The 106317-nt window shown below is 48.0% G+C and overlaps 6 protein-coding genes, 1 long non-coding RNA gene and 1 other non-coding gene across 16 annotated transcripts; 3 read left to right on the top strand and 5 right to left on the bottom strand.

Annotated features, from left to right (window-relative positions):
- Window positions 1–5509: 5509 nt before the first annotated feature.
- On the bottom strand, window positions 5510–14582 carry SUMO2 (small ubiquitin like modifier 2). 2 transcript variants are annotated; one of them, XM_055408625.2, is made up of 4 exons: window positions 14403–14574; window positions 12665–12796; window positions 8155–8226; window positions 5510–6167 (listed from the first exon to the last, which is right to left on the bottom strand). In XM_055408625.2, exons 1-4 carry the CDS (start codon window positions 14421–14423, stop codon window positions 6105–6107), a joined length of 288 nt encoding a protein of 95 aa, XP_055264600.1. In that variant the 5' UTR covers window positions 14424–14574; the 3' UTR covers window positions 5510–6104. The 2 variants fall into 2 exon arrangements, with proteins under 2 accessions (XP_055264600.1, XP_088685477.1); XM_088829351.1 differs by lacking the exon at window positions 8155–8226 and having other exon boundaries at window positions 14403–14582.
- Window positions 14583–16586: 2004 nt separating this feature from the next.
- Window positions 16587–20487, top strand: LOC129544732 (uncharacterized). The gene is made up of 4 exons (XR_008683527.2): window positions 16587–17003; window positions 17096–17221; window positions 19614–19642; window positions 20108–20487. It is a non-coding gene; the product is annotated as an uncharacterized LOC129544732 (long non-coding RNA).
- A 7629-nt stretch (window positions 20488–28116) lies between these two features.
- On the top strand, window positions 28117–56940 carry NUP85 (nucleoporin 85). Of its 2 annotated transcripts, none has more exons than XM_088829348.1 (19): window positions 28117–28361; window positions 33932–34025; window positions 38242–38404; window positions 40884–40954; window positions 41497–41540; window positions 42564–42633; window positions 43786–43907; window positions 48729–48863; window positions 48957–49079; window positions 49282–49413; window positions 49655–49761; window positions 52861–52944; window positions 53091–53156; window positions 53351–53502; window positions 54234–54351; window positions 54454–54554; window positions 55916–55981; window positions 56330–56431; window positions 56763–56940. In XM_088829348.1, the coding sequence occupies exons 1-19, from the start codon at window positions 28329–28331 to the stop codon at window positions 56768–56770; spliced, it is 1791 nt and encodes a 596-aa protein (XP_088685474.1). In that variant the 5' UTR covers window positions 28117–28328; the 3' UTR covers window positions 56771–56940. The 2 variants fall into 2 exon arrangements, with proteins under 2 accessions (XP_088685474.1, XP_055264593.2); XM_055408618.2 differs by having other exon boundaries at window positions 28152–28361; window positions 55830–55981.
- A 1541-nt stretch (window positions 56941–58481) lies between these two features.
- Window positions 58482–72248, bottom strand: GGA3 (golgi associated, gamma adaptin ear containing, ARF binding protein 3). Of its 2 annotated transcripts, XM_055408615.2 has the most exons (17): window positions 72074–72248; window positions 65945–66029; window positions 65743–65818; window positions 64312–64410; window positions 63588–63711; window positions 63326–63429; window positions 63136–63216; window positions 62654–62791; window positions 62155–62236; window positions 61936–62052; window positions 61421–61654; window positions 61010–61080; window positions 60520–60815; window positions 60143–60327; window positions 59683–59852; window positions 59470–59580; window positions 58482–59255 (listed from the first exon to the last, which is right to left on the bottom strand). In XM_055408615.2, the coding sequence occupies exons 1-17, from the start codon at window positions 72111–72113 to the stop codon at window positions 59145–59147; spliced, it is 2124 nt and encodes a 707-aa protein (XP_055264590.2). In that variant the 5' UTR covers window positions 72114–72248; the 3' UTR covers window positions 58482–59144. The 2 variants fall into 2 exon arrangements, 1 of the variants encoding a protein (XP_055264590.2); XR_016035585.1 differs by having other exon boundaries at window positions 59218–59255; window positions 59470–59600; window positions 59683–59787; window positions 60520–61080; window positions 72074–72131.
- A 133-nt stretch (window positions 72249–72381) lies between these two features.
- MRPS7 (mitochondrial ribosomal protein S7) lies at window positions 72382–75313 on the top strand. Its single transcript, XM_055408623.2, has 5 exons — window positions 72382–72513; window positions 73047–73238; window positions 73357–73420; window positions 73789–73956; window positions 74674–75313. Exons 1-5 carry the CDS (start codon window positions 72431–72433, stop codon window positions 74893–74895), a joined length of 729 nt encoding a protein of 242 aa, XP_055264598.2. The 5' UTR covers window positions 72382–72430; the 3' UTR covers window positions 74896–75313.
- Window positions 75209–79730, bottom strand: MIF4GD (MIF4G domain containing). Of its 4 annotated transcripts, none has more exons than XM_055408622.2 (6): window positions 79582–79730; window positions 78240–78371; window positions 76987–77096; window positions 76651–76806; window positions 76462–76554; window positions 75209–76009 (listed from the first exon to the last, which is right to left on the bottom strand). In XM_055408622.2, the coding sequence occupies exons 2-6, from the start codon at window positions 78319–78321 to the stop codon at window positions 75746–75748; spliced, it is 705 nt and encodes a 234-aa protein (XP_055264597.1). In that variant the 5' UTR covers window positions 78322–78371; window positions 79582–79730; the 3' UTR covers window positions 75209–75745. The 4 variants fall into 4 exon arrangements, with proteins under 4 accessions (XP_055264597.1, XP_055264594.1, XP_055264595.1 ...); XM_055408619.2 differs by lacking the exon at window positions 79582–79730 and adding an exon at window positions 79226–79360; XM_055408620.2 differs by lacking the exon at window positions 79582–79730 and adding an exon at window positions 79226–79360 and having other exon boundaries at window positions 75209–75973.
- Window positions 79731–80578: 848 nt separating this feature from the next.
- On the bottom strand, window positions 80579–92133 carry SLC25A19 (solute carrier family 25 member 19). Of its 3 annotated transcripts, none has more exons than XM_055408613.2 (8): window positions 91972–92127; window positions 91380–91433; window positions 88974–89143; window positions 88636–88791; window positions 86798–86968; window positions 85616–85682; window positions 84841–84971; window positions 80579–82106 (listed from the first exon to the last, which is right to left on the bottom strand). In XM_055408613.2, the coding sequence occupies exons 3-8, from the start codon at window positions 89103–89105 to the stop codon at window positions 81924–81926; spliced, it is 840 nt and encodes a 279-aa protein (XP_055264588.1). In that variant the 5' UTR covers window positions 89106–89143; window positions 91380–91433; window positions 91972–92127; the 3' UTR covers window positions 80579–81923. The 3 variants fall into 3 exon arrangements, with proteins under 3 accessions (XP_055264588.1, XP_055264586.1, XP_055264589.1); XM_055408611.2 differs by having other exon boundaries at window positions 85616–85799; window positions 91972–92121; XM_055408614.2 differs by lacking the exon at window positions 88636–88791 and having other exon boundaries at window positions 85616–85799; window positions 91972–92133.
- On the bottom strand, window positions 84585–84692 carry LOC129544799 (U6 spliceosomal RNA). Its single transcript, XR_008683548.1, has one exon. It is a non-coding gene; the product is annotated as a U6 spliceosomal RNA (small nuclear RNA).
- Window positions 92134–106317: the final 14184 nt, after the last annotated feature.

Below are 106317 nucleotides of genomic sequence, written 5' to 3'. Positions count from 1 at the left end.
AGACAATTCTCATATACATATGGCTTTGGCTGAGAACCTTCGCTTCAAAGGTAAGGAATCAGTTCCAAGAGAATCCATTTTAATCTAATCTGATTTATGAAGAGTAAATTCACATAAGACAGACATCCGATTAAAGTCATCTGAGGTCTGTCTGGAACATTCCTTGTATTTTAAAGTAAATACTGCCAGAAATTTCAAGAATAACTAGCCCTCCCATTTACTTGTTCACATACTTAACAATGAGTTGGTCAAAAAGCTCATTTGCATTTTTCCATAAGCTGTTTTGGAAAAACCCAAAGAATTTCTGGCCAACACAATAGTTTTGACCAAATTACCGTACTTCACTTTCTGCTGCAAAATTGAGATTTGGGGTAAAAGATTCGATATGTAGCTCTGCTATAATCTTTGCCTCAGATGACCAACTAAGCTGAAAATGGGACATTAATCAAATTACATTTTTTCCCCCAAAGATCAACACAGATCAAGATCAAAAGTTGCAAAAGGATGGGACGATGTGAATATCTGCTTATAAAGTCATGAAGGCCTATCATTATGATTTTTAAAATACACATAAGGGTCTGTATCAATACGAAATTTGCTTCAAATTCTCAGGTTAACCTAAAAATCTAAAGTAATAGAAGACACATGAAATCTTGTAACAAGGAATGATCTCACAGCTATTTCAGGACCTACAGCAGTGTTTTCAAACTTTTGTGAAGCAGAATCCAAATATATAAAATCGATTAACAGAACCCTGGCTCTCTCTGCTTTCCCATCCTTGGCCACTCTCTACTTGGTCCTCCTCTTTCTGCACAACCTCAGGCTTCCATGGAATTTTAAAATCACTGCCCTATGTGCATGTCCATTTTCACCTGCTTTTTAAATACAGTTAATAGAAGGATGAGCAGTGGCCTCCACTTCTTTCTCAGCAGTAAATACTCTTTAGCTTCCTGCAGTCCCAACTGCCACTTCCCTACTATGTCCATTTGTGCTAGTCTTCCATTTTAATTCGCTTCAGGAAGCCTGGCAAGCAGCTTTCCCAATAGGTCTTCTGTTTGCTGGCATCAGGTCCTAGTTTTAGTTGCATCATGTGGGGTTGAACCCCGGCCCCCTGCATTGTGATCACTAAGCCTTAGCCACTCAACCACCAGGGAAGTCCCCCCAACAGATTTTTCTGGCCACTTCACCCAGCATGCATAACTTCCACAAACCAGGGATCAAACCTGTGGCCTTTGCAGTGGAAACTCAATCTTTAACCACTGGATCACCAGGCTTTTGTAAACCCAATATTCTTAGAAATTCCTCAGAACACAATCCATTGTTCTGAAACATGTGGCAAAAAAATCTTTACTATTTAAAGCATGTCAGAAAATGATTAAGGCCCTAATAAATTTTTATTTGGACAGGAATCCTGTTGCTTTTTATATTTGTTGCTGAGGGTGTGGACAGTTTTATCCAAGTATAAAATGTACAACTTAAAATAGAAAAATCTGCTAGTTGTTCTTCACTACTTGTGCCTATTACAGATAAGTAAACTTTCACCAAACACAAAAAATGCACTAAGGCAGCATCTCTTCCTTCTCACACATTTGTGTGTGTCTTGAATGTTACCAGCTTTCCTATTACCAGGTAAATTGAGTCGCCCATAATTTCAACTTGTCCCTATTTATTCCAAAATGCCAGAGGAAACGGGTAATCTACATAGTCTCCTTACTGGAATTTATTCCACTTAGATCCTGCAATTGGGTTTGAATCAACCTCTTAGAATAGTGTCTTTCACTGTGATCCAATACACGTATATTAGGTTGAACCCTAAGACACTGCAGATATCTACTTTTGATCTACATGAATAGCAATTACATATGTTTAACCACACTTTAATACATACTCTTAATGTTTTCTATTCCTTATTACTAAAAGGAAACACTGGTCATGTGCTTCTGAACTTGGTTGAGTTACTTAATTAATGAACAGCCCTACAAGTTTCACTTTCAACCCCTATTGCAGCATGCCCCATAAGTATATCACTCATACATACATTCTGCATCCATCACTCCTAGAGCCAAATTTAGTATGCATCTGTCCATTCTTTTCTTAGCTGCATCCTCACCACACAAAAAAAGAAAAAGGCAGATCAATGCCACTGAGAGAAAAACAGCCCAAGGAGTTTAGTTTCTCTTAAAACTCATTTGCCATTAAGTAAATCAAATGAACCAATGCAGAGGCCTCAAATATGGAAAATGGCTTTGTCATATTCTTGCCTTCTCTTTCTCCAAAGTTAAACAAAAAGGTATGCACACTCTACTAAGGCCTGACGTGCCCTCTGGTCATTCTGAAATACAAAGAGGAAGAGCATGGTTTCTATTTCCCTATTTTTTTCCCTCCTCTTCTCATACTAAGAGCTGAATAAGATCGTGATTTTTGTCTTCTTTCCCCAAGCTCAAGTATTCTAATTAAAAAAAAAAAAAATCTAAACAATCTATCCTGTTCTAAGGTGAATTCAACCTCTTTTACAAAAATAATTACTAAAATTACAAATATCAAGTAACTTAAAAGGGTATGCTCAGAAAATGGGAAAATTCTTCTTGGTATTCCATATTCTGTAACTTGTTGCAAAACGAGCCACATAATACTTCTTAAAGTATCTAGTGCAAAGAAAACAACTATTACATGAAAATTCTTGGACTTTTCACAAAGGCCCTAAGGGCGGAGGAAATCCTAAAATGAGCTCATACACATGTCACTGCTTACAGGGAAATAACACTCCACATTCCAAATAACAGATTAAATTCCTAACCTGTTTATATACTCTGTTCTAATTATGTTCCACTATTTTCATTAGTTAACCACTACACATACCAGTCTCACTACAAAACACATATATTTCTTACTAAATTCTGGACTAACCCTCAAATCATCACCCAGATAATCAAAATGTTGAAGCATCTGTGGATGAGTACTTTGGTTCTAAAGTATTGGAGAATCATTAAAATCTTGAGGATTGTTTTTCCTTTAAGACTGGCTAGAGACAAAGATTATATTCAGTTTTTGAAATGAAAATACAGGCCAATTGGTAGGGATTATGGTATTCAGTTGACACCCCAGGTAGAGCACTTACTTCATACTGAAAATAATTTTCATTTAAAATTAACATGGAACTTCCCTGGTGGTCATGGCTAAGATTCTGCCTTCCAATGCAGGGGACACAGGTTCGAACCCTAGTCAGGGACCCAAGATCCCACATGCCATGGAGCAGCTAAGCCCAAGAGTCACACTGAGCCCTTACGCTTCAAACCCATGCACCAGAACTAGAGTCGGCGCGCTGCAACTACTGAGCCCCTCTGCCACAACTTGAGTCTGTGCACCTCAAAGAAAGATCCTGCATGATGCAACTAAGACAAATAAATACATAAAATTAAAGAGTTCAGTACATGAAAGGGATTGTTAGACAGCTAAAACATCTCATTTAATCTTTACCATGAGGTGTTTGGCTCTCAGGAGTTGTGAGAATGCTTCTCAGTTCCATATTGCACTGAAAATATATTTCTGGGGGTAGGGCCCAGGCACTGGTATTTTTTAAAAGCTCACCAGGAGATTCTAATGCAAAACCACGATCCAGTCAGTCATATTTAAAAGCAGCATCATTCCAACTCAAAAATAACCCTCTGTGGCACAGCTGGCCCTCTCCAATACCCCATAGCCCCCACGAAGACCTTGGAAAAACTTTCCAATGGGCCTCCCTCAAATCCTGGCATTCCATCATCTTACAGACCTCCTTGTGTCACAATCCCCTACACAATTATACACTGACTCAAGTCTCCAGTTTCTCCTTGAACTGTTTACTTCTTCCTGTTCCATTCAACCTCACCCTCTTTAGACACAATGTAACCTAATCACCCAATTTCCATGAGAAGGTAAGAAAAATAATGAGCCAAATAACTTGATACTCTTATTTCTGAAAAGTTGCTAATACCTTTTGTTTTGAGAGCAAAAGCAGCTTGTATGAAGGCTTCCCAGGTGGGGCTAGAGGTTAAATCCACCTGCTAATGTAGGAGATGCAAGAGACTAGGGTTCAATCCCTGGGTTGGGAAGATGGCTGGGGAAGAAAATGGCAACCCACGCTGGTATTCTTGCCTGGAGAATCCCATGGACAGAGTCTGAAGGGCTACAGTCCATGGGGTCAGAGAGTCAGACAGGATTGGCTCATACAGACTGGGTTCACTTAGATACTATTTGCTACTTCTGAGATACAAACATGTGGGATATGCAAGCACAGCAAGAAAGTGTTTAGCAAAACTATCATAACAGTATAACTCCCATCACTTGAACCTCTCCTCCCAAGCCAAAAAAAAATTAAAATGCTACAATTACTTTCAGCATTTTCAACAACTCGCTTGTTTTCAAAGTGTTAAAAAGAATCCTTCCTTAATAAAGTTCTCTGGCTTGAATTTCAATCCTAACTTTACCTTTGGGGACAACAAAATTCGCTACTTAATAGTACCTAGGACAAGAGAAATGTACTTACCTGATCTAAGAATTCCTGGGGGCAGACTTCTCACATTATTTCACAATATAAATTGTAAAAACAGGTGGGCACACTATACATACAGGAAAATAAAAACTTCAGTTGATTTAACTTACAGTCAAGAACCTATGCAATTCCCACTCTCTCGGAAAGCTCATTCACTATAGAAATGGGGAATATAAGACAGACCACATTGCAACAGAATAGAGTACATGATAGTTCATGCGGTCTTCATTCAAAAGGCCACAATTAGGCAGTAAGGGTGGGAATTCAGTTTCTTGAGAACCATTACTGGAAAACTTGATTAAGTCTATTAATAACTATGGGACAAATTATCCTCTAGACCTCAGCCTTCTTATATTTAAAACAGGGTTAGAATTAGATAGTCTTTACATCTTTCCAGCTCCAATATTCTATTTATTGGTTCTATAGTTGTTTTCTTTCCCTATACATTTAAATTTAAAAACTGGAGTGATCTGCATGTTTAATTGCTGTTAAGAATGTATATACATAGGTAAAAATGTTTTCTGTCACTTAAGACCCTTAAATAAGAAACAAAAACTCTTTTAGGTTAGGGAGTATTTACCATCAGACAAAATGAAGATCAGAATGGTGAAGTGTGATACATCAGCAGAGTCAGCAAAATCAGAACTTTTCCCTAGCTCTGTGTACTAATCAACTCTGCCTCAGGTAGTGGTTACAGAAAAGAATACTTAAGAGAGTAAATCCATAACACTATGACCCAATTTTTCGCTAGTAAAAGGTGCATACTTGCAACTGACTAAACTTTCTGAAGGGAGGCTGAAGCATTCCTTACTAGTCATTTATATAACTTTGTTATTCTTTGTTTTGCATTAGTCTGTCAGAAATGCAAAGTAGCTTTATTTCTTCCTTGAAATGTTACTTTTAGCAGGCCTATTCAGATCATGTTTTTCTCTAATCTTCAGCTTTCTATTTAATATTCCTCAGAATAAAGAAAACAGCTCATTTTAAACAAGAAGTTTATTTAAACAACAAGACGCTTGACTTGAAGGGAAAACTATCTAGGATTCATTTCTTTTAGAGTAATTTATCCCTACTTAAAGACAGATTGCCCTACATGTAACAGCTACGTACAAAAAAGTTATAAAATTGTCCTTGGTTTTACAATGATAAATGAAAAACATTAAAATTCTCCAATCGAACAAGGTATGCAAGAATTTTTATGTTGTTCTTTTTTTTGTTAAACAGTGAGAGCAAAATAACTTACTGGAATATAAAGAGCTGATGAGCATGCCACTAATGGAGAAAAGGGGGTATTTTCACAGAATCAGTATTTTTCCCCATCCCATCTCCATTTGATGTCGATCAAAACATACCATTGGCCATTTAGTTAAAAAAAAAAAAAATGCAATATGCCTGTGCACATACACCAGTTACTTTATGTACAATAAAGGAATGGGGGAGGGGAAAATGAAAGAATAGAGAAACTGTACTGTAGTAGTCAGGGTGTGGTGGAACCAAATTGCGGTTTTCTAATTGAGAATGTCTTCTTGGTCTGGAGGAACAGAATTCTGGAGTAAAGTAGCAGGTTCCCTTTTTAGTAGACACCTCCTGTCTGCTGCTGGAATACATCAATTGTATCTTCATCTTCCATCTCCAACTAGCATAAATGAGAAAAAATAATCCACCATTGGTTACTCAGTTCTTAAAATGTTTAACTATCAGACTTAAATATCCTGAATGACTTCTACCCCTTTCAGTGTTATTTCAGACGTCCCACAGCATAAAGTAGCATTAGATTTAGGTTTGAGTAATTTTTCACTTGGTTTTTTTTATTAACATTATAGAAACTGAGTTTTTAAGTTAAAAAATGAGTATGACCATGAGTTAAATCATCTCATCTTTCATTACTTAAAATAAAAGTGATGTGTATGAAGGATCTCAATGCAATGTTTAGATGAGCAAAAACCTGGAAATAACCAAATTATCAAAAACCCAAAGAAATACGGTACATGCATACATGAAAATCTATGTAGCTATTATTAAAGAATAAGTAGATTTACACATGCAGAAAAGGAAATATCCCTTAGAGACAGTATTAGGCTAAAAAACAAATTAAAAAACCAGGCATCAAATACAATATAGTATTACATTCATATACTTATTTTTAATTTTGTATAAATGTGTACAACAGGAATGCATCTTTGCCTATGTACAAAACAATGGTTACCTCTATGCAGTAAGGAAAGGCATACGGGAAAAACAGACACTGTTAAAATCAAAAGGGAACTGTTTCTAATGAAGTTGAAATATAGCACAAGTAGGGCTAAAGTATTACAATATTAAGTCTCAATTCTCTATTTGTAAAATGGAGTATCATTCAGTTATAAGAATTCAATGAGTCAAAGAAAGTATCTAAGAAAATGGTAAATGCATTAACAATTATACTGCTGTTAAAACTGGCTGCTAAGATGTTCTAATTTATACAATTCTGCTACTTAATAAATACTGGGAGAACAATTCTACAATGAGTCAGTTTTATTCTAAAACAAATTCAATTCCAAATACTAAAATGGTCAATTCCAAATTCAATTTGACGATTTTATAAATGCAGTTGTGCACAAACCTTCCCTAGGTTTAATTATTTGAAGTTAGCATAACAGACAAGTTCCAGAACTTTTCGGTGGTGGATGAAAGTTTTAAAAAACAGAAAATACATTACCATCAGAGCCCAGCATAATGGTTTAATTCTTTTAAAACCATCAAAACTGGTCTTCAGCCTATCTACTAAAATGAAACTACTGAAATGTCTTTAAATTTTATAGTGAAAGTTTAAATGCTTTTGAAGGATACAGGAGAGCTTCTTCTCTCGTTCAAGAGAATTCAGCTCCTCCTTGTGGCTACACACTATAATTGCTTCTTAGAGACTCACCATTAGAAAAGAGACATGTGAAATTTTTGAAGATTATCAACAAAAACAAAATCTGGATGTTCTGCTTCACTCATATTTATAACTTCCTATTTTTTATGGTGGTGATAAATTCAAAAGTACAAGGGGTCCAATTTAAATTTCTGCTATCATTTTTTTCCCTCCAAAACTGGAAGTCTTAAACTGAATTTCAGAAGGTAAAAAGAGACAAAGACAAAAAATTTCTGCTACAGAAGGTAGTCCGGTCGATTCCCTACAAACTGACAGAATAACTGAGGTTATATGCAAAGATTAAGGGATCAAACAATTAAGGGTTTGGAAAGAGACCTATCAACAGCCTTATGAACCACAAGCTATCAAGAGACCTGCAGGTACAACCACTAGATTCCCTTCAGTTCATAAATATACATAATCAAGACTTCAGGAGGAGCTAAAATGGCTACAATAGCCAATCAATCACTTGTGAGAAACCCTGAGTATGATTTAGAGTTGCAGCAATGAAAACAGAAGGACAACAACAATCTGAAGCAACAGACAGGAATTTTAATTATTTTCTTCCAAATGATGCTGGCAAGAGGAAAACCTGGATCAAAATTAAAATGACCTACCAGCTTTACTAAGTGATAAGCAGATACTGACTAGAAGTTCACAAATTAACAAAGCTGCTGAGAAAATTATGAACACATTTGTTTTCAAGTTAGCACAAAGAGATTTTTACCTGTGCAGGTGTGTCTGTTTCATTGATTGGCTGCCCGTCAAATCGGAATCTGATCTGCCTCATTGACAAACCCTGGACAAAGCGGTTTAAACGCAATAAGAATGCAAAGAAACAGTTAAGATTATGTTAAGATTTCCATATTGGTTAAGTGATCTGGGGTGATTTTTACTTTCTCTAAACTATAGTATGTTTTTCATTCTATTACTAGAGATTAACTAATAAATTCTATTACTAGAGTTTAACGTCAAGAAATTTTTATGTGCATTTAAGGAAATAAATGAGCCTAAACATGCAATTTTCTGCAAAGGGGACTCCAATGTTTATTCAAGAATTACCTACCTGTCACAGGGGTGGGAAAGGGAAAGGAGCAAAATAGTGAAGCTGTTGATAACTGCAGCCAAATGAGAATAAGACAGAAAATAAAGTATCTTTGGAGGAATGCTGTGAATACATTAACTAGAAAAATAGCGTTCTTGGAAGTGTCAAAGTCATTCCTGTATCATGCACAAATTAAACTATAACTCTTGTCACACAAACTCTTTGCTTTAATATTTAAGAGAAAATTAAACTGAGTTCTTCGGACTTAAATACTGAGATCAAGTATTCCACAAACACTCGTGTAACACCTGTATTCCCTTATTCGACAAGGATTCACTGAATTGGTCTTTAAAACTACCTGTAACATACTGCTTTCCTTTAAAACTCTAGTCTTTGACACATACCACCCACTTCCAGACTAGCCCTTGTCTTGAGGAACACAAGCAATCCCCCACTAGGTAGGTGACAGCCATAACCTAATTCATTCCTCATGACTTTCAAATTTAGTTTGTGACTACACAAAGCAACCAAGAATCCAATGACAAGCCATTACTACTATTACATATTTACAAACACTAGATTGGAGACGATCGCTTCAACAAAACACTAAGCACCTTTTATATGCTGTGTTCTTCCCTCACTACATCGACTGATAAGGACGTAAGGTCAATGTTGTGACCATTCAAAATAAGGAGGGGGGAGGGGAAAGGCAGGGCCAGGAGAACACAAGCAAACTGTACTCCTTTATTGCCACCTTTTTACGCTTTTCCTTATCAATAAAAGCTCTTTTATTTTGCTAGAGATCAAAAGTCCAAAATTCAGGAAATTGGCTTTTAAGATTCCATAAACTATGTAAATTTTAACAATGAATTTACACTAAACCAGTATCTGGTTTTCTCTGATATATACATCTCAACACTGAGCTTTAGAGTTGTGTTCTAGAAGAGCTGTGTGAGGCTCTCTCTACATGTTCCCACTTCTTCATTTCACAAAAATGAGCTGGACTAAACCAATTATTCTGGGCTCTCTGAAACCACTTGACACCCTAGAAAACAACGAGGGTTAGGGTAAATTTACACTAGAATGGAATACTATGCTCTCAGTCATTAAGTATCTGTGGTTGATATAAAGTGGGCAAACTAACTGTACATGTGAATGAAAAACTTATTGAGAAACCAAACTCTACAGAGATTCTAGTCTGAATCTCTATCATTTTATAAACATTTGAACACATTCTGTAAGCCAGTATTGGTCCAGGATCTAGAGAAACAGTGAACAAAACAGCCCTATGCTCATGGAGCTTACATTTTAATGCAAAGACAGGTAAATACAATAATCAATGAAAAAACATCAAAACAAACAAAAAAAGAGAACTGAGTGAACAAGGGCACTTTGAAATCAGAGAAGTCCCTGAGGTAGTAATCAAGTGTAGAATAAAAATGATTGAGAGCTCAGCACTATCCAACAGAAATAATGTGAGCCATACACGTATTTTAAATTTTCTAGCTGCTACACTAAAAAATTAAAAATAAGTAAAAGCTTAATAAAAATGTTTCAACTCAACATAATCAAAATACTATCATTTCAACATACAATCAACATTTTAAAAATTGAACCTAAAAATAAATAAATAAAATAAAAATTGATCCTTTTGTCATACCGAGTCTCCAAAATCTGGCATTTATTTCACACTTTGCAGCACATCTCAATTTGGACTAGCCACATTTCAAGTGGTAACCAGTCACATATGGCTTGTGGCTACTGTACTGGGCCAAGTTTAGACCGAGAAAAGAACTGGGTGATGGATTTTGAGTTATGATGCATCATCAAGGAAGATCCTAAGGTTTTGGCAACGAGGTGTAAAATAATGCTATTTACTTGAATGGGGACACCACAGAAAGATTTCTAATAGAATCAAGGGTCCTTTTTTGCATGTTTAGTCTGAGAAGACTAGTAGGCATTCACTGGGACTCCAGACATCCAATGACAAATGAGTGCATTAGAAAGTAAATATGAACATTCAATTAAAACCTTGATAGGAAATTCTTGGTCTTCTTCCTCACCTGCCAAAAAACTTAAGCTCTGCAAATTAGATGGGATAAATACTGAGTTTTTTTTTTAATAACATGTACCACACTTACATGCGAAGAGTTGACTCACTGGAAAAGACTCTGATGCTGGGAGGGATTGGGGGCGGGAGGAGAAGGGGACGACAGAGAATGAGATGCCTGGATGGCATCACTGACTCAATGGACATGAGTTTGAGTGAACTCCGGGAGTTGGTGATGGACAGGGAGGCCTGGCGTGCTGTGATTCATGGGGTCGCAAAGAGTCAGACATGACTGAGCGACTGGACTGAACTGAACCACACTTTAAAAAGCCGGGACTCAGTCCTCTTCCTTAGAACCAAAGAAACCACTTGAAAAGTAAACAGGGACCTTCTTTCATTTAAAACTTCCAAGTTATCCCCAATTTAAGAGGAAAATGAGAACAAAACATCTTTCCAAATTCTTCCTGGATACTAGCTTCAAATCATATTTGCATTCTAACGGATATACAGTAGAATTATATTCTTTATGGATTGCCAATGTTTTTTCCTCTAGTGCAAAGTAAGAGTGGCCTCAATATGTTTAGTCAAATATAATCCCAACCTTATCCCTAATAACTGAGAAAAAATCAAAGAAAACTTTAATTTGGGCAGTACAGTAGATTTAACACAGAAGGAAAACTAAAAAATCCTTGATTGACCCACTAACTGACCTTATAGAACAATTCCCTATAAGAGGAAAATCTGGAATACAGAGGATGTACTTTACTTTTTCTGGGACACAGTATAATGCCCCAGTTTATATGCATATGGCAAAAAATATATATACATTAACTGTTAATTGTTAATCTAGGGGGTAGATTCATGGGTATTCAATGTATCTTTCTCTAAGTTCAAACATTTTCAGTCCAGTTTTAAATGAAAGCTAAAATTTAATAGTAATCAGAGAAAAGTTAGGCATGATAGCAGAGAATTTTGTTAAAAAGTTACCAAATCTAAGCATGAGTTTCTACTTTGTATAAGGTTGTGCTACATAAAAGTTCCACCTTTTAAAATTCCCCTGTAACTTTAAGGGGTACAATTGCTAAAATACTGTAGATACTCTTTAGCATAATTAATAAGTATTTACTAATTGTTACAGGACTTAACCAAAATGCTTCAAATAAAAGCACACTGAAGGGCGTTATCTTTGTAAAGAATTATGAAAAAGCTTACCTATATAAAAAATTATAATCACAGTATTGTTATATAGGTAAATTACGCATAAAATAAAGCTTCAAACTCAAAAGAAGTCTTCGGTTTCTTTAAAAAGCCTTTCAATGTCATAAAGGAGACCCAAGTATCAACTCGAATTCAATCTCCCAACTTGTAGAGGTACCCCTCGAAACTTGTAGAGATTTTAACTTTATTTTGAACCTATTTTTAGGAGGTCAATGCGCAATGTAGATAAATTGTTTTAATCTAACAAAATAATTTTTCAAACTTTTATATGTTATTCACCCAGGGTCAAGCAAGAAAAATACTGTTGGAGTAACTGATATACTAGTTTCTGCTATACTTGCAAAAGTAAACTTTAAAGTTGCCTTGTAGTATTACAGACTCAACATCACAAAAAGAAGCTTCTTTGAATTAAAACTCACATTTACCTCCCAGCATCTGTTGATTTCTACTTCCTCTTCTTGATGTAAAAAATTTACTATTTTCTGAGTAAAATTCAAATGTCTTTAATATGGGAATGTTTACACCTGACTTCTACTATTAGTGTAAAAAGAAAATATTACAATTTTACATGCTTCAGAAAACTTGCAATGTCCTTAAACTCACATTTAATTTTATTTCCAAGTTGGTTAAAATACTTGAAATAAACTGTTTCAACACAAGACAAATTTTAAATTGTCAAAAAAGAGCCTGACAAGAATGCATTATGGCACAGAACCAGAATCATGTATATTAACCATCTTAAGGGGTTTCATGAAAAATCAACAAACCAAGTGTATGATAAAACTCTGATATGTCAAGTATATAAGTGTATATATATTCTACCAAAAACAACCTATTGTCATATTATGCTGGTTTCTGTTTCTCAAGAAAATGTGTTTTTAAAAATCTGTTTTAATCAGAGAAGTACACATGTCAGCTCCTCACCTGTCGTTCACAATAGGCTTTCATTAGTTTACTAAGTGGTGTATGCCTCTTAATCTTAAACTGCACCACAGAACCATCCTGACCCGCCACCTTCAAATTAATATGATCGTTGTTCTCAGTCTTGACTCCTTCCTGTTGGAAAAAAAAAAAATTAAAGTATAATTTGGAAAATGTGAAAGACAAACACCTTTTAAAGAAGCAGCAGCCCAAGTCACTTCAGAAATCAACAGGTTTCTCATTCTGTATGACAACAGAGCATACAGCTGTTTTCAGATGCTGAAATCAATCTGAAAGATGAGAAATCCTGAAGCAACAACACTAAATAGCTGTCGCAGAAACAAAAATGCAGCCTACCTCCAATACTATCAGTATCAACGATCGATTTTTAAAGATGTACCCCTTTCAATTTACTAAAATGCCCTTTTGATTCTGAGTTTTAAAAAATTACATCTCCCAAAATATATCTTTGCTCTAAAACGATAAAGAACAAGCAGCCTTTCTCCTTTTAAAGTGCTTTGAGTACACAATGCAAGAAACAAAAATCTAGAGCTTGCAATTCAAAACTCATCACAAATCTCGTTAAAAAGTTAGCAAATTAAGTTTACTAACAAATCTCAAACTACATTAAAAAAACAAACACCTAACTGAGGAATATCCTTTGATTCTCTCCGAAGCAACAGTAATAACTCAGAACCACTATTATTGTTCGCCTCTATGAGCAACTTCATTTTTGTTTATTTTTAGTTAAGAGATTTTTCTCCACTCCCCTCTGTTGTCATGAGTCAAATGCACAGTTTTATTCCAAGTCTTCCTTGTAGATTTTGACAAAATCTGAAGTTCACCAAAACCAAGTGCAGAAAGAATTCTGTAGCCCTTACACCGCTTCAGAAGGGAAGGGGATGGCGGGGGGTGGGGGTCACAAAACAAACCAAAAGAAAGTCCCGTGTGCCAGGAAGAAGTGTGCGCCCTAGTCCTCCAGGGAAAAGCCTGGTGCCTCAAAACTCACGTTAAAAAAGTTAAGCCCTGCAAAGTCTCTCTGCTCCTACATCTGCCTCCAACTTCTCCAAACCACATGGTCTCGGCAAGCTAAGGGTTACTTGGGACCCAGGGAAAAGCCCCTGCCCATCCAGACAAAAAATGTGGGAAATACTCCCTGGGAATCCCCCAGCCCCTGCCCCTCAGGACGGCCCGACAGGCATCCGGCTTCCAACCCATCGGCAGCCCATTGATTCGCCCCGAGCCCTCAGCCGGCCAGTGCGGCCCGGGGCAGGGGTCCCCAGATGCCCGCGGCCCCCACCCCCGAGCGGGGAAGCCCTGGGCCGAGGGAACTCCTCGCCACCGCAGAGGCGGCAACAGCCGCCCCGGCGCGGGGTCCGCCGAGGGTGGGGGCACCGCGCGCCCTAACGCCCCTCGTCACGCGCGCCCGGCCAACCGGGCCCGAGAAGCCCCGCTCGCGGCCGCTGGGCCCGCGGGTGTCCGCGATTCGCCCGCCCAACTCGCGCCCGGCGCGCACTCCGAGGCGGCCGGGGGCGGGGGAGGGCGGCGGGGCCTCCTCCCGCGCGGGCGGGAGGAAGAGGGGAGGGAGGAAAATGGCGCGGAGCGCCGGGGCCTGAGCCGCGGCCGCCCCGTGGGGGGCCCGGGAAGGCGCGGGGAGCCCGCGGCGGGCTCAGGCCGGACCCCCGGCTCTCGCCGTGACCCCGGCCGCACGGCGAGGCGCGGAGGCCGGCGCCGAGCTCACCTTGGGCTTTTCGTCCGCCATGGCGAGCGCCGGAGTCTCCTCAGCTGCCGCTTCACAAAAGAGGTACCAGGTCCGCACGGAACGAGCACACAGGCAGCACCAGGAGCGGCAGAAGAAGGAGGCGGCAGCGGTGGAGGAGGGAGAGGGCGCGCGCACGTCGTGCGCTCCCTCCCCCCACCCTGCGTGCGCGAGCCCGAGTCACCGAGGCTTCTCATTGGTTGCCGCCTCGCGGGAGCGCGCAACGCTTACATAACCACCCCCAACCCCCGCCCCGCGCCGCCCCGGCCTGGCCTCGGCGCCCGCCAGGCCGGCGGGAAGAGGCGCGGACACGCGCAGCCGGCCCGCCGCGGGGGCGCGCCTGGCTCTGGGCGGGGCTGTATTGTCCTCCTGTGGTGGAGCTTAATCAAAATGGCTTCCAGCTGGTCCTCGGTGGGGACAAGGAGGCTCGAGGCCTAGACGTGAGAGACAAGCTGGGGAAGCCAGATTGCCTAAACGAGGCAGGGGGAGCCAAAATCAAAGCCCCAGCACGAGGTTCGGGGAAAAGAACCTCTCATTCAGTGGCCCAAATGCAGCTTTCCTCTGGATGAGTGGAACATCACACTGCCTCTCAGTCAGCCTCTCATCTCTCGAATTTTAAAGCTTCAGCCTCAGCCCACGTCCCACTAGGCTCGAGCTTTAGTGCTTTGACTACTTCTGTCCTGCTGGAAACCCCGTACTTTGACTAGCTGAGGAAAAAATGTTCAGCCTACAAACTCCTTACTCATGGCCTGGCTCCCAACTTCCAAGAGGATAAACAGCATCCATCAAAGGAAAGTACCAGATATCTAGCTTCCAAACCAGTCGATCATTTTCTCCTTCCGTCAGTTTCAGAAACAGAAGTAGGTCCTTCGCATCTTAAGAACAATCCTGACATCTGTGCCCTGCTTCTCTCCATAGGGTTTATTGATTATTTCTTTTGTCCTGTATTTTCCTCCACTCCCTGGTTAGCGTAGAAAAAGACTCTCATTTCTAGTTCCATCTAAAGTTACCACCGTATCTCTCTCCGTTCTTGGCCCAACATCTTGAAAAAATTGTCCACGCCAGCTGTCTCCACTCCCTCACCTCCCACTCACTCCTCAATCCACTGCAATCTGGTGCTCTCCCCATGGCTCCACTGAAACTGCTCTCTACAAGGTCACCAACGGCTTTCCTTCTGAATCCAGGATGCTTCCCAGTTCCTAACTCCTTGAACTCCCTCCCTGTGACTTTGGGTTGTGACTCTGGCCTGGCCTTGATCCCTTTGCACTTTTTTATCCTTTCTCAGTCCTTCCCTTAAATGTTTCTTGGATTTTGTTCTGAACCCGTTCCTTTCCCCATCTGTTAACTCTCCTGGGATGATTTCATACCACTTCAATTACCATTTATTTGCTAATGATTCTCATGTAGATTCTAATACAGACCTTTCTCCAAACTTCCAGCCTATAAATCCAACTGACTTCTGAATATCTCCACTTTAATGTCCAGAGGCACCTCTAACTCAGCCAGTCTCAACTAAAATTCCTCAATTTATTTCAAACCGGCTTCTGTCTTTCAAGTTCTCTGTATGATGAACCATTACAACCATTTCAACATTCAGTTCAGTTCAGTCGCTCAGTCGTGTCCGACTCTTTGCAACCCCATGAATCACAGCACGCCAGGCCTCCCTGTCCATCACCAACTCTCGGAGTTCACTCAAACTCATGTCCATCAAGTCGGTGATGCCATCCAGCCATCTCATTCTCTGTCGTCCCCTTCTCCTCCTGCCCCCAATCCCTCCCAGCATCAGAGTCTTTTCCAGTGAGTCAACTCGTCGCATGAGGTGGCCAAAGTATTGGAGTTTCAGCTTTAGTATCAGTCCTTCCAATGAATGCCCAGGATTGATCTCCTTTAGAATGGACTGGTTGGATCTCCTTGCAGTCCAAGGGACTCTCAAGATTACTTTAAGCCAAAAAGCCAGGGGTCATCCTTGACCCCTTCACATACTTCCCATACAGTTAATCCCCAAGTCTTGTCTATTCCCCCTTTCAAATATCTGTCAAATCTTGTCTATTCTACCTACCTACTTCTCTTCAGCCTCTGTCCAGTCTTTGCTTCCCTGGTGGCTCACGCAGTAAAAAATCTGCCTGCAATGCAGGAGACCCAAGTTCAAACCCTGGATTGGGAAGATCCACTGGAGAAGGGAATGGCAACCCACTCCAGTATTCTTGCCTGTCTGGTCTTTGGGCTCTATTCCATTTGCTGAGCTTTCCAGCTGGTCCTCCAAGGTGAAGAGGAGGCTTGAGGCCTTAGATGTAGGACAGGCCAAGAAAAGCAGATTTATCAGAGCAGGTGGTGAAAGCCTAAGTTCAACTCAAATCTCCCAGGGCTACTGATCTTTTGGTTTTGTGTCCCAACTGCATTTGAATAGTTAAGTAAATCAGAATCATCTAAGGTGCTGTGTTTTTTGTTGTTTGTTTTAGTTTTTGGCCACAGCTTCTAGGGTATGCAGCATCTAATTCCCGGACCAGAGATTGACTTCAAGCCCCCTGCAGTGGAAGTCTGGGAGTCTTAGCCACTAGACAGACCACCAGGAAAATCCCTAAGGTGCTAGTTTAAATGCATATTTTCGGGCAGTATGGCTCTGGGAACCCTCTTTCTTAAGCATTTTTCCCCTTAATTTTTGGTGTGCCATACAGCATGTGGGATCTCAGTTCCCTGACCAAGGATCAAACCTGTGCCCCCTGCAGTGGAAGCGAGGTGTCTTAACCACTGGACTGCCAAGGAAGTCCCAAGGGATCCCTCTTTCTTAACAAGCTTCCCTGGTGAGTCTTAAGCACACTAAAGCCCCAGAACCCCAAACCATTCTAAAATAAAAACGAAATCAAAAGAAGTTTCTGCCACTCATTGGTTCAGTGGCCATCTTCTGCCTTATGGGATGAAGTTCGAAATTCATATAAGACGTACAAAGCCCTTTGAGAGCTAATCCAGGCTCATCATTTCCTCCTCAAAGTCTCTGCTTCAGTCATAATCAATTTCTTGGGGTGTCCTGAATGTACCTGCTCTCTCTCAACTCTAAGCTTTTGTGCATTTTTGATGTGTAAAGATTCACTGAATGACTAATTGAAACTATCACTGTGCATAAGATCCTGTGCTAGGCATTGGGCAGACAAAGTCCCCATCTCAAATAACTTATAATTTTGTCCAGGGTATGGGAGGGATCAGACTGCAGTAGGGAGGGGAGGCAATATACGAGAAGTGAAAGAAGAGAACCAACTGCACTGTGTCAGGCAGTGAATGGGGCTTTACTAATATTAGTTCTTTTCCTCCTTTTACAAATATGTCCAAGTTTATTAGTACTTATTTACTCCTGAGGCTCAAAAAGAGCTAATAATTTGCCCATTGTCACACATCTGGCAAGTAGTGTTGACTGAGCTCCTATTATATGCCAGGGAATGAAGGAGTTGGGTACTGTGCCAGTTACTGTAGAGAAAGAAAAGGAGGTGCTATCCTTGCTCTCCTGAACCAAGGTCTTTTTGTTGTTGTTGGTCAGTGGCTAAGTCATGTCCAACTCTTTGCAACCCCATGGACTTCATTACACCTGTCCTTCATTATTTCCCACAGCTTGCTCAAACTCTTGTCCGTTGAGTCGATGATGCTATCCAACCATCTCATCCTCTGACACTCCCTTCTCCTTTTGCCCTCAATCTTTCCCAGCATCAGGGTCTTTTCCAATGAGTCAGCTCTTTGCATCAGGTGGCCAAAGTATTGGAGCTTCAACTTCAGCATCAGCCCTTCCAATGAATATTCAGGGTTGATTTCCTTTTGATTGACTGGTTTGATCTTGCAGTTCAAGGAACTCTCAAGGGTCTTCTCCAGCACCACAATTCAAAAGCATCAATTCTTCAGCGCTCAGCCTTCTTTATGGTTCAATTCTCATATGCATACATGACTAACACGACTACAGGAAAAACCATAGCTTTGACTACACAAACCTTTGTCAGCAGTTATGTCTCTGCTTTTTAATATGCTGTCTAGGTTTGTCATAGCTTTCCTTTCAAGGAGCAAGCATCTTTTAATATTTTTTAAATTATTTATTTGGCTACCCCAGGTCTTCCCTGGTGGCTCAGCTGGTAAAGAATCCACCTGCAATGCGGGAGACCTGGATTTGATCCCTGGGTTGTGAAGATCCCCAGGAGAAGGGAAAGGCTACCTACTCCAGTATTCTGGCCTGGAAAATTCCATGGACTATACAGTCCATGGGGTCGCAAAGAGTCAGACACGACTGAGGACTTTCACTTCATATTGTCGGGCTTCCCTCATAGCTCAGTCAGTAAAGAATCTGCCTGCAATGTAGGAGACCCGGGTTCAATTCCTGGGTCAGGAAGATCCCCTGGAGAAGGAGATGGCAACCCACTTCGGTATTCTTGCCTAGAGAATTCCATGGACAGAGGAGACTGGCAGGCTACAGTCTATGGAATTGCAATATTTGAACACAACTTAGCTATTTAAATAAAACCAAACACCAGGTCTTAATTGCAGCATTTGGGAACCTGGGCTCCCTGCATCATAAGTATGCAGTCTTAGCCACTGGACCACCAGAGAAATCCCTGATCCCAGGTCTTCTATTGCCATCACACATCTTCCCAGGCTTATAGGATGGCAGAGCCATCAAAGAGGAACCTGTTATGTTAAACTTATACTCAGTAAAATGTGGGGGACTCCAATAATCAAATGGTTGTTTAGTTGTTAGCTTCGAGGTTATAGGTGGGTCCTACAATATGATCCCCCCTTCTAAAGTTCTGCTAAATTACAAAAATCACCTTCAGGCAAAGGAGGAGCTCTACAGAAAGTAGTTACGTGTATTCAAACATGTGAACAATACATGTTCGAATAACAAACTGGAATTCTGTGAACTGAGCCTAGGCAATCTACTAAAACTGAATACTGAGAGTCTCTGCAACTTCCAGGGGAAACAAATTGTGAAAAAATAGACATTTCCCAACATTAAGTTTTTCCCTCTATCATTTTCATAGGAATGGGAAGTTTGGGGGGAGGCTGTGCACTGGAAGAGGGTGCTCTGGGGAGAGAAAGTGCATGGAGTAGTACACATCGAAAAGCAGTGGCAAACGTTAACTGAGTGATTACTATGTGGGGATTCTGTGCTAAGCCTTTAATCCTCACAAAGCCTGTATTATTATTCTTCCCATTTTGCAGGTGAAGAAACTGAGACAAAGAAAGTTCAGGTAACTTGGTCACCCAGCTTGAAGTGGTAGATCCACTAGACCTGAGACTTTCTGACTCAGAGCCCAGACGGAGTTTGATTACGGCAGGATTGTTTCCAGGCCCCAGTGGAAGGCCTCAGAGATGAAAATGTGCAGAAAAAAAGTCCTAGAATCGTGGTGGGAGCACAAGTCAAGTTGTTTTGACTTATTTTTATATGTAAAATTTTATTTATTTTTGGCTGTGCTGGGTCTTTGCTGCTGCATGAGCTTTCCTCTAGTTGCAGAGAGCAGGGGCTACTCTCTAGCTGCAGAGAGCACAGGCTTCTCATTGCAGTAGCTTCTCTTGTGGAGCACAAACTCTAGGGTACGCGGGCTTCAGTAGCCACAACATGTGGCTCAGTAGTCGTGGCACATAGGCTCAGTTGCTTCGCGGTACGTGGGATCTTCCTGACCTAGGGATCGAACCTGTCTCTCCTACATTGGCAGGAGGATTCTTTCCACTGAGCCACCTGGGAAGCCCCAGGAATAATGAATATTCAATTCCTGAATACTGCAGGAAATCTGAAGACAACATCACAGAATCTCTTGTGGAAACCTTCCAGCTTTCTACTCTTGGATCATGGCAAAGAAGATGGGACCCAAGCTTGCACCAGTAGTCAAAGCCAAGAAGCTGGTACATTTCACTTTAAATGTATCAGCTTGGGTATTAAATGTAGGGAAATATTGTTCCATTTCACAATACAATCGCTGACATTTTTTTATTGAAGTATAATTTACAATGTTATGTTAGTTTCAAGTGTACAGCAAAGTGGCAAAGTGATTCAGTTATATATGTGTATCTTTTTTAGATTCTTTTCTGTTATAGGTTATTACAAGGTATTGAGTATAGTTCTCTGTGCTATATGCTGCTGCTAAGTCGCTTCAGTCGTGTCTGACTCTGTGCAACTCCAGAGATGGCAGCCCACTAGACTCCCCCGTCCCTGGGATTCTCCAGGCAAGAACACTGGAGTGGGTTGCCATTTCCTTATTGCTTACCTATTTTATACATATTAGTGTGTATGCATGCATTAGTGTATATATGTTAATCCAAAACTCCTGGTTTGTTCCTCCTCCTTGCTAGCCCCTTTGTTAACCATAAGTTTGTTTTCTATGTCTATGAGTCTATTTCTGTTTTTAAGTTCAATTTGTATCAGTTTTTTAGATTCCACATGTAAGTGACAGGCTTCCTTGGTGGCTCAGACAGTAAAGAATATGCCTGATGTATTTGTCTTTCTCTGACTTAGTATGATAATCCTAGATATAACCATATTGCTGCAAATGGCATTATTTCACTATTTTTTTTATAGCTGAGTAATATTCCATCACTGAACATTAATATTTACATTGCACAAACCTAACTTAATGAATGGTCCTGTAAGCTTTTTGAGGGCAGGTATTGTCACTTTTCCATTTCATAGTCTCTGCAAATAACAAGTTCCTGAGAGCAGGTGATTGATAAATGTTCACGGACTTATTTTTGCAATAGCAACATAGAACTTGGCATGAGAATACCAAAAATGCTTAATTTAGGATTCCTGTTAGGTATTATATCAGGAATGCAATCTCTACACTGGTATGACAATTTCAAGTTCTTCTAATCCTTTGAAATGCTTCAGTCCTCCTCCTCTGTCCATTACTGGATTCAAGAAGGACCTGTTGTGTTTCATAAGATGAACAGAAACAAACTGAACAAAGTTTATATTTTTTAGTTGTGCCAAATATAGATAATAGCTGTACTCTTCAAGCTCCTGTCTGTGACTGATAACTCTCACCGTAAGGTAGGGAAGGCAGAGTTGGAAGGATGGTTCTCAAAGGATGGTCCCTTGGGCAACATCACTTGGGAACTTGTTAGAAGTACAAATTCTAATAGATTCTGGGCCCTAGCCCAGACTTATTGAGTTAGAAGTTCTGGGGAAAGAGTCCAAGAATCAGTGGCTTAGAAAGCCCTCTAGATAATTCTGAAGTTTACTAAAGTTTGAGAACCACAGGGCTAGAGCAGCTTTAACTCCATTTCTCAATTGAAGTCTTATGTACATTAGTATGGCTATAAAGATGCTTTCTCCTTGGAAGAAATGACCAAACTAGACAGCATATTAAAAAGAAGAGACGTTACTTTGCCAACAAAGGTCCACCTAGTCAAAGCTATGGTTTTTCCAGTAGTCATGTATGGATGTGAGAGTTGAACTATAAAGCAAGCTGAGCACCCAAGAATTGATGCTTTTGAACTGCGGTATTGGAGAAGACTTTTGAGAGTCCCTTGGATTGCAAGGAGATCCAACCAGTCCATCCTAAAGGAAATCAGTCCTGACTATTCGTTGGAAGGACTGATGCTAAAGCTGAAACTCTAACACTTTGGCCACCAGACGCAAAGAACTGACTCATATGAAAAGACCCTGATGCTGGGAAAAACTGAAGGCAGGAGAAGGGAATGACAGAGGACGAGATGGTTGGATGGCATCACCAACTCGATGGACATGAGTTTGAGTAAACTCCAGGAGTTGGCGATGGACAGGGAGGCCTGGCGAGCTGCAGTCCATGGGGTTGCAAAGAGCGACTGAACTGAACTGATGGCTATAAAACAGGTTTTTTACAAAATGGCCTTATTCATGTATGTGTGCATATATATCTACATTTGCATTTAAAACATTTATCAGCAAAATATTTTTTAAAGAATAAAAAATTTTAATTCATATTCCCATAAGGTAACACTTAATTTCCAGTCCTTATCCACATGTAAATTTCTTCATATAAATGTAGAAAGTTTTAATTTGGTCTTAAACTTTTAAAAATTTTAAATTATGTGGTAAACATACTAAAAGATAACGTTTTCTTTTTTTCTTTTATTTTTTAAAAGCATTTATTTGGCTGTGTCCAATCTTAGCTGCAGCACACAGGATCTTCAGTCTTCATTGTAGCAGGCAGGTTCTTTTTTTTCAGTTGTGGCGTGTGGGATCCAGTTCCCTGACCAGGGATCAAACCCCAGCCACCTGCACTAGGTTAGGGTTCCCTGGACCACCTACTTATTATTAATGGTTGTCTGAGGTGGCCTTGCAAATAACTGAGAAAGGCAAAAGAGAAGCGAAAGGCAAAGGAGAAAAGGAAAGTATACCCACCTGAATGTAGAATTCCAAAGAAAAGCAAGGAGAGATAAGAAGCCTTCCTAAATGAACAGTGCAAAGAAATAGAGGAAAACAATAGAATGGGAAAGACTAGAGATCTCTTCAAGAAAATTAGAGATACCAAGGTAACATTTCATGCAAAGATGAGCTCAATAAAGGACAGAAATGGTATGAACCTAACAGAAGCAGAAGATATTACGAAGAGGTGGCAAGAATACACAGAAAGTGAAAAGTGAAAGTGAAAGTTGCTCAGTTGTGTCCGACTCTTTGCGGCCCCATGGACTGTAGTCCATGGAATTCTCCAGGCCAGAATACTGGAGTGGGTAGCCTTTCCCTTCTTCAGGGGATCTTCCCAACTCAGGGAGCCAACCCAGGTCTCCCGTATTGCAGGTGGATTCTATACTATTGAGCCACTTGGGAAGCAGAAGAACTATACAAAAAAAAGTCTTAATGACCCACATAACCACAATGTCACCTAGAGCCAGACATTTTGGAGTATGAAGTCAAGTGGGCCTTAGGAAGTATCATTACGAATAGCTAGAGGAGGTGATGGAATTCCAGCTGGGCTATTTCAAATCCTAAAAGATGATGCTGTTAAAGTGCTTCACTCAATATGCCAGCAAATTTGAAAAACAGCAGTGGCCACAGGACTGGAAAAGGTCAGTTTTCATTCCAATCCCAAAGAAGGGCAGTGCCAAAGAATGTTCAAACTATGCACTGCTAAGTCACTTCAGTCATGTCCGACTCTGTGCGACCCCATAGACGGAAGCCCACCAGGCTCCCCCGTCCCTGGGATTCTCCAGGCAAGAACACTGGAGTGGGTTGCCATTTCCTTCTCCAATGTGTGAAAGTGAAAAGTGAAAGTGAAGTCGCTCAGTCGTGTCCGACCCTTAGCAACCCCACGGACTACAGCCAACCAGGCTCCTCCATCCATGGGATTTTCTAGGCAAGAGTACTGGAGTGGCTTGCCATTGCCCAGCTGCACTCAATTCACATGCTATTTATTATTAAATAGTCCCTATTTATTATTACTGATTTTTTTTCAAAAAATTTAAAAAGTCTTTACTGATTTTGTTACAATATTGATTCTGCTTTATCTTTTGGTCCTTTTGCCACGAGGCATGTGGGATCTTAGCTTCCCGACCAGGAATCAAACCTGCACCCCCTGCACTGGAAGGTGAAGTCTTAACCACTAGACCGCCAGGGAAACCCCTCATTTATTATTATCTTTTGGCTCCACCTCAGGGCTTGGGGGTTATTAGTTTCTTGACCAGGGATTGAACCCAGGCCCTAGGCCGTAAAATTGCAGTCTTGACCACTGGACCACCAAAGAATTTCCAGGATAACTTTTTTCCAATTATGAGAGTAATAATACCCATTCTTGTCAGTATATTTTTCTGCATAAATAGTGATAGCTTTTATTATTATTATTTTTTTAAAAATTGAGAAAAATTTTAATTAAACTTTATTGTGGACTTCCCTGTTGGTCCAGTGGTTAAGAATCAGCCTGCAAATGCCGAGGACAGGGGTTCCATCCCTGGTCAGGGCAGATACCGCATGTTGAAGGGCAACTAAGCGCAGTCTGAGAAAGCTGAAACTGCTGAGCCCATGCACCACAACTACTGAAGGCTAGGGCGCTCTAGAATCGGTGCTGCGCAGCAGGAAAACCCCCGCAGAGAAGCCTGTGCAATGCAACTGTAGTAAGAGTAGCTCCCACTTGCCACAGAAGACCAAGGGCAGTGAAAAATTAAATAAATAAAATGTAAAAGAAAATGGGACTTTACTGAATTTTATCTTTAAAAACATTTGCTATAATTACCTTTTCCACACGTGTGTGTGCGCTCAGTTGGGTCAGACTCTCTGCGACCCCATGGACTATAGCAAGCCAGGTTCCTCTGTCTATGGGATTCTCCGGGCAAGAATACTGGAGTGAGTTGCCATTTCCTTCTCCAGGGGATCTTCCCGACCCTGGGATTGAATCAGGGTCTACCTGCATTGGCAGGCGGATTCTTTACCACCAAGCCACCAGGGAAGTCCTATCTGCTTCCTTTTAATTACCTCTTAATGACTGCATAGTCCTTCTCCAACTGTGAGACATTTCTTACTTCCTTTTTTTGGTGACTATTCAAATGTCTCTTGATTATTTCCTGGAAGTGAGTTTATGTGAGGAAAAAGAAGGACTTCCCTGGCAATCCAGTTGTTAACACTTTGCCTTCCAATGCAGGGGGTGCAGGTTTGATCCCTGGTCAGGGAGCTGTGATTCTGCATGGCTTGCAGCCAAAACACCAAAACATAAATCAAAAGCAACATTGTAACAAATTCAATGAAGAATTTTAAAATGGTTCACATAAAAAATGTTAAAAAAAATTTCTTGACTTTTCCATGTTCTTATCAGTCTTTGCAATTCTTCTGAATAGGTGACTATTTCATTGATATTAACTATACTTAGTATGGGGCTTCCCTGGTAGTTTGGATGGTAAAGCGTCTGCCTACAATGCGGGAGACCCGGGTTCAATCCCTGGGTTGGGAAGATCCCCTGGAGAAGGAAATGGCAACCCACTCCAGTATTCATGCCTGGAAAATCCCATGGACCGAGCAGTCTGGTGGGCTACAGTCCATGGGGTCACAAAGAGTCGGACATGACTGAGCAACTTCTCACTTCACTTCTTCATACTTACTAAGCTGTTCCTCTCTTCCTGTGGTTGAATATCTATGCCAGTAGCTCTTAAAAGAGGTGATTTTGCCCCCAAGGGGTCACTAGGAATATCCAGACTTTTTTCCCCTCCCAGTTTTATTGAGATATAATTGACACAACAGCACTATACAGAACAGTGACTTGACTTAATGTATCATGAAGAGGACCCCAGTAGGCTTACTGAACATCTGTCATAAACATACAAAATTAAAGATATAGAAATTGTTTTCCTTGTGATGAGAACTCTTAGGATTTATTCTCATAACAACTTTCATATGTAACATACAGCAGTGTTAATTACATTTGTCACGTATATTACATCCCTAGCTCAGTTCAGTTCAGTTCAGTCGCTCAGTCGTGTCCGACTCTCTGCGACCCCATGAATCACAGCACGCCAGGCCTCCCTGTCCATCACCAACTCCCGGAGTTCACTCAAACTCATGTCCACAGAGTCGGTGATGCCATCCAGCCATCTCATTCTCGGTCGTCCCCTTCTCCTCCTGCCCCCATCCCTAGTACTTACTTATAACTGGAATTTTGTATCTTTTGACTGTCTTCATCCAGTCCTCACACCTCCATCTTCTAGAGACGTTTTTGGTTGTCACAACTGTCAAAAGGTATTATTGGCATCTACTGATAGAGGTAAGAGATTCTGCTCAACAGCCTGCAGTGAACAGGACAGCTCTGTTTTGTCACTCAAGTTACTTTTTTTTTTCAGGTCTTCTTCTGAGGATGGTTTTTCCTTCTGGTCTTTCATGTTTACCAGAATAATATTTCTTTTTGTCTTATATTGGAGTACAATAGATTAACGGCCTTCCCCTGGTGGCTTATTGGTAAAGACTCCCACCTGCAATGCAGGAGATGCAAAAGACGTGGATTTGACCTTGGGTTGGGAAGATTCCCCTGGAGAAGGAAATGGCAACCCCCTCCAGTATTCTTGCCTGGGAACTCCCTTGGATAGAGGTCCCTGGCGGGCTACAGTCCAGAGGGTCCCAAAGAGTTGGACATGACTGAGCAACTGTACACATACAGTTGATTAGCAACGTGTTACTTTCAGGTTTATGAAGTGATTCAGTAGTAGCAAAGTGATTCAGTTATATGTATACATGTATCTATTCCTTTTCAAATTCTTTTCAGAATAATTTTTTCTGGAGGAAATTAGACATTTCTATCAATGTCTTATTAAGCTTGGCTTTAACTTCACTTCTGATGCTTTAAAAACTTTCAACAGTCAAAGCAGCTATAATAGCCAGTTTTTAAAAACTGATTTATCTGCTACTGAGAGTTTATTTTACATTTGGAAACTATCAGGCCTCTTTTTACCCACTAGAAAATGGATATGACTTTGTAATTTCTCATAGCCAACCAACGGTGTCAAAAAAGCTCAGATCAGAGAAACTTTGTGAAACATTTGGAAAATGCAGCAAGACATAGATGGTAGAACAGCGTGGAATTTTCTGTGAAACTACATTAAATTTCATCCTATGGATGGCTGACTTCAGAGATACAGATGTGAGTAAAATTGTGATAACCACAGGATTTTTCTCCCTTTACTAAAAAGTATATACCTCAAAAGAACAAACTATTGGGGTCACAGGGTTTTCCTAACATTCCAAGTCATCTTATTTCTACTATTCAAGTAGGTCGTTGAGAATCATCTCAGTGATGGAAGTGCTTCCCTAAGTAAATTACTGAAAATTTGTCTTATTTTCATATCAAATTTCTTTTCTAGATAATAAGAGCTGCTACAGTTTCAGGCACCATTTCCAAAGGTTTAAGATATCGAATTAGCTCCAGCTTGTTAAAAAAAAAAAGCGCTTATTTGGGAATTTAGAACCAGTAATATTCTCTTCTTCGTATGTGTATGCATTTGTAAATATGACAGTCACAAAATAAATAACTCCTTTAGGTCACCGAAGCACTTTTGAGGTTTTCCATAACAAGACCTGCGATTCGAATTCCCTGATTTGATTCTTTTCTCCTGTTTTTCTTTGGTGAGATAACAAATCAGTTGTTCAGTCGCTAAGCCGCGTTCGACTCTTGCGACTCCATGAAATGTAATCCGCCAGGCTCCTCTGTCCATGGGATTTTCCCAGGCAAGAGTACTGGAGAGGGTTGCCATTTTTTACCTGTAGGTGATCTTTCCCACCCAGGGATCGAACCCGCGTCTCGGGATTCTTGACCACTGAGCCACCTGGGAAGCCCATAACAAACCAGTACTTGTGTTCAACTGAGCCCAGGGGTCTCCATTTCCCAGCTGTTTCAGCAGGATCAGTCTCGTCCCCCTCATGCCTCTGGAGCCTTTTGGGGTAGGGGCTGGCGACGAATACCTTCGTACACAAGCCCGATGGACCAACGGGGCTCCTGCCGTGGAAAAAGCAGCGGCGCCGACGACGCGAGCCTGCAGACCGAGGCTCGGGGAGGAAACCCAGGTTCTGCAAAGGCGGTGAGCTCGCTCCCGCCGGGGCCAAGCCGAGCGCTCGCCCTCGGCCGCGCACGCGCAGCCGCCTCCCCGCCGCTCCCGCCGTCTCCGGGGGGCCTTCTCCCCGCCCGGCTCAGGGGTGTCCGCGGCGGCGCCGGATCTGGCGAAAGCGGTCCCGTGCGGGCAGGCCGCCGCTGGCGCTGCCTTCCCCGTTCGCGTGGTCGAGGCCAGAAGGAGTGCCGCGTGCGGAGCGCCGCAGCAGGGTGGCCGTGGCTCTGAGGAGAAGCCCCCGGCCCGGCGGGCGGCGGGGCCTGCAGGCAGTGCGCGAGGCGCTCACGCGCGGGGTCCTCTCTCGCAGCCGGCCCCGAGCCGGCGCCCTGAGGCGCGAGCCTTGGCGGCGCTGCGAGTTCCCGGCGGCTGTGGTGCGGAGCTATGGAGGAGTTGGACGGCGAGCCGACGGTCACTGTAAGGGGGCCCCGAACAGTACGCTTCCTCCCCGGGGAGATTGGGTCCGCCTCGTCCTCAGCACGGTTGCCCCCAGTTCGAAGTCGCATTAATTCGCTCCCCGCGTGTGGGTCGCGGCGGTCGCTGGGTTTCTGCTCCCTTGTATATTCTGAGGAATACCTGGCCCTGGAGACCACCCCCCGCCCCACCGCAACTCTGTTCCTTTCCGTCCCTTGCCCCCCCGACCTCCCTGCTTCTGCTTCTCCTCTTGGGCTAAAGCTTTAATGAGCGGGTTGGAGCCAGGCGAAGGTATTGTACGGCGCTTTTTCTCCCAGCCGAGCAAAGCTTCACGTCGCAGCCCCGTGAGCTTGGCTTCTGCTTGAGCTGGACCAAGGTTTACCAAGTATAGTTCTCACGGGAGACTGCTGTTGTTCAGTCGCCCGGGCGTGTCCGATTCCTTGCGACCCCATGGATTGCAGCACGCCAGGCCTCCCTGCCCCGCACCACCTCCCGGAGTTTGCTTAAGTTCAAGTCCATTCCATCCTTGATGCCGTCCCGTCATCTCATCCTCTGACGCCCTCTGCTCCTCCTGCCCTCGATCTTTCCCAGCATCAGGGACTTCGCCACGTGAGTCGTCTGTTCTCATCAGATGACCAAAATACTGGAGCTTCAGAAACAGTCCCTCCAATGAGTACTCAGGGTTGACCTCTCTTAAATCGACTGGTTTGATCTCCTTGCTGTCCAAGGGACTTTCAGGAGTCTTCTCCAGCATCACAGTTCGAAGGCATCAATTCTTTGGCGTTCTGCCTTCTTTACGGTCCAGTTCTCACAACCGTACTTGACCACTGGGAAGACCATAGCGTTGACCATACGAACCTTTGTCGGCAATGTCTCTGCTTTTCAACTCACTGTCTAGGTTTGTCATCACTTTCCTGTCAAGAAGCAATTGTCTTCTGATTTCATGGCTGCAGTTACCATCTGCAGTGATTTTGGAGCCCAAGAGGAAATCTCTCATTACTTTGACCTTTTCCCCTTCTGTTTGCCTTGCAGTAATGGGGCTAGGTGCCATGATCTTAGTTTTTTTAATATTTAGCCTTAAGCCGACTCTTTCACACTTCTCCTTCACACTCATCAAGAGGCTCTTTAGTTCCTCTTCACTTTCTGCCATTAGGGTGGTATCATCCGCATATCTAACTAAGTCTGTTCATGTTTCTCCTGCTTATCTTGATTCTGGCTTGTAACTCACCCAACCCGGCATTTCTTATGATGTGCTCAGCATATAGATTAAACAAACAGTGACAGCAGACAGCCCTGTCATACTCCTTTCTTGATCTTGAACTGATCAGTTTTTCCATACAGGGTTATAACTTTGCTGCTTTGCCATTTAGCAGGGCTTACGAACTCCGGGAGTTGGTGATGGACAGGGAGGCTTGGTGTGCTGTGATTCATGGGGTCGCGGAGAGTCGGACACGACTGAGCGACTGAACTGAACAGGTTACCAAGAGCTAAGAGATGTAGAACAAGCCTAAGTGGACAGATGGAAATATTTCCCAGTCAGGGAATATTTCTCAGGAGATAGGTGAGATGGTCTGATATTCATTTCAGTTCAGTTCAGTCGCTCAGTCGTGTCCGACTCTCCGCGACCCCATGAATCACAGCACGCCAGGCCTCCCTGTCCATCACCAACTCCCGGAGTTCACTCAAACTCATGTCCACAGAGTTGGTGATGCCATCCAGCCATCTCATTCTCGGTCGTCCCCTTTTCTTCCCGCCCCCAACCTTTCCCAGCATCAGAGTCTTTTCCAGTGAGTCAACTCGTAGCATGAGGTGGCCAAAGTATTGGAGTTTCAGCTTTAGCATCAGTCCTTCCAATGAACACCCAGGATCAATCTCCCTTAGAATGGACTGGTTGGATCTTCTTGCGGTACAAGGGACTCTCAGGAGTCTTCTCCAACACCACAGTTCAAAAGCATCAATTCTTCAGCGATCAGCTTTCTTCACACTCCAACTCTCGCATCCATACATGACCACGGGAAAAACCATAGCCTTGACTAGATGGACCTTGGTTGGCAAAGTAATGTCTCTGCTTTTTAATATATTATCAAGGTTGGTAATAACTTTCCTTCCAAGGAGTAAGTGTCTTTTAATTTCATGGCTGCAATCAGCATCCACAGTGATTTTGGAGCCCAAAAAAATAAAGTCTGACACTGTTTCCACTGTTTCCCCATCTATTTCCCATGAAGTGATGGGACCAGATGCCATGATCTTTGTTTTCTGAATGTTGAGCTTCAGGCCAACCTTTTCACTCTCCTCTTTCACTTTCATCAAGAGGCTTTTGAGTTCCTCTTCACTTTCTGCCATAAGGGTAGTGTCATCTGCATATCTGAGATTGTTGATATTTCCATCTCTCTAAGAGCTTTCCACAGTTTGTCATGATCCACACAGTCAAAGGCTTTAGTGTAGTCGGTGAGGCAGAGATAGATGTTTTTTCTGAAATTCGCTTGCTTTCTGTATCATCCAGCAAATGTTGGCAATTTGATCTCTAGTTCCTCTTTCTTTTCTAAGCCCAGCTTGGACATCTGGAAGTTCTTGGTTCGCATAATGCTGCAGCCTAGCATGCAAGATTTTAAGCATGATCTTACTAGCATGGGAGATGAGTGCAATTGTCCGATGGTTAGCACATTCTTTGGTACTACCCTTCTTAGGAATTGGGATGAAGATTGACCTTTTCCAGCCCTGTGGCCACTGCTGGATCTTCCAGACTTGCTGACATAATGCATGCAAAACCTTGATGGTATCCTTCTTTAGGGATTTGAGTAGTTCTGCTGGAATTTCATCACATCCACTAGCTTTATTAACAGCAGTGCTTCTCTTAAGGCCCACTTGACTTTGCACTCCAGAATGTCTGACTCTGGGTGACTAACCACACCACTGTACTAATCCGGTTCATTAAGATCTTTTTATACAGTTCTTCCATGTATTCTTTCTATCTGTTCTTGATCTTTTCAGCATCTACTAGGTCTCAGGAGGCTATTCCTGCTTTTTCATTGCTCTGATTGCTTTCACATCTGTTTGAACTCTCAGGAGGGTATGTCAGATGTGGATGATGTATGATGCTTAGAAGGAGATTCATGGCTGTTAGAGGAGGGATACCTACCCTTCCCCTGTCTGGGATGCTCTTCTCCCTTAGTTTTCTAACCCACTCATTTTTTAAGTACAAGCTCCAGCAGCCTCTTTGTCAGAAAAGCTTTCCCTGACTTCCCTGACTAGGAGATATTTCCATCTGTCTATTTAGGCTCGTTCTGCATCTCTTAGCTCTTAGTAACCTGTAAGCCCTGCTAAACGGCAAGCTGTCTGACCTTATATTTTTGCTTTTTAGAAAGTTAAGATGCCTTCAGCTTAGCTTTTTGCTGAAGCAAAGCAGTATCTCACAAAACCAAAAACTGAAAATAGAAGTCAATTCAAAGCTAAATGGACAAGAGACATGAGATCTCAAATAGCAGTGAACGTGGGATGTTACTCTCTATAAAGCTTGCTGCTATATGCTATAGAGTGTTAATCTTTAACGCATATGTGAAGTACCTTAAATGCTAACTATCCATCAAGGACTGTGTCACTGTATTTTGGGAGGTAAAATAGACTATTGGAATCACCGGGACTTTTTCAGACCACATGTTATCTTGCTTTTCCCTCCTTGACTTACGTCAGAATTTTGGGGTGGGGAAACTTTCCCAGTACTCTGTGTGACCCTGGAGAGCTACTTGCTACTGAACCATGACAATGAGTCATGCATTTATAAATGGAATGAAAACACTCTAAGCTGAATTTTGCTCCTAGTAGTGATGACTGACTTGTAACAACCCAGCTTTACATTGGTGTTGGGGAGACCAGGTAGGAAACCGGTTGGCCTTGTGGACGCAGCCTCTCAGAAGGGCATCATCCATAGACTAGAATCTGAACCTCAACAATGAAAGTTTGAATTCAGTCACGTCTGTATTTAAGAGTTAGTCTGCTCTTTGAGCTTGCTCTATACACTCTCGAGAGGCTGATGAATAACCTTGAAAACTATTGTCACTTTTTATAGCAGAGTGAATATATCAAGGCTCGTGAAGGCCAGTTAGTAAATAGCAGATTCAGGAATGTTTCAGTGTAGATCCAAAGAGATTAATCTTGAGTAGTTTTTCTAGACCAGTGGTATTATCTTTTTAGGTCAAGGACTCTTAAGAAACGTGAGTTACAGTTCTTGTCTTTTTTTTTTTTTTTTTAGGGCTTCCCTGGTGGCTCAGCTGGTAAAGAATCGGCCTGCAATGTGGGAGACCTGGGTTGGGAAGATTCCCTGGAGAAGGGAGTGGCTACCCACTCCAGTATTCTGGCCTGGAGAATTCCATGGACTGTATAGTCCATGGGGTCACAAAGAGTCGGAGTCGACCGAGCAACTTTCATGTCACTTCACTTTTTTTCTGGTTCTTTCCAGATAAATACCTAGAAGTGGAATTGCTGGGGTATAGGAGAGATGCGGGTACTCAGTTGTGCCTGACTCTTTGTGACCCCATGGATTGTCTCCTGCCAGGCTCCTCTGTCCCTGGGATTTTCCAGGAAAGAATAACAGAGTGGGTTGCCATTTCCTTCTCCAGGGGATCTTCCCCACCCAGGGATCAAACCCGTGTCTCCTACATTGGCAGGCGGATTCTTTACCACTAGCGCGACCTGGGAAGCCCAGGACAGATGCATATTTAGCTAAAATAAACTCAGTGGGTCACGAGGGAAAGCGGAGGATTACAAGGGTTGCCCCTGACAGTTGAGGAAGGCTTTGTCCTACTGCGGGAGTAGAATGAGGTTTGGGAATGAGCATCAGAAGTCCCTGTTTTGGGACTTCCCTGGTGGTTCAGTGGACAAGAATCCACCTGCCAATGCAGGGGACACAGGTTCAGCCCTAGTTCCGGGCAGATTTCTCATGCCGCAGGACAGCTAAGCCCATGCACTCTACGGCCTGTGCTCCACAACTGGAGACGCCACCACAGTGAGAAGCCCTAGCACTGCAACTACAGAAAGCCCATGTGCAGCCATGAATTAAGTTCCTGTTTTGGCTCTTGATGTTATGGATATAGCTCTGGAAGTTAGATAACTCATGGGTGGATTATGCAGTTGGATTTATGAAGCTGAGACTTGGAGGGATTGGTGTGACTGAACTGGAGACAAAAATTAAGCACCATTAAAGAAGTGACATAGAGGCCATGGGATTGGAGGTCTTTTTAGTGAGTAACAGCAGTTCAGTTCCTGTTTAATTTTTTTAACTGCCCTTTTTCTGAACTATAGATCACTAAATTACCATATAATAATTAGGGGCTAGCTTTCCTTTTTATCAGCACTTGAGAAGTGGCAGGCTGGGTTCAGGCACCTAACAAAACTCTCTTGCTCATTTAGGGTCTAACAGACTGGACTCATCTCAGCCACACTCAGCTGTATTTATAGAATAGCACTTAATAACTTTCACGACCACTGATTACTAGGATTATACTTGCAAGTCAATTGAAAGCAAAGCCTTTAGGAAGAATAACAATTTCTGTGCCTTATATTTTTTCTTTTACTAGTGGATTCCAGGATTGAATTCTCAGAAGAAGCAGATGTGTTTTGACTGGGGTCCAGGGGAGATGCTGGTGTGTGAAACCTCTTTCAATAAAAAAGGTAAGTTTTTTTGTTTCTCTTTTAGATTATCTGTGTAGGTACATTTTTTTTTCTTTATTCTCTCAGATTTGACTAGCTGAGATCGGAAACAGTTTGAACTTATTTTGTACCATTTTCATTTTTGAAACTTTTTAGGTATTTAAGATTTTCATTGATTTGTGAGACTTGGCAGATGTTGAGTCCAGGAAAAAAAAGTTAGCAATGATCTTCCCAGTGTTAAAAAAGGTTTTCTTTATACTTAAAAACTTGAAGCTTTTTGTTTCCCTTTTTGTCCTGACTAAATTCTCTTTACAGTAGTCCCCTCATTGTGAATGTTTGCAGATGTCACAGCCCTTACCTTAATGTTTCATTGTGAACAAAATAACTTATCCTGTTAGCTCCTTCAGGTATCGGACATGGCTCTTACCTTTCCGATGGAGATTCCCTCTAGTAGCAAAGTAAAATCAACATCTGAATATTTGATTTTGCTTTCTCCTTTTCAAGACAGAAATCTCAGAAAATGTTGAAATGATTATTTTGCAAATCTGTGTCATGTTCTTTATCCAAGTGTAGAGGTTTTCCTCTTTTGTTGGGAGCACATTGACCTAATAAAGGACATATAATTTTAGCAAATTATGTAGTATGCAGTTCATGTGATTTTTTTTTTTTAATTAAATTTTTTTGCCACTTGGCATGGCATGTGGGATCTTAGTTCCCTTGCCAGGGATTGAACCCATGACCCCTGCATTGGAAGCATGGAGTTGTAACCGCTAGACCACCCATGCTCAGTAGTGTCTGACTCTTTGCAATCCTATGGACTGTAGCCCTCTAGCCTCCTCTGTCCATGGGAGTCCCCAGACAAGGATGATGGAGTGAGATGCCATTTCCTTCTCCAGGAGTCTTTCTGACCCAGGGATCGAACTCTCATCTCTTGTTCTTTCCCACTGTGCCACCTGTGAAGTCCCTCATGTAATTTTTAAGCAGAGTAATTTTTCTTGATTTTATACTTTGAAATGATCCCTGATGTTGCCAAATATCTATGGGATATCTTGGTATCGAGAATCTCAAGTTTGGCAGAATGGTAGAAGTTGCTCAGAAGAGAAACGTCTGTGATTGTGTCTGAATGGCTTCTTTCCCTACTTAATGGGAAAGCTTATCAACATTTCTAGCTTGTCCTTGATTGTTGGAAACTCAAGATTTTCTTTCTTTTTTTTATTTATTGAAATCACATTCACAACACACCATTGAACATTATCACAACTTATTTGAGAAGCTGCTGTTTGTGAAATTTCCATAAGTTGGTGGTTTATAATTTATCATTACAGAGCCTTTTCATCACTGTTGCAAAATAGTTTAGTCAGTTCTTGATTCTTTGTTTTAGGAGTAACGGCAATAAAAAGTAATATAAAAAGAATATTTATTTTGACATTTTGTAAAACTTCAGCTGTGGGTTTATCTTATTGAGTTTCAGTTCAGTTCAGTTCAGTTCAGTTCAGTCGCTCAGTCGTGTCCGACTCTCCGCGACCCCATGAATCACAGCACGCCAGGCCTCCCTGTCCATCACCAACTCCCGGAGTTCACTCAAACTCATGTCCACAGAGTCGGTGATGCCATCCAGCCATCTCATTCTCCGTCGTCCCCTTCTCCTCCCGCCCCCAACCTTTCCCAGCATCAGAGTCTTTTCCAGTGAGTCAACTCGTCGCATGAGGTGGCCAAAGTATTGCAGTTTCAGCTTTAGCATCAGTCCCTCCAATGAACATCCAGGATTGATCTCCTTTAGAATGGACTGGTTGGATCTCCTTGCAGTATAAGGGACTCTCAAGAGTCTTCTCCAACACCACAGTTCAAAAGCATCGATTCTTCGGCGATCAGCCTTCTTCACAGTCCAACTCTCACAACCATACATGACCACGGGAAAAACCATTGCCTTGACTAGACGGACCTTGGTTGGCAAAGTAATGTCTCTGCTTTTTAATATACTATCAAGGTTGGTCATAACCATAGGCTAATATTAAGTGGTTTCCTTTTTTTTTTTTCCCTAGTATATTTTAATGGATAGAGGTGACATGTCTTTACAGAGTATGCTAGTGAGTTGAGGGGTAAAGTCTAAGAGTAAACATTTGTGTATAAAAATGCACATATGTCATAAAGCAAAATCCTCTATGACCCACCTCCTAGAGTAATGGAAATAAAAACAAAAGTAGATAAGTGGGACCTGATTAAACTTAAATGCTTTTGCACAGCAAAGGAAACTAAGCAAAGTGAAAAGAAAACCCTCAGAATGGGAGAAAATAATAGCAAATGAAGCAACTGACAAAGGATTAATTTCCAAAATATACAAGCAGCTCATCCAATTCAATACCTGAAAAACAAACAACCCATTCAAAAAGTGGGGAGAAGACCTAAACAGATATTTCTCCAAAGACGACATACAGATGGCTAACAACCACATGAAAAGATGTTCAACATCGCTCATTATTAGAGAAATGCAAATCAAAACTACGGTGAGATATCACCTCACACTGGTCAGAATGGCCCCATCAAAAAGTCTACAGACAATAAATGCTGGAGAGGGTGTGGAGAAAAGGGAACACTCTTGCACTGTTGGTGGGAATGTAAATTGATACAGCCACTATGGAAGACAGTATGGAGATTCCTTAAAAAACTAGGAAGAAAACCACCATATGACCCAGCAATTCCACTTCTCAGCATATAACCTGAGGAAACCAAAATTGAAAGAGACACGTGTATCCCATTGTTCTTTGCAGCACTATTTACAGTAGCTAGAACATGGAAGCAACCTAGATATCCATCAACAGATGAATGAATAAAGAAGTTGTGGTAAATATACACAGTAAAAAGGAACACATTTGAGTCAGTTCTAATGAGGTGGATGAACCTAGAACCTGTTATTCAGAGTGAAGTGAGAAAGATAAATACTGTATTCTAACACGTATATACGGAATCTAGAAAAATGATACTGAAGAATTTATTTACAGGGCAACAATGGAGAAACAGACATAGAGAATAGACTTGGCCATGGGGAGAAGGTGAGATGTATGGAAAGAGTAACATGGAAATTTACATTACCGTATGTAAAGTAGATGGCCAATGGAAATTTGCTGTATGGCTCAGGAAACTCAAACAAGGGCTCTGTATCAACCTAGAGGGGTGGGGTAGGGAGGGAGATGGGGGAGAGTTTCAAAAGGGAGGGGGATATATGTATACCTATGGCTGATATTGAGGTTCGACAGAAAACAGCACAATTCTGTAAAGCAATTATCCTTCAATAAAATATTAAAAGAATTTAAGAAAATTCACATATGAGGGCTTTCCTCATAGCTCAGTTGGTAAAGAACTCGCCTGCAACGCAGGAGACCCTGTTTTGATTCCTGGGTCCGGAAGATCCACTGGAGAAGGGATAGGCTACCCACTCTGGTATTCTTGGGCTTCCCTTGTGGCTCAGCCGGTAAAGAATCCACCTGCAATGCGACAGACCTGGGTTCAATCCCTGGTTTGGGAAGATCCCCAGGAGAAGGGAGTGGCTACCCACTCTAGTATTCTGGCCTGGAGAACTCCATGGACTGTATGGTCCATGGGGTCACAAAGAGTCGGACAAAACTGAGCGACTTCCACTCAGTCAGGTGGCTGAGTGATAAAGAGTCCACCTGCCAATGCAGGAGACGTGGGTTCGATCCCTGGTCCACGGATCAACTATGCCATGGAGCAACTAATCCCATGTGCCACAACTTGAACCTGTGCTCTAGAGCCCAGGAACCACAACTGCTGAGCCAGTGAGCCACAGCTACTGAAATGCATACCCTGGAGCCCGTGCTCCACAACAAGAGAACCCCGTGCACTGCAACTAAAGCGTAGGCCCCACTCCCTGCAACTAGAGAAAAGTCCAAGCAGCAACAGAGACCCAGCACAGCCAAAATAAATAAAAACTAAAAAAAAAAAAATTCACATATGAGGAATTTCTCCGGCTATCCAGTGGTTAGGACTCTGTGCTCCCACTGCAGGGGTGTGCGTTCAAGCCCTGGTTGGGAAACTAAGGTCCCACATGCTGCATGGCCAAGGAAAATAAAAATTCATGTGTAGATAAATAATATACCATGAAATCAGTAGCAAAGAAGCTAACACTTCTGTAATTAGCTCCTCAATTAAAATTTTTAGAGTGCTTTGATGTGGATGACTGTGATAGATGTTAATTTTTGTTTTTCCTGTTTTGTTTCAGGAAAATCCGAGATGGTGGCAGGTTGCCCCTTTATCCATATCATCCGAAAGGATATAGATGTTTACTCTAAAATCCTGAGAAAACTCTTCAATGAATCCCATGGAATCTTTGTGGGCCTCCAGAGAATTGAAGAAGAGTTGACTGGAAAATCCAGAAAAGCTCAGTAAGTTGGTTGCTGATAGGTGCTGCCTCCCACAACTAAATTTTGAAAAACCAAGTGAAATGCATCCTTTTCCTTTTGCACAATGGATGGACCTCCCAGAGAAATATGCAACTCCGGGTTTGATTTTCTGGCCTCTACTGGGCAGTGTAAGTGGTCGTGGATGGAGAAGTCTTACAGAGAATGTGCGAATGGCTGCCACTCGACTTGCTGGCTGCTTGACGAGCTTTCTTTGTTTCTATTCCTACTTCATTTACCCTCCAAAGAATAAAATTTAAGCCAAACAAGCACCTGAGAGTCATTGAATGAGGTCCCACTGTTGAGGGTTTTGTTTTGTCTTTAAATTATGATTTTCAAGCATTCTTTTGGGAAGAGACCAGAAAACTTGCATTGTTTATAGACTAGAATTGGTTGAAGTGTGGTTTGTGAATTAACTGTATCAGCGTCAGGCCTCACCTCATATCTCCAAAATTTCAAGGGGTGGATCCTAAAGTCTCTGGGTGAGTCTTAAGTACAAGTGGAGTTTGAGAGCCCATGTGTTAGGTTTTTCTTAGTGTCCATTCATATTTCTAGGGAATAGATAATGTTGGTATTTGTGTTGGAAAAACAAAAGTTTTTCCCGTGTTTCACTCATAACCCTTCTGACGTCAAATGTGTGGGAGTTTTCACACCAAGCAGTTCTCCGACCCCGGCTGTGTGTCCTACATTCAGCTGCATTCTCACCCCGCCTCCCTGGAGACAGCAACAGATTCCACCAGTTAGGGGCTCTATCGCACAAAACTGCCTCCCATTCAGATCCCAGTCACAAATAGTGGGTCCCCAGGTGACCCCCAGCTGCTCTCCAGCTTGGCTACAAATCAGAGGTTCCCATGGTGACCTCAGGTTTGATAAATTTGCTGGAGGAGCTCACAGAACTCAAGGAAACAAGATTAGCAGTTCGTTAAAGGATATGAGAAAGGACGTAGATGGACAGCCAGGTGAAGATGAACGTGGGCCCTGGTCTGGAAGAGTCCCAAGCGCAGGAACTGCTGTCCCTGTGGAGCTGGGATGTGTCACCAACCTGGTACGTGGATGTGTTCATCTACCTGGAAGCTCTCCAAACCCCTTGCCTTTGAGATTTTATGGAATCTTCCTCATGTAGGTATGCTCAATTATTATCACCATTTATGGCCCTCTCCTCTCTCCAGGGAAGTCAGGGACAGGGCTGATAATTTCAATTTCTAATTATGGCTTGGGCTTTCTGGTAATCAGTCCTCATCCAGGAGCTACCTAGAGTTGCAACAAAAGATGCTGCTAGTGCTCTTGTCATTTAGGAATTTACAAAGGTTTTAGGAGCTGTGAGTCAGGGATTGGGGATAAAGACTAGTGTTTTATTTCTTCTTATAAATCACAGTGTCACAGTATTTTACTTCCTTGATAAGCATTTTATCTTCTGTTCATCTTTAAAGGGAGCCAGAAAATAAATAAACAAAAATAAATGGAGCCAGTAGGCAGCATTTAGGTCTCTTTTAGAACTAACGTTTCTTTCTAAGGATCTACATTTTGGTAACTAATAGCCAGTTCCTTTTTTGTTTGTTTTGTTCTACTCTTTCCTTTTTTAAGAACTGTGTTTTGAAATAGTTTTAAACATACAGAAAAGGTGCAAAAATAATAGACTTCTGTACATCCCTCATCCAGCTTCTCTGATGTTGGTATCTTGTATGACCACATTACTGCTGTTTAAACCAGGACACTTAAATGTTGATGCAGTGTGATTAACTGAAGGCCTTATTTCAGTTCCACTATTTTTTCCACTAATGTCCTTTATTCTCTTCTGCAACCAAATGAGGTTGCATTTAGTTTTTTTCTCCCTTAATCTGCTTCATGGCCTTATCACTTTTGAAAAGTATTGACCAATTATCTTGGAAACCATCCCTCAAAACTGTCCTGGGTTTGTCAGATGTCTTCTCATGACTGAGCAGAGATTATGCATTTTTAGCAAGAATACCACAGAAGTGGTGTGATATGTCCTTCTTCACACATCACATCATGAGGTTCATGATGCTGATGTTTTATTATGTTTATATTGACCTTGCTCACTTGGTTAATGTGGTTTCTACTGGGTTTCTGTACTATAAAGTTATCTTTCCCTTTGTAACTAGTAAGTATTTGAGGGAAAAACTGAGACTATGAAAATACCGTTTCACCTCAAATTTCAACCACTAATTTTAGGATCCATTAGTGGGTCTCATTTGAGACCATTAATATCCTTGTGGACTCATGGATATTTGTTTTAGTCCCTAGGTTGTATGGTATTTTGTTTATTTTATAGCTCAAGTTCTTTTAGCTTTGGCCATGGGGAACTCCTTCAAGTTGGCTCCTGTCTGTCAGCAAGCTTTTTATCTTTTTTTTTTGATACTTTCTATCATCACAAGATGTTCCTTATTTTCTGTCGCCACAAACTGTTCCAGGTTCATCTTGTATGCCATTTCATCTTTTGTAGATTGGTTCGAGTGAGTAAAAACTACCGTTCAGTCATAAGAGCGTGCATGGAGGAAATGCACCAATTTGCAGGTGAGTATTGTGTGTGTGTGTGTTAGTAATTGAAGTATTTATCTGGCTATAGGTACTACAAGGTAAAATCTGATTGACATTCTAGTTTAAAACTCCTACTTTCCTATCTTAACATAATCTTTAATTTTCTGGCAGTTATCTTGAGTACATTTTAGAACAAATTAGAACATATTATGTTAGCAGGTATGAGGCTAAAGGGCCAAATTAAAGACCTTTGACAATTACATTCCCAGTTCTTTGATCTTGGTGATTGAAAGTTATCATAACCCTGAGAGCCATGTGACTTGTAGGTGTTGGATAGTATCTTGTATAACATGGTGGTCTCTACATTTGCCACATTGTAGTTGAAAGAGCCACTTGTCATTTCTGGGCTTTCGTTTGAGATCATTGATGTACAACAGAGATATGAAGCATGTTTCAAAAAAAATCTGTAGTGAAAATGGGTGGTCATCAGAAGGCACAAGCCATAGTACCTGTATATGAAGCTGTAACAGTAATACTCAAGTTACATTGCTCACTTAAAATACTTTGTGTTTTGTTAGTTGCTGATAAAGATTCAGCCAGTGGCCGCCAGTTCAGCAGCCAGGTAAGGGGGTGGGGCCACCTGTGTTGTACTAGCACCATTTATGTCCTTCTGAGTCCTCAGTAGCCACCGAGGGTGGCTTTGTAATCACTGATACTGCAGATGTGTCTTTTCTTGCCAGGTAGACAGGCAACTCCTTGGAGTGATAAGAATTATCTTGAACTTCCTGATGCCCTCTTCAAGGCTTAGCACCTTGGAACATAAGGATGTGCTTGATAAACACTTGTACGAGTTTTCAGCTCTTACGGGAAATATAAATCCTAACCACGTTGCGTCACCTGAGATAGTGAGCTGAGGTTTTAGAACCACTGGTTAGTCTCATGAACTGTACTCAGTGAACCAGTATTTTTAAACAGCAGGTTGTTACATTTTAGTTGGAAGATGACTTAAAGAATTCTCATTCTTTGATTAGAATTTTGATATTATTCAAACGCAGTAGTCAGTAGGGACTGGTGCACCATCTCTGAAGTCATCAGACCATTTATTTTTCATTATGATTAAGGTATAAAATTTTGTGATTGTATAAGAAGGATGATAGGGGTACTGCATATTCCTAAGGTCAGGGTCCAGAGCTGATTTATTTTGGAGTCTTACGTTAGGTTTACTTTTTTAATAGACTGTTTCCTAAACATCAATCCCTTGAATATCAACATCATTAATTTTTGCTATACCTGTATATTACAATATTATTTGCTAAATATTTTTCTAAAAATCATCTCTCCCTTTTTACTCAGAGCTGCTTCCTAAACTATAATATTCATCAAGATCATGGGTGTAAAGAGCTACTTACATTTTTTCTCACGCACATTAAACTAAAACCACAACCATTGAAACAGAAACTATTCTTCTGTGTCCCACCCCTAAAATTCCCTATCTCGTGGGGAACCCTGCCATAGGAACAGTCTATAAATGTTGAGTTAATGAACGACCATCATGTGTTTCAAGCTCTGCTTTGTTTCTTAGCTCTAGGGAAAAAAAATCTCTGGAATGTTTTCAGTCAAAACTTGGCCTCTCTTCCTTCCTTAGGTCTCCATTCTGTCGGCAATGGAGCTCATTTGGAACCTTTGTGAGATTCTTTTTATCGAAGTAGCCCCAGGTGAGCACAGAATCATCTTGTCACAGTGGCAGAGGTGTCCCCCCTACCCTGTTCTGTGCTGTGATGAGTCTTGTTGCCTAGAATGCTCTCTTCATTGCTTTTCATCAATATAAGCATTGGAAAGTATTACAGGATGCCTGAAGAAGCCTGTGTTTTTGTCAAGATACTGCAAAAAGAGTCAGAGTATTTTCTGAAAACCTTAAATTGTAGGCAGGTGACCCCTAAAAAATATGAAGAAACAGATATTAAACTAGCGTGCGAAAGGAGTGGTCCATATTTATATCATGGACTGGTGAAGCTTTAGAAAGTTTTAGAAGCTTGGGAGAGGTGTGTGCAGGTTCTTCCCCAGCCTCCGAGGGAACCAGCCCTCCCAGCTCCTGAGACTTTTAGCCTCCAGAAACATGAGACAGTACATTTCTGTCGTTTAAAATTTTAAGAATGAAAAAAGTTGTACGGATATGAGGCAGGATTAGGTGGTGGAAGGCAGAGTCCCTTAGAGAATTCCTTTGCTGGTGATTGGGTCAGGGGCAAGCCTGTAGCTTCATGCGTCTACTCTGAATTATTCCCTTGATCTTGAATTTGATTGTGGTCAGTACAGTATCCTGGCTTGAGTGGGCTCTCTGTGGAGGGGCTGCAGGCCTTTTTGCTTTCTCCTAATGGTTTATATTTACTGTTGTCCATAGTGTGTATCAGTAGTCTCTGTGCAGTCACAGTTTTTATTCATACTCCTGCTCAAGCACTGAGCAGCTTGAAATTGAATTGGTTGGTTGTCTGCTCACCTCCTCCAGTAGATTCTGAGGACTGTCGCTATCTTTTTATCATGGTTGTGTACCTGGCACCTAGTCAGTACCATCCCCATATGGCCATTGCTGATGTGGTCACTGAGTATTGTATAGTTATGAAGAAGCTGGGGGTGACTGGGGTGGTGAGGTCTGAGTCTCTTGTTCAGCCCCCCTGACGATTCAGTGAAAGGTCAAGCTGCCTGGCACAGAGGAGGCACCCACAGAAGTCCGTCCGCTAGCTCAACTCTGTGGTCAAGACCACACGCCCGCTCACTGAAGAGGACAAACCTCTTCCTCCATAGTTGGCTCGCCTGCCTTCCACTCTCTGTGCTTTGGGAAAGTGGAATCTGCTGCTTGTGTCTCTTCCCAGCTGGCCCTCTCCTCCTCTACCTCCTTGACTGGGTCCGACTGCACGTGTGCGAGGTGGACACTCTGTCGGCGGATGTTCTGGGCAGTGAGAATCCAAGCAAACACGAGAGCTTCTGGAACTTGGTAAGACCTTTGCACGCACTGGGCCTCCCTGCCTTCCTCCTCGAATTCTCTTTGGCCTGTGCTCCTGGGCCACCTGAGGGTTTCCCCACTAAGCCCGTGTGCATGTGGTTCTTTGAGTCTGTGATCATGGAGACGTGCTTAGGGAGGTGTTTCCTTCCCTGTTCCGTGGGCGAGTTTTGAACTAAGTTATGTAAGAAAAACGATGCTTTATAGACTTCACAGTGAGAAGGGAATTGAGATCTTTTTGTGGATCTAAGAATGAGACTTGGTGAAGACAGTGCAAAGCCGATGGATAGGTGCTGGAGTAGGGGATTGATGTCAGTGAGCTGAGGGCTGTTTTGAGGTGTTAGACATGTTCTGAAGCTGAGTTGTAATGATAGTGCCCAACTCTGTAAACTTACTCAAATTCACCGAATTAGACACTTCAACAGGTGAATATTTATAAGGTGTACATTGCAATCAGTAAAGCTGTTAGAAACAAAGACATTGATGATCCCAGTCATTTTGGATGGTCAGTTTGAAAGTCAGTGTGTGTGTGTGTCTGTGTGTATTCTATGTCTGGGAGAGCAGTACTTTTCCATTCACCTATACTGACGTGTGTGTATCTGTGTGTGTGTGTGTGTGTGTGTCTGGGAGAGCAGTACTTTTCCATTCACCTATACTGACGTGTGTGTATCTGTGTGTGTGTGTGTGTGTGTCTGGGAGAGCAGTACTTTTCCACTCACCTATACTGACGTGTGTGTATCTGTGTGTGTGTGTGTGTGTGTCTGGGAGAGCAGTACTTTTCCACTCACCTATACTGACGTGTGTGTATCTGTGTGTGTGTGTGTGTGTGTGTCTGGGAGAGCAGTACTTTTCCATTCACCTATTGACCTATGACCCAGTTTGGAGCGACCAGGGAGGAGGTTGCTGGTTGACTTGAATGTTGGAGACTTATAACATCTGAAATTCAGGTAAAGAACTGCTGCTTTTGAGGCTGTTTCTTAGGCCTTCGGGTGCTCAGAGATCTGCAGGTAAGGGGAGAACCTTTGTTCAGAAATGGTCGGGTTTAGGTTTTAAATGTGTGATTCATTCACTGTGTATTTGAGTGGTGCTGTGTGCAGGCCCTGAGAAAACAGCCGGAACCAAAGCAGGCAGTGATTCCTGCCCTCTGGGGGCTTGTATTCTGGGTGGAGAGACAGGAAGTAAATACAGAAGCAAGTAAAATATGTGTAAAGGTGAAGTGCTCTGGAGAGAAAGAGGAGGGGGGGGATTGGGAGTGTTAAAGTCAGGAAGGGCATCCTTGTGAGGTGATGTGCGAGCAGGAACCCGAGGAGGTGATGAGGGCTAGGGCTCAGCTCCCAGAGAGGCAGGGTGGTGATGGCCCTTAGTCACTCAGTCCTCTCTGACTCTTGGGACCCCGTGGACTGTAGCCCACCAGGTTCCTCTGTCCATGGGATTGTCCAGGCAAGGATACTGGAATGGGTTGCTGTTTCCTTCTCCAGGGGATCCTCCTGACCCAGGGATCAAACCTGCATCTTCTGCACGGGCAGGAGGATTCTTTACCACTGAGCCACCAGGAAAGCCTCAGAGAGGCAGGGTAGTTGAATGCTAAGAACAGGGTCTGTGGTGCTGAGCTGCCCAGGTGAGCATCCCAACTCTGCCTCTTACCAGCTGTTAGCTCTAGTGAGTCACTTAACTGCCTTATTTTCTTCACCTGTAGCGTGGAGAATATAACACCTGTCCCACAGGGCTGTGCTCATTCACTTAGTTGAAGGAGATAAAGGTATGGCCTAGCTGGTGGACACAGTAGAGCTCCAGTTTAACTCCTGAGTCAGCTGGGGTAAGGGGGACATTGGAGAGTCAAACACAGGAACACTGTGATCTGACTTAGATTTTCTTTTCTTTTTAAAAATATTTATTTGGCTGTGCTGGGTCTTGGTTGTGGCATGCAGGCTTTTCAGTTGCAGCATGTGAACTCTTAGTTGCGGCGTGTGGGATCTAGTTCCCTGACCAGGGGTGGAACCCAGGCTCCCTGGACCAGCAGGGAAGTCCCTGATTTAGGTTTTCAAGGCTTTTCTGGCTGCAGTGCTGAGAACAGAGCAAAAGCAGAGCGGAGAGACCAGTCTGGAGGCTCAGGTCCTAAATCAGGCAGCTGTGGTAGTGACTTGGACACGGGTGGGAGCTGAGCAGAGGAGGTGATGAGAAGTGATTGGATTCTGGATGCAGTTTAAAGGTACAGTGGTAGGCTTCGCTAATGAATCGGATGTGTAAGAAATAGAAGAGCGTGGGCTGGTGGGTTGGGGGCGACCAGGTGTTTACTTCATGCCATGTTAAGATGCCTGTGAGGGTCAAGTGAAGGAAGCCATAGGGTGGCAATGGGATGTGCGTGTCTGGAATTCAGGGAGAGGGATTGGGACTTGGCATGTGTTTCCTTGGCTTTCTTCTTCTTCCTTTTATTTTCTTTTGCCGTGGCTTGCAGGATCTTCTGCTTCTGTTAGGTCCATACCATTTCTGTCCTTTATCGAGCCCATCTTTGCATGAAATGTTCCCTTGGAATCTCTAATTTTCTTGAAGAGCTCTCTTGTTTTTCCTATTCTGTTGTTTTCCTCTATTTCTTTGCATTGATCACTGAGGAAGGCTTTCTTATCTCTCCTTGCTATTCTTTGGAACTCTGCATTCAGATGCTTATATCTTTCCTTTTCTCCTTTGCTTTTCGCCTCTCTTCTTTTCACAGCTATTTGTAAGGCCTCCTCAGACAGCCATTTCGCTCTTTTGCATTTCTTTTCCATGGGGATGGTCTTGGTCCCTGTCTGCAGAAGATATTAAAAAGAGGTGGCAGGAATACACAGAAGAACTGTACAAAAAAGATCTTCACGACCAAGATAGTCACGATAACGTGATCACTGACCTAGAGCCAGACATCTTGGAATGTGAAGTCAAGTGGGCCTTAGAAAGCATCACTACGAACAAAGCTAGTGGAGGTGATGGAATTCCAGTTGAGCTATTTCAAGTCTTGAAAGATGATGCTGTGAAAGTGCTGCACTCAATATGCCAGCAGATTTGGAAAACTCAGCAGTGGCCACAGGACTGGAAGAGGTCAGTCTTCATTCCAATCCCAAAGAAAGGCAATGCCAAAGAATGCTCAAACTACCGCACAATTGCACTCATCTCACACGCTAGTAAAGTCATGCTCAAAATTCTCCAAGCCAGGCTTCAGCAGTATATAAACCGTGAACTCCCAGATGTTCAAGCAGGTTTTAGAAAAGGCAGAGGCACCAGAGATCAAATTGCCAACATCCGCTGGATCATGGAGAAAGCAAGAGAGTTTCAGAAAAACATCTATTTCTGCTTTATTGACTATGCCAAAGCCTTTGACTGTGTGGATCACAATAAACTGTGGAACATTCTGAAAGAGATGGGAATCCCAGACCACCTGACCTGCCTCTTGAGAAACCTGTATGCAGGTCAGGAAGCAACTGTTAGAACTGGACATGGAACAACAGACTGGTTCCAAATAGGAAAAGGTGTACGTCAAGGTTGTATATTGTCACCTTGCTTATTTAACTTATGTGCAGAGTACATCATGAGGAACGCTGGGCTGGAAGAAGCACAAGCTGGAATCAAGATTGCCGGGAGAAATATCAATAACCTCAGATATGCAGATGACACTACCCTTATGGCAGAAAGTGAAGAGGAACTCAAAAGCCTCTTGATGAAAGTGAAAGAGGAGAGTGAAAAGGTTGGCCTGAAGCTCAACATTCAGAAAACAAAGATCATGGCATCTGGTCCCATCACTTCATGGGAAATAGATGGAAAAACAGTGGAAACAGTGTCAGACTTTATTTTTTTGGGCTCCAAAATCACTGCAGATGCTGATTGCAGCCATGAAATTAAAAGACGCTTGCTCCTTGGAAGGAAAGTTATGACCAACCTTGATAGTATATTAAAAAGCAGAGACATTACTTTGCCAACCAAGGTCCGTCTAGTCAAGGCAATGGTTTTTCCCGTGGTCATGTATGGATGTGAGAGTTGGACTGTGAAGAAGGCTGACCGCCGAAGAATCGATGCTTTTGAACTGTGGTGTTGGAGAAGACTCTTGAGAGTCCCTTATACTGCAAGGAGATCCAACCAGTCCATTCTGGAGGAGATCAATCCTGGATGTTCATTGGAGGGACTGATGCTAAAGCTGAAACTGCAATACTTTGGCCACCTCATGCGACGAGTTGACTCACTGGAAAAGACTCTGATGCTGGGAAAGGTTGGGGGCGGGAGGAGAAGGGGACGACGGAGAATGAGATGGCTGGATGGCATCACCGACTCTGTGGACATGAGTTTGAGTGAACTCCGGGAGTTGGTGATGGACAGGGAGGCCTGGCGTGCTGTGATTCATGGGGTCGCGGAGAGTCGGACACGACTGAGCGACTGAACTGAACTGAACTGAACTGAACTGCAGGATCTTAGTTCCCCATCCAGGAATTGAATCCAGGCCATAAAATAGCATGGAAAAACCTGAACCAAATTTGGCCAACCCAGTATTTGAACTAAAACTTTTTCTTTTAACTGAAACTTTTACAGATCAGTGCTTTATTTGATGCACTTTGGTAATTTTTAGTTTCTATTTCATTTTATATTTAAAAAGTCAGTCATACCTGCCATGGGATACAACAACATGCAGGTTTGAAAAGCATGCTACAGGTTAAAACTAGAAGGTTGGATGAATTAGATTACCTCTGAGGGAGGGAACCATCACGTTTCTCCGGGACGAGGGAGCCAGAGTGGGCTGAGGGAGACTGCCTGCTGAGCCCCTGCCTGGATGCTGTGTTCTTGGTGTCCTCCCAGGTGACCATCTTGGTGCTGCAGGGCCGGCTGGACGAGGCCCGACAGATGCTCTCCAAGGAAGCCGACACCAACCCTACCTCTGCAGGCATGTGCCGAGTCCTGGGGGACCTGATGAGGACTATGCCCGTTCTCAGCGTATGTGGAGCCTTCCGGGTCGCGGAGATGGGTTCATGCAGGGAGTGTGAGGGGCTGGCGTGGTGACTGCCCCTCTCTGCATCTCTCCCGCAGCCTGGGAACACACAGACCCTGACGGAGCTGGAGCTGAGGTGGCAGCACTGGCACGAGGAATGCGAGCGGCACCTCCAGGATGGCACGTTCGCCTCTGACCCCCGCCTCGAGTCCCTCTGCAAGGTCTGCGGGGAGCAGGTCCTGGCCAGGGGCCAAGCCAGTTCCTCCTGGGGCCCTGGGCGTGCAGCCCAGCAGCGGCTCCTCGGACAGGGCTCTGTATGGGCCCTGTCAGGAAGGAGCTAGCTTGCAACTCAGCCGCTCCAGCTGAGGTGAGGAGCCTTACGGGGAAGTGGCCCCAGAGTTAAGGGACAGCGTCTCTTCTCAGGTCCTGCTGGGGGACGATGCTGCCCTGCTGGAGCAGAAGGAGCTTCTGAGTAATTGGTACCACTTCCTGGTGGCCCGGCTGCTGTACTCTCAGCCCACGGTCAAGCCCATGGATCTGCACCTCTATGCCCAGGTGCGGCAGCCCCTCCAGGAGGGGAGGGGAGTCAGCGTCTGGGGCTCTGCTCCCTGCTGGGTCACTTTCACCGTGTGGCCTCGTTGACTTGACCCTCCCTGGAGAACAGAAAGGTCTTTCCTTGGGCCCAATTTGAAGGACCCCATCGCCCATCTCCAGGGTCTCCTACACAGCAGCCCTGCCTGCCCCCTTGAGTCTCTGCCACCATCCAGGGACTGAATGGGTCACCACCTTTCCACAGTCCAGCCTTGACCTGTTTCTGGGGGGTGAGAGCAGCCCGGAGCCCCTGGACAACATCTTGATGGCAGCCTTTGAGTTTGACATTCACCAAGTGATCAAGGAGTGCAGGTAGGACCCGCTGCACCGCACCACGCTGAGCGCCTCGGCTGCAGTTCAGCACCTAGAGCATTCACGGGGTCATACGCCCATCACTGCCGTCCTTTTCCGGAGTGTCCTGCTCCTTCCTGTTGGTGTCTTAGCCTTCTTCCCACAGACCCGCTCCCCCCACCCCCCCACAGCCACATTAGGTAGACAATGTCTTCGCTCTGGACGAGCCTGGGGGCCTTCCTGAGGCTTGCAGGCTACTGTATCTGTAACAGTTTGCACTTCAGGGATGTTTACTTAAAGTAATATTACAAGAAATTACTATGGTATTTAAAATCCAGAAATAGCCAGCCAGCTTATTTCTTGGAACTTGATGGACACGCAGCCACCTTACAGGACAGTACTTCTCCAGTGAGCCAGGAGCTCCCACACCACCGGATTCCAGGCTGGGTCTGTTCAGAGCAGAGATTCTACATCAGCCCCCTCCCCAGATCTCACCAGACCTTCAGCAAGGCAGGAAAGGGAGCGTGAAACAATGAATCCAAAGCAAAGCTTTCCAGAATCCCCACCTGTAGTAGGTCAGAGAGAACTCCCCCTCCCTTCTCATGCACAGGGAGGAGGTTGGGAACTGCTGGAGCAGGTGGCCTTGCTCAGGTATCGAATTACTGACCTTGACTGGATCTTTTCTTTGTTAGTGACTCTGGGCAGTGGGAAGGTCTCCCTGCTTCCACCCCCACCCCACCCATGCTACCTGCTGTTCCTGTTTGGCCAAAAGAACGCCAAGGCCCACCATTCAGAAAATGGTGTTAGACTTGGAGAAAGGAAGGTTTGTGTCCGTATTCTTTTCACAAACCTCTAAAATAGGGACTGGTTGGAACTGGAAGATAACTTACAGAATTCAGCTGATTTTGGTGAGAGGTTGTACCTGCAGTGAAGGATCAATGAGGGTGGCTCCCAGAGGCGCAGACGCCAGTCATTAGCTTTGTCAGTGTCTCTGTCTATAATTCAAAGCCACAGGCATTCCTGAATATGTTGTCTGTTACTGGCAGTGGGTTATTTCCGCCAGGGCTTCCTTCATAAGCCACACCTGGAATTTTAGGATCAAGACAGGTTTGAGCTAAAGAGGAAGGAAGGACAGTAAAACAGGAAAAGCAACTTGCTGTTTTCAGTGGTTGTAGAAGGAAAAGAGAAGGAAGTGTAACGAGGAGGTGTGGCTCTAATGAACGCTGCTGAAAAACGCACCGCCCCTGCCAATCTTGAAGGAGGAATGATCAGGCTTGCAGCCCCTCAGTCTGGGCATCCGTCTGCCCTGGTAGGCAGGAAAAAAATCAAGGTATTTCCACCAGCTGGGAATCTAGGAGCTCAGGTTTTCCTGACCAGTAGGCTTCTTCCTGCCCTACTCTGGAAAGCAGGTCCCAGGACCTCTGCCCTTAATTGAAAGAAGGGCTGAAGTATCCTCAGAGAGAGAGTGCCCTCTCCTGGACGAGGAAGGGTGGGATCTGGGGTCTCCTGAGCACTTGCTTTCTCATGGGTTGCTCCGGTTAGGCCCCAGCTTGCTTCCCAGGGGAGAAGAGCACCTCTCTCTGGGGTGGGGCTGGGGGGCTGGTGGTGTAGGGGAGCCTTGAGCTTCAGGTGTGGTGTCAGCTGTTCACTCCTCTTGGGGGGAATGAGGGAACCCTTCCTCAGCTAGAAGGCAGCTTTCTGTAGGGGTACCTGATGACCCCCATGTCAACCATGCCAGGCCATGGGGCAGAGAGGGCTCCTGAGGCGGAGCAGAGAGGCCCTGAAAGTGAAAGTGTAGTCGCTCAGTTGAGTCTGACTCTTTATGATCCTATTGACTGTATGTAGCCGCCAGGCTCCTCAGTCCATGGGATTTTCCAGGCACGAATGCTGGAGTGGGTTGCCATTTCCTTCTCCAGGGGATCTTCTGACGCAGGGATTGAACTCACGCCGCCCGCATGGTGGGCAGGCTCTTTACTGTCTGAGCCACCAGGGAATCCCAGAGAGGCCATGGGAGACCAGTTTACCAGCTCCTGCTGAAGGGCCACATGTTTGCCTGGCGTATTCACAGCTGAAGGAAAAATTGGATTTCTTCCCTTGTGGGTTGCAGCTGCCAATTCTTGCCATCCAGCAAAAGGAAAAGGGGAACTGGCATGTACTTCACAGGACGACAGCAGCCCCAGGGCAGGGCAGACAGCCCATTCAGTCAGTCATTCAGTAAACCAGTCCCTACTCTTTTTATATCCTGAGAGCAGGACTTTTCACCTGAGCAACACTGAAGTTGCTTTTCCCTCCCAAGATTTAAAAAATACACAAGCATTATATACAGATACAGAAAGGCCTATGCCAAGTAACAAAAATGTAACTCCAAATGATGTATTCACACTGTAGTAAGTGCATTGGTATATTCTATACAAAATGCTAGTGAGTTTACAAAATTTGGCAATGTAAAAAAACTTAACATCTGGAACATTTAGAGGGCCCTAGAAAATGTTATTTTTAATGAGAGCTAGAGATGATTTTAGGTTTTGATTAAATGTGGTTTGGGGATGGAGTTTTAGACCTTCATTATGTATCAGATTACATATCCAATAAAATCAAATTATTAATCATGTAATCAAGCAAAATAATTTCTTTCTATAAAGTATTAATAGATAATACAAGGTGGTTTTTAAAGTTGCTGTCATGTATATATAATTGTGTTCATAAAATATGCTAATCAAAACTGTGCATCAGTGAGAAATGTTAATAGAACATAAACAGCAATCCAAATGCACACAGACATAGTTCTTTGAATTCCATGTTTCGTCAACAATCAAACTCCACCAATCTTTTCATCCTTTTACCCGTTACCCTGTATCTGCGTTCTAATTGGGTCCCTGGATTTTATTTTTCTGTGTGACATTCTCCATTGAAATGTCTCACTGGCTGCTGTTTTGGGGTTGAAGTCCTCCTCAGTGTATTATTAGTCCCCACCTAGCGGGCAGACAGAGTCCAACTTGCCACTCTCCCTCCCCTCCTTGTACAGCAAAGGAGGCGTGGGGCTCCTGCTTATGCTCCACACCTGGGGGCCGTGGCCACTCATCCTGACGTTGCTTCTTGCCTTGGTATCTGAACCCATAGCATTGCCCTGAGCAACTGGTGGTTCGTGGCCCATCTGACAGACCTGCTGGATCACTGCAAGCTCCTGCAGTCGCACAACCTCTAGTAAGTACACCGTGGCCATGCTAACCTTCTGCTTGCTGCCACCCAGGGTGGGGTGACCGGAATGCCTAGGAGGGAGGTTGGGCTGCCGAAGGGGGCCCTGAATAGCAGCCTGGGAGCCTTGGTCTCGTTGGTCTGTTCTCTGCCAGCTTTGGATCCAACATGAGAGAGTTCCTCCTGCTGGAATACGCCTCAGGACTCTTTGCTCATCACAGGTAGGAAGGCCGCAGGGCTGAGGGGGCAGCGGGGTGCTCTCCAGCAGTCACTGCCCGTAGACAGGGTTCTCTCCCATCTGGTTCCTTGCGGGCACAGGGTCTGGGGAGGAGCTGCCTTGGAGGCTAGTTCCCGGCCCCAGGGCAGCCTCCGGGCTCGCCAGGCCCTCATGTCTGTCCCCCTCGGACCCATGCAGCCTGTGGCAGCTGGGTGTGGACTACTGTGACCACTGTCCTGAGCTGGGCCGGGTCTCTCTGGAGCTGCATATCGAGAGGATCCCTTTGACCACGGAGCAGAAAGCCCTCAAGGTACTGCGGGTCTGTGAGCAGCGGCAGATGACGGAGCAAGGTGAGTGGGTTCTCCTCCCAGCCTTCAGAGTCTGGGCAGTAGCTGCCAGGAGGTGAGCCAAAGCGCTGGAGAATCCCTGGGGAGGGAGGAAGAGCTAGGGACCCACTGGGACCTAGCAGCAGTCGAGCACGCTGCCTGTTATGAAGGTCCTGACCACTCCTTCACTCATGCTTTCAACCAGAGGTCAGGCTGGGGCAGCCGTGGTTTGTCCTGTCCCAGGGGGGTTGCCGTTGCTGGCTCAGGCTGGCTGGGGGGATGCAGGACTGGAGGTGACTCAGGAAGAGCACAGGGAGACGTTAATGAAGCTTGCCCTGTCTCTTCACCCTTCGCTGTTGAGTGGTACAGGCCTAAATAGTTATTCTTCCCAGAGGCACTGCGTGTTTATGACTGTCCCTGAAAGCATATAGCACTCAGGACCCGAAGCCTGGTAGGCTTTTCAGCATGTGGACAGATAATGGAGTGCGGACATGTGGGGAGCCTTGCAAATACCCATGAAGTGAAACCTACTCACTGAGCCAAAGCCTACCAGGGTGGGTTGTACTGTTAACGAGGCCAGGAGACAATTTATAAACCTCACAGTTCCTAGTTCTGCTGCCCAGCTGTACTTGGAGCCCACAGAGAAGCCACATTAAACTCAGAGGCGTTGGGAAGGCTGCTCCTGTCTCAGCAGGGTTTGGGAATGGAGTGATTTGTAGGGTGAACGGTTTGCCTTTTCTCTTTTCCCTGCAAAGTTCGCAGCATCTGTAAGATCTTGGCCATGAAAGCAGTCCGCAACAATCGCCTGGGCTCTGCTCTGTCTTGGAGCATTCGAGCCAAAGATGCCGCCTTTGCCACGCTGGTATCAGACAGGTGGGCTCCCCTTCTGTGTACTTGCTGGGTGCTGCCTGGGAAGTTGCAGGGCTGGGGAGGGGGCTTGGGGCTGCTGCTGTCATCTCTGGGCTGGCCTTGCAGGTTCCTTAGGGATTACTGTGAGCGAGGCTGCTTCTCTGACCTGGATCTCATTGACAACCTGGGGCCAGCCATGATGCTCAGTGATCGACTTACGTTCCTAGGTGAGTCTCTGAGCACCCCCCGGACCTTCAGCACAAGCGCACAGATACGGACTTGCACAGAAGTTCTAGACTTCTCCAGTCTAAAACACATAGAACTCTGAGGGATTCCCTGGCGGTCCAGTGGTTAAGACTCCATGATTCCACTGCGGGGGGTGCAGGTTTGACCCCTGGTGGGGGAACCAGGAGCCCACATACTGTGCAGCATGACCAAAGGGGAAAATAACAAATCAGAATACATAGGAGCTTTTGTGGTCTCTGCAGAGCATATTTTTTGGTGGCATTTTATTTTCTGGTAATTTGAATCTTAGAAATTGTGAAAGTAGGGTAAGGAATAAGAGACTACCCTACACACTTTACCAAGGTAACCAGTTATTTCTGTTTGCCTCATTTGTTTTATTCTGTCAGTCAGGTTTTTGGGGAATAGTTTGAAAGTATGTTGGAGACATTGTTTTCCTTCCTCCGTAAATATATGAGCATGTATATCCTAAAGAATAAGAACATTCTGTTTACTTAACCAGGTATGAAAATCAGGAGGTTCACCATTGATACAATACTCTCACCTAATCCATATTCTGATTCCATCAGTTGTCCCAATAATGTCCTTTATTTTGTCATGAATTTAGTTTTCATATCTCATTAATGCCTCTGCCTTTGTTGGTCTTCCTTAATCTTGACGTTTTTGCAGAGTCTGTTCAGCTGTCTTGTAGAATATTCTTACTTTGGGTTTATTCATGAACAGCCTCAGGTTATATACTTGGCAGGAATTCCACTGAGGGGATGTGTTAATAGGAACTCCCTTAGTGGAGTTCACCTTGATCACCAGGTTAAAATGGCATCCACCAGGGGTCTCCTCTAAAATTTATTAAACAGATTTATTAATCTATGGAGCTGTACTAAGGGATTATTTAAATCTCCTCAGACTTTGATCCGGTAGTGTTTGTAACTACTGGTGATTTTCTGACTGCCAATAAAATTGTCTTTTAGTTGGCATTCCCCTGTATGAAAGGCCTCCCCTTCCTCCCGTTTATTCTTTCATTCATATCAGCCATGGCCTCGAGGGTTATTTTATTCAGTCTGTTATCACCCATGACTCCCATTCATTTTGATGCTTATATTCTCCCAGGTTTGGCTCTTTGGAGCCCCCTTTAAGCGAGGGTTTTGAGTCCTTTTAGTCTCGTTGGCTGATGAGCTTGGAGGCCGCTTTGGAAGAATTTTCTTGCTCTGGGGTCTTTTGTTTAGGGTCACAGGTGATCTAGTGCTCTCTCTTCCCAATAGGGAAGTACCGCGAGTTCCACCGCTTATACGGGGAGAAACGCTTTGCTGATGCAGCTTCTCTCCTCCTCTCATTGATGACGTCCCAGATTGCTCCCCGGTCTTTCTGGATGACGCTGCTGACAGATGCCCTGCCCCTTTTGGAACAGAAACAGGTACAGGTTGAGTCCACAGTGTCTTCTCTTTTATCCTGTAGCTGTTGCAGATGTATATCCACCCATCGTCTCCTAAGTAGGGGTGTGTGTGTGTACCCCCATAGCGCCCCTGCTGGAAATCCAGTATCTCCACAAGAACATGACTTAACTTGAATGAGGCAGCCGTCCACTGACAGTGCTCAGCCCAGGACCCTGACGAGAAGAGCTGGGAGTTAAGAGTGGGGCCTCTCACCCGCCAGCATGCTTCTTCACATGAGACGCAGGAAAGGCTGTCTCAGACCAGCCCTTGCCCAACCACTGCAGGGCTCTGGCTGGGGAGCAGCTCCGCAAAGCCGCCTCTCCCCGCAGGTGATCTTCTCCGCGGAGCAGACGTACGAGCTCCTGAGGTGTCTGGAGGACCTGACCTCAGGAAGGTGGCTGTGTGCAGAGCCCGACGCCCAGCAGCTCCAGGTCAGCCTGATGGTTTCAGGAAGGAGAGGAGAGAAGGCACCCCGCCCCACAAGATGTTGGCCCCTTACAAACTCACACGCCTCTCACGTTACCACTAACTTGTGACTATGGCACACTGACTTTTTAGGAGGAAATGGGGTGACTTTAGTGTTCTGGGCTCTCGAATTTTTTCTTTCCTGTCAGTTGTGGTTTTCTGCATGCAGCTTGGTTTCATATTAACTTGCTGGAAGATACTACTGAATGTTTTGTGCCCTTTATCTCCCTTTGGATTAGTCTTGGGAAAGAAGAAAAACTTCCTGCTGGTCTTCACACAGGCTCTCTTTGCTTTTAGGAGGATGATATCGAGACCACCAAGGTGGAAATGCTGAGACTTGCTCTTGCGCGGAATCTTGCTCGGTCAATTATAAAAGAAGGCTCATTGGAAGGTTCCTGAAGCTGGCTCCAACTTGGTATCTTTGTAAAGGCAATGTATATACACTTTTAAGAGAATAAATGTTTCTTTTTGCAAATACAGGCAAGTTCTTACAGAACTTACAGTTCTAACGTGGGGAGGTTTTAACCTGCCAGCACTGGAAACCTGAGGTGGCCACCTTGGAGAGAAAGCATCCCTGGAAGTTACGGGGAACACAGAGCCCTCCTGCCTGCAGGTAGAAACCTGAACAAGTGCTCAGCGGTTTGCTTGTGTGTCCGAAACGTGGCTTTACCTCAGAAGCATCTGTTAACTTTCCGGTTATCTTTTATTTAGCTTTTTATTTTGTGTTGGAATACTGCCGGTTACCACTGTTGTGATAGTTTCAGGTGAACAGCAGAGCGACTCAGCCATACATATACCCGTGTCCATTCTCCCACAAACTCTCCTCCCCTCCAGGCTGCCCCATAAGATTGACAGTGAGGAGCTCCCTGCTATCTATGCCGTAGGTCCTTGTTGGTTCTTAAATACAGCAGTGTGCGCGTGTCCACCCCGACATCCCTAACCAGCCCTTCCCCTCAGTTTTCCCTGGGGCTGGTTCTCATCTTTAGAAAAGGAAACAGAGACCTCAGGTGGCACCGCCATAGCCGCCTGCCTGCGTTTGGAATTCCCAAGTGGCACCTTTCCCCACACTGGGGTGACTGGTATCTGTATTAGAAAGATTCCAAATAGGGCAAAGATGTTTTTATTTAACATGCAGCAAAACAAGGGCATCAGATGATATATCCAGTACAGTTTTTTGTCACGAAGTGACCTCAATAGTAGCGAGTAAGACTCATAAATAACTCTTAACGTCTAAAGCTTATTGTAAAGGTGCATTCCGCACAGTCGTCCCACAGAGCTTCCCAGGGCTGCAGCAGCCCATCTCTGGAGAGCTCTTGGATTCACTCCTTGAGTGAGATGGATTCCCTTTCTTTATCTGTCCTAATGAAGCAGTGAAACCTGCTCGCTGATGCAGAGAGGGGAGGGGGCAATGGCCTCTTGATTAAGGAAGACTGGAGAGAGCAGGGAGGGGTCAGGGCTGCCTCTCCCTGGAGCTGGCTCTGGCTCACCCAGCTGAGCGCGGGTAAGCCACGTGTTCATTCCCCAGCGACTGGGTCTCAACTGCCTCTCGCCCTGTGAGGTCTGGACTCCCTGGCCCAGCGGTAGCCAGTGGACGGAGGGAGCACTGTTGAAGCAATAGGGTCTGGTGACTCGATTCAAGCAAAGCCCCTAATCTCACCACCTCCAGACCCAACATGTCGCCGACAGTGCCCCTCGTCAACCGCGGACACTCGGGGTTTCTGGGCAGCAGGTAAGGACATAAGTTTAGTGCAATGCACCTGATCCTGAGGCCTCCTGTTTCCAACCGCGAGCCACCCCACAGGCCATCTGGTGGGAGGAGGGGGGCCAAGGCGGGACACAGGGTGCTGTCCTCCCCTTCAGAGGCTTGAAGGGCAGCACAGCAGTTTGTTCCACGCCAAGCAAGAGGTAGTGAGTGAGTGAGATGGCCTGTTCCCACAGCAGGAGGCACCCTTTTCCCAGAAAGTGCTGAGTACCTGCTTCTGGAGAAGGTGCAACACTGCTCTCTTCCATTTCCTTTTTTAGCTGGGCTGCCACAAGGCCAAGTTCTACTTCTAGCAGCTTGAGTTTGTTATCCTACTACTGTGATGTCCATAGGACACGGCCTGCCGCCACTAGGGCCCAGCACAACTCCTCTGGTGGCTGTTCCAGGGTCGTGCTGCCCACAGAGCGCAGGGGTGGCGATCCAGCAGCACCAGCGCCCTGCTCTGGGCCCAGGGCCGTTCGGGAGCCATGGGCTGTGCCCTCCTCCCGGGAGCCTGCCAAGGGTAAGCCTGGGTAGCAGGGGGTCTGAGAACTGGGGATGTGAGGACATGGTCCTGAAGGAGGGCCCTGAGTCTCTGCATCAGAGGATGCCAGCGCAACGGGAAAACCCACTCCAGCCTTGGGGCCATGTCCCGGGGCGGGGGTGAGGGGTGCGGCACCTGGGGCCACCTCCCACTCCTGATGCACGTGGCCACTTCAAGTCACACAGGTAGATAAAGACAGGTCCTTTTAGGGGCTGAAGGAAGAGAGATCACAGCAGTGGCTCGGCTCCCGGCAGCGGCGGTCAGGGCCCCGTCCCACATCATCAAAAGTCTTAAGCACAGCGGTTAGGACATGAAGGAGGACCAGGCCTGGAGAGCCTCCCCTCGGGGTAGCCTGCCTGGGCTCCAAAGTGCAGTCGACACGTGTCCTCTGCAGTCATAGGTTCCCCCACTGCTCCACAGGGGGGAACTGGTCCACCTCACCCACCTCGGTGCTCAGCTGCTCCCCCAAGGCGAAGGTCAGCCTGTACCGAAGCCTCGCCTTCTCCTGCAGCAGAAGGGCCGCGCGTCAGACACCCCTTCTTGATACCCTTGGGGCACTTTCGTGCAGGGGACACGGCCTGCTCCTACCACCCCATCCTCACTCGGCCATTGGGCCAGGGTGGAAAAGGGACGCAGGAGAAGCGGTAACAGTCCAGGCTTGGAGATGGTAGACGTGGGGGTCTAATCTGGGGCAGCTGGGGCCCCCAACTCCAGCTCACCTTCAGGGGGTTGGCCAGCAGCATGACTTGCGTGATGGCTGCAGGTGGCTGGATGGGGCTGAAAGGAGAGAGTTCTGTCCCAGAGGGTGGCTGCAACTTCACTTTCATTGACTAGAGAGAGAGACAGACTCCTTTGAGGAGGTGGCAGGCACCCTTGAGGTGAAATGGGGTGTGATCACGGGGTGCAGGAAGAGGCCCCAGGGAGCGGGGTACCTTGGGCACCGCAGCCTGCAGCACAATGCTCTTGATGGGCAAGGGGGCCGTGTTCAGCATGGATACCACCACCACCAGCACGTCGGGCCGCCCTGGGGGACACTCCTTGGCAAAATGGAAGAGGATGCGGAAGCCGTGTTTATCATAGGCTGTCACAGGAAGGGCGCTGCCTGTAAGAACGGGGCAGGTGAGGGCAGGGGAGAGGTGGGCCTGAGACGAAGCTCCGCAGCCAGGCGGGAGGGCACGGTGACCCTGGGGCCAGGAAGCTCCTGAGGGACCCTGGGAAGAGCCTTCCAAGTGCGCAGCGGGGACACGCACAGGCTGTGACACGGCAGGGCGGGCGGTGTGTGGCTCTAAGGGGCCCAGGCAAGAAAAGCCCGGACCCGGCCATCCCTTGCATGCGGCCCACAACTCTGCAGGCTGGGACCCCTGCCCCTCACTCCAAGCCTCCAACACCTACTAGGCTTGATAGACTCCAGGGGCACGTGGACACTGGCCAGGGAGAGCTCGGGCCCCTTCACGGGGCTGCTGGGCCCTGCGGAGAGGGGGAGGAGAGGCCGAGCAGAGGCGCTGATGGGGAGCAGAGGCGGGGCGGCAGAGCCCGGGAAGAAGCTGGAGGCGCCGGCTTTCACCAGGCCCGAGGTCCTGGGCAGCAGGAAGGAGGACAAGGCATGTCGAAGGCCAGGCAGAGCCACTGGCCGCCCCCCACGGGGCCCCCAGACTAGAGCCGGCTCTCCCCCATCCCGCAGCCAGACTCCAGCCAACCCCTCCAGACTGAGCAGGAGCTCCCGCGACCCCCTGGGGCTGCCTCCCCAGCACCCCTCTCCCGCTCATTACGCTTTGGCGTCTTCTAGAAGCTGGTCGAGGGCATCCAGCTGGTGCAGGGTGCTGTCGCCCAAAGCAGAACCATGGTACCCGGGGGCGATGGGCTCAGCCTTTGGGGCTGGAGCTGGAACCAGGCCGGTGGAGAACAAGAAGGGGCTGGCTTTGGGGGCAGGAACGCCAGCTGGGACCACCGGGGCCTGGCAACTGCCTGCAGGGGCCACCGAGGGCTGAAGGAGAGGCCCGTCTGCAGGGCTACAGACTCCCAGTCCAGTTTTGGGGCTGAAGAAATCCAGGTCTGACTGCTCGTTCTAGGGAACAAAAGCAGGAGTGAGGGGGCCCTGCAGGCGGCGGAGGCTCCAGGCTCTCCACCCGGCCCGTCCCACATGCTGTTCCCAGGGGCTAGCTGAGCCCTCTGGACGTGCGTGGCCAGGGTGTGCGCGGGATGGTGCCCGGGGCCAGGACAAGGCTGGGAAGTGGAGGCAGACACAGCTCCCACTCCTACCTGGAGCAGGGGCCACTGGCTGTTCCCAGCTGCCTCAGTGGGAGGAGCGCTGGGCACCGAGTCGGTGAGGCCTGAGGACAGAGGAGACGGCTGTGGTGGAAGAGGCTTTGGGCTGGGGTGGCCCCAGCCCTAGCTCCCCTGAGGGAGGGTCACGTGACCACCAGGCCATCTGAGGGTGACAGGGCGTCCCCGGTGGCTTCCAGAGGGGAACGAAGCCTCTTCGGTATTTATGCTGCGGGGGCGCCTCCCAGGGAAGGGGGCGCACAGCCAGACACGATGTCCACCTGAGGACACTGCCCTGGGCCCTCCTCCCACCTTCGCTAAGCACCCGGGGTCCCCCTGGGCCCCCCACCCCAGCACCTCTCCTCGCTGCGGCCCCGGAAGCCCCGAGCAGCCCTCTCCAGGACGCACCCAAGCAGAGCAGCTCCTCGTCCAGCAGGCTGAGGGCGTTGCTCATGCTGCTGGGCCCTGGGGGTGCCTCGGGTTGGATGGCGGAGTGGCTGCGCCCAGGGCCTGAGGCCTGGGGGGGCGGAGGGAGGACAGGGATGCCCGAGCCTGCGGGGGTCAGTGCTGGGGGCGGGCCGCTTGGCGCCTCCACCTCAGCAAGGTCGATGAGAGTGCCTTGGTGACCGGAGCAGCCGTTTCCTGGATGGATAACGGAAGGGGACAGGAATCACTGGGGGCCCTTCCCGGGCTGCTCAGGAGAAGAGGGACCCTGGGCATAGCCTCTGGCCGCCTCCCAGAGCACCTGTCCGGGAGCGGTGAAGAGCTGGTGGAGGCAGCGGGTGGGGGAGACCCTGTGTGACCTCCTGGGAGGGGCTTAGAGGAGCTCGGAGTCCCCTCAGGCCCGTGGGGTCACCCTGCACCGGGCCTGGCGGCAGGGACCCGGGCTGCTCCCGAGGGAGCAGGGAACCAGAACACTTTACCTTCTGAGTCAGGAACAGCTGAGGTCACCACCTCACCATTGACGACCTGCCCTTCAACGACTGTCTTATACGAGTTGATGACCCGGGAGAGGTTGTCACTGGCCTGTAAGATGTCCCCTAGTACCGGAGAGAAACCCGTCACTCCCAGCATGACGATGCCCCCAGCACACGCATCCAAATCCCCGGGTCACCCCTCAACCACCCCTCCCGGTCCCTCACCTAAACTACTGTCACCATCCTCTGTCTCGCCGGCGAGTCTGAATAACGTCCGCCTCTTATTCTCACACCGATCAAACAGCTCCTAACAGAGACCCAAGCGGGAAAACCCGAGCTGCCAGGAGATCACCCAACCGAGCGTCCACGCTCCCCTACTAGCATGGTCAGCTCCTGGCAGAGTCAGACCCTGCACACACATCCTCCTGCTGCCAGCCTCAGCCACTCTGCGTCACAAGACACCCGCTCAGGCGGAGAGGCCGCCAGGACAGCAGGTCCTTTCCCGATCCCGGCCGGGCACATGCCTCAGAACTAGAGTCTCTATGTGACCGAGGATGGAGGAGCACATCAGGGAACCAGGGTGGGCCTTTCTCTGAGCAAGTGTCCCCAGGTAGAAGGCGAGGTGGAGAGCAAGGGTGCGCCCGGAGGCGGGTCTGCAGAGTCGTGCAGATGAAAGGCTCATGGAGTGAGTCTCCGGGCGGGAACACCCTCCCCTGGGGCCTACCCTCATGAGCTCCTTGTCCGCCTCCGCAGAGCCGCCTCTGCTGTAGTGGCACAGCATCTCGCCGAGCAGCTTCACGCTGTTGCTGACCTCCTCTAAGGTGTGCAGACGCTCGCTCACCTTCTGGACCCGCGCCTCATCCTGCGCCGGAGGGCACCGAGGAGCGAGAGCTCAGCTGGGCTTGGCCCCCTGCCCCCCCGAACCCCGCCAGGGAGGGTGCGCACCTGCCCAGGGAACACGTGGGAGGCCCGCCCCACGGAAGCGCCTTTCAACATGTGATTCTCGGGACCACCAGCCTCAGACCCGATCTACAGCTCTTCTTTCAAAGCAGCAGCCCGCCTGCTCCCAAGTCTGGCCCCACGACTCCCGCTCCTCTCTGCTATCCGCCCCCAGCTCCCACGTGTGGGTAAGCCCTGGGGACAGGGGAAGGGACTGCTGCTCTGGGGCCATGGGCTCCTCCTCCCCAGGGCTCAGGGCCCACCCACCTCCTTCACCATGGACTTGATGAGCTTGTTGGCCTCCTGCAGGTCGTCTGGGTTTTTGCTTTTCAACAGCTTGGCTAAAAGCTGGAAAAGGAGGACCTCAGAGGTGGAGGGACAGCAGCACCCCCGGGAACACACAGGGACTGAGCGTGCCCCAGTGCTGCGCAAGCCCACGCCCCGTCGAGGACTCTACCTTGGACTTCTCCTCATCATCAAACACGGGGTTTTTGGGACGAGGCGGTGGAGACGGGATCAGTGTCCTGTCCACAGAGATCAGCGGGTCGGAATGCACGATGCCTGAAAGGGGACGGAGCAGCGGTCGCACAGGCTGGGCCGCCCTGGCACCCTCCCCCACACAGCAAGGGGTGCCCCCGGGACCAGGTCTGCAGGCCACACACACCTCAGCCCCTCAAAGCCCAGCCCAGCGACCCCTGCTTGGGCAGACACCCGCGTACCCTGTCTCTTCAACATGTGGTAGGCATCCTTGATCTTTGATTCTTCCGGCAGGGCCAACGTCCAGCTATAAAGCAGCTCAATAACCTTGGTCTTCACTTTCTCAGACACCCTGTCCCCCAGGTACTAAGGAGCAAAGAAAATGGGAAAACTGAGTGCGTGTAGCCTGGAGGCAGAGACACAGGGAAGGCTGTATTGACTGCAATGAAACGTTGCTAACTGGCTACAGTCCCCAAGGTGGGAGCCGGGTGTGAGACAGCGCGGGGGAGGGGAGCGGCATCCATGGGGCACAGACTCTGGTTAGGCAGGGGGCCGGGAGCTCGGCCCGGTGTTCACACACAATAGGCCAGACACACAACTGCACTTTCTCCCGAAGGAGTGAACGAGAATGCCTTCACTGTGAAGAAGGGTCCCTCTGCCGTAAGCGGGTGCCCAGAGCTGAAGCGACACTAGTCTGTGACCGTGGTCGAGGGATGATGCCACGTGACAAGGCGAGGAGCACCGACTGCTGTCCTGGGAGCCCCGTCAGCGGGCATGCTGAGGCCGGGAGGTCAGCAGAGACGTCCCTGTGTGCACATCTGCTCTCCCCATGGTGTCCTCTGAGCACAGGACCCAGGGAGCCCCAGACCCGTGGAGACGCTGGTTCGCATGGTGAAAGCCAGTAAGGCGGGAGGGGGGCGGGGGACACAACAGAAGCTCTGAGAAATGAAACTGCCACCGACTGACCTTCGGAGAGACAACTTTGATCAACTCGTTCAAAAACCGGAACTTCCCCACCTCGTTATGGAACCTCCTCCCGCAGTTCTTCATGCAGGCTTCCAGCACCTGGAGCAGAGGCCAGGCGCTCAGGCCAGGACTTGGCGCTCGGCCAGACCCCACACACTCTCGCCCAAGGAAGGACCTAACCAGCGCAAGAGGCAGCCCTGGGGGACATCAGGGCAGTGGGATTACTCACAGAAGGGTCCCTCAAGGTACAAACCCCTCTGGGGAAGCTCAGCAGAAACTAAAAAACGCTGAAGCCCAGATAACAAGACAGTCAAACGGTCAGCCCTGGAGGGGGCTTGCCTACAGATCCTGCCCTCAGGCTTCACAGGTGAGATGGAGGCAGAGACCACATGTTCCTCTGATTCAGGGTCCAGGGCTCTTTCCACAAGCTGATCAACATGTTGGGCAGGCTGGAGAGGATGTTTCAATTCTGTTTTCTTCATCTTAGACAGACATGATATTTTCCTGCCCTGAGCCCCATTGATCTTCCCTCTGGGGCTTCAAGTTCTCAGGAGCTGCTATGGGGCCTGGTGCCTGAGTTTATGCCAAGGAGTGAACCACACAAGTGCTGCCCCCTGCCCCGGCTTCCATCTTTGTATATCGGGGATTTTCAACCGCACTACTACGGACATTCTGGGCCAGTCACTTGTTCTGGGAGCCTGTCCTGGGCACTACAGAATGCTCAGCAGCACCCCGGTCTCCACCCACATAGATGCCAGTAGCACCCCCCAACCTGTGACCACCAACAGTGTCTCCAGTCACTGCCCAGTGTGCCCAGGAGACAGACCCGCCCCTGCCAGAGAACCAGGTTTAATGAAGCCTTTGCTCTACAGGGGACACCACAGAGGCATGCACATAGGCTAAGTGCCTTTCCACAACGTTGCCCCTCCCGCCCCTCCAGGATCTGAAGGAAGTCAGAAGAGAACCCGGGCATCCTGGCTTAGGGGAGAGCCTGGAGGCGCCCCAGCATCGCACTAGGCTCTGCGTCCTGAATCCTCCAAGTCTGAATAAACGCTAAGATCTGCCCACTGGGGTGATGCCTCCACTAGCGACCTGCATCATTTTTAGCTATAGGACGAATTACACTTGGCCAGCTCTTACCTGGCAAGACAGCTCTGCCAGCCTCTCTGAGTCCCAACCTGGGGGCCCACGGCCCCTCCCCCCTGCCTTGGCCTCTCTGCTTCTCCCATCAGACCTCGTGCTCACACTCAGTCACCTGTGATGCTTGGGCCTAGCACAGGGGCACGCGCCTTTGTGGAACAACTGACTATGCAAGGTCCAGGTAAGTCTAGTCTGTATCCAGGACGCTCAGCTGGCTGAGGGTGTGAGCCCTAACCCCCTCGGAGATCCCAAAGGACTCCTGAAGATCCATCACCAGCACGAAAAACCTACCGTCAGGGCCTGGACCGCCTCCCATTCCTGTGGAGACTGGATCTTATGGGCCAGCAGTCGGACAGCGATCTGTGGCCTGGAGACAAGCAAAACCACACCTTCAGGACACTGACCCTCGGTCACCTGGCCAGCCCTCCTTTGCCAGTTTTTCACTTTCCCAGTCAACCATCTCTCACCTGCCCCCAAATAGTTTGAGACTCACCCTTCAAGCTCCTTGTTGATCTGATCACAAAAGCCAATTATGTATTCCCAGTCCTCCTGGCGGTTAGAAGGATTGGTGGCTTTATCTGGGGAGAGAATGAAGAAAACAACGAGTTGTTACAGAGAGCAAGGAGGATGCTGTGGAAGGTTTTCCTCACATTTTTAGGGCACTGATGTGATTATTTCTTCTCTAATGGCGAAGACTCAAAAGTTCAGTCAGACAGCAACTCAAATACAAATACTTACAAAAAATTTTTTTCTGGTTGTGCGCATGGCTTCTAGGATCTTAGTTCCCTGACCAGGGATTGAACCTGGGCCCTAAGCAGTGACAGAGCAGAGTCTTAACCCCTGGACCACTACGGAATTCCCTACAAATATTGCTTTCTGTCCAGTATTCTTAAAGTTACAAACGAAAGAGAAAACAAATTTGAAGACTCTCATTTTAAGGTAAGCTAACATCAAGGTTGTATATTGTCACCCTGCTTATTTAACTTATATGCAGAGTACATCATGAGGAACGCTGGGCTGGAAGAAGCACAAGCTGGAATCAAGATTGCTGGGAGAAATATCAATAACCTCAGATATGCAGATGACACTACCCTTATGGCAGAAAGTGAAGAGGAACTCAAAAGCCTCTTGATGAAAGTGAAAGAGGAGAGTGAAAAGGTTGGCTTGAAGCTCAACATTCAGAAAACAAAGATCATGGCATCTGGTCCCATCACTTCATGGGAAATAGATGGGGAAACAGTGGAAACAGTGTCAGACTTTATTTTTTTGGGCTCCAAAATCACTGCGGATGCTGACTGCAGCCATGAAATTAAAAGACGCTTACTCCTTGGAAGGAAAGTTATGACCAACCTACATAGCATATTAAAAAGCAGAGACATTACTTTGCCAACCAAGGTCCATCTAGTCAAGGCTATGGTTTTTCCCGTGGTCATGTATGGATGTGAGAGTTGGACTGTGAAGAAAGCTGATCGCCGAAGAATTGATGCTTTTGAACTGTGGTGCTGGAGAAGACTCTTGAGAGTCCCTTGGACTGCAAGGAGATCCAACCAGTCCATTCTAAATGAGATCAGTCCTGGGTGTTCACTAGAAGGACTGATGCTAAAGCTGAAACTCCAATACTTTGGCCACCTCATGCAACGAGTTGACTCACTGGAAAAGACTCTGATGCTGGGACGGATTGGGGGCGGGAGGAGACAGGGACAACAGAGAATGAGATGACTGGATGGCATCACCGACTCGATGGACATGAATTTGAGTGAACTCTGGGAGTTGGTGATGGACAGGGAGGCCTGGCGTGCTGTGATTCATGGGATCGCAAAGAGTCGGACACGACTGAGGGACTGAACTGAACTAATGATGTTTACTGAGCCCTCTAAGCACAGATTGTGCTGTCTGTCCCTGGGGTCACAGAAACAGAATCTAAGCTTGAGTAAGCAGCATCCCTAAGTTTAAATGGTCTTCCACGATTGATCAAGGACAAAGACAAGCAGTGAAGAGGGTCACCCAGGGTTTAAACTCCAGGAGGTAAATGCCAAGTCTCCTAACACTTGGCGTATGTCCTCTCCTCTCCGTCATTCCCAGATCCTGTGCTTAGAGAGGACGGCCCCAGCTGAGGGTGGTTAAATGCATTCCCATCTCTGATTCAGATCTTGGAGTCAGCCTCTTCCAGAAAGCACTCTCAAGCTGTTTGCTAAATTTAGGGTTTCAGGTTCAGAAGAGAAACAGAAGACTGAAGGCGTGTATCCTTTTTTAAGTCCAGGCTCCTCCAGCAGATTTCCACCAGGGCCAAAAGCAGAGTGAGAGCCTTGAAAAAGCCCTTCCCAACAAGGGGTGATGTTAGAGGTTCCTGCATTCTGATTGCTCCTGTGTTTCTTCATCTTCCTTTTCCTAATGTTAAAAATCACTAGCTCCATGCTCAAATCCTAAGAGGGACTCCTAGCCAGCCCATCCCCCGCCCCCCTTAACAGGCGTCACAAGGCAGCAGACGCCACCTGGTGGCAGAGGGAAGACCTGCAGCGTCCAGCGCTGTGCGTGCGGGGCAGCATTTCTTCTCTGGAGGCCAGAAAATTCTGGTGGTTTAGGATCGTATTTGGAGGAAAAGAGAGATGTCAGTCCTCAGTCTTTAAAAGAGAATTAGCAGGCCCTTGAAAATGTCATGCTTGGAGGGAAGGGAGATTAATTCTATCAAGAGGGGCTATTTGTTGCCACAGGGACCTACTAGCTGTCAACCTCCAGAGAAGCCCTAAGTCTCCCCCCACCAGGTGCCTGAAATTTTCTCAGTTGTCAGCGTGGCTTTGTTACTAATCCCTAGCATTTGAGATGCTTGGAGTTCTCATATGACATTAAGAGGGTGTGGGACACAAAAATAAGATGGTGTGAGGAGCCATACCTGCCCCTGTCAACTACAACCATTTGGGGAGCAGTCACACACCTTTCACCATTTACCGCTGGAAAAGATGTCACAGCTATGGGACAGCATGCAGACCCCCACCCCTCCACACACGCGGACACACAGCCATGGGCGTTCACCACAAACACGTCCTGCCCGGGGCTGCCGCAGCTCCATTTCTGCTTCCAGGGACGCTCCCACCTACTGCTCACTTTCGTTCGACAGCTCGAGAATCCCGCTTCCTGTCCCCCAGTAGACTTTTCTACTGCAAACCTGCAGGGCGCTCTCGGCCTACACATGAACACAAAGCCCTGGTTTCAGCCGCGGTTTGCCCCACTTCTGAGTATCTCCCCCCACTCTCCAGCTGAAACAGCAGACCTCAGTCACCCACAGGAACTGCAAGAACCTCTGGAGGTACCTTGGGGTGACTCAGGCGCTCCGTCTGCCCACCGCCTCCTGGCAGACGCACACACCCACCACCCACTCCACGCTCTCTTCACCTGCAATGGAGGTGATGCCAGAGCCTCCCCTGCAGATCCTGCTTTCCAGAACCGCCCCTCTGGGCTCCAGGGTTCTCTTCTGGGGTCTCTGTTGAAAGCCTTATGTCAGTCTTTGTCTCTGCCCCTGTACATCCTGCTCGCATTTTCAACTAGCCATGACTGTCGTGGGACCTCTGCTCGAGGAGGGAGGGGAACAGCATTGGCCACCCCGCCCCAACACGGCTCAAACAGTTCAGCGACAAGTTCCACGCAGCAAGGATAAGGAGAGAGGGGAAGTCAAGCGTCAAACTTTAGTGCAAAGGTCTTGAATCAAGGGAGACTTAGTCAACCACCAAGTCTCGTTAAACAGCCACAGAAAACTAAGCAGACAGCAAGTTAGGCCCTGGAGGAACTGCAGGAGGAGTACAAGATTCGGATCCTACCCTTGAGGAGGTTACGCTCCTCTGGTGCATCACAGGAGAAACCACCAGAGCGAAACAAGACAGAGGGTAACTGTAAGAGCTCAGCTGGTGCAGAAACGAGGCTAAAAACACCCATCATTTCTCCACCCTGACTTCCCTATTTCTAGAAATGGGGCCGCCACTGCAAAGCTCCTTTTGCCCCCACCCCAGGCACCCAGGCCTGAAGGCTCCTGCTTCCCTCTCCGCATCTGCTTTCGTTAGTCAGTCCTAGTCTCTTCACTGTGTTCTTTCCCCTGGAGGCTTGGAGGGCCTCAGCTCCTCCCCCAGGATTGAGCCCTGGGCCTGGGCAGTGAGAGCGGAGCTCCGGCCGTGGACCTGCCGGGGGGTGCACCTCAGTGTCTGTGCGTGCTCTGCTCAGTCACTCAGTCGTGCCCGACTCTTTGCGACCCCGTGGACTCTTTCCACCAGGAACCCGTGTCCATGGAATTTTCCAGGCAACGATACTGGAATTGGTTGCCATCTTCTACTCCAAGAGATCTTCCTGACCCAGGGATCAAACCCGAGTCTCTTGCCTCTCCTGCATTGGCAGGCATATTTTTTACCACTGAGCCACCTGGGAAACCTCAATGTCTTTTTAAAACTGTTTTCTTACTCCTTCCCTGACCTCCTGATTTCTCACTTGCTTCCAGAACTTCTGCTCCAATCCATCCTATGTAAAAAACCTTTAGGAACCTTCCCAGAACACTGACTTAACAGGTACAGTATGAATGGGAATCTCTTAACTGGAGACACAGACTTCTTGGGGTGGAACTGGAGCCGGTCCAGAGTTTGGCTCTTCCCAGCTTTCTCTCCCACGTTCCCTCCGGAACGCCCTGCTTGAATCAAACGTCTGTTACTGCGTGCCCCAAACATAGTCAGCTCCCTCCACACCACTGTCTGCTGTTTTCTTAGCCTATTTTCCCATTCTTCAAGGCCTAGCTCGAGTGCCATCTCCCCACTGGGAGAACCAGCTCCCATTGCACTTATCCCCAATTTCCCAAAATAAACCGTCTGTATTTTAGCATTTATGGCTTCTGCTTTTTCACTTAAAAATGCTTTATCCACTCCTGCACCACGATCATCAAACTGAAGGCAAAGACTTTGAACTAAGTTTTCGTTAACACCTCACACAGCAGGGATTCATTAAGCACTGATTAGCTGCAATAATGACAGGACTTCAGAGAAGGCTGAAGTCATCAAGAGATGCTTTGTGGGAAGGAGGTGCTGCGATGGGTTTCAAAGCATGTAAAGGAGAACAGGGGAACAGGGCTTTCGGGGAAGGAGAGGAATGTGTGTTGTGTGGCACAAGAACATCCAGCTGACCGAAGCAAGGAAGAATAGCAGGAAGTCACAGAGAGGCAGAGGGGAGCAGCAGTGCAATGACTTGACTAAGCAGAAGGGTTCTTCTGGAAGCAGACCTGGGGGGAGCGGGGGAGACCTGAGACCTGTCCAAAATGTCAGTCTAAGTAACAGGAAAGGGTCAAAGGCCAGTCTCAGCTCTAGTCTCTACAGATACCCTCCCACTCCCCCATCACCATCTCCACTCTCCCTCAAAAACAGGTCTAAACTCTATACCTAGCCTATTAGACTCAGCTGAGATCAGTTAAATTTCTCTGAAGTCCCCATTAACATCTGTAAATGGAATCAATTCCAGAGTATTTATATCCAGTTGGGTGGCTCTGGGCAAGTGAGCTGATTACAGCCAATGTGTCCTCTTTCGTAACACTGTGACACTGGTACCCACTTTGCTAGGATTCTTGATAAATGAACGTCTGGAGCTCTCTGAGCTCCTGGGAGAACAGTTCCATATACACAGAAGGCTTTGTGACTTGCCTGCAACTGCAGACCTTTCAAATGCAACCTAGGTCCTACAACTTGAACAGGGTTTCTTATCAAGAGGAGTCAGGAATTGGAGGAAACGGGCATCACCCCTCAAGAGGCTGCAGGCTCTAGTAAATAATTGACAATGCACAAGGCAGCGTCTCGGCTCCAGCCTGTCTTATCACCCTGCCCAATCTGCCTTCACTTAAACAGGCCTCCAGGGGCCTCCTCTAGCCCATACTTAGTAAACTCAACATACTAACCCTTCGGCCAAATGCAACCTGCTAAGGTTAACCTGTATTTCCTCAACAGCGATATGAATGAGCAATCACAGCAATAGGCCGCTATAACTACAGTATCAGGCTTGCGTCTCTCAGCTTTGCTGAGTAGTTTACCAACGAATGACTCGTTAAGACATGCGGGGGGTGGGGAGAAGGGTCCCCGAACAGAGCTTTCATCATGCTTCGGTTACTGCAGGGAAAAGTACTCTTTTTTTTTCTCTCTCTCTGGATTATTTTCACTTCAAACATTGAGCCTGCGCGAAGCAGTCACTTCTCCTGGAACACACGGTCAAAATTCTGAAGCTCTGTGGATATGCTCAGCACCACCCACCGCTCCCGGAGTTTCAGCCCCAGTTCGGAGCTTTCCCCTTCGTCGGAAGACCGCAGGGGTCCCGGAGTCACGGCCTTGCACGGCCCCACCAGTTTCCCCAAAGCGTCGATGCATGCCAGCCCGAAGCACTTCGCTGTCGCTTTCCCGGGGCCCGAGCTCGCGGCGCAGCGCGCGGGAGCGAGAGGAGGCGCCGCGGCTCAGAGAGCACGGGCCGGGCCGCCCGGCTGAGGAAGTGGCGCGATCCCGGGGCGCTCGCGGCGCGGGCTGCCGGGCGGCGCCCCCGCGGGGCCGGGGGAGGGGGCCGAGGGCTGGGGAGAAGGGTGGCTCGAGCGCGAACAGACGCGGCCGCTGATACTCACTCAGCCAGGACTCCAGACTCTCCCCTTCCGCCTCCGCCATATTGCAGCCGCCCGGGCCGGCCCCGCGGCCTCAAACCTCGCGAGAGCCTGAGAGAGGCGAGCCGGGGCGGAGCCTGCATAGGGACCTGAGAAGACCGAGCGCCGCCGCCTAGGATCTTGCCAGACTGCGACGGATAATGCGAGGGCGAACGTTTTCCTTTTGACTCTCCGCCTTAGACCTCGGAGTGAGGGACTCTTCAGGCCCAGATTAACAGGGTGATGCGCAGAGCTCGGACCCTGTAGCTCCTTTGCCCTGTCTTCAGTCACTCGCTCAGGCACGCCGAGGGCAGTCTCTGTGGGGTCCTGCTGGCAGCCAAGATGGCTGCCTCCACGGTGAAGGTTGCGCGAGGGTGGTCCGGCTTGGCTCTCGGCGTGCGGAGAGCTGTCCTGCGGCTTCCAGGGTGAGAGGGTGGCGGGCAGCTGGGAGGCCTCTTGGGTCTTCACGGAGAGACCTGCTGCGGAGGAAAAGAGGGGGCCACAGGCAAGCGTCGCAGGGACCTGTCGAGTCTGAGAGGCCGGGATATCTGAGTCCAATCCTCTTTAACCTCCTCCGTGAGTTTGCGTCAATCTGAACGCTTAGTAGTTGCTCCCTGCCTGAGGAATTCTCACTTGGAACTGAAAGTGGGATCTTGTTGAAGAACTCAGAACTTGGATTTTCTTTGCTGGGAGATAGCGGGAGAGATGCATAGGCAGATTGTCTGAAGTTCAGGAGCCTGTCCTTACTGTTGGCACTTGAGGAGCAGACTTTCCTGGCCTCTTTAGGGGAGGTCCTCCTACCTCTTGGGACAAGAGCCAGAATTACTGCAGTTCAGCTTTGGCTGGCGGTCTCCCCGCTGCTCGCTTGGCGGCGGTTTGGCGTACATGCCTATTGTTAAGTCAAGCCTTTTCACTTGAGTCAGATTTTGCCCTCCTCTTCTTCTTCCCCCCACCCCAGGCTAACCCAGGTGAGGTGGAGCCGCTATGGCCCTGAGTACCAGGATCCCCAGATTGACAAGGAATATTACCGCAAGCCCTTGGCCCAGCTGACTGAGGAGGAGAAGTATGAGCGGGAGCTCAGGAAGACTCAGGTTATTAAAGCTGCCCCAGCCACGAAAACAAGCTCTGTGTTTGAAGACCCAGTGATCAGGTTAGCAGAAAACAAACTTTTGTTCCACAGAGTGGGACTATACGGGGGAAGGCGGAAGGATCTACAGTAAGGATTCTGTGACAGCTTTGGGAAACTAAACATCTTTTTCTTCTTAAAGTAAATTCACCAATATGATGATGAAAGGAGGAAACAAAATACTGGCCAGATCCCTCATAACACAGGTAAACAGTACCTCTCTCTGTCATCTTTGTTTTCCCCATAGCTTTGTGTTTGGCTCTTTCATCTCAACACAAAAAACAATAGATCTGTACCTGTCATTAAAATGAGTTTCTCCGTACTTATGTGTGGGAGTGGAGGCTTTAAGAAGTCCTATAGGAGTCGACCACTGCCATCCCCCAGCCCTACATTACAAATCTTAGCTCATTCTTCTGTCCTAGTTCAGAGTTTTTGTTTCAGAAGTACTAAGAGAATAGCTGGGCAGCTATTAGAAGAAGAACAGGATGATGGGAATAAAGGGCAGGGTCCTAGCCCAGCTGGGTGAACCCTTTAGGGACCCTGGGGCATCCTCTTCCACTGGATCCCTTTGCAGACCCTGGAAGCTGTGAAAAGGAGGCAGTTTGAGAAGTACCATGCTGCTTCTGCAGAGGAACAGGCAACCATCGAACGCAACCCTTACACCATCTTCCATCAAGCACTGAAAAACTGTGAGCCTGTGATTGGGCTGGTACCCATCCTCAAGGGGGGCCATTTCTACCAGGTGAGTGGTCAGGGTAGGAAAGCAGGGCTGCTCATATGGGCTCGGACCCTGCCCTTTATTCCCATGGGATTCTCCAGCCAAGGATATTGGGGGTGGGTTGCCATTTCCTTCTCCAGATCTTCCTGACCCAGGGATCGAACTCGGGTCTTCTGCATTGCAGGCAGACTCTTTACTGTGTGAGCCACCAGGGAAGCTAGCATTTAATTATACTTCACTGTCACAAGTGGGTGTTCTTTTTTAAATTTAATATATATTTGTCTTTCCTTTTTCAGTGTAAACCTCACAGGGTAGAGACTTTCTCAATGCCTGTGTTCCTAGGGTCTGGCATGGTGCCTGGCACATAGTAGGGGCCTGGCAAATGATTCCTGGGACAAGAAGGACCTCTTTCTAGGCACTCATGATCTGTGTTGGCTAAGTCATGCCAGCTGACAGGGCTTTTCCCAGTAGTGCTTTTATCAACTTGGCTGAACTCCCTTTAGAGGTGAAAGAGGCCAGTGCTCAAGGAGTGTTTGCTGGATGAATGCCTATGATGTCTGCTGCACTGAGGTCAGCCAGGGGAGAGGAGCTCAGAGAGGCGCAGTCAGGCCCTCCTCCTCAGCAGCCTTGCCAGGGCTGTCCCTGAGTGGACATGTGGCTACTTATCAGAGCTCTGGCAGGAAGGAGGCTGCAGTCCTGGCAAGTTCTCAGACTAACTTGCCCCTGTCCCGTCTTGCCCAGGTCCCTGTGCCGCTGGCTGACCGGCGTCGCCGCTTCCTGGCCATGAAGTGGATGATCACTGAGTGCAGGGAGAAGAAGCCCCGGCGGATGCTGATGCCAGAGAAGCTGTCTCAGGAGCTGCTGGAGGCCTTCTACAACCGGGGCCCTGTGATCAAGAGAAAGCATGACATGCACAAGATGGCGGAGGCCAACCGCGCGCTGGCCCACTACCGTTGGTGGTAGAATGTGGGCGGAGGGTCTGGGAAGACAGCACGCTCTGCTGCCAGAAACAGTGTGAGCCGCTGCCACGTTGCAGAACACCTGTGGGTTAAGGGTACCGTTCCCTAAGGGCAGGCAGGCCTCCTACCAAGAACGGAGCCACATGTCTGCTGCCTGTTAGTCGTTTCTTTGGGGGCTGGAACTCGCTCTCCCTGTCCCATCTCCTTGGAAAGAGGGGGCATATCAAATTGGATTTCCTCCTAAGAAACCTAGGGCTCACCCAGCCTTCTTTTCCTTCAGCCTGGGGTGGACTTTTGGGTGATGCGGAAAGGAACGGTTTTAGTATCAGAAAGGAGTTTATTAGAAAATTCTCGTCCTGAGCTGGTGTAACACGTGATGTTGTATTACGATTCATTAAAACCAACTGGAGGAAATACACTCAGTTCTAAAGTGGTCCTTGTACAGAATGTATAAAAAGCAGTTTCTGGTGTGACTCTGCTTGTCCCCTTTGATATCCCTAAGTGTCCCCACCAATGGCTCTGGGCGCCCATTTTACAGATGGGGAAACTGAGGCACCAAGATAGCTATTGCTCTGAGGGTTCCACAGGGCAGTGCTTGTCATGAGGTGCCCAGGTCAGAGGTGAGGGGAGAGAAAGGCTGGTGACACTGTGGGGCAGGTGTGCTTCTGTCTTCCCCAATCCTGGAATCAGAGGGAAGGTGCTCAGGGCAGGACCGCTGCATTAAGTGGGAAGCATCTCAGGTGCTCTTGAAAGTCTGGAAGGGAAGAAGTCTTTGGCAGAGGTGAAGACTCCGCTGCCAGGTTGGAAGGTGGGCAGAAGAAAGGTCGGCGCCGCTGGGGAGGAAGCCTGGAGGCCTAGTCAGAGACCTCGCTGTAGTAATACTTGTGGGCAGCCGGGGTGGTCTTCCAGCCGGCTGCCCGGAATTCAATGATCTCCAGCAGCAGCAGCTGGGCCAGGGAGCTGAGGCCGGCTGGGAGCAGGAAGCCGTCCCGGATCAGGACAAAGAGCTCATCCATGCGCTGCCCGTTCGTCTTCTCCAGCTGCTCCCCAACCCGATGCAGCTGCAGCACCAGGCAGTCCACCTGCAGGGGCAGCGGGAGGTGACCCCGGCACGGGCCCTCCGTCACACAGAGCAGCCGTTTACTGGGCGCTCGCTGTGGGCCAGGCTCCGGGCTTGGCCTGTGCGCGTTTCCCCCCTCCCTCACACAACCTGGTGGGCCCTGTCTCTGCCTCACATGAAAGGAGCAAGCTCAAAGACTTGCCTCAGATCTCTCACCTGGGCCAGGGTGGACGCAGGCCCACTCCCCCTGCCCCCCCGCCCCCACCCCGTTTTGGTTTCTGGCCCACCAGTATCCACAGTTGCTTTCCTACTGGGAACACAGCCTCTGAACCAGGAGGTTCTAGCTGCGCTGTGTTCTGGATAAATCCCAGACCTAGCAGTCTGTCCTGTAACCCTGACAGCCCATGAACACCCCCACCAGGTTCCTGCTCCACAAGTGAGTCTCCATGGACAGGGCGGGCGTTCCGAGTTGAGCCCACCTCCACAGTCTTCGGTGCCAGGGCCACTCACCTCCTCCTCCTTGCTCAGGCTGTCGGGCTGAGCCAGCCGGAAGAGGCAGTCGTAGACGGGGTTCACCAGGGCCATCATGGGCATGTTGTTCACCTGCAGGGGGAAAGCAGGGGCCAGAGTGGTGGCTTAGTGGTGCGGGAGAGAGGTGGGCCGCCTCTGCTGCACAGGGTGTGGCTGGCGGGGCCTCACCCTCAGGTAGTCAAAGATGTTGCAGATAAAGGTGACGTAGCAGACCCAGCCCTGCAGGGAGCGGGCTCGAAGTTGCTCCCGAGTCTGGTACTCCTGCTGCAGCCGGTTGAGGAGTCCACGGCGGAAGACACTCTGGCCGGCTTGCTTGCTCTCTGCCTGTGAGCCAGGGAAAGGGAAGGGCAGTCCTGGGGCCCAAACTTCCCAGGCCGAGATCCCTGCTGTCCTCCTCCTCTCTTGCCTCTGAGGCCAGCCCTTCGCATCTGCCCTGCTGGCCTCTGCCCACTTCAGAAGCACCTTCCTCAAAGCGTCTCCCCTTCTCTACCAGCCCCACCCAACCTGAATGATGGCGTAGCACATGCGTCCCGCTTCTTTGCTGAACACACTGTCCTGCAGAGAATGGTCCACAATCACATTGGCCACTTTCTCCAAGTCCACGGCACCTGGATCTAGGGTAAAGACAGGTGGGGAGTCTAGAGCTGCTTAGTTATATATGCCTCCACCTGCTTCTAAAGGATTTGAGGTGTTCACTGATGAGCACTCCCATTATATACTTCCACTGCTGGGAAAGATTGAGGGCAGGAGAAGGGGACGACAGAGGATGAGATGGTTGGATGCCATCACTGACTCAATGGACATGGGTTTGGGTAAACTCCAGGAGATGGTGATGGACAGGGAGGCCTGGCGTGCTGCAGTCCAAGGGGTCGCAAAGAGTCGGACACGACTGAGCGACTGGACTGAACTGAAAGAGACCAGAAGGGGGAGTTCCCCGGAGGTCCAGTGTTTAGGACTCTGCTTCCATGCAGGGAGCACAGGTTCGATCCCTGGTCAGGGAACTAATCCTGCAAGCCATGCAGTGTGGCCAAAAAAAATAAAGAGATCAGAAAACAGGAAACATCACAGAGGAGCAGCTGCAGCCATGAGCCTCCCGGTGGCCCAATCAGAGAAAACAGGGTTGTGTGGCTGATAAAGTCAAAGAGCGCTCATTTTTTTTAGGACACGTCTTTTCCTGGCACTCGGTTGAAGATGGAACACTGACAACCGTTTTACGGAAGAAAGTGTTCTTATAACACACACGTGAACCCCTGACAAAAGTGGGCCAGGGAGGGCCTCTCTGCAGGCTTAGCTTGGCACGCTACAGGCATTGCTAATCGTTCACTGAGTCAAATTTCTGTCCTGAGTGCTGCGGGAGGGCCTTGGCCCAGGACAGTTAGTGGAGCTCCTCTGCCAAGCAGAACACTCCATCTTCTGTCCCAAGTCAGGCAGCTCCGCATATTCAAGAGAGGGGCTCAGCAATGCAGAAACCAGGTCCAGTGTAAGGACTTAAGGGGCAGGAACTAGGTTTTCTGTGCCTCACCCTCCTTTCCTGGGTACTTTAAAAACACTTTACAATCTGAGGGGCGACTATGATCTATGATTCATACTCCCAAATACTGGCCTAAATGTCTTCCAGTTCCAGAATTATGTTGCGGACTCCTGCTCTCAGAATAGTGAAGGGAGACGGTGGCGCATTCCCAGGGTCAGCCCAGTCCTCCAGTCCTGCCCCCTCTCTGGTGCTCTGGAGCCAGGCTCAGGGGGCTCCCCATGCTCACCTTTGAGAGCTGTCTTCAGCAGCTGCTGGGTCTCTGCATCAAAACACTGGATTTTATACTCCTCTCTACCCGGCTCCCCCATGACTATCCAGCCACAGCAGCTCTTTACTGGGGTAGGACTAAGGACAGCACCTGGGTGGGGGGAGAGGCAAATGGAGAGGTCTTAAGTGTGGAGCGCAGAGCCTGGGCTCCCAGCCCTATGGGCCCTGGATAGGGCTGGGCAGTCCATGGCATTCAGGGGTTGGCTGGGCACCCACCAAGCTTGGCTTCTGGTGGAGACTGGGGACAAGCCAGGCACCTGCTGCTCAGTTAAGAGTCCTGATAGTCTCTGGGATCACACAAGGGCAGAGATGAAGAGTGAATGTGTCTGCCCTCTAGTCTGCCTCAGGGTTATTCTCAGCAGGTACCAAAGCTGGGGTGGGGTCGGGTACACTGAGATGCGGGGGTGGACGCGTGGATATCAGACACTTTCCACGCCTGTATAAGACGACCTAGAAGCTACTGGTCCACCACGGCTCCGGGCGAGTGAGAGGGCCGGGCTCCAGGCTGTGGGCATCTGTCTCGGCAGGGTTCCAAGCCCCTCTCCCCAACCTTCTCCCTTATGTCAGAGTCCTCAGCCCACCCACCCACGGCTGGGTGCCGCCGTGAGTCCCCTTGTACCGGCCAGTTTCTCCCCGGGACGGACTGGTTAAACTGGCCTCCCGAGGAGCAGAAACCTGGCCCTGCCCTCTCACGAGGGGGGCAGTGCTGAGAGTCCTGAGCTCCACTCTAAGCCTTCTGTTTAAAGAGGGGAGAGAGGTGACGTGGCCCCCAAAGGTGGTCCCCTCCGGACTCGGTGCCTCCCCCCCGGCCAAAGGAGCAGATCTTAAGGGTCTCCAGACCTGGGCAGCTTTCCTAAGTCCGGAACGCCCTTCCCGGCGGCTCAGTGGAGCCCGCCGACCGCTGTCCCGCGAGCTATGGGGGTGGCGAGAGAGCCGGGGACCCACCTGCCGCGCCGGCGCCGCGCCCGCGTGCCCGGAGGCCGCTCGACCGACATCGTGCGCGCGGCCAGCGTCCGCGGCGCTGCAGGCTGGGCCTCTGGCGCCTCGCCGCCGCTGAGGTCATTTCCTAGCGCTGGGGTGGGGCGGGGCCTGGGGCGGCGGGGCGGGGCCTGGGGCGGGGCCTGGGCGGCGGGGCGGGGCCTGGGCGGCGGGGCGGGGCCCGGGCCGCTCACGAGCGCCCCCTGCCGGAGCCCCGAGGACGCTGCCCTCGCCAGCAGGCCGCGCCAGCTCAGAGGTTCCCAGCTTGGGACGGCGCAGGACGCCGGCGACCCCTGCCCTCACCGCCCCCTTCCGCTCCTCACCTCGTTCTCCCCGGGCCTGTCCGGGACCACGCCGGCTCGCGGGCGCTGGGTCGCACCTGCTCCTCGGCCTGCGTGAAGCCCTCGGTCTTGAGCAGCGGCACCCACCCCGCCCCGCCCCACGCCGGGGCTGAGGTTAAAACGGGGTCAGAAGCCGGGCCGGGCCAGCGGCGTAGGAGGGGCCTGCGGGGGCGCGGCCCGCAGCCGGGCGGCGGGCGCGGGGAGCGAGGTGGGAGCGCAGGGCAGACGGCGGGACGGGCCGGACCTTACAGGCGGTAGGCCCAGGCTCCCCGCCCCACCGCCCCCACCCGAGGTAGAGAAGGCGAGGAAGCCGTCAGGGCTCTATCAGTTCCACGAAGTCCCCCCACTCAACTCCAAGTACAAACGATATTGGTAAAATAAATTGACGATCAATGAACCAGCCCAAGATAAAGGGGTCTATTTGCCAACTTTTGCTGCCCCAGGAGTTGGGAGCGACCCTGACGCTGAGCTTCCCCGGGGGCTCAGACGGCAAAGAATCTGCCTGCAATGCAAGAGACCCAGGTTCAATCCCTGGGTGGGTTAAGATCCCCTGGAGAAGGAAAAGGCAGCCCACTCCAGTATTTTCCTGGAGAATCCCATAGACAGAGGAGCCTGGCAGGCTACAGTCCACTGGGTCACAAAAGAGTCAGACACGACTCAGTAAACACGTCCGCATCCTGACTAAAGGATGAGCAAGCGCCTGGCTCAGTCTGTCCTGGTCTGGGCTTGGGGAGAGGTGTGGGCTCAGCAGCCCAGACAGGGCCAGGTCGGAGGTCAGCCCTGTGCCACAGGAAGGCATACGGGAGAGGCTGGGAGAGAACTGCCTTTTCCTGTAGCTTGGACAGGAAAGATGTGTTGATGGGGTTTTCTGTATCCAGGGCTCGCTTCTCCCGCTCACAGAGCTGCCAAAGTGTCACCAGAAAATGGATCGGGGAAAAGAACCCCAGCTACCGAGAAAGAAAACCAATGAGCGGAGAGCTGAAGAGAATAAAGTTTACTTCCATAGATATCAAAAAAATACATTCAGACATCGGCCCCCTTGGGCAGCCGCAAGCCTTGACTGCCAGACACCCTCCAGCCACACGTGGGCCTTCATAATCAGCAAACAAGGGCAGGGAGGCTCCAGGATTCCAGGTACCAGCCAGAGACGACACAGTAATGCTGAGAAGGGGCCCAGGACCCCAGGAGAGCAGTGATGCCCACACATGGCTGCTCCTCGCTGCTGCTTTCCTCGGCTGTCAGTGAACAGGCTGGAGCTAGAGCCGAGGTGAGATCAGGGGAGCAGTCCTGCGTGGGGCTCCCCCTGCACAGCCAACCTCTAGGGCCATGCTCCCCAGCAGGTGGTTTTTCTGTGATTCTCTTCTCCTTTTGTACCCCTAGCTGTGTCTAGACTGTGGGTTCCTGTGCCTGGCAACTGCTGGGGCACCAGGCATGCCCACAGCAGGCGGCCTGCTCAACACCTTCCTGCGGGGATTGCAGAGGATGCACCCAGCACCATGCTGGACCCAGGAGCTCACAAGCAGGCAGCTGATGCCCAGTGGCCCAGCTGTAAGCTCCCACCCACTCAGGAGGGCTAACCCAGCCTCTAGCTAAAGAGTGATCCTGGGAGACTGAGGCAGAGGGCTGCTGCCTTTACCCACACCCCCACTGCCAGTGGTGCCACTGGGATCAGCTTTCCCTAGAGGCCCACGGGCTGGGACCAGTCCCACCCAGGGAGAGAACTGCCTGAGTGGTGCCTTTATGGACAAGGAGATCTGAGTATGGTGGAGTTTTTATATAAAGAGACCAGTTCAGCTGGATTCTTCCCCTAGAACTAGAAGCAGAGCTGCCTGAGGGACACAACTGCAGAGCAAAGTAGGACGTAGGGAAGGCAGGGCTCCCTTCCTCCGGCTTTGGGAGAAGGGATGTGATTTGGAAGGGAAGGGGGAGAGGAAAGAGCGCTTTCAGCTTTAATGTCTATTAAATAGGTGGTGGAAGTAAGCGTGGGGACCCTGTAAGGGGCCCAATCCCAGCCTCACGCTCATCCTGCAGCCCCGCCCAGAGTCAGGAGGGCTCTCTGGGCAGCTGGGGCTCAACAGGAGGGCAGCTGCTGCCCCGTGTCCGCCAGACAGAGGACGAACGTCCAGCTCCTCCTAATGGGCCTCCCAGTGCTCTCCCCTGGAGAACTCCAGTGCCCTTCCAGTGGAATCCCGACGGCTCTTCATGCCTGAGACAGCTGGCCTGGAGGGAAGGACCAGGCAGCACTTCTCTGTGCAACAGGAGACCACTGATGGAGTCTTCTTCCAGGAGGGGAAGACCACAGGCCACCCTTCCTGCCCTCGAGGCTAGCTGTCTGCCTTCCTCATGTGATGGAAGAAGTTACAGAAGAGCTCGTACCAGAAGAACACCAGGCCAGTGGAGAGGGCGGCCTTCAGCAGGCTGGGGGACAGGCCTTTGAAGCAGCCCTGTGTCCCCTCCTCTCGAAGCACCTGCCCGGCGCAGTCCAGCAGGCCCTTGTAGCTTCGCACCTGGGGAGAGGAAGGGCACCCTGGTTGAGGAGTGAGGAGGGGATGGACACGGCGACGTGAGCTCTGTTCTTCTGTCAACACAGGGCCTGGCACATGCAAGCTCCCAGCAGATAGTTGCTGGAAGAAGGAATGAATGCCAAGAAGACGGAAGAAGTGAACCTCATTCTTTCTCTTCCAGCTCGGCTAATTCAGGCTTCACAGAGGAGGGGCGTGGAAATCAACACTGGACAGAGCTCCTTCCTGCCGGGGACATTCCCACGGACGGAGGCTCTTGCGGAACCAGTGAGAGCTCTGGACCCTCTTCCCAGCGGTGCTCTGACCGCATGCCCCATCACTCCCTGCCCTCCTTGGGCACTAGATCTGAATCTGGTCCTTGTGAGCTCTGAGCCTGACCGGTGTCACCAGGCTGGCCACCTCCAGTTGACCACAGATGGCTGCTGTGTCTCCAAGACACAGCTTGGCTCAAGCCTTGCTCAACCCCCAAAGCTCCAGGGATTCCCAACGATGATGATCAAGAATCAAGTCCAAGCCACGTGGCCTGGTGTTCAGGGCCTTCCAGCATTTGGCCTCAGCGTCCCTCTCTGACCTGCCTTTTATCTCCCACTGGTCCACTCACGGCCACCTCCAGCCAGACCTGCTCACACTACATCTCCGTTGGGAGCAGGGCCTCCCTCCTGTGTCCTGGGCTGTCACCAGCTCTCCCTGTCCAAATTCAAACCATCTCTTCAAACCAAGTTGGTAAGTGGAAAAGGAGGTTATAAAACCTTGTGTACGACCCCATTTCTGTTAAAATGTCCACGTATTTTCTTCTGCAAAGAAACAAAACAGCAACGTGAATGGACCTAGGGGGTGTTATGCTTAGTGAAACAAGTTAGAGAAAGACAAATGGTGTATGTTGTCACTAATGTGTGGAATCTAAAAGAATAAACTGTTGGTGACTAGAGGGGCATGGGGAGGAGCAGACGAGGGGCAGGGGATTAAGAGGTACAAACAAACCACTGTAAAATAAATGACATGGGACCTCCCTGGAGGTGCCGTGGTTAAGACTCCACGCCTCCACTGCAAGCAGTGTGGGTTTGATCCCTGGTTGGGGAACTGAGATTCCACGCAGAGCCAAGAAATAAAACAAATTAAGTAAATAAGCAACAAGGATATACTGTGCAGCGACAGGGGAATGTCACCATTGTTTTATAATTAAGTGGAATATAAACTGTAAGTTGAATCACTATGTTATACACCTGAAACTAACATGGTATTGCAAATAGAGTATACTTCAATGGGGAGGGGGAGAGGAAGGGAGAGAGAACTACGAGGGCTAAAGGTTCTGTGTGATCCTCTCGGGGTGGGTGGTATTGGATTTACCTGTGATTCTGTCTTCCTTTTTGTCTAACTTCTCTGAAGTTTTCTACAAAGAAACTGTACTATAATATGTAAACCCACTTCTTTCTCTCTCCCTGAATAAGGCGTGGACTCTTCCCGTCCTGACTCCCACTCCACACCCTCTCACTCCTCTGCCGTCTGTCAGGCACGTTGTACTGTGACATCTTCTTGCTGTGACGTCCCAGGGTCCCGGGTTCCAGAGGGAGAAGCCCTGAAGTCACCCAGCCCTGCCCTCCACCCCCCACTGCCCCACCGCCCACCACCTTGGCCTTTCACAAAATCAGTGCCCCACAAGGAGCAGATGAAAACCCAGTATGTGAAAATCGAAGCAGATTAAGGAATGACTATTAATATTACAAAATTACCTACAATGGGGCTTCTCTGATGGTGAACCCTTCTAGTGTATTTAAAATATAATTTAATTGGTCAGATTTAATTCACCCCTATCCTGGGACATTTATAGCATAAAGCAAAGAACCCCATACACTAGTATGAGCCTCCTTCTCTGTGTTCTTTGATATCTTGGGGACCTTTCTTATGTGAATAAACTCTTGGTCCCAAAATGAACTGAACGCTTTGTAAGAGCAGAGGCTGAGCGTGCCTTCTCCTGGGTCTCTGCATGGCGCCCGACACACAGGGCTTTGCCTGTGGCTTCCCGTGTGCGATAAAATTCAGATTTCAGGGCAAGACAAAGACAAATTTAAACATAAAAATTCTTCTCTGCTCTTTGGCCGCCCTCTCCCTGCACTGTGCATCACGTTATCTGTATTTTGCGTTGACCAGACCTTTCCCTTCGGCGGGAATACCTGCCCAACCATAAAAGCAACATTCTCCCAGCATCAAGGCAACTCCTTAAAGAAAACGTTCCTTCTTGATCTCGTAAGGAGTCACATGACCCACTATGATGGTGCTTAGATCCGGATTATGTAAACTGTCAATAATATTTGATGCACAGCGCTCTGCCTCAAAAAAACTTAATCTAAACTGTGCCTCAAAATCCAGCGGGCAGGACAGTTCTCAGAGCTTTCTGAGTTGCTCCTCCCGGGTTATAATCCTCAATTTTTCAAATTCTTTTTTAGATCAACCTTTTTTTAAAAAAAAAATCCAGAGCACTGCATGAATTTGCGTGTCATCCTTGCACAGGGGCCACGCTGATCTTCTCTGGATCATCCCAATTTTAGTGCATGTGCTCCCCAAGGTGAGCACTGATTAAATTTCCATCGACACCAGGGCCAGGCTCGGGGTGAGAGGGCTGGGGGGGGTGAAGCTGCCTGATGGGCAGGCGCCAACCCTCATTCCTTCACACGCCCGGTGAGCAGCCAGGATCAGAGCTGTCTGCGGGGGGACGGCTCACCTGGCCGAAGGAGGCTCGGGCCTGCTCAAACCCTCCGACCTGCAGCCGTTTCTTAAAGAGGTCCAGCGGGTACGTGAGGGTCTTGCTGATGACGCCAGCTCCGCTGCCACAAAGCAGGTTTTTGAAGTTCCCTGAACCAGAGATGTGGGATGGAGAGGGGAAAAAGGAGAGAAATGCAATCTCGGGTAAACTTCAAGGTTACACATTCTAATTCAGGGCCATAAAACAAAACCCTACAAGCATCCTCAATCTCAGAAAAATTTAATCCAGGAGCGAGAGAACCAGCCGCGGTCCCTTTTATCAAGGATGACGGCGGACTGCAGATTGGAAAGGCTGGTGACAGAAGGTGTGTAAGCCTGGAACACGCGACGCCCCAGCGGGAGGCAATCGGGGCCTTGCAGGCTCTGCCACATGACCCGGGCCATGCTCGGGAGGGAACAGGATGCCCGTGCCCCTCCCCGGCTTCCCCAAATGAAAACCAAACCAAACACGTAAACAAAACCAGGCTGTCTGCAAGTTGGACCTTGGACAAAAATGAAAACCATGACTGGTGGCCGGAGATAACAGTGGCAAGAGCTGAAAGAAAGTAATCTGCGAGTGAACAGATTTGTTTTGCTGGTTGCACTAGAGCGGGGGGGTTCAGAGGTCCGCGGTGTCCTAGCTGCTGCAGGAAAGCCTGCCTTCCTACCTGACTCAGATGGAGATGCTATGTCTGGCGGGGGCAGGGGGGCGCAAAGCGAGACCCAGATCCCCTTTCCCGGGAGGGTGGTCTCACCGTTTTTCTTGCCTTCGGCCGGCAAGGCCCACTCATAGGCACGCTTCAAGGAGCTGTAGATGGAGAACTGGAACCCCGCGTAGGGGAAGATGGCGATCAAGGTGGGGTTCAGGCCTTTGTAGAAGACCAAGGGGCCTTCGTTCCTGTACATGGTCACCACAGCGTCTCGCAGGGTGTTATAGACCTGGACACCACATGTGCCATGATGAACGAGGTGGTTTCAGCCCAAGAACCCAGCCCGCCAGGTATATTTCCCCGAGCCTAGAAACCTGCTACCAGGGGTGTGACTTCTCCTGCCAGGATGACAGAGAAAATGCTGGACCAAAACTCCAAGAGTGGGATTGCCCAGAGGCTCCCCTTCTGGCTATTTACACCACGGGCTTCCCAAGGAGTGCGCAGGACTGCTAAAGGTGTGAAGTCCACCCTTGGATGATCCGTTTTATAATCTACAGCATGCGTGCCTGCATGCTCAGTCGCATCTGACTCTTGTGACCCCATGGACTCTAGCCCGCCAGGCTCATCTGTTCATGGGATTTTCCAGGCAAGAATACAGAAGTGGGTAGCCATTTCCTTCTCCAGGGGATCTTCCTAACCCAAGGATTGAACCCTAGTCTCCTGCATTGGCAGGCAGATTTTGTACCACTGAGCCACCCAGGAAGCCCATGCATATACTTAACCCTTCTTAAACTGTCAACAGGTGGTCTTTATGCATGGGGATGGCGGACGGTTTTTTTAAGTATACTTCTGTTTGACATATATTCTATATATTCTTTGCAGTGGTCCAGCAGGGCTGACTCTGCGTGCCTGTGGGTACTGCAAGGCACCGCACTGACCAAGGGTGACTCATGGAAGTCTGCCCTGGGCAGGGAGCCCTCTTCACACTTGCTCCCAGATGCGGGCAGCTATACTGAAGGCTTCCACCCTCGGAACTTGCACGAAAGGGCTGGGCCTCAGAGGAAGGCCATTTGGTATTTGTTCTCTTTCCCCGCCAGGTTCTGTGTCCCCTCAGGAGGCTGTGAGCACCTTGTCTGGTGCCGAGAGCAGTCACAGTTTCAGGGACAGGCTGAAGGACCTGAAAACCCCCATTCGCCTCCCCCAGCTTTATTCCCTCTAAGGAAAAGAGCCCCCACCCTGGTACCCACCCCATCCCTCGGGCACCCCTTTCCTGACCCGGCCACTCACCCTGGGCTCACCCTGAGCTGCAAAGCGGGTGCGTAGCACGTCCACAGGATGCACGGCGAGGGTGGCCACACAGGCGGACAGGCCGCCGCACAAAAAGTGCACGGAGAAGTCGCGGGCATCGCGCACGCTGGCCCTGTGCACCAGCTCGGTCAGCACTTCAAACGACAGAAACTGCAAGGGTGCGTGACAGCGTCGTGGTAAACACCCTCGGACGCTTCCCCTCCACCCCGTGAGCAGGCAGGGCCCGACCCAGGGACCAGGAGACGCGCTCCTTGAGCAGGGCCAGAATTCAATAAACCTGGAGCTTTGTGCCCTTTAACACTCTGAGCAGAGCCAAACACCCAAGGGCTAAAAAAATATGCGAGGGAGTTTTTATATCAGAAAATTCTACTCAGAAACTAGACTGTGAGTTGTCTAAAGTAATGGACAAGAGTTCACGATTTTAGAATTATCTCTGACATCCTTCAGCAGCTAAGAATTGGAGGGTGTTTTTTAAGTGGCTGAACAATGAATTGTATATTCAGCTCCTGGCATCATTCTATCATCTTGGATGCAAGTTAAAATAAACAAGCAAATAAGGGGGCAAAAAAAAAAGAAAGAATGAAAATTCTACTCAGGAATTCCCTGATGGTCCAGTGGTTAGGACTCAGTGCTCTCGCTGCCACGGCCCTGGGTTCAATCCCTGGTTGGGGAACTAGGATACTGCAAGCCATAGGGTGAGACCAAAAAAAGAAAAAGAAAAGAAAGGAAAGAAAATTCTATTCATCACTTAGTTTCCTGACAACTAAGAAAAGATGGCCATCGTCTGATTCTAGGCTGGGGACCCTTTCAGTGCAGCAAGCCGTGTCCCTGGAGCTGAAATTCCATTGGGAGAATTCCATACATTCCATATTCCATGGTGGAAGCCCCCCTTGGATTCAGATCCTTCTCCATCCAACTCATGGAAGCTCAGAGTGCTGAGAGTACATGTCGCTGCAGGAACCCACCAGGACGCAGATCCACATGCGGGCTCAGGGCTAGAGCTGCAGGGCACGTGACCTGAGCAACCCCTGTGACGTCACGGGGAGAGCAGGCAGGGCAGCTCTGTTGCTGGCCGCCCGGCTGGGAGTCCTGGCTCGGCCACTTTCCACCTAGCAACTTTGGCTGGGCTAATTACTTAGGCTCTCTTGGCCTCCGTCTTCTCATCCGTAAAATGGGGGTGACAACAGAGCCTACCGAAGGACTGCTGTGAGACGGTGGATGTGACATGCTTTTCCCAGGTCCCCAGTTAGCATGGTGCAGGGCTGGCTATTTCATCACCACCTCTGCACAACTACAGACTACACGCTGAGGGGTAAACTGGCACTCAGCTGAACAGATGCATGAGTAACAGACACGAAGCCTGGACCCTAAGCCTAGCCTCGCCACTGATGGGCTGCGTGGTCTCAGGCAGCTTGCCCAGCCTCTCTGTGAGCCATGAAACACCTGCTCCACCTTCCTCACGGTGCTGCTGGGAAGTTCAAAGGAAGCACAGACGTGAAAATGCCATTTTGAAGAATGAAAAGTGTCTGTACTGCCATCTGCCAAGCCCCTCTGGGCCTGGCATCAAGACAGTCTCCTGGGCGCAATGCCTCATGTTCTGTGGGCGCTAAGTCCCCTGGCTTGGGCGACGTGGGGAAGAGGACGCTTCTGGTCCATGTCTTCAATTTGCCAGGTGGCTTCCCCACCAAGGCGAGTGGGCAGTGTGTGACCACGTCCTGTGGCCCACCCTGGGTGGCCCAGGCGCCTGCCCCCCCACCCCTGGTTCCCCCATTGTGCAACGTGACCCCAGGGGCCTGGCTGCTTCCCCTGCCACCTACTTGGACAGCTCCATAGCCTATGGAGAGAAGCTGGGCTGGGATGTGCCCTTTCCAGAACGCTGTTGGGCCCTCCTCTTGCAAAATCTGTCTCCCGGCCTGCAGGATTCCGTGGTATTTTGCATTGGGGTCACTGCGAGACAGGCGCTCAATCTGAAGCTAGGTATCAAAATGGAAATGGTCAGGATGATGGGGGTGGGGGGAGGTGGGAAGGAGAGATTTCAGAGATGGCAATAAAGTGCTTCTCCTTCACAAAACTCCAAGCTCCAGGAAGTGCTTTGGCAAAAGAGAGTGAAATGGTCCTCGAGCCCATTACACGGATGAAACAGAGGAAAGGGTACCTGGAAGCGGATTTTGATGACGTCCAAGGGGCTGATCAGCACCCGAGTGACAAGTCCAGACACAGACCCAGCCACGGCCACCTCAAGATTGGAGATATTCCTGTTGTCTGCTTTGGGGTCATAGCCCACCATCCCTGCCTCTGGCCCATACAACGTCCATCGGCTTCAAACTAAACGGGAGAGACAAAGAGTAAACACGAGAGCAAGTGCTTAGGGTCCCTGCTCACACTCCCCAGAGCAGCCCTCCCGAAACAACCCCCCAAAGCAGAGCCCACATCGCTTTTCTCTCTTTATCCTGCTTTATTCTTCTTTAGAGCATTTATATACTGGACATTGATTCTATACACCTGTTTCTTGTCTCTCCTCCCCACTAGAATTCGAGCCACGCTTTTGCAAAAGAAAAACAGCAAGATATACATGCGCTCAATTGGTAAAGAATCCACCTGCAATGCAGAAGATCTGAGTTCGATCCCTGGGTTGGGAAGATCCCCTGGAGAAGGGAAAGGCTACCCACTCCAGTATTATGGCCTGGAGAATTCCACGGACTGTATGGTCCATGGGGTCACAAAGAGTCTGACATGACTGAGCAACTTTCCCTGTACCAACATATAAAGAATAGGGGGGAAGCCTGCAACGACAGACACACACCAACAGGTTGGTGAAGTTATCTCTGGGGGGAGGGTTGGCAAGGGAAGGGGGAGGACAAATCTCCCTTTTTCTATATGGACTGAATTCATTATGCCCCACCCCCCGCCTCCCAAGCCCCAGCTAAAACTAAATAGAAAATGATTTCCAAAGAGACTTCAGGGCTTCCCTGGTGGCTCACTGGTAAAGAATCTGCCTGCCAGTGCACGAGACATGGGTTCGATCCCTGATCTGGGAAGATCCCACATGCTGGGGAACAGCTAGGCTGGTGCACCACAACTTCTGAGTCTGTGCTCTAGAGTCTGGGAGCTGCAACTCCTGGGCCCATGGGCTGCAACGACTGAAGCCCCTTGCCCTAAAGCCCGCGCTCCACAAGAGAAGTCACCACAGTGAGAAGCCCACACCCGGCAATGGAGAGCAGCCCCTGCTCGCTGCAAGCAGAGAAAGCCCACGTGCAGCAATAAAGATCCAGCACATAAATAATTATTAAAAAAAAAAAAAGGAGAGACTTCAGAATCAACCTAGTTCTTGAATACCTTGTGGCAAGGCTGGTAAAGAATCTGCCTGCAGTGCGGGAGGCCTGGGTTCAGTCCCTGGGTTGGGAAGACCCCCTGGAGGAGGGAAGGGCTCCCCGCTCTGAGGACTGAGTGGCTCTCGCTTTCGAATACTTTTAGGAACAGCAGAGTCAGGGCGCACACAGTGACCCCTTCACCCCGCTGTTGTTTCTTTTTCTCCTTTCATCCTCCCAAGTCCTGACTTTTCTGAAACTACCAAAATAGCACTCCAATCCATCCTTAAAATTAACAAGGCACATCCTTGGGGCTCAACTGGCAACGTATTGTAAAATAATATCTTATTCAAGGTCTAATGGGGGACTTCCCCAGCGGTCCAGTGGTTAACACTTGGCACTTCCATGGCTTGGGCCTAGGTCTGATCCCTGATTGGGAACTAAGATCCTGCAAGCCTTGCAGGGTGGCGATAAAAAAAAAAAAAAAAAAAACTAATGGTATGAAACCTCCCAACCCCTGCCAGGAATGTGCCTGCCCCTTGGTAACTTTTCCCCACACCCTCGAAGGAGACCTCGGTTTTCCCATCAAGTTCTCTTTGATGCTAACTCAAGCTGTGACTCCTGGGGCACCTGTGAGGAGCAGCTTAAATGTTAAGCAGGTGAATGAGAGGCATGGTCTCTCCACAGGTTACCCAGAGACTGCTCGGGTCACACAAAACAGTGTCGGTTCCCTGCTGTCAGGGAGGGAAGGAATTTCTACAAATAAGTAGCTCTGCATCGCTGGTCATAATCTTAAACCTCAGATCAAGAAGCCTGAGTTCAAATTTCTGATTCACTCATGTACCGTGGGCAGGTTTATTTAACCTAGGCTCAGTTTTTCTTCTGGAAAATGGGAATGACAGTGGCCCCCTCCTAACGAGATTCCTGGGAGGATCATACAAGATACTATATATGATAGTGAAGTGAAGTCGCTCAGTCGTGTCCGATTGCGACCCCATGGACTGTAGCCTACCAGGCTCCTCTGTCCATGGAATTTTCCAGGCAAGAGTACTGGAGTGGACTGCCACTTCCTTCTCCAGAGGATCTTCCCAACCCAGGGATTGAACCCGGGTCTCCCACATTGCAGGCAGACACTTTACTGTCTGAGCCACCAGGGAAAGACGCCCTTACTATATATGATAAGCTCTGTCAGAAAGGTAAAAGTCTTACACACGTGAAAGGGCTTGCTGAATACAATTCATTAGTGGCCTTACTTTTTCTGCTTGCTCAGAATTTCCTTCTTGTACCAAAAAGCCTTGATATTTTATCTAGAGACAAAATAAACACGAAACATGATAAGCATGATACAATAAAGTACCAGAAAGTGGGAGGGGGGCTCCTTGGCGTGAACAAGGGCAGGTGTGTGTCTAGGGTGTGGGTGAGTGTCTGCTTTCGCCACCCCGTTTTCACTGCGGGAGCCCCTGGGGTTCAGATATGCAGGAGCCCCGCGGTAAGCGCGTGTGCCCCTGAGCCCTCGTGCTTAGCCGAGGGTCTCTGCAGATGTCCCCGCGTGTGGACACCGGCGTCCGCGTGTGCACACCGGTGCCCACATGTGCTCCAGGGCGTGTGTTTTTACCCGGGTCCAAGAAAACGCCCGCGAGGCGTGCACCCGCGTGTAGACAGGTGCTCCGGGTGTGTCCAGGGTTTCGCTTCCTGCGTCCCTGAAGATGCTTCTCAGGTCAGACACATCACTTGTGGGCACGGCCCCCGCCCCCGCGTGAGCACCTGCGCGTGTGGTCGCCCGCAGGGAATGAGGGTGCAGGTCTCCGAGCGGACAGCGAGAAGACGGAGGCAGAGGTCACTCACCGGACTCAGAGGGCGCAGCTCCTGTCGCTCGTCTCTCCCTCCTCGCGCAGTCTAACAGTAAAAACTTAACTGAGCTTGGCGGTAACTGACGGGCTTCCGGGCCAATCACAGCACAGCTTCCGACAGACGCTAACCCAATGGTTGTACTGGCGCCCCTCCGATCAACGCCTATTGCAAGGGGTTGCTGGGTAGAGTAGTCCTCCGCGACCAAGGCCGGCCCTCTGCGGGGCGCAGAGCCTACTGGGAGATGTAGGCCCTAGGCGCGCGCGTGCGCAAACGTCTCCCCTGCGTCGGAGGGAGGCGGGTCCAGAAGCCGGGCTGCGCCCATACAGGTCGCCGCGCCGAGTGGGGCGTGTGCATAGGGTCAGACTGCTGGCGGGCGGAAGTTTAGGGCACGCTGAACTTGACCCGCATTCCTCAAAACTTTGTTAGTTCCAGTACCCGGATACTCTAAACTTAGAAAAGATGGCGGGAAGTTTAGCAAAAACCTGGGGGAAAGAACAGATGAGTTTTTAAGACCAGGACGAGGACGGCAAAAATAGAGATTTTGTTTCCCCTCTAGGGTTTATTATGCGTGAAAGGGTTTATATTATGAAAATAATATAAAAACATATAGACACAATACAGACAATGTAGAAATGAAGGGGGAAATGACTCACCCTACCACTGTCACCCAAGTAGCATCAGCACTTTGCAGGGCAGTCTTTCTTCCCGATTTTCAAACGGTGTTTTTCACATTAGCGCAATAATTTTGATGCACAGTTTAAAAACATTTTTATTGCACAATGTAAAACTGTTGCAGGGAACTTCCCTGGCAGCCCAGTGGTTAAGACTCCACACGCTTCCAGTGCAGGGGGCATGCATGAACTAAGATCTGGCACCTGGGGAGGCAAGCGAGCAAGCAAATAAGTAAATTCATACATATACAAAAGCAGAGAGAACAGCCCGATGAACCATCATAGAGTCATTACTCAACTTCAACAGTTAACCAACTCCTGGTCAATCTCCTTTTCCTCTATATCTGCACCTAAGTGGTGCTGTTACTGAGTCTAATAATTAATTGATTCCCTGATACCTTCCAAAGGTTATTGATCAATGAGGTTTTTTTTATTATTATCATTATGAATACATATTTTATATCTATCATTATGAACACATAGATTTATATCTATCAGTCTGAACACTGTATTACTGTTTGTCCTTTTTCAATCCACTGTGATTTCCATCCACAGTAATTATTATCCTAATTGATACGCATATTTTCCCATCCTTGGCCAGTGGGTGCCTATTTAAGTTGGAACCTGAATCTTTTTGACATTCCGACCAGTTTCCTTGTTTTCTGGCATGACAAAGCGTTCTAGGCTCCCCACAATTGTCTGCACAGCTTTATTGAGGTGTAACAGACATACAGTTGACACGTTTCCAAAGTGAACAGTTTTATGTTTTGACCTGTGGTGTACATGGCCATGAGAGACTGGGCACACATCCATTGCCTTAAATGATTCCTCATGCCTCTTTACGATCCCTCCCCTTGCCCGCTCTTTTCCCTTCCCAAGCAGTCTCTGATCTGCTTTCTGTTAGTTTGCGTTTTATAGACTTCCATATAAATGGAATTACACATGACGTTCTTTTTGTCTGGCTCCTTTCCCTCAGTGTAATTATCTAGAGATTCATCCATTTGTGTGTATTATTTTTTACTGTTATTATTTTGAAAGGAACATTTATGTATTTTTGGCTGTTCCCGGTCGTTGCTGCGTGAGGGCTTCCCCTAGTTGCGGCCAGCAGTGGCCACTCTCCAGTTGCAGCTCGGGCTTCTCATTGCAGTGGCTTCTCTTCTTGGGGAGCACCAGCTGTAAAGTGTGGGGGCTCGAGTAGTTGCTACACATGGGCTCAGTCGTTGTTTTCACGGGCTTAGTTGCCCTGCAGTAAGTGGGATTTTCTGGGACCAGGAATGGAACCAGTGTCCCTTGCATTGTAAGGCAGAGTCTTAACCACCGTATCAGTAGGGAAGCTGTGTGTGTTATTAACTGACCCCCTTTTATTGCTGAGTAGTATTCTATTGTATGGGTATATAATAATTTTTTTTTAATCCATTCACCTGTTGATGGACACTTGGGTTGCTTCCAGTTTTCGGCTCTTACAAATGAAGCTGCTCTTGATAGGGACAGAGTAAGGGAATGAAATAGTTTCTAAATCCTGCTAGGGGATAAAAGACAGAAAGGGAATTTTAAGAGAATTTGGGAGACCGTTGTAAGCTAATAACGACTCAGGAAGAGAATCGAGTAACCTAGCAAAAAAGAAATGCAAGTAGGCAAAGAGGTTGTCTGAGGAGGCTTTAGAAACAGCTGAGAAAAGAAGTGAAAGGCGAGGGAGAAAGGGAAAGATACACTTAACTGAGTGCAGAGTTCCAGAGAATAGCAAGGAGCAGTAAGAAGGCCTACTTAAATGAACGATGCAAAGAAATAGAGGAAAACAATAGAACAGTAAAGGTTAGAGATCTCTTCAAGAAAACCTGAGATATCAAGGGAAAATTTCATGCAAAGATGGGCACAATAAAGGACAGAACTGGTAACGACCTAACCTAAGCAGAAGAGATTAAGACGAGGTGGCAAGAATATGTGAAGAATTATACAAAAAAGATCTTAATGACCCAGATAACCACAATGGTGTGGTAACTTACCTAGAGCCAGACATCCTGGAGTGTGAAGTCAAGTGGGCCTTAGGAAGCATTACTACCAACAAAGCTAGTGGAGGTGATGGAATTCCAGCTGAGCTACTTCAAATCCTAAAAGATGATGCTGTTAAAGTGCTGCACTCAATATGCCAGCAAATTTGGAAAACACAGTAGTGGCTACAGGACTGGAAAAGGTCAGTTTTTATTCCATTCCCAGAGAAGAGCGATGCCAAAGAATGCTCAAACTGCTGTACAGTTGCCCTCTTTCCACTTGCTAGCAAAGTTATGCACAGAATCCTTTAAGCGAGGCTTCGGCCGTAGGTGAACTGAAAACCACAAGCTCGGTTTAGAAAGGGCAGAGGAATCAGGGATCAAATTGCCAACATTCGTTGGATCATAGAGAAAGCAAGGGAACCCCAGAACATCTACTTCTGCTTCATTGACTATGCTAAAGTCCTTGACTGTGTGGATCACAACAAACTGTGGAAAATTCTTAAAGAGGTGGGAATACCAGACCACTTTACCTACCTCCTGAGAAATCTGTATGCAAGTAAAGAAGCAACAGTTAGAACCAGAAATGGAACAATGGATTGTTGAAAATTGGGAAAGGAGTATGTCAAGGTTGTATATTGTCACATTGCTTATTTAACTTATATGCAGAGTATATCATGCAAAATGCGGGGCTCAGTGAATCACAAACTGGAATCAAGATTGCCAGGAGAAATATCGACAACCTCAGATATGCAGATGATACCACTCTAATGGCAGAAATCGAAGAGGAACTAAATCGTCTCTGAATAAGGGTGGAAGAAGAGAGTGAAAAAGTTGGCTTACAACTCAGCATTCAGAAAACTAAGATCATGGCCTCCAATCCCATCACTTCATGGCAAATAGAAGGGGAAAAAGTAGAAGCAGTGACATCTTTTATTTCCTTGAGTTCCAAAATAAATGCAGATGGTGAGTGCAGCCATGATGTTAGAAGATGTTTGCTCCTTGAAAGAAAAGTCATGACAAAGTTAGACATCGTATTAAAAAGCAGAGATATAACTTTGCCAACAAAGGTCCGTATAGTCAAAGCTATGGTTTTTCCAGTAGTCATGTATGGATGTGAGAGTTGGACCATAAAGAAGGCCAAGTGCCAAAGAATTAATGCTTTTGAATTGTGGTACTAGAGAAAACTTTTGAGATTCCCTTAGACTGCAAGGAGATCAAACCAGTCAATCCTAAAGGAAATCAACCCTGAATGTTAATTGGAAGGACTGATGCTAAAGCTCCAATACTTTGGTCACCTAATGCGAGGAGCTGACTCATTGGAAGAGACCCTGATGCTGGGAAAGACTGAGGACAAGAGAGAGGGGCAGCAGAGGATGAGATGGTCGGATGGCATCACTGATTCGGTGAATCTGAGCAAACTCTGGGAGACAGTGAAGGACAGGGGAGCCTGGTGTCCTGCCGTCCACGGGGTCGCAGAGAATCAGACACGACTTAGCAACTGAACACCAACAACAAACCCAGCAACAAGATACTCTGCCTTGAAGGAAGACCGAGCACACGAAGCCCCAGACACACTCAAACCACAAAGCCATGATAGTTACAACACGGTCGGGACTTCCCTTGCAGTCTAGTGGCTGGGGCTCCACGCTTCCAGTGTAGGGGGCCTGTGTTTGACCCCTGGTCAGGGATCTAGATCCTGCATGCCACAGCTAAGAGTTTGCATGTGGTAACTAACGATCTGGCATGCCTCAAGGGAAATCGCAGATCCAAGGGCAGCAACTGAGACCTGGTACAGCCACATAAATAAATTTTAAAAACCCACAAACACACAAGGCAATAGGTACGGGGTCTGCATCTTGTTACATGAAGTCAGGGAGTTAGTAGTCCTTGAAGAGGAGCACTTCTGCAGGTAGCCAAGACAGGAATAGAGGTGAAAGGGGAAGAAAACCAGGTGAAAGAGGACATCATCACCTGAGATGATCCTTTGGTGAGTGTTACTATGTGTGTGCTAGGTTGCTAAGGCGTGGCCCACTCTTTGCAACCCCATGGACCAACCTTTTGGTAATAGGCATATGATTTCCATAGTGCCATGACAGTCCTGATTAGACCATGTAGGGTTAAAGGAGGAACTAATGATGGAGGTCTTGACGTCTACCCAGAAATGAGGAAGAAGTTGGTCTTCTCTCCTCCCCACTTTTTCTTTGATTATACAAATGTATCTGAGTGTATCCTGGGGGTTGTGCTCCCTTGCCTGCCTGCTTGTAGCTGTCACAAGTATTCTGTGCTAATAAACTCCCTCATTGCCTGCCATTTCACCTCTTAACCTCTCATCGGATTCATTCTGCACTGAGACAGAAGAACTCTTAACTTCAGGAAGTCCACAGACCAGGTGTGCAGTTTCAATTGAAAGACAGTGGGTTCGAGTCTCCTCCTTGGTCAAGGATTGTGGATTCAAGTCCCAGTCTGAGGTGTGACTGGGTTTCAGTCCCACCTGAAGGAGTGTGGTTTAACAATGCATATTCGTATATAGCTTTGTATGGACAGCTGTGTTAGTTTCTCTTGGGTACAGACCTAGGAGTGGAACGTCTAGATCGTATGGTCAATGTGTGTTTAACCTTTTAAGATACTGCCAAACTGTCTCCCAAAGTGGTTGTGTATTTTACGTTCCCCTGGCAGTATGACCCTCCACATCCTTGGTAAAGTCATTTTTAAGAAATTTAACCATTTTCCTAAACACAGAGTGGTGTCTCATCATTTTTCTTTTTTAATCTTTTGGCCACACCCCAAGGCATGTATGATCTTAGTTCTATTTTCCCTGTCAAAGCAACGTGTCCTAACTACTGGGTTAGCAGGGGAGTCTGCAGAATTTCTTAATTTTAATGAAGTCCAATTTATTGATTTGTTTACTTTGATGAATTTTTTTTCGGCACCACGTGGCATGTGGGATCTTCTCCTCCAGAGAAGGAACCCCTGCTCCCTGTGCTGGAAGCACCAGGGAAGTCCTGGGATATGTTTTCAGTATCATACCTAAGAATTCCTTGCCTGTCGTAAGGATTTGAATTGTTCTCCTGTGTTTTCCAATAGAAATTTTATAGTTTTAGGGTTTTTTAAAAATATGTATTTGTTCATTTACCTGTGCCAGGTCCTAGTTGCAGCAGGTGGGATCTTTAGTTGCGGCACGTGGGATCCAGCTCCCTGACCAGGGATTGAACCCCGGGCCCCCTGCATTGAGATCTCCGAGTCTCATCAGGGAAGTCCCTACTTTTATGTTCTACATCTAGGTCTTTGACCCATTCGGGGTTAATTTTGGTGTAGGCTGTGACTATGGGCTTTCTGGCGGCACTAGTGGTAAAGAATCTGCCTGCCACTGCAGGAAACGCAAGAGACGTGGGTTTGATCCCTGGGTCGGAAAGATCCCCTGGAGACAGGCATGGCAACCCACTGTAGTATTCTTGCCTGAGAAATCCTGTGGACAGAGGAGCTTGGCAGGCTCCATGGAGTCACAAAGAGTCGGACAGGACTGAGTAACTCAGCATGCACACACACCTCCTTCATTTGGATATTTAATTATTCCAACACCTGGAACACTGGTTTTTGTTGAAAAGTCTATCCCCCCCGCCCACTGAATTGCCTTTTGCACCTTTGCTGAAAATCAGTTGATCATAGGAACACAAAATTTTTACTTCTGCTTTTTTCCTCTCAATGTAAGTGCTACAAGCATTGTCCTCACGGGAATAAAATATTAAGGTGGCCCACAGTAGGCAGAGCCTGGTACAGAGGTGTGACTTCCTGTTCTTGAAAATGTCCCCCACTGTGTCCTCAGGGTCACCCTTGTCATCACTCATCTCCTCTGTCTCCTTGCTTAGAGATTGCTTTATTTCCCCCATGAAAGCCCCGCCTGTGTTACATCTTCATTTTCCAGCAGTTTTGTGGACTGGCCACTAACTCCTCTCCAGATTAGCTCATTGGCTATTGAGATCTTCGGTTCTAGTTTGTTCTTCTGGATTAGAACAAGCCCACATTAAAATTTTTTTTCATTTAATTATCTTTGGCTGTGCTGGGTCTTCATCGCTGTGTGCGGGCTTTCTCTCGGTGCAGCGAGCAGGAGGCTGCTCTCTAGTTTCTAGGTGCAGTGTGCAGTTTCTCACTGTGGTCCTTTCTCTTGAGGTTTCCAGGCTCTAGAGTGTGGTTTTCAGTAGTCGGGATGCACAGGCATGTGGGATCCTCCTAGACCAGGGATGGAACCCGTGTCCCCTGCATTGGTAGGTGAATTCTTAACCACTTAACCACCAGGGAAGTCCCAAGCCCACATTTTAGAATAGGTTTCCCAATGGTCATTCAACAGATAAGCCAGCAGGACTTTTGGCTACAGGCTACTTGTTGAGTGAGTTGGATTGAGGGAACCACAGAGCATCAGAACTAAAAAGACTCAGAGCCAGGGCCAGGGGCTGGAGGGAGTAGGTGATTCAACCAAGGTCCTCCAAGGTCAGATGGCAAATTGGTGGGCAAGCTGAGGTGAGATTAACGGCAGGTGCCAGTTTTCTCAGGCTTACACCCTGGTTCTAGTTTTTGCATATTGGAAATCTGGTCATTTCATTTTAAGTTTAAATATACTAAGTAAATCAAATCATGTGAAAACAGAAACCGGAAAATAATGGTTCCCGTCAGCTTGGGGAAGTGAATCCTTCTGTGACTTCATCATCATTTACCCAAAGTAGACTATTAAAAGTTCCTTTGGACTTCCCCTGCCTCCTCGGACGGAGTAAACATCTCCTTGACCTTGACCAAATAGAGCTGGTATTTATCAGCTGTCTAAACCAATGATTGTTGTCCATAAAGATTAAGAGGTTGGGAACTTCCCTGGTGGTGCAGGGGTTAAGAGTCCACCCGCCCATGCCAGGGGATATGGGTTAAATCCTTGGGCCAGGAAGACTCCACATGCTGCGGGGCAACTAAGCCCGTGCCCCACAACTGCTGAGCCTGTGCTCTTAAGCCCGGGATCCGTAACTGCTGAAACCTGCGGGTTCCAGAGCCCATGCTCTGCAGCAGGAGACGCCACCGCAATGAGAAGCCTGCATACCGTAATGGAAGAGTAGCCCCCACTCACCGCAACGAGAGAAAGCCCCTGCAGCATCGAAGACCCAGCGAGGCCGTAAATAAAGAAATAAATTTTAAAAAGATTCATCTCTTAAGGAAAAAATAAAAAAAGATGAAGGGCTTGGACGACAGGTGTTCCAAGCCTTGCTGCCTCTGCTGTATCTCCACAGGTCTAAAATCATCTGCATTTTTAATAAGCGTCTCAAGCATTCTTAACTTCAGCTGACACAAGCATCATCTAGGATGTTTATAAAAGTGCAGATTACCCTCTCCTTCAGGACATTTTGGGCTTTCCTGGTGGCTCAGCTGGTAAAGAACCCACCTGCAATGTGGGAGACCAGGGTTCGATCTCTGGGTTGGGATCCTGGAGAAGGGAAAGGTTCCCCACTCCAGTATTCTGGCCTGGAGAATTCCATGGACCACATAGTTCACAAGGTCGAAAAGAGTCAGACACGACTGAGAGACCTTCACTTCAGGACATTTGTCCTATTCAAGCAGATCTGCCACGTGGTCTGAGCATTTTGATCGGTGACCCTTATTTGGAGAGAGACTGAATTGGGGATCTGCTTCTTAGCTGATTATCCTAAGTAGCCCTTGTTTCTTCCTCCTTTCTGATGACTCAGAATGAGAGGGAGGGACTCTCACCCATCATTTATTTTCCCCCATTACATATTTTTTGAGGGTCTACATGGCCAGAGCGGAGGATATAGCAATGAACGAATGAGAATTTCTTCCTTCTTGGAGCTGACTTTTTCACTTAGTGATACATATCCAAGGTTCTCCCATATCTTGACAGCTCTTTTCCTGTTAGAGCTGAATAACAGTTCACTGGATGTCTGGATGTATCATGCAGCTTGTTTATCCATTCATCTGTTGAAGGATATCTCGGCTGCTCCCATGTTTTAGCAATTATCAATAAAGCTGTTATAATTAAGTGTGGGTAGGTTTTTGTGTGGACCTCAGTTTCCATTACCTGTTTACTTATGTACTTATTTTTTAAGCTGTACGACTCTTAAGTTTGAGAAAACCAACTGTTGGAAGATTCTGGAAGATGTTCTGGCAGACTGCAGGGGCCAAAGATAGAGACAACTCTAACCCAGTTCCCTTTTTCATCCTTTCAGATTCACTCAGCAAATGACTAAAACACCAGTAAATGAACCAAGGGGGAAAAAAAAAGGAGTAACTTTCAAGAGCTGATTTCTTATGCATTTCAACTTTCTTCTTTTGCTCTTCTCACTAGAGCCAAAGGGCAAGAAGCTATGTGTGTGCTCAGTCGTGTCTGACTCTTTGCAACACTATGGACCATTGCCCATCAGGCTCCTCTGTCCATGGGATTTTCCAGGCAAGAATACTGGAGTGGGTTGCCATTTCCTCCTCCTGGGGATCTTCCCGACCCAGGGATCAAGCCTGCGTCTCCTACATTGCAGGAAGATTCTTTACTGCTGAGCCATCGGGAAAGCCCAGCAAGAAGCTACAAGGCGTGTCAACGTCAGTCCAAAGAGAAAGGTGTCCAAGTTTGCTGGAGGGTTTTCCAGGCTTCCAGCTGCCTGGTTTTCAGCATCTGGTTCTCTGTAACCAGATCGTCCACCTTTGCGTTTGACAGCCCTTCACCTGTCACCCACTTCTGAGCTTCACTGAGAAGGCACTTCCCGTCTGTGCGGAGCCGGTCTTCACCCACCACCAAACGCACAGAAGCAGGCAGTGGCTGCAGCTCTATCGTGAAGGCAGGGTTGGCGGGCCCTACGCTGACCTCAACCTCATCTTCTTCCTCTACAACGTCTCATCCCAGCGGACTGAGGGGGTGACTACACCTGGGAATCTCAAATCTGAATGTGAAGTTGACAATAAAAAGATGAACAACCCCATAAACAAATTAGGCCAGAGATTTCAGCAGACATTTCACAAAGAAAGACACAAATAGGTAATAAGCAATCGGAAAAGCACTCCACATCATTAGTCAAAGCAAGTGCAAATTAAAACCATGAAGAGAAACCATCACCCAACCACCAGAATGGCTAAAATTAAAAAGACTGACAACTCCAAATGCTAGCAGAACTGTGGAGCAACTGTGGAATTCTCAGGCGTTGCCAGTAGGAGTGTAAAACGGTACAAACAGGTGGATAAAGGCCCGCAAGTTTCTTATGAAACTGAACACCTTATACCTATGACCCAACAATTTTACTTCTGGGTATTTATTCAAGAAAAAATGAAAACATGGTTACCATAAAATTTGCATAAAAATGTTCATTGCACCCAAAACTGTAAATAGTTTAGATTTCCATCAATTGAGCACCATACTGGGTAGTATATCTGTGCATGTGCAAAGTCGCTTCAATCATGTCCGACTCTTTGCAACCTCATGGACGGTAGCCCGCCAGGTTCCTCTGTCCAGGGGATTCTCCAGGCAAGAATACAGGCGTGGGTTGCCATTTCCTTCTCCAAGGCATCTACCTGACCCAGGGATCGAACTGGAATCTCTCCTGTCTCCTGCACGGGCAGGCGGGTTCTTTACCACTAGCGATACCCGGGAAGCCCAGTATATCCATACAATGGACTATTATTCGGTGACAAAGGAGAGAACTCTGCAAATACACCTACATGGATTCTCAAAAACGCCCATGTCTTTCGCTGTGTTACATCCTGCTCTAGGCCCCCAGTCCTCTGAGGGTAGAGTTAGGTCACCGGGGGCGAGGAGTGGAAGAGTGTGAAGTGGTAAGATGGAAGCCACAGCAGAGACCGGGACAGTGTCTCCACATCCTTGTCATTACTTGCTGTACTCTACCGTTCTGATGCCACGTGCTTGTGTGCATGCAATCTTCCCTTCCTTGCCCCAGCGTCTCTCTGAAGCCCTTCTTGGCCCATCTAAGCCTGTGGTCCCTCTCACCTCCTCGTCCCCTCCCCTGTCCTGGGATAGATCATCGTTCAGTGTCCTCCGCAGGTCTGGAGCGGAGGTCAGAGTTTGATAACTTCCTTATTCTCTCTCTGTCTCCAGCGCCTGGCGCAGGTCCATGTTCAAAACGCCCAGGAGATGCTGTGAGAGCAGCAAGGGAAAAAGGAAGACTCGGCCCGGCTCCGCGTGAAATGACTTCCCCTTTCCGCGTCTGCCTGCACCCCCGGAAGGTATTTATAGACGGGCAGTGTGGGCATGGAGGAGGATTATAGGGGTGGGAGAGTCAAACAGAGAAGGGCTGTGGGGGCATCTTTGGATGCCTTTCTTTGGTTCACTTTGGAGGGAGAGACACCTGCTTCTGAGGTACCTTAAATTCTGGAGGAAAAGAGACGTTAGGAAGTGTGGAGACTGGCCACTTGGTAGGCAGTCCCGAACAACAGGGCACAGGATAATATTCAGAGGCTGGGAAAGTGACAGGGCTCCATGATAATTGTGCTTTAAATTCATCAAAGTCCAGTGGCCTAAATTCACCAATGTCCTGTCCAGGTCTGGTCTGCCAGTTGTCCCCACAAATTTCCCAGGGGCATGGACTCTTCCCAGTTCACCACGCCACCCTTCTAGGGTGTGGTCCTCACTGTCTGACCCAGGCCAGCGGGTGGAATTCCAGCAAGAGGGTGGGGGATGGATGGAAGGAGAAAGGGGTCCTGGGGAGTACGCCTGCAGCCGCCAGGGGAGACTTTTATTTGGACCCTATCGGTCAGAACTTAGTCACATGGCCACACCTAGATGCTAGAGTGGCAGGGACAAATGGTACTTACTCGGCATAGCCAGGTATGGGCTAAAAATCGAGCATTCCTCTTGTACAGAAGGAAGAGGGGAAAACGGCTTACAGACAGCCTCTCTGCCACCGATGGACAGATGAAGAGAAATGTGTCCTGAGTGAGACTACTGGCCTTGTGCATGGTGTTTCATATATGAGTCAGTTCAGTTCAGTTCGGTTCAGTCGCTCAGTCGTGTCCGACTCTCCGCGACCCCATGAATCACAGCACGCCAGGCCTCCCTGTCCATCACCAACTCCCGGAGTTCACTCAAACTCATGCTCCTAAGGTTTTGGGGAGAAGTGACTCAGTCACTTCTCCCCAAAACCTTAGGAGCAGACACTGTGCTCCGTGCCATCATACTCGTGAGGAAACAAGCTCAGAGGCATTGGGTAAGTCGCCCAAAGTTACACAACTGGTAGGGTCTGAAGCTATGACTACAAACTTCGTCCCGGAGTCCACGTTGAGTGAAAGTCGCTCAGTCGTGTCTGACTCTTTGCGACCCCATGGGCTATACAGTCCATGGAATTCTTCAGGCCAGAATACCGGAGTGGGTAGCCTATCCCTTCTCCAGCGGATCTTCTGGACCCAGGAATCAACCGGGGTCTCCTGCATTGCAGGCGGACTCTTTACCAACTGAGTTATCAGGGAAGCCCGGACTGAACGTTGGCGTACCCCCAGATCATATGCTTAGGCCCTAATGCCCAAGGCGAGGGTATTAGGAAGTGGAGCCTTTGGGCTGGAACCAGATGTCGCTGAGGTCACGAGGGTGGGGTTCTCACGGCGAATCAGCGCACTGACTTCCAGAGTGCTCTGTCTGTGTCTGTCTTACCTTCTCTCTCCCCGTGTGGGAGTTCCCGCAAAGAACCGAATCTGTTGGCACCGTGATCTTGGACTCCCTGGTCTCTGGCATTTTGTTACAGCAGCCAGAGCTGACTGAGACAGGCTTCAGAGCTTCCTGCCTCGGGAGTCTCAGAGCAGCAGAGGGTGGAAGGAGAAGGACGCTCAGCCACCTTTCTCTCCTGTTCGGACCAGCTCCTCAGGCCAGGAAAGGAGGCAAGAGTTGGGAGGGAAAACAGTAACTTATAAAATAAGCATTTGGGGACTTCCCTGACAGTTCAGTGGATAAAGAATCTGCCTGCTAATGCAGAGGTCACAGGTTCAATCCCTGGTCCGGGAGGATTCCACATGCCGTGGAACAGGTAAGCCTGTGCACCTCAACCACTCGCCCGAGAGCCCGCAAGCTAAAACTACTGGAGGCTCTGCACCCAGAACCTGTGCTCTGAAATAAGAGAAGCCACCACAATGAGAAGCCCATTCACCACAATGAAGAGTAGCCCCTGCTCGCCACAATTAGAGAAAGCCCGCGTGCAGCAATGAAGACCCAGCACAACTGATAAATACATAATATATATGTAAAGAATCCCTCATTGGGTAACTAAGATCCTGTGTGCCACAGGGCGCAGCCAAAAATAAAACATAACATAAAATAAAATATTCATTTGTCTTCTCATTTTTAACTCTTAGGGTGAGGGGTGCAGATGGCGTGCAGGACGGCAGTATTTTTGCTGGTCTGGTCCTCACCAGAGCTGAAACAGGATGCCTGTTCATGAGAGCGCTGAGACTCTGAGGACTCTGGCAAGACCCTCATTACTGCCTCTGGGCGTCTGTTCCCCGTGCATCCCAGCAGAGGAGGAGGATGGGCTGGAGCAGGGCTCCTCGGGCACCAGAATCCTGGAGGAGCTTTGCAAAGATTATTTTTGTTCCTCTTCACATGGCTATTACCCACTTTCCCTCTCCCATGAGGTTCCAGAACCAGCTATTACAGTCAGTGATCTTTCTTTATATTTTTTAATTTTTAAAATTTTATTGTGGTAAGAACACTTAGCATGAGAGCTACCCTCTTAAACTTTTATGTGCTTAACGCGTTATTGGACAACGTTGTACAGCAGAGCTCTAGGACTTCTTCATGTTGGTGATTGACACTCTCTGCCCATGGATCAGTAACGCCCCATTTCCCCCTCCCCCAGCCCCTGGTGACCACCATTCCATTCTTTGATACTATGAATTTGACTACTTTAGATACCTCATACAAGTGGAATTATCCTTCTGTGACTGGCTTATTTCACTAAAGCATAATGCCCTCGAAGTTAATTCATGTTGTTGCATGTTGCAGAATTTCCTTCTTAAGGCTGAATAGTATTCCCGTGTGTGTGTGTGTGTGTGTGCGCGTGTGTGAGAAAGAGAGAGAGAGATACCTTCTTTATCCATTCATCTGTTTTTGTTTTTTCCTTGTATAATCTGTCTAACATTTTTTGGAGGATTTTTTTGTTGTTTTCGGTTGTGTTGGGTCTTCATTGCAGTATGCAGGCTTCTCTAACTGTGGTATGTGGACTTAGTTGCCCTGTGGTATATGCGATCTTAGTTCTCCAACCAGGGATCGAACCCATGTCCCCGCATTGGAACATGAATTCTCGATCACTGGACCATCAGGGAAGTCCCATCCATTCATCTGTTGGCGGACATTTGGGCTTTTCTACATCTTGGCTATTGTGAACAGTGTTGCAATAAACATCAGAATGCTAATATCCCTTTGAGATCTGGATGTCAGTTATTTGGAATAACCCAAAAGTGGGAGGGCTGGATCATCTGATTATTCTATTTTTAATTTTTTTGACACATTGTCTTATTTTATTCAAATACCAGTCTGCTCCATGTGGTCCTGGAACACTCAAACAATAAAGCAGATATAGTCACATGTTAAAGACTGGTCTTCAAACATCACAGTTGATGATGCCACTCTTGCCCAGGATCTTGCCAACATAAAACCACATCCACAGCTCAGTGGCCACCAAGCCAAGCAGAGCTTCCTT

The sequence above is a fragment of the Moschus berezovskii genome, chromosome 20 (assembly GCF_049115385.1).
Source record: "Moschus berezovskii isolate FMDL1 chromosome 20, NW_MosBer_1.0, whole genome shotgun sequence".
In the NCBI taxonomy this organism is placed as follows: domain Eukaryota; kingdom Metazoa; phylum Chordata; class Mammalia; order Artiodactyla; family Moschidae; genus Moschus; species Moschus berezovskii.
The sequence above is the reverse complement of the archived record's forward strand: the minus strand, read 5'-3'. Positions and strand labels throughout refer to the sequence as shown.

What these genes read in the sequence shown, in the direction of transcription:
- SUMO2 (XM_055408625.2), bottom strand. Translation starts at nt 14,423, where the DNA reads ATGGCGGACGAAAAGCCCAAG. An exon ending in AAGCCTATTGTGAACGACAG is followed by an intron (nt 8,227 to 12,664) that starts GTGAGGAGCTGA and finishes CGCTTTGTCCAG; the next exon opens with GGTTTGTCAATGAGGCAGAT. An exon ending in AAACAGACACACCTGCACAG is followed by an intron (nt 6,168 to 8,154) that starts GTAAAAATCTCT and finishes CATTTATGCTAG; the next exon opens with TTGGAGATGGAAGATGAAGA.
- NUP85 (XM_055408618.2), top strand. Translation starts at nt 28,329, where the DNA reads ATGGAGGAGTTGGACGGCGAGCCGACGGTCACT. An exon ending in TTTTATCGAAGTAGCCCCAG is followed by an intron (nt 42,634 to 43,785) that starts GTGAGCACAGAA and finishes GTCTCTTCCCAG; the next exon opens with CTGGCCCTCTCCTCCTCTAC. An exon ending in GGACTATGCCCGTTCTCAGC is followed by an intron (nt 48,864 to 48,956) that starts GTATGTGGAGCC and finishes TCTCTCCCGCAG; the next exon opens with CCTGGGAACACACAGACCCT.
- GGA3 (XM_055408615.2), bottom strand. Translation starts at nt 72,113, where the DNA reads ATGGCGGAGGCGGAAGGGGAGAGTCTGGAGTCCTGGCTGA. An exon ending in CGAGGAGCTGCTCTGCTTGG is followed by an intron (nt 61,081 to 61,420) that starts GTGCGTCCTGGA and finishes CTCTGTCCTCAG; the next exon opens with GCCTCACCGACTCGGTGCCC. An exon ending in TGCAGGCTGCGGTGCCCAAG is followed by an intron (nt 59,581 to 59,682) that starts GTACCCCGCTCC and finishes CTCTCTCTCTAG; the next exon opens with TCAATGAAAGTGAAGTTGCA.
- MRPS7 (XM_055408623.2), top strand. Translation starts at nt 72,431, where the DNA reads ATGGCTGCCTCCACGGTGAAGGTTGCGCGAGGGTGGTCCGGCTTGGCT. An exon ending in CCAGATCCCTCATAACACAG is followed by an intron (nt 73,421 to 73,788) that starts GTAAACAGTACC and finishes ATCCCTTTGCAG; the next exon opens with ACCCTGGAAGCTGTGAAAAG. An exon ending in AGGGGGGCCATTTCTACCAG is followed by an intron (nt 73,957 to 74,673) that starts GTGAGTGGTCAG and finishes CGTCTTGCCCAG; the next exon opens with GTCCCTGTGCCGCTGGCTGA.
- MIF4GD (XM_055408619.2), bottom strand. Translation starts at nt 79,343, where the DNA reads ATGACCTCAGCGGCGGCGAGGCGCCAGAGGCCCAGCCTGCAGCGCCGC. An exon ending in TGTGCTACGCCATCATTCAG is followed by an intron (nt 76,807 to 76,986) that starts GTTGGGTGGGGC and finishes CCTGGCTCACAG; the next exon opens with GCAGAGAGCAAGCAAGCCGG. An exon ending in ACATCTTTGACTACCTGAGG is followed by an intron (nt 76,555 to 76,650) that starts GTGAGGCCCCGC and finishes TTCCCCCTGCAG; the next exon opens with GTGAACAACATGCCCATGAT.
- SLC25A19 (XM_055408611.2), bottom strand. Translation starts at nt 89,105, where the DNA reads ATGGTGGGCTATGACCCCAAAGCAGACAACAGGAATATCTCCAATCTT. An exon ending in TCATCAAAATCCGCTTCCAG is followed by an intron (nt 88,792 to 88,973) that starts GTACCCTTTCCT and finishes TTTGATACCTAG; the next exon opens with CTTCAGATTGAGCGCCTGTC. An exon ending in CAGCTCAGGGTGAGCCCAGG is followed by an intron (nt 85,800 to 86,797) that starts GTGAGTGGCCGG and finishes TGTGGTGTCCAG; the next exon opens with GTCTATAACACCCTGCGAGA.